The sequence below is a fragment of the Gouania willdenowi genome, chromosome 15 (genome assembly GCF_900634775.1).
Source record: "Gouania willdenowi chromosome 15, fGouWil2.1, whole genome shotgun sequence".
NCBI lineage: Eukaryota > Metazoa > Chordata > Actinopteri > Blenniiformes > Gobiesocidae > Gouania > Gouania willdenowi.
In genome coordinates, this window is record NC_041058.1 from 10,284,097 (window position 1) to 10,428,275 (window position 144,179).

Genomic DNA, 144,179 nt, shown 5'->3' on the forward strand with positions numbered 1-144,179 from the left:
TTTTTTCCCCCCTGCATCTAAAAAATGGCCACTTGTTCTCTTCTTAAGCAAGCTAAATCAAGCCTTCTGTTTACGCAGTCCATATTAATCTAGCCAAGGTACCATCATGAGCCAAGGGGACAAAGATAATGTTCATGTTGTGTCGCTGTTTGAAAGCTAGGCCGTGCTCCTTTTTTTCATGTGTCTATTTTGGCCCGAGAGCGTGTGTAGGTGGTTGGATCAGCCGATGAAGTGTAAATACCACTCAATCTGTTCTCATTAGAGGGGCAAAAACATACGAATCACTTCGCCTCGATTAAAAATACCCCCGGGTCCTGGTTAAGTGTGTGTGTGTGTGTGGGGATATAGTTGGTTGTGTGGAAAAGATGGGGCGGTTGACAGACTGATGTTTTGGCATTTGTGTCTGCAGTGGGGATGTGAAATGCCACCACCATCAATGCTGTTTAATTCTCTGAAACACACTCTTAATCTGAACAGACAATCCGCTGCGACAGCCTCTGTTATGATTCAAATCAAGTTGGAGTGAAGCGTGTGTGTGTGTGCGAGTGAGAGAGTATGTCATTGTGTTTGGGTATGTGATTAGGTGCGTGTATGTGTGTGTGTGTGCGTGCATGACCAAGATATCACACATCCATTGCACATTCCCTTATGATAATGTGGATTGATTATGGATATGATAATGAGAGGCCGGCGCGGCGTCGCGACCTTCACAAGGTCTAATTGAAACAAGCATTGGTCCTACGAAGCACTTATCAAGTCACACAGCACATCATTAATCACGGAGAATACAAGCTGTCACCGTAACACACATGCTACGTAGACACACACACACACTCATGCGTTCTCTATATTTTCCCTCTTTCTTCTAAGATGCTCTCTCCTATGCAAGCTGTCACCACAATATGCCTGGTATTGTCTTCTTTTAAAGGAGTGTGGACAGCTCGTCCGTCCTCCATCTTTATTTTCTACAAGACAACTTGAAGAACAAACAGGCTGTTGGAGTAAAACCTTAGAATATTAAGAAAAAAAAAAAAAAAGTAGATAGAGAGGAGGGGGATTGTTAAGCAGCTGCTCACTTTGCCAAAAAAGTCTCTTGAAATTGAATTAGCCAAAGTTGTTTCACTACCTGCTTTTATTAGAAGACAATTTAACAACCAAATGTGTTTCCCAATGTCTGATTAAGGCAGCATATGGTGCCTACCTGTTAAACACAATGCCAGTTCAACGCCTCAGTGAGCCTCTGGAATAAACTAATAAGCCCAGTATCATATTAGTCATTACATAGTCCAACACACAAAATTTCAATCAGATAAAAAAGAAGGTGGATTCATTATCACCAAAGGCAAAGCACAAGGGACTTTAGCGTATGCACTGTGTCGATACCATCATCAACTTTGTTAATTGTTATTCAATTAAGTGCTTTTGTTAATGAAACCAATTAATACTTTAAAGCACGCGCAGAGATATATGATTACTATGCATCTATGCAGGGTGCAACTAATTACAACTGTAAATCAATCAATTCTACATTAATCAGGTTGGAAAAGGTCCAAAAACAACAAAGTCACTAAAAGACTTTACAAGTTTTTTTTTTTTCTCTGTATTTGATTGCCACGTTTATCCCAGCTAATGGTTGTTAATGACCCTTTAAAGAGTTTATGATCCAATATCCTTCCGATGAAATGGACGGGGTTGTAAAAAGTGCACGTTGTGAAAGTGCACGTGCCGTGTGTTTTAATCAAAAGTGGGGAATGGGAAAGGGAATAAGTAGACAAGCCTGTGACAGAGTCATTGAGTCTTGAATCTTATTTAGTCTATGTTAAGTTACAATTATGAAAGAAAAATTAGAAAAGGAAGAAGCAAAATCAGATTTTTCAGATATAAAAGCAAATTTGGGAAACATGATTCCTTTTACTTGCTAAAAACAGTATTCATTTTGACAGTAAATTTTTGATTTTGTTTTAGTCATTGTCTTTAGACTAAAATGCAACTGAACTTCGGTTAAAATTTCATCATCAAGACTATTTCTGTTATAGTCTAGTTTTAGTCACCTAAATGACAACATTTTTGTCGACTAAATCGATTACAGATATATAGTCGACTAAAATATAAAGCTAAGAGTTCCACCATCACAAAATTAGCTTACTTCAATTTTGAAGTAGCTTACTTATATTGTTGATTCAGTTTTAGTCTTAGTCTTTTGACTAAAATGCAACTTAGCTTTAGCCAAAATGTAGTCATCAGGACTATTTCTGTTATAGTCTAGTTTTGGTTAACTAAATGACATTGAGATTTTAGTCAACTAAACCTGTTACAGATATATAGTCGATTGAAATATAAAGCACAAGAGTTCCACCAACACAAAAAATAAATGAATAATTTTTTAAAAATTTTTTTCCACCAACACACAATTAGCTTACTTCCTATTGGATTACTTACTGACTTGTCCCGCCATCCACGCAACAAAAGTGGTCTTGATTGGATACTTTCCAAAAAAAATTTAGTTCATGGAAGTTATCGTTCACTTGCATCTTTTTTAATTACCGGTAGTCATAGTCTCGTTATTGTCACTTACAAAATGTAGTCGAAAAAAATCTGACAAAAACATTTAGTCAGCAACATTGGTTAAAAAGAGGAAATTCATTGAAATCAACAATGGTCACACCCTTACTTTATATATATATATATCATAGAAGATTATTGGATGACTTATTGATGGATTCTTCAATTCCTTCCCATTTTCTTTTAAATATCAAAAAATATAATGTAATTTCAACAAATTTTCTGGACATTCCAGGCACTTCGGTCTAAAAAATTCTGAATTTTTTACCAATTGTTTCATGATATTTAAATTGACACACTTTAAATGTTTAGTTTGATCGGATTAACATTTTCTTTTAGATATGAACAATTTAGTGAGGTGTATATGTGTTGATTTTCGTGCGTCCTTATTTTTCTTTCAATTTTAGCATCCAATAACTCAAACATTACATTATGTAGTTCCTGAGATATTGGAAGAAAAATAAGGACAGGCGAAAATCAGGCACATATACACCTCACTAAACTGGCCGTATCTCAACAAGTCATTCAATCAAACTAAAAATTTACTGAGTGCCTATTGAATTATTAAGGAAGAATTGATTTAAAAAAAAAACAGTGCGTGCGCCATTTGTGAAATGAAATGGAATACATTGAAATTTTTGTGAATCGTCATTATATTGCATTATTAAGGGTCCATTGCAACTCATATTTTGTATTTAACGTTGATTTATTTTCCTGATCATCCAACTGGACAAAGTTATCAGTTTTTCTGCAGGTCCCCTGGCGTTAAATAGCACATTCATACACTGAAATACTCCCATAATGAGAAATAACGCATGTGGACAAACAAAGCCTTATATCTGCAGGGAGACCATTAAACCCAACATGTTTATTAAAGCAGTAATTAGTGGCCTGAACATAATTCACACACTACCATCTCCGACTTTTAGGTAAACTCCAACACTTCAAATGGGGCTCGAGATCTTTTCATCTGACAATGTGGTTATGAAAACATCAACACACCATCTTTCCTTTGACACAAGGAGCTTCTAATCAGTCCAGTCTAATTATTTCCTTAATATCCATCCCACTCACCTGAACTGTAATTGCAACACACAGATCTTTCACTCTTAAACGAGACTGCCCTCGTTCATCAGAAAAATAATCATCGGGCCTGGATAATTATCAGACGTAGAAAATAAAAACACCCTTAGAAGTACTGTTGTGAGGGGCCTGCTTGATAAAGTCATGTGACCTGACCAGTGCCCTAGTTGAACGCCTCTTAGATGTTTATATGCATATATGGACGCTAATCTCTGTCAGGACTATGGGATTTGGGAATATTTTGTTTAACTGAGATCAAAGTGGTTGTCTTAGATAAGCAAAAAAAAAACCTCCAAACACATCAAACAGGCAGAAATTCATCCTGAATCCCACGCCCATAGTAGCCTATCAAGCCACGCATAACAAAAAGTAATTCTCCGTAAAGGTTCTACTTCATTGGCGTCAAACGCAGCCTTCCCCAGTTGAGTCCATTAGGTTGTTCTGTTTTATGAACTTTTAACTAGGGTGTGCATTGCCATGATTCTGACGATACGATACACGATGCATGAAACGATGTATCGCGATATATACTAGATATATCGTGATGTCAATAATTACAAATTTCACCTTTACAAGTGCAAATGCAATACAATTTTTCATTTTTTTTTAAACTTGCAAGAATAAGGAAATGGTAACTAACTGTAATTCAAGCACCAATATCAGAAAGAAGTGGTATGTTTATTAGTGTTGTAGTACTGGAGACCGGTCTTGCTCTTGAGACCATATTTTAATGGTTTTGGTCTTGAAAGCATCCTTACTCGGTCTTGTCTTGGAGTGCCCAAAATCTGGATTTTGTTTTACACAAGACCATCACTGATTTCTGCTATTCTTAACTTTACTAATGTGATAATGGCCGAGAATTACTTGGTAAAACCATAAATATCTTTGATTCATGTGTTACCTTCTTTTTTTTGTCTGTGAAATGTATTCTAAACTAAAACTAAAGAATGTTCTTTAACTGTTCAAACTTGTCGAGGTTTTTAAAATTGATTCCATGGCCTCTGTCTTGGTTTTGACTCCCAAAAGTCTTGGTCTTGCTACATTCTGGTCTCGGGCAAGTCTTGGTCTCTGATAATGAGGTCTTGAGCACAACACTAACTTTTACTTCGACAACAGATTCTGATTCTGTTATGTTCTTGAAAAATAACCACATACATCTGTAAAAGTGCCCAGTATGTTTGTATGAAAAATAAGTGCAACTTCAAAGCTAAAATGCATTGAGGAATGAGGTAGTATAACAAGGTCTAATGTGGTTCACTGACACCTAGTGAATAATAATAATAATAATAATGGCTTGGATTTATATAGCGCTTTCTTCGAGGAGACTCAAAGCGCATTACAGAAACCATTATTCATTCACACCAGTCACTCACAGTCATACCGGTGGTGGTAAGCTATAATGTAGCCACAGCTGCCCTGGGGCAGACTGACAGAGGCGTGGCTGCCATTTCACGCCTACGGCCCCTCTGACCACCACTAACATACATGCACAATTCATACTCACTCATACAAGGCAATGTGGGTAAAGTGCCTTGCCCAAGGACACAATGACCAAGAATCGGTTAGAGCGAGATTTGAACAACCCACTCTACCACTGAGCTACGGTCACCCTCTCAGTGACTGGGCATTTATGTGCTATCCATACGTTAGCACAACGAAATATTTATCGTTAAAAATCATGATTTTAAAAAATCTTTTTGGACATTTTTTTTGGATCAATACAATAATCGTGAGGTGAAATATTGCCATTTATCGCTGAATCAATTTTTTCCAACACCCTTACTTTCAAGGAGCACCAAAAATGCTCGATCTGTTTTGTCCTCAGCTAACATGATGCTCTTATTGAAAAACAAAAGTTGCTGCGTTAGGAGATCAAAGCATCGGTAGCGAGATTTAGACCCACAGCCTGTCACTCAACGATGGCAAGACAAAGCAGAGAAAGACAGAAATGCTTACACCATCTCTCCACAGTGAGCCTGTGAGGCGTTATTGTCCAATGGCTCAAAGGCTTCTCAATTGTAGACATCTACAGTGAAGATTTTAAACACACACAGGCCATAGATGCAGGCCCGTGTGGTTAAGGTGTTGCTTGTAGCCTCTCTATATATTGGCCTGTGGAGAAATGTTCTGTACTCTCAGCACTTTCTCTCATCTGGAAGATGAATTGAGGTATTTTACAGACAGCAGAGAAACAAAACAAGGCTGCGAGGTTGGATTTATGGGCTTCATTTCAAATTGATGAGACCTGTGATCTCTGCAATATATAACAATCACATAAAGAAGCTGATATGAGATCAACAGACCATCCTGCTGAAGGAATGACCCTTGTTCTTGTCTTCTTTTGGTATGCAAGTCTTTGTTTTATGTTTCACTAATACCTTTGTTCCTCTCACCCAGTCAGACAGGAAGGACAATTTCCTCAGTAAAATCCTTTCCAAAAAACCTGATAGAATTTCGGAAAGACAATCACTGTAATACTACTAAAAGAAAGTTTTGTTGTTTAATTTAACACAAAATAATAATGTTGATGCGTAACCAAAAAATACAGAAAATGTAGAGAACATCTTAAATGCTTAATGATCTGTACCTCAAACAAAAAGAATACAGACAACACCATCTGGTGGTTGCTGACTGTAACATTTTAATCTGGATTTTCTTTCTTTTTCACAACAGCAACATTTATAGGGAAAATGTTTGTGATCATTATTTTTCATACAATAGTTTAACACAACAATAACGGGGTAAAACTTTCTGCTCATAGGAAAATGCAGCACAGGCTGGTGAGCAGCATAGCTCTGAAAATAAGGCAGGATGTCAGTCAAACTAACACATGCACAGATTGTGTTCCATTTTGAGGCAGATTGGGTAAGCATGTTTTCACTTCAACAGAGTGGCTGGTACCCACACACACGTAAGGAAACACACTATGGAGGTCTGAACAGAAATATCTCAGTCCGACAACCTGGTGAGACCTCTGCTGTTTGAGAGCGATCTGGTTTCATCTTCAGTTAACATTGTTCTCAGGCACCTGAAAAACAAAATATTACACACGTTAACGACTGTGCATCGTAATACACCGTTGGCTCATTTATAACAGAGAACTGTAATGTATGCAACAGACAAATGAATAAAAGCAGAAAAAACTCCACAATTTAAAAAAATAACTTCTTATTAGTGGGATACGCTCAACCGACGATTCGATTCCAATCCAGATTTATTTATTTATTAACTCAAATAAAAAAATCATATTTTGGGGGGAAAAACAGATTAATCAAAAATACAGATTCCTATACTTTTATTTAATTCTAAAGAAAATGTCTGACTAATGACTAATTTCTGTCAGTCTTCTTCAGAGATCAAAGTAAATGTCAAAGTAAGTTTTCTGAAAAAATGTCTGAATACAGGGGTGGGCAACTACAGACTTTTAGATGTGTCCTTGCTCCAACACACCTGAATCAAATGAATGGCTTGTTATCATTGCTTCTGCAGAGCTTGATGACAACACATTGGTTTCAACCAGGTGCGTTGGAGCAAGGAGACATCTAGAAGTCTCAGGTATATATATATATATATAAACATATCAAATAAAATATATGAAAAGTTTTCAAATCATAAATACAGTGGGAAAAAATAGAGACTATCTTAAGTGTAGCTTATGTTCCTTGCTTGAAATTTCAGGAATATCAGCATGTCTACCTTCTCAGGAAGAAGTTGAGGTCTCTATCTGCATCTCTCAGAGTTTGGTTCACTTTTTGTTTAGTTTCCGTGTAGAGTCCAGGGATAACAGACTGACGGATGAGGTATTTTGGCTCCCACGTCTTTACTAGCTGCAGAAATCTCTTGTTTTCAACTACGGAAAACCGCCTCATATCTTTGGCAATAAAAATACCAATGCACTTGTTATTTTCTTGGCTCTTGCTCTTGTTAATGACAGGGGACTAACAAATCCATTCACATGCATTGTTTGGCCTTTTAGTCAAGCTTTTTCATTCGGGTTCCATTGGCTGCAGCTTCAGTGGCGTTTCGCGTGCTATGTCATGAGAGGTGTGCTGTGTGTAACTCTGCATTTTCTTACAACACTTCTCACCTTTTAAAATGTCTGACTTCAGAAAGACAAAATGCTGCCACACCTGATTTAAAACTAAACGGGGCATCCACCACTAGTCTTTGAGACTGGAGAGAGACTGTGAAGACAAAACAAGCAACACTAAAAGAGTCACAGCGCCCCCTATTGTTTAACCAGAGCATCGAAGCACATCTGTTTTGAATTGGATCCCCCTTATTTGTTACATCCCTACTTCTTGTCACTCAAATGCCATTTAATTTAAACAGAGCATTTCTCCACGTACGAGCTAAAATTTTTACCATGTGATGAGAACTTGGTAAAGTAAAAAAAAAAAAAAGTATTGGTTATAATCTTAGTTTATGCTATTAAGTAAGCACTGTGAAACACCTTGCTAGCTTTTAACTAATAAATTATTAGCGGTAATATTCCCACTGGGGCTTGAATAATTAACAGTAATAGAGTTGTGCTTCTCTTCATTTAAGCAAAAAAAAAAGTGTGTATTTACTGCGGTTTGAATCAGAGGTGGGAGAAACAATCGAAGCATCATCATTCAGAAATAGTAACTGATAATCAATTCATACATTTCCAAAAGTCCTTTATTAAAATGTTAAGTTACATGAAATATTGTAGCATATTTTAATGAATTAACTGATATTCTAAAAAGTTAAAACACTATAATACTTGAGCTGCTGATGTAATTTATTATATATAATAAACTGTATTTATTCTGCTGCTACTTTGTCACGTTAATATGCATGCAGTTAACTAAGAGAACAGTTTACAGATGTCCTCCGTTGGTTTAATAAAAGTCAAGAAACTAAATATATCTCCAGTGTCTGAATGACATTTCTATGCTTTAAAAAAATCACTAATATATCATTGGTCACAGTGAGAAACATGGAAAAAGTACATCAAGATGGATCAATAAAGAATCAAATCGCATTTGAATTGACTCATAAAGGGCCTAAAGAGTCCCACCCCTAGGTTGAACTGGACATTAGTCCCAGCTATCAAATTAACTATAGGAACGTGATGCATTTCTTTTCAAATTATGAAAGTTAAAGAGTGACATACATACAAAGTTATATTTAAAAACAAAAGAAAAATGTACTCCTCTTTTGTTTTTGTTTTTAAATGGACAGTATGGTTGGTCTTGAAATTAGGAGCGTGACGATGTCTCGATATGGTGATATATAGCGATATTTTTTCGCAGAATCGATTATCGATATGTTCGTGCTAAATACCTTGTTTTTTTTTTAATTTTAGATTTAAGATTTGTGTTATTATTTTCAAAACCTTTTCTGCTTTTTCACTAAAATGTACAAGTAGGTCTTCATAGAAGTTTTTTCACTGTTTGTTGAAGGAACCAATAAATTGTTTACTGGAATATTGCACAATATTGGTGTCACTGGTAAGAAAGACCCTATTTTTTTGTTTACAGAAAGCATTATTGGAGATACTTATTCATTTACATTGGTATGTTGACACTTATTTACAGAAATGTTGCACTAAAATAGTGTCACTGTTCATACGACACTTTTTCAATTTATTGTCTTTCAGAGATATAAAATAAAAATTGTATTTTTTCACAGTTTTTTTTTTCTTATGTCATAGATTATCGCAGATTGATTTCTGACCAATATATCAATAATTGTAGTATCGTTATATCGTGAGCTTTGTATTGTGCATTGTATCGTGAAGTACACAGAGGTTCCCACCCTACTTGAAATGACACTTTGTGTGTTGTTGTTGTTGTACCTTTAGTGACTCTGAAGCCTTCCTCAGCTCTTTAATAACTGCAGACAGGGCTTCTGGGTTGATGCCCTGCTCACACAGTCTTACACATATTGACAGGGATTCCATGTCCAGGCCAGTGTTCAGCAGCCTTGAAATCTCCAGGAGCACTGTGAAGAAAACAGCAAACTTTAAATCACATTAAGTGCTGGTAAGCCACTGGATTTAATATATATATTTTAAACACACGTGTGTGTATTGAGCACATATTTACCATCCATTGTCTCCCGGACTGCATTCAGGTTGGCGCTGGTTGCACTTGCCATGATAGTAAATGTAGCGGAAAGCTAAGAATATTTTTGACTCGAGGCTGTCTTAGAAGATGTAATAAAATGACTACAAAAATGATATAAAATCAACCTTCAATTCTACTTCTATTTGTATTCATTTTAGAAATAAATGTCAATAAAAGCCTACCTATGTAGAGTAAACAAGAAGGTGTTATAAAACGCGGGTTAGCCACCGTTCAAGCTACACTGGACCGGAAGCAGTTAGAGAACGTGACGACACAGGCTGCCGTGAACTTCCGGAAGCGTTCCTATTGGCTAACGGGCTCTGGCGTCGAAATTGAAATAAACGTAAAACCTTTTGTGCAGATTCTTCGCCGAGTTCTCCACTAACGTCAATTTCCGGTCTTTTTAAAGTCCTGTTGCGTTAAAACTGTAAGTACAAAGAGGGAAACAACCTCACGTGCGTGTGTTACGCAACACGGTAACTTTAGGTTCGTTTACCAACGTAGAGTAGGTTGTGTCAACCGCTTACGTCGTGTTGTGCTGTGTTGAAGCTCCAATGGGGGACCATGTTGACCACCAGGTCACACCAGAGCCTCCAGGAAGGCCATCCATCAGGAACCCGTTTGAAAGCCCCAATGACTACCACCATCTGCGGGAGCCACTGGTACCGAGTCCATCCGTCTTTAAAACCAAGCATGTTAAAGCTGTAAGTTACATCATTTATTCTAACTTTAAGTCTTTTTTTTTTCCATGTGGAAATTAAATATTGTGATACTGTACATGAAAAAATGAAGCAATCAACCAGCATTTTTCATATAATAGTAATACAAATCCTAGAAAGGTAACAGTAGTCAGCATTATAAATGTAAAATTATATTTTTCATAAAAATGTACATCAGGAAAAAAGTATGTGCATTACAACAATACATCTTACAACAGGTAAGCTAACATGCTGAGCAGAAAATATGCATAATAATATTGAAAAGCACAAGAAAAACAACAGGAAAAGTCGCCAAGCCATCAGGCTATCAAAAAAAATAATAAAAAAATGTAAATATATTTTATGAAAAATGAAAAAAAGGGGATTTCTGGGTACAGCAACATCATTCACCCTATTAAACAATGTACAGTACATGTGCAGTTGCAATATAATAAGAGTGTGTGTGATGAGGTATATAACTGAATGTCATTGATCTATATTTTTGTTAGGCTGCTACTTTCATATTTTAGCACAAAACTCATGTAAAGGTCAAACAAATTGTTCACTAATTCAGATGTACAATGTTTATGAAAAGACTATAGAGTAAAAATAAAAATAAATCAATAGATGAAGGTACAAACCTGGAGTTGCAGCTTAACTTTTTTTGTCCCCACATTTCCTAATTTTTATTCTATTTTTTTAAACTACAGATTATTTTCTTTGCTGTGTAAATAAATGAGTGGAAATCCTTTTTCGTAACCCTGTCCTCTGTATTTCAGACCCCACCAAAATTTAACTGGTCCATTGATGAAATGGCCAGTCTTCTCCCAGTGCACATCGACCCAGAGGAAATCCAACGGCAGTCTTTTTATCTGAGCCAAACAAGGTAGACGTTGAAACCATCCTGATGTGTGCAGCATTCAGACTAAAAAGAGGAACAACAGCCCTGTTAAGGAGGTCAAAGTTAGGTTTGCTGTTTACTTATCACATTGTTTCTTTTTTCTTTAAGAATGGATTCTGACATTGAAGAAAAGCGTCAAAATGCAATCGAGCAGGTGTGGTATTTATCATATAAATCAACACTAATGTCAACCAGAGCCTAATTGTGCAGTAAAATTGTCTTCTTTTAATTTCCTGGTGAAGTTTTTTACCAAAGGCACCATTGTTCCCTCCCCATGGGCTCCACCGGACACCCGTAAACACAACCATATTTATAAGAAAAGTAGGTGTGCACACACAGTATTAAGTTTGGCTTTCAACGACTGTTGGTCTTTTACTGATTTTTTTATAATCATGTTTCTGTATCTTAGGTTCTTTATCCGTAATAATTGCAGAGGAATCAGAAAAGATTTCAGGTTTTTCCTATTTTACATTTTACAAAGTTTCCTTTTGCAAACTACACCATCTGATTGTATTGGGTTTCATTTTGCTTTTCTTTATCTACAGTCGGTTGTCAGACGACCCTCTCGCTACCTTTAGCTTTTGATTTGGAGAAAATACTTGGTGAGTCCTGTTCAATTGTCATTTTAAGATTAAGATTACACAATCAAGTCATCTTGGTTCCTTTCTAAATCTTTCTCAGGGCAGTATTATCGAAATGAGGAAATGTGCGACGCAATGCAGGAGAGTCTCAGTTCATCCTCGTTGAGAAGAAAGCTTTTCCTCGATGGCCAGGGAAGTTTCAGCAGCTCTGACGGCTCCAGCCCTCCGAGCCCTGAAAGAAGACACGGTGAACAAGAGAGGCCATTTCTTCCCAAAAACGATGTAGGGGTTGAAACTCCTGAAGGGGGGGCTTCATCGTCTATGTTTTCCCCCCCTCTATCCTGCGCAAGGTCTGCTCGGACTCCTTCTACGGTAAGGGGATGTGCATTTAATGCTGATCGCTTTGATGTTCCCTTTGAAGTGTTCTTGACCTCCACCATAGTAAGTCATGGATACTTCAAAGGAAACATCAAAGCAATCAGCAGATGCCTCTGACGAAGACTGGCAGTTGTCAGTCGAAACATGACAGGAGATCAAAGTGGATTTCATAAGGAACAGTTGTCTGAATAAATGAAATCGTGACATATTATTAAAAAAAAGATGACAAAAATAATCTTAATTACAGTAAGTAAGGACACATGAAAGCCATCAGAAGATGCTTTCCTTATGAGAGAACTTGTAAAGATACATCAAAGCAATCACCTCTGAGGAAGACTGGCAGTTGACAGTCAAAACATGTCAGGAGATAAACATTTCCTGAAAAACCTTGTCTCAATAAACGAGACCTTAACATATATTTCAAATAGGGAATCTTGCTAGAATTACTCTACGGAAGTCAAAGAAACTTCAAAGGAAACATCAATACGATCAGCAGACACCTCTGACGAAGATTGTCAGTTGTCGGTTGAAACATGTCAGCGGATCAAAGCAGATTTATGAAGGAAAAATTTTATGAATAAATTAAACCTTAACATATTAAGAATACATTTAGTTTCCAGGCCTTCAAATAGTTTGTATGACTTTAGAGGTAATGACGATTCTCCAAAATTGTACAAAAGTTCTATGCTTTTTTTGCTAATTAGAAGCAAAAAAAACCTCGAAAGCAAGTTAGTAATAGTTTTGCTGCACAATGGAACCATTTGGAACAAAGTTTAATAATGACTGTGCTGGTTACAGGGACATCTCTCCTCCAGTCCTATCCAACATGGCCGCTTACGGGACTGCAGCCTGGGCAGCATCAGCAGTCCTTTGTTCTCTGATAGACCATCACCTGCTGACCTCACGTCTCCCACTATTTCACCTATTGTTGCAGATGGCGCACACACACCCCTCGGTATAGGTATAATGCTATTTATTTATCTGTTAAATTTTAACAAAGCGGAATGTATTGTTTCGATGAAGATGATTGCTACGGTTTTTCTTCAGCAGAAGGAAAGCAAACCAACGGAACACCACGTGGAGTTTCCCTGGACATGCCTCCATGTAACGAAAGCCCATTTGTTGAAGGATGCTCACCCATCCGTAGCTGCTCCCCCGTACAGCTTCACTGCCACAATGAACGTCTGCATCGATCTAGGCCCAGACCAAGACCCAGAATCCGTTCCTGGGCTTCCCCACCCCTCATCTCTGCGGCCCTCAACCCTAAGCTCCAAGAAAACCAGGAGACGGAGGAGCATCACCACCAGCTCTCCTTTTTCTCCTCATCTCTGCCCAGCATGGAACTGGATGTAATGTCACCTCAGGATGCTGACACTAGGGGGGTTAGTGATGCTCATATGGAGCCTTTAAAGATGGAGGAGGACAAGGAGGGAGAGATCCAGGAGAAGCTGGAGGACGTGGAGTATGAAGAGGGTGAAGCTGGGGGGCCTTTGGAGCTCCTGACCAGCTCACGTATGGGCAACGCCTCAGCTACAGAGAGCTCTCAGATATTTCTGTCTCTGTTGGCAGAGGGCAGCAGTTTTCACTATGATTCCAGCATGCAGGTTTGACACTTGTTATTTATTCATTCCACTACACAAATAGGACTTGCCTTTGAACAGGGGTGTCAAACTCATGTTAGTTCAGGAGCCAAATAGCGAGCAGTTCATCTTAAGTGGGCTGCAGATTTTAGGCGGGAAAATTAGTGATTTAATCATTATTGCGCTCTGGTTTGCATTATAAAATATGTACGGCACTGATGCATGCGGAAACTTTATTTTTAATATATTTGATTTTGTGACCCATTTTTATGTAATTTGGGACGATTTTGTGGAATAATTTGAAGAAAATTGATTGCAGAATTCTGGAAAAATTGAGAGTTCTTTTAACTATTTGACATTAAAACTGACTGCCATCGTAAGCCCGTGCTATTATTGTGGAGTTTCATTACATTTGTGTATTAATTTGAAGATATCTACAACTGAATTAGTTGGTCATTTACACATTATGATTTATGGTTTCTGACTTTTTTTACTGCTGTGGAACAGATTGGATGCTCTAAAGGGCCAGATTTGGCCCCTGGGCCTCGAGTTTGGCACGTGTGCCTTAGGAGCTTTCTAAAGTGTTTAACATATGTGCTGCCTGCTTTTGTTTTCAGGTGGACAGCGGCTACAACACTACCTCAGCAGGCACTGCCAGTCTGATCGACGGCGTCGGCTCAGACTGTCACAGTAAGGAGTCATTCAGTGTGAACCTGATAGAAGACGCTGGTCAAACAAGTCGACTTAGTAAAGTCAAGGTACTTTAATCCACTACTCACAAAATAACATTTTGGATTAGTAGACATCTTTGTTCCAAACTAGGCCTGGGCAAGATATATCCGGTTTTCTATTTTGGCGATATTGAAAATTACATTATTGTCTATATCGATATGTTTTTATTTTGTAGCTTGTGTCGTATTAAAATACTACTTTTAGGAGTCGCTTTTTTTTTTTCCTACTTCTCAGATTGAAAAGCACAGTTAGATGGATTGATGAGTGCGTCCTAACCCAGACCCTCCCCTAAACGAGCCACACTACAGAACTCACTCACACATGCTGTCCCTTATAGGAGGAGACAAAGCTAAAAGTGGCACAAAGTGTATCGCTGTTTGTTAATACCTGTAAATGTGGCTGTGTGGCATTTTTCATCAGCACATTTAAAAAATGTAAAACGTATTGTTTATCATCTATCACCATTTTGAGAAAAAAATATTGAGATATGAATTTTTCCTTATTCCATACTGTTTCTCCCATTACATTTTTTTTTCCAATCAACATTGTTTTATTTGCGAGGTAATAATTGAGCTTATTGTATTTCGCAATGGGGTAAATTTAACATACCTCCATAATTTACTCACTACTATGCGTGAGTAGCAATTTTTTAAAATTTATGTTATGTTTATTTTGTGTTTCAGGTGTTTTATCCTCATCACTGAACCACAGGAGCAACACATTTGAAGGGACACGTCTGCCAGTGAAACGCAATGTTTGACATGAAGCATTATCGGCTAAATGACGGATAAAGGAGAAACTGTTATTCAGGGATAGGATTCAAAGGTTTTTTAAATGTTTTTTGTGCTGAAAGGATGGGGGGCTGCAAGAAGTCTGCCCCCCTGTGAGGCTTTCTCACAGATTATCAAAGACAATAATTCTTTACTTACAAATGACTTAGATTTCAAGAGGCTGGCAGCACTTTCAGGACCACTACAATGCTGAGATAATGTAAAAGTCTTATTATTTGACTAAGCTTGCACAAAAATCCACTTCTTGAATGTTGAATTCAGCCTCAGCATGACATCATTTTTCTGTTTAGTGCTGACATTATTGAGCTGATGGAGCCTTGCTGTAAGATTTGTACTGTATTGATTTATTTTTTTTACAATTCCATATATTTTGATGTTCGCGCATGGTCAGGGATAATTCCTTTTTACTGAGTTCATGGGCATTGTTGTGGATTTATTTTTTCACAGTAAAAGATATACTGAAGACATGAATAAAATTTGAGCTGTTTTATGGCCACTTATGAGCAAAGATTGAAGTTTTCCCATATCTAAACCTTAATTATAATTTTTGTTTACACTCCGACAGGACGACCAGGAGAAAAATCACATATGGTTATTGAGTAAATACAAACTTTTCCTGGAGATTTCCGGTTTAATTTTTTTGTTTTTGCCCCTAATAACACGTGTTTCTTTGTTTAAAAGAACTGGCTGGATTTGCATTAAACAAACTTGAATTTTTTGTTGTTTGACTTGAGTATTAACTTATTAGTGCCCGAACAACAGAAGTGGCAAGGTACTATGAAAGGGTTTAAAACCAGACTGGAACACTTCAGTAAGACCTTTACAATCTAAAAGGATTGGAGCTGAATAAAAACTTCTTTTTCCATCAACTTTGAAAGAAAAGGCAGTTTGGAGATTGGTCTGTAGTTAGACAGATTGTGGGGTCCAAGTTTGTTTTTTGTTTTAAAGAGGATGAACTACAGCATGCTTAAAATGAGCAGGAACAGTCCCAGAGACTAAACAGTGTATAATAAAAACCACAGTAGGCCCAACAAAATGAAAAACATCTTTTAAAAGAACAGAGGGAAAAATGTCAGCAGGCCAGGCTTTGGGCTTCAAGTGACTTCTAGAGACACAAGCTCAAAGACAGCAGAAAGTGTTGGGTTCGAGGAAACCAAAGGTTTAATCAGTGACCTAATATTGTCAATCTTATTGACAACAAATGTGAAAACATTTTCACAGGTAGTTTGAAACACACCAAGCAATCTTTAGCAGGAGCGTTAATGACAGTGTTAATCGTGTCAAACAAAACATGGTCTGTGATAATTGTTTAAAACAATATCAGAGAAATAGTTATTTTTAGCAGCTCTGACATCCTTTTGATAATTAACAGAGCATCTCTTACAAACAGCAGGTATTGTCATGTTAATATTTGAGAACATTAACAGTTTGAACTCTAATAATTAGTGTGAGAAGCTATCATTTCCCACTATTTATGAATGCCCAAGGTGGAATCTGCGAGTGATGAATTAAACCACAAATGTTCTCACACACCTATCACTGCTGAAAGATAATGAAGACATTTCTATAGCTATTTATCCATTAGTTTGATGGTAAATAATTGTCATCTGGACCAACTTTGGCTTTAATACTGAAGGCAATAAGAAAGACTTCATATAAGTTTGTGTGAAACCAAAGCAGTCGATGTTTTTGAGGAGAATTGTTCCTGTAAACCTGTTTAATGCTGCAGTCTGTTTTACTGCATTATTAGTCCATTTAGCATTGATTCCATAAAAAAATACTCCAGCTTTATTTCCTCGTTCTGTCATGTTCACCGCTTTGTGAAATTGTTCCATTAATTCACTACTTTCAGGCTGGTTCCAGAATCTCAACCATAACTGTTCCATTTGGTTCTCGTTCATCTTACAGCCATGGCTTAGCAACCATTCACATTGATGATGCCCTCAAACTGTTTCCTGTATTGTACATGCATACATTTAGTGTTGATGAATGAAGTAAATGTACTTAAGTAGTATTTTTGAATATCTGTACTTTACTTGAGTATTAATTTGGTGGGGGATACTTTTTACTTATGGATGGATTCTTAAAACTTTTCTAGTTTCAAATGATGTTGCTTTACTGGAATGTTATATTTGTACAGAGAATGGAGAAAAAAAATTCACATGAGAAGAAAACAGTATAGCAGATTTAAAATTTATTGACATAGTAGTTCAGTCCACTAGTTTTTCATCAGCACGAATCACAATATATGGCATCAAACAACTTTTTTCAAATTGTTTTAAAAAAAGGTTTAAAAGTAAAAAGTACATATAGGGTAAGATGCAAACTACAAATGCTCCTCCCTGCTGTGAAACCTTCATATTAAGTGACTATTTGCTGCGTAAAATGTTCTCAACACCATCTTTAAAGTATCAGCGATCCACTTTTAGTTTCTTGGCTTGTGGTTCAGCATCAGAAGCTGGAACGCTCACACCTGGGATCTAGGAGGGGAAAACGTGACAATACAGAGATGTTTCAAAGTAAAATAAACTTAATTTTAAATGATCTGAATTAAATAAAGTAGCAGTAAAGTTTTGATATCACTAGAACTTAAATCCCTTCTCACCACTGGATGAACTAGAGACATTCGGATCTTCTGGTGCTGAATGTTGGAGGCATCCAGGCTAATGGTGACCTTCACCTTGTCAAATATGTGGAAAGTGTGCTGCTCCACAGTCAGAGTGGGACCCTAAGACAGTTTTTAAACACAAAAAAGTTAACAAAGTTTCTTAACCCTTTAACACCTACCATGTCGCTGACGACACATCCTGTACCATCGCTCTATTGGAAAAATTCCAACTGTTTCTGAAAGTTTACATGTTGCGCTTTACTGACAACCTACAAACATTACGGCAATCACGTCATCTCCTTCATAGAAAGCCCGCAAAGAAATCTCTTCGGCTTGCAATTGTTATAGTTGACATAAAATGGCCTGTTTTTGTCCATTTAAAAACATGGAAACATTTGTTTTATTGTAAATAGTTCTGTACATTCTGAATTTTATATATTTGTTCAAAAAATCTGTTATTTGTGAGCTTTTTTTCCTACTAAATCTCAAAGAATCTATTTCGTTTTTGTGTTTTTCTTCATTTTAAACTGATATTACACTGGTCGAACATGTAAGAAATTGTAAAAAAGAAAGAAATTTTTTTTTTGGAAGTCTAAGATGTAATGGAACAAAGGGTAAAAGCACTTCCCCATAGGATTTATTGACCATTTTATAAACAAAATAAGCAAAAAAAAAAAAAAAAACCCCCCAGGCGGCGATGTGAATGTTACAGGTGTTAAAGGATTAAAGACAAAGCCAAATCTAGTGAATGTACCTCTTCATCAAACACAACACATGGAGCAGCTTTATCTTTGGAGTCAAAAAACACAGTTCCCTCCAAGCCAAACTTTGGGATGAGGACGATGATTGCGTTCTTCCTCACAAACAGAACGTAGCCCTCTTCATTTAATATTCCTCGATTCTTGAAGAACAACTGATAGGAAAACAAAAATGATTGTTTATCATCACTGGCTTCCGAACCAAATAAAAGCCCTGAATCCAGAGTGTCTATTGGACTTCACCTGAGTGTGGAACGCCACTGAAGCCCTTTGAGCGTACTGGGACATTTTGTGCCTGTAGTTGAGGTTGTTGCAAAGAACCGACTGCTTGTGTTTATCCATCAGATCTGGGTATGTGCTGTCTGCTCCGATGGCTACAGCCAACAGGCGGTGCACTATGATGTCTGCATACCTGGTAGAAAGCACAGAAGCAAGGGGGATTATGATATAAAGCATCAGGAGTGAAAAGGAGCTCTGATGACATACTCTACATTTTAAGGATTTTAATCATAGAGGTTGAAGTAATTCTAATAAACTTCATAAAAGTGCAGCTGCTAGCAATGGAATTAATAATAATTAAATCTAATTTAAAGTGAATAAATAGAAGTATACAAGACAAGCTATTCATTCCAATATGAAGTCAATAGTATTATAATTATTTAGCTGTATATTTATTCATATTAAAAAAAAAATTCCATGTGATACAGTTTTTCAACCTCGGGGTCGCCTGGAATGTGTTTAAAATTACTACTGATTAAAAATATATTTTCACATTTTTTAAAAATTGTTATTCCTTTTCAAATTAAAACACAACACACATCTTGGTGTATTCTATACTTTGACTTTCGCAAATATGAATCTAGTGCAAATAAAATGCAGTGTTAAGAAAATAAGAAAGAAAAAATAACCCAGAAACATTATAAAATATCTGACCAGGCACATCTTGTCCCTTTGTGCACAAATCCTGGCTACTTTATTTGTTACACATTATAACAAACATGATCAAAAACTAATTATAGAAAAAAATTCCCAATTGGGGTCACTAGAAATTTGTGACATAAAAATGGGGTTGAGGACCACTGCTATATCGTGTTAAAATATCTCGCCCACATGTGCAGATCATCTGCTTTCATACCTCCTGATAGGTGAGGTGAAGTGTGTGTAAATTGGTGAAGCGAGGCCGTAATGGTGGAAGTCGCTGTCCATCCCAGAACAAAAATAGACGGCCTGCATCATACAGCGAGTGGCTAGGATACGTAGCAGTGTGTTAAAGTAGGGGAAGCCATCCACCCGCGCTACGTCAAGAGAGTCTGCCAGTGCCTTGGCTGAATCTGTGTGAATTTCTACATTCTGTGGGGACGAGACAAAAAAAGGTCACCACTTTTTGTCAACGTTAATTTTTCTTTTTACAGAAAATAGTAATAAAAAGCTATTTTTCTGCACGATTGTCTGCTCACTTTGGATTTTGCAGCTTTGAACAGGATGTCGTAGTTGGACAGCGGCGGCGCTGGATGTTTCCTCAACAGAGCACACTCTGAAAACTCATCGTAGATCTTTTGGGCGACGGAAATGTTTGCCAGCAACATGAACTCCTCCACCATAGAGTTTGTCTCTCTGAAAATCACACAGAGGAAAATTTAACATCAAATATAACAAGAGTAACACACAAACGCAGAAGGCAGTGGCTATACGTACGGTTGTCGTATCAATATACCAACAATCTATCCGTACGCACCGCCCCTATTTGGCCAGTTTAGGTCGCGTGACTAAGACTAAACCATACTCTAAACCTAAAAATTGTTGTGACGTACTTCAATAACCGTAGCTATAGCACCGGGGGTTGTACCTACACCAACCGTACAAATAGACACTTTCAATGCAGAAAAAATATAGATTTTTTTCCCCAACACACTTACAGGAGCTCTTTGGTCTGAAGCTCGATGGGGTCGTGGGTTTCACTGTCGATGTGGAATCTCACCTCCAGACTTGACAGCGTCAAAGCCCTAAAAAGCAAATTTACATCAATGACAGAAGGACTGTGTAGTTTATGTACGTTCAGACGCGTTTCTTTACTGACCCCTTTTCTATCCTCTTCCTCTTGAAGATTTTGGCCAACTTATTGAGACCTCGGAGGCTCTTGGTGACGTCATCGTTCAGGCTGGTGTCGTCAATCCTCATCTGGGCTTCAGCGTAAGTGAGCGAGGCCTAAACCAAACCAAAATAATTCAGTTACTGCTCATAAAATCTTCACTTTGTAAATCTTTGAGGTGAATGCAAATATAATTGGCGATTGTGTATTGATAAAAATAATAATAAAAATACTCTACCTTGGAGTTAATGACACTTTTCGTGAACCTTGTCTTCAGAATTTCAGCCTTGTTGTTCATTTCCCAGATACAAGAAAAAGCCAGCCTGAAAACCATCAGATGAACCATTTTAAAGCTTCTTGGTTCTCATCAATGGGAGAGGAAAGAACAACCCTCTTGTGTAAACTACTTTATGATTGATACATTTCAAATTAAAAAAAAAATAGAAAAAAATCTAAGTAACCATGCTGATTATTGTAGCAGTGTGTGTTCTCACCTCTCAACATTAGAACGGAGGGAACAGAGATTGGAGCTGAGTAGCTCAGGTACCATGTCTATCCTCTGTGGAACACAATTAGAAAAGGGCCAACAATGGTAGATGTTACAGACAGTATGTAGATTGATATATCAATTATCGTTAAAACTTAAAGATTTGATTGAGCTGCAGACACTCAGTTATGTTCAGAGCTAAAAATAGAGCATTACCCGAAACAAAAGTTGTTTGTTTTTAGTTCAGCGGACGGGAACTACAGAAGGAAATTCAATTTCAAAAATCAATTTGCACGAACAATCTTAAAGCAGATGTTGTTGGAGTCAAAATTTGAGATAAAGAGCATTTTGAATGTATTTCAGTTTGAAAGAATGTGCAAAAAAGAGACTCCTAAGACAATATGAACATGGTGATAAGTGTTACTTGTTTACCCGTTTTGGTGCTGAGAGTAGGCGTCCAAGTCCTTGAATTTGTTCACGTATTATTTATTCTTTATTATTTTAAATAATGCTGTAATATTAATTCAGCTAGTATAAACTTGGCAGACCAATTGTTTCATATTTGTGATTGAGTAAGGGGCAGGCAATATAAGAGATTTTCCTTCTTCCTGCTCCTTTCTGGACATGGAATGTAACAAAATTCAATATTCCTTGTGACAAAATTGTGATCTTTACCATGAAAGAATGAAAATAAGAAAAATAGAATTATTAAATTCACTGCTAAATGAACATATGGTCTGAGACTGGTGCAGTGTTGCTTTACCTTTCCACACAGATAGACGGTGGTGCCACGGTTTGCTGCCTCTTTGTCCAGGGCGTTTCCTGGTCTGATAAAATGACTGACGTCAGCAATGTGTACGCCCACCTACAGCAAACAGGAAGCATACGGAAACATTTTATAAAGATGTAAAAAAAAAATTAAAAGTCAGGGTTGGGGTCACTCATAATTGTAATTGTATAATTAATAACTAATAACAATTATGACCTAATTATAATAGTAATTTTAAAAATCTGTTGCTGTCATAATTGAAACTGAGTTTAGATGATTGACTTTGAAATTGTAATTGCTACAACAATTCTATAATAAAATGTCAATTATAATTTGGGGAACCATGTTACAGTTCCATGTGCAGTTCTACACATACTGTATATAATTAATTATTAAAATATGTTTCAAATCAAGCCTTCCCACATTTTACCATTTTTTTTTTTTTTTAATTCTAGGGGTATACTAACAAAATAAAGATCAGATGCCCACATAAAAAATATTAAAACCTACATTTTCATTGATTAGGAAGCCTAACAAGGTAACCAACAGATAAGAAAGAAATGAGATGATAGATAATTATTTTTAGAGTATTTTACAGCTGATTTATGACCCATTATCATAAGAGTTGCCAACAGGAAACTAACAAAAGAAGAAGGTAACTATTATTAAGTTATTTATTTCTGAGGATAAGAAATAATTGTAATTGAATTGCAATTGGAGAAAATGCTGGGCACTTTAATCTTAACTGAATTGTAATTGAACATGGGTAATTGAAAACATAAATGTGCATTATATCTACCTCAAGGTTTCCGTTTTCTAACTCTCTGCAGTGTAGAGCATCGTCTATGTCTGTACATCCTGGAGGATCCACACTGCACACTGTCAGAGACCTCAGGTCTTCCCTTTGCTTCATGTCCTGCACCACACACATCCACACTCACTTATTCACAAACCACATTATACAGAAAAACCTACAGAATAACCCAATCCCTACCTCTGGGGTGATGACCCACGGCATCTGGGGAAGAAAACTGAGCACAGCCTGAGAAAAGGCCTGATGAGGAACATCATGCTCCAGCAGAAGAACCTCCTCCTCTGTGTCTTTCTCTCCTGCTCCTCCAAGACTTCGCACAAAGTGACCCTGAGAACAGGAAACGAGAAATGATACCTTGGTTTATAGACAGAAAGCAATGAGATACTTAGTCAGCTATTAAACGGCTTCTTGTTTAGGAAGCGGTGGTGTGAATGTTCATGAATGTCACTAAGTGCATGACTTACATTTGGATAACGAGAGTCTTTGGGCCATCCATCAATGGCCACCATAATCCTTTGTCCTGCCAGTGTGGACGACTGACGGGTTTCCACACGAATGCGAGGGATGCGGCGATCAGCGGGGGTGAAAAGATGACGAGTGGACTAAAGGTAAAAGTCAGAAGGAAAAACGAACTGATAACAGATACCAAAACACTGTATAACGCAGTGGCTCCCAAACTTTTTTGGATTGTGACCTTATTTCAATATCACAATTTTCTGACGACCCCGAAGAATTTTTTTTTTTCTACAGTTAGTTTTTGATCACAGTTTTAGTGAATTAATGACAAATTGTACCATCTCAGATATTTTTATAATGCATTTTATTTGAACTTGATTTGTTATTGAGAAAGTGAAAATAATGCAGTTAATTTTTTTTATACAAAAGATATATCTTTGAAAAGTACAAAAATGAAATAAATCTCACAGATGTTGATGGCGCCTGTGCACGTTATTTGTTTTTGTTCTGTTTTTCTTAATAGCTCGATTGGAGCATTAATTTGTATTCCCAATGTAGTTTATTTCATTGGATTTGGCAGTTGTTAGTGGTAAAGAACGTGAGGACAAGCCTAGGCTTCTTCCTATAACTTGTCGAACGAATCAAATAATGTATATTGAAATTGACTTTTTTTCCCAATAGATTTTTATCAATAATACATTTTTTTTTAATAAATTACCAGGCATTTCAAGTGACCCCATTATAATTCCAGGCGACCAAAAATAGGGCCACAACCCCAAGGTTGAAAAACTCTGGTATAATGCAATATTGTGAGCTATTGTGCATTTACCTCTTTGATTTGGGAGACATTCAGCATTCCACAGAACGGCCTCCAGTTTCTTTTGATGATTCCAACAACTTTTCCTGTTGGTTTCCTTGACGACTCGGCTATTGATACCTTCGGCTGCAAAAAGACAAACATTAGGCTATTGTGCTGATTTTGGCTTCAACTGGAATTAGAGCTGGGCGATATATAAAAATTAAAGATACATCGAGTTTTCTATTAGGAGGATGTAAAAAATTACAATATTGTCTATATATATACATACACACATTTATAGCTTAATTTACTTAAAAAATACTACGTTAGAAGTGGCTGCATTCACTACTTTGCAGAACAGCATAAAAAGCACAGTTAGATGAATTGCTGAATGCTTTCTAACACAGACCTTACCCTAAACAAGCGACACTTCAGAACTCACTCACACGTGCTGTCCCTTAAAGGAGAAAAAGACTAAAGTGGCACATACTGTGCAGCTGTTTGTTAGTAAATGTGCCTGTGTGGCATTTGGATCATCAAAAATCCCAGAATGGTCTTTCTGGTCAGACTTCAATTGAAATGAAATGATCGAAATTTATAACATATATCGCAATTTTGAGAAAAAATATTGAGATATGAGTTTTGGTCCATATCACCCAGCCCTAACTGGAATGAATAAACAAACACCTATCCAGACTATTTTATTAATTAAATTGTGGGGGAAAAAATTACCACTTTTTCCTCCTCATCTTCCTCAACACCGTCATCTTTTCCTGCACCTTCGTCCTGCATCACGACTGAGGACGGTGCCACCCACTGTTCTCGTGGTAACAGCTGCACAGCAACAACATCCTGGTGCACAGCCCTATTGAGGTGCTGCAATCCTTGGAGGATAACCTAAAAATGACCAAATAAACAAATTAAACATCATAATGAGAATTTCCCAGATGAAGAAAAATCTAAACATCTATTGTAAGACTGTGTGAAACCTCTGTGCTGGTGTCTCCTTCCCCCTGGACAAAGACAGTAGCCTCCAAATAGTTGTCCCTGCTGGCCCTGAAGGTTCCCTGAAGATAGGAGCCACTCTTAATTCCTGCTTGGACCCTGGACAGAGGCAAGTGCTCTGGATACAAGACTTTACTGCTGGTGATCTCGTTCTGTGGGCAAGAAAACATGGAGCAGAGAGAAAAAGCCGAGGATGATAAAAAAAAAAAAAACACCAAAAAGGGAACTCTTAGCTGCATAATCTGCCCTAAATTTGCTAAAACCTGGTTTTCCAGTGAATTTCCCCAAACATCCACACAGGTCTTCCCCTATTCTCTGCTTATGGGCTGTTTTTAATGTTTTTTAAACTTTCTTTTCACTGTTTCTCTGCAACAGCCATGTGTAAATTTGATTACAAACACACAGAATGGCCAAAACAAACACTCTATAATTCTCATGCATGATGCACTTCAGACTTTGTGTTCACACTGCCCAAATGAGTATGGGTGTCAGAAAAAAAATCGATTCTGCGATACATCACAATATTTCACTGTGCGATTATTGTATCGATTAAAAAAATGTCCAAATCAATTTTTTAAATTATTTAACAAAAAAAAAAAAATTGATTTATTTTATTTATTTATTCAGTTCATTTCCGACATGGTTGCAATCACAGAAATTCATTTTGACATTCAGAGCAGAATCACATTTTTTTTTTTTTGTCCTTTTGCATGCCGGAAAGGGCGACGGAAAAAAGCATTATGCTTATCCAGATCCGTCCCCTGATTTGAACACATAATTTTACATCAAACCTCGTTTCTTCCCTTGTCAAACATTCTCATCTTCTTCATAAATTTCATCATTAACGTTTTTTTTTTTTTTTTTTGTCTCCTTCCAGTCTTCTGTATGTCTGTGTGTTATGATTTTCACGGTTTTTCTTCTCTTTCGTGTTTAGTATCATAAATATTGGTAAATGATCAGAGATGTCATTTATTAATATACCACTCTTTAGATCTGTGTTTTGTATGTTTGTGAAGATGTTGTCTATCAGTGTTGAGCTGTGTTTATTAATTCTGGTTGGTTTTGTTATGAGAGGTTTTAATCCATTTGTGTACATGTAATTAGTAAAGTCTTCTTCTTTCAGTACCTTGACATCATTCTCCATGGTTTTCAATGATTTCTCCAGGGCATTCCTTATGGACTCCATCTGCGCAGTTAGATCCTGTCTTAAGGACATGAGATCCTGTCTCATGTCCTGTCTCATGTCCTCAATCATTTCTTTAAGCTCTTCCATAGCCGGATCAGGTTCTGGTTCCGGTGGTGGCATTAGACTTGCTTTTTTTGTTGAAGGCATGGTCTGGGCCCAGTTTTCCCAGGCTCAGGCTGTCTTTGGCCCCCTTCAGATGCAGCTGTTCGCTGCTCGCTGTTAGTCAAGGTCGTGTTATCAGACGGGAGTATTGCACTCCCGGAGCCTCTGACAAACACGTCCGCACTCTTCCAGACACAGGAAGAAACTGATTGCGCAATCATATGCATAGCATGTAAATGCAAGTGAACCACATCAGACCTTGTTGAACTACCTCACTACTCAATGCATTTTTAGATTGGAAGTTGACATACTGGGCACTTGTATAGATATATGTGGATACTTATTTCATTTTTTTAAAGAATTAAAAAAATTAACAGAATCAGAATCTGTTGTAGAAGCAAAATTTCAACTTTTTTGAAAAATGTAATTTGACAGTTTGATAAACATACCACTTGTTTTTTATATTGGTATTTGAATTACAGTTAGTTACTAGTTACTATTTATTTGTTCTCGCAAGTTTAAAATGAAGCATGAAAAAAATTGTATTTCATACCTTTTTTTACTTGAAATGGTGAACTTTGAAATTATTGATACCGCAAGGTACGGTATATCGTACTGTTTAGCATTGCGATACTGTATATCGGAATATAGGCTGGGTATCGCCAGGTACCTCACAATACAATACATTACGATATTTTTGCCCATGCTAACAATATCGCAATTCGGTGATAATTGATATATCACGGGAAATTTGTCCACATTACATTACGATATCTGTGTCACTGAAGAAATTCAGAATTTATCTACTGCACTGAATTTCTTTCACAGGAATTAGAAAACATTCTCAATAAATTTCACATGAATGACAGTCAAGTAAAACTAAGTGTATACTGCACAGTGACTCTTCTTAACACACACTGACCACAACTCGTCACATGTCCTTGTGTTATGTTTAAGTCTATAAGGGAAGACTGATACAAAATAATGCTTCACCAAAATATTGTTCATAAGGTTTGTGAAAATGAACTTTAAATCATTAAAAACAAAATGATTGCAAAAAATACTCATTTCAGAGCTAGTATTAACTTCTCTGTAAACATTGACACATATCACTGCTGCTTAACAAGCAGAATCAACTTGTTTTATGAAAACTGGAAAATTTCACTGCATATGAAAAATACACATTTCAGTCAGTGCATTACCCTGGCATTGATGGTCTCGTCCACAACGCGCAACTTTTCCCACGGATCTTCTGTAGCTCTGATGAGATGTTAATGCACACTAAGCAGGTGAAGCTGCACAGAGTGCCTCAGCGCTTGACGAGAAACGGACGGAGTTTTACAAGCACAGCAAAGTATTTAGAAGTCAGTGATGACTTGCACAGTTTTTTGGCAGTTTAGACGGGGTTTCAGGTGGTGTTTAATGCAGCCAAGACGGGAGAGGGAGGGCGGTGCACCTAATGAGCGCTGCCCAGAAACACTTCCCCATAAAAAAAAAAATAATTAAAAAAAACTTTCCTTGCCTCACGGTGACACATTTCACGCCGATTCTGTCCATTTGATTCCATCAACATAATTCATTCCTATAATTAACTTGTGTAATAAGAGAAAAAAATTAAAATAAATAAATAAATATTGATATTTGGCGCCCGTGAATTGATAACGTACCGCTAGAAGAAACTTCGTGACATATCGTCGTATCAATATTTTGGCCCTCCCTTTTCGGGATATATCATATCGTCAGATTCTTGGCAATGCACATCCCTACAAATGAAGTTGACTTTCCGTGAAAATGAATTCTATAAAGCTGCCTCTGTACACTCGACAGGCCGACTCCCTTCCTGTTTTCAAATCACACCTTAAGACACGCCTGTTCTCTTTGGCGTTTAACCAGTGTTGAAGGTGACTTTGACTGTTCCAATTGTACTATGTGATGCCACTGTACTGTTGTATTTATAATTATATTTTTATTGTCTTGTTGTACAGAACTTTGGTCAACTGTGTTGTTTTTAATCGAGCTTCATAAATAAATGGAATTGCATTGGATAGAACGGTTAAAGCGAGTTTACCTTGTCATCGTTAGACAAAGCCAGAAGATCAACAAGCTCAGGATTTGCGATTAAACTCTTGATGTATTCCTCACCTACAGTGTAAGAGAAACCACGATGAGCCACGTGAATACATGCTTATATCTGGTAGAACTTCTGAAGTGTAATTACATTTGAACACGAGCAGGCCGCCCTCCTCTGCCTTCTGTTTGTTCCCCTGGTCGTTGGTGAGGAGAACCACTTTGAGACCCTCTGCTTGGGTCTCAGCTGTGTTCAGGTGCTGGCTGTACCACTTTGCTGCTACACGGATGGCGCGATCATTGCGATCATTGGCGCTCTCGCCTGGTTCTCGCTCAACGAATGTTTCTCTGGAGGGAAACAGACAAAAAAAAAAAACCACAACATAGAATCAAAACCTCATGTCTTTCAAAACTAAAACCGTAAAAATTCAGACTAGTTTATACTTAATGTCATAGGGAATAAAAAATAATGATAGAGGGCAATAATTAAAAATGTATAATAATTACAGTAAGTTTATTTTGTCTTCTTTTTTTAATAATATGTTAAGTTTTAATTAATTCAGACAACTTTTTTTGTTGGTAAATTTCCTGAAACAAGTTGTCTGAATAAATGAAACCTTAACATAAAATTCTAAAATATATAATGTATAATAAAAAACAGTATTTGTATTATTATTTGTCAAACAAATTTTCAAATCAGCCTATGTCATTCCTTTGTTATTTTATTTTTTAAGGTAGATTTTGTTAGGTTACATCATACCTATGGCAAATTAATTCATAGTTTTCCTATCTCAGGTATTTCGTATATAAATAACAATTATTGTGAATGTAATCACTGTATATCACATATTACACATGATTTCAAAGTACTTTTACTGACCCTAACTCTCTTTTTAAAGATATTATAAACTGTTTTTTTCCTCAATAAAGAAAGCTTCATTCTAATTAAAAGTTATAATAATAAATCCATTTTATATAGTGCTTTTTTGGGGGACTCAAAGCTGCTTTACATAAGATAAACATAAAGAAATAACAATAAAAAAAGAAAAGAAAAGCACATTTGAAAAGGTGGGTGTTGTGGAGTGTTTTAAAGTTTTTCCATGAGTCTGTGCTCTTGATGGGTTGTGGGCTTGAGTTGGTCCATTGCCCCCACTTTTAACAGTAAGTAAGGTAAGAAACAATATATAATATATAACTGTTTATTATTTCATGTTAGATACCTGCGGTGTTCATTGGTAAAGGTGTAAAAGTGCTTTTCTTTCTCATGTAGGATGTCCTTCAGTCGTTTATAGACGGGTGCGCTGCGGTGACGAACCTCTTGCACAACGGTCTGAAGAATGATCACGTTTTGAATCACAGGATGTTCCAACACGTCGATCTGCAGGAAAAAGATGATCAAAACTAGGGACATCCCGATACAACTTTTTCCCCGATACATATTGCAGCCTTGAGTATTGACCGATACCAATAACGATGCAATATCAGCACAAATCTTACATACTTTTATTACTTATTTTGTAGAGTAGAATGTTAGAAAAGGCTTTATCAAGTGATGTTACGCAAACATAGAACAATAGTCAGCAACAGTAGGTACGAGAAAAACTGACCCATTTGTTATTTACCAATCGTTACATACATTTTAACCTTCAACATGATATCTAAAGAATTCTACAACTGAATAAACATAATATATCGGAGATTTTGGATGCAGTCCGATAAAATCCAAAGTTCGTTTTCTAGCTGATATTGGACCGATATCAATATAGGATCAGGACACCCCTAATCAAAACAGTGAAAAATAAGGAGGAAGTTTCAAAATAAGAAAATGTTTTGCTTCTTTTAGAGGAGGACATCATATGCAACCAAAAGTAAAATACATTGCTATAGTTAGTAGTTGGCTGATGCCGATTTCGAAACAATACGATGTTGGCATAGATCATACATACTTTTAGAACATATTTTGTTGTGTGGAATGTCAAGTGATATTACTCGAACAGAACAACGGTAAGCCACAGTAAGTATGAGAAAAATGTACTATCTATTATAAACCAAAGGTTAAATAATGTATAACCTTAATAATAAGAATATTCTAAAATGTAATTAAATTAATACAAATATTTTAGAAGACCCTGAAAAATAAGTTTAACCTCGATGAATCCAATAAAAGAAATGTATGTAATATTGGGGAATTCAGATGCAGGGCGATATAATCAGATACTCTTTTTTTTGCTGATATCGGACCAACATCCATTATCAATATTGGATCGGACACAATTTTGAAATTTGTTCCCATTATTATATTAAATGATGCTAACAAGACGTGACGAAAATTAATTAAAGGTGTGTTAAAAGATATAGTTTTGAGTTATTAATATACAAGAATAACCAGGCCATCAGGGCTGGGCGATATAGATCAAAACTCATATTCCGATATTTTTTGTCAAAATTGTGATATACAATATAAATTTTGATTATTTTAATTCAAATAAAGTCTGACCAGAAAGACAATTCTGGGTTTTGCTGATGCTAAATGCCAATGGCACATTTATTAAACAATTGCACAAAATGTCCCACTTTTAGCTTTTTTGGAAATAAAATACAAGAATTTTAAAACAAAAAAGCTATACAAATACATATGTATATATAGGCAATTTTGTAATTTTCTATAAGAAATGTCTATTGACACAGAAACGTATTAGAGTTAGGGTTAGGGCTAAAATAAAAAGGTTGGAGGGGTAGCTAAAAATAAATATGAGCTAAAATATAACTGATGGAACTTTAAGTCACGTGGTGCACCTAACACGTCTCCTAAACTGGCCAATGAGGGGCTTTGCGTACTGATTGACTGTCAATCTATCCGTACGTTTCCGTATCAATAGCAACAGTTTTTTCTATATCTCCAAAATAGAAAAATCTATATATCGCCCAGCACTAACACAATTTAGTTGTTAAACAATTTGTCGTTGCAGCGCAGACGGAAGTCAGTCACCAGTTAGCTTGGACACCATGCGAACCGCAACACCAGTCGGATTCACGTTCTTGGTCTTTAATAAAAGCAGTCTATACTTAAAGTGCAACAATACTTGTAAATTATCTATGTCAATACATATCACGAGTCCACACTGAAGGTGAAACGCAAGTTATCATAATAATACGTCGCCGGGGTGTTTAAAGTTGTTTATTTACCTGATGCAGCACCACGTTGGAGTCAGGGAGCAGATAATGAGGATAGGAACACAGGCTGCTTTCAATGGACGCGTCCGTCTGCAGCACCGTGGAGTCCTGTTTGCATTCCGAACAGGCTTCACTCCCACACCAAATATCATCCCTCAGGTAGTGTTCACGGACCACCTTTATCACCCCACCCGACCGAGTCTTCTTTACAAAGGTTTTAGACTTCAACATGATGCCGACAAAAACAACTAAAGGGACGAATATGCCGACTTTGTCAAAATAAATTCATACCACTCACGATAAACCAAATGTAGCACATGTGTAAACTCCCGGTGATTCCTGCGTTGCCAGATACTCCCGATAAATTCCCGCCGGGTTTTACCAGTATTAATTTTGACAGCAAATTTTTGATTTAGTTTTTTAGTCATGATTCTTCGACTAAAATGCAACTGAGTTTTAGTCAAGATGTATTCTTCAGGACTATTTCAGTTATTCAACTCAATGATATTAAGATTTTAGTCGACTAAATCTGTTACAAATATCGTCGACTAAAATATAAAGCATAAGTTTATGCATTAAAAAAAAAAAAAAAAAAAGATCAAGCTTCCAGAAAAAAAATAAATCTATTGATTTAATTATTTCAGAATGAGAATCATTTTCATGGCCAAGTAGAGTTTTTAGACAATACAAGGAAGTTTACTTGGATGGTACAAAAAATAAAAACAAACCAGAAACAGTAAAATAATAATAATAATAATAATAATAATAATAATAATAATAATAATAATAATAATAATAAATATGGAGGATGAATATATATGTAAGTAGTGCAGGTACAAGTAATTTAATCTAATTTAATTTATTGATATATTTATTCTAGGAAAATGATAATCTCAAAGCATTCATCTAATTCTAACAATTACATTTATTTTATTAGTAATATTAGCAATTTGTATTAACAATTTTTATTAATATAAGCTAATATCAAAATAACTATATTATCGACCTAGCTAATATAGATCTATTACATCATTCTGGCTGCAATCTATCTTTATGAGCAAGGTGGATTTATTTGACACCCAGTTAAGCGGGAATTTACCCAACCTGGCAACGCATAGTGAACGCTTTTTGAGAGGGTCGACAAAAAAAAATTATTATTTTTCTTTAAAAAGAAAAGCCGAATTCATTATTTGTGGTTTTTTTTATATATATCTTACGTTGATTTATTGCTTTTAAATAATTTTAAACATTAGGACGTCCAAATATATCCAACTAATCTTAAAAAAAAAAGGGGGAAAAAAGCCTCCTCGATAGTTTTTTGTTGCCCATAAAAATATTGAACCAAAACAAAGCAGAAGAAGACACTAAAGCGCAGATTACAGGACTATATATTTTACTTGCGCTATCTGGTGTTCAGAGGTGAAATTGCATTCTGTTGCATTCAAACAAACAGAAAGCGAGTTGGCGTTTGTTGTAATGCAGACTTTCTACCACAGAGGGCGCTATAGGCACTACAGCTGTATTATCAGGCAGTTGGCGCTTAGCAGACTGCACGAAGCGGGACTTCGAAGCATTTAAACGATGTCAATTTAAGCTACAGCTGGTCATTAGTGAGTATAACTGTTTTTGGATGAATTAATGGAGTTTGGTTTTGTTTATCGCGCAGCGTCCAGGTTGTAGTACCCATTATTTGCTTTCTGGTTGATATTGTTAAACTATTGAGCTGCAATGGCTCCAAAGAAGCAACAGTCCAGACGGACAGCGGCCAACGCCTCCAGCTCCTTGGATCTGTCTGAGGACATCAGCCTGGAGACCACCGTGCCCACCACCGAGGACGTGTCCTCCTCTGATGAACAGAAGCGGGGCCCCCAGAAGGTGACCCTGCAGCTGATCGAGAAGCATGAGCTGATGCACAACGTCCAGCTGCTGAAGATAGATCTGTCCCAGAAGAACCTGATCATAGACAACATGAAGGCTGAACACATGTCTAAGGTAAGGAGTCAGGACCTGCTGCTGGACTCACATGGTCACCTTGGAGATGCAGTTAGTCCACCATCTTCTATAGCCTCTCTATTCACCCATACAATCTGTTACAACCATTATTATTTACACGTTTACAACACAGTTAAAAAAGTTAGTCAGTCAGTTGGAGCATATTATTATTATTATTATTATTATTATTTTTAATTATATTTCTGTGCCTCATATTTGGCTTCCCTGTGGGGATAAATGCATATTTGTCTCATATCTTGTCTTTGCTTATCCTAGACCTCTCTCTTTCCCAATCAGAAGTAGAAGGTTCTCAAAAAGCTGGAAAAAGGATGTGGATTTGTTTAGAAAAAAACAAAATATTGTTCACATAAGGCTTTGAAACAGCTACAGGAGGCTGATTTTTATGAATACTGTGGAAAATTTGGAAAATTGAGAAATTTTTATTTTTGTGCTTTCTGAGTTTTTACTTTAGACACAATCTGTTATTATATTTTTTCTTTTTCAATGATGTTCAAACAGCTAAATAAAGCTGTATTCAAAATTATTGGAAAGTTTTCTGTTTTTCTGAAACTTCAGGTAAATGCGTTGATTTGGTGTTCCACGTCAAGTATTTTCACCAGCCTCATTTAAATGTGTGAACTACATTGCAACATTAATCCGTTGGTTGTATTTTTAATGGACTTATGTTGTGTTTTTTTGTTGTCATTTTATTGCCAGTTTCTATTACTTGTTTTTATTCACTTTGTTCCAGTTGTTTATGCCTTCATTAGTTTTGTCTCTTTCGTTTTTGACTTCGTCATCCTTCTCTGAAGAGCAGCGATGTGGTCTGCATAGTGTTCTTACTAAAGCTGACACACTGCTGCACTGACGGTGTTACCAACATATTTGTGCACGTGTGTTAATGTCATTTACATCTTCTGTGTGCAGGTGGAGGAACTGGAGGAGAAGCTGAATGACGCTTTGCATCAGAAACAGATTCTGAGCCTCAGACTGGACACCCAGCTGAAACTTGCTCAGGAGGAAAACAGGTGAGAAAAGAAACCGAGTTGTCTATTACGGCTGCAACAACCAATCGATAACATCGATAGAAATCGACTATTAAAAGCGTTGGCAACAAAGGTTATCAATTCGTTGCGGCGTGTGATTTATGTTACTGACCGTGACGCACAGCCGTTTGCTTCATCTGCAGAGCTTTGTGTGCGCGCACGAGTGCTTGTGCGTGCAATGTTTGTGTGTGCATGCGCCACGAGTGTTTGTGCGTGCACACCACAAGCCTGTGTGCACGTGCACCATTAGTGTTTGTGTGTGCGTACCATGAGTGTGTGTGTGCGCGCGAAGAGTGTTTGTGTGAGCGCACACAAGCATTTGTGTGAGCGCGCACCACAAGCGTATGTGTGCGCGCGCACACACGAGTGTTTGTGTATGACTTGCGTGCGCCAGCGTTTGTGTGTGAGAGACACTTTTATTTCAGTTTAATCAGCTTAAGCAGGGTTGATATGTGCTTTATAGATAAACTGTGTAATCTTTGGTTGGAGCTCTGTTCTCTATTATAATAATAATAGTTTCATGATTTAGCACAAACGTGACCAGGCTTTTCCTTCCAGGAAGCAGCAGGCTCTGCATAAACAGGAGAAGGTCTCCATCAGGTCTTACCAACATCAGCTGGAGGAGGCCAACCGACAGCTGTCTGATAAAGCAGTAGAGATGCAACGTTCCTTTAGAGATTTGGACATTTCTGAGGACAAGTACAAGGAGCTGCGCGCTATATCTGATGATAAAATCACCATACAGGAATATATTGCAGTAAGTACGGGGACGTGATCTTTATAACTTCTGTTTCTGTTAAACATCCCACAGGGTAATGAAAACGTAGTGACTGAATATTTGTTTTTGTAGATGCGTTTTTATGAGGCCGTGACTCCTCTGAGAGCTCAGCTCAATGATCTGACTGAACAGAAGGTCAAGATGACAGAAGAGCTGGACATACACAGGAAAAACATGAAGGACATGATGGAGGTATGTCCTCGTCTCTAATCCTTCCTGTGGTTTAACACGTTGGCTGTTGGACTATATGGTAACACTTTACATGAAGTTTTATACATTAGGCTGACATTACGCTGTCATTAACATGAATAAGGCATCATTTAGTGTCGTTGGTTACCCTAACCCCACTAGATCCCTCCACCTAACCCCAAAAAATGCCAACATAGCTCCAAAGGTGTCATAATTTAATGAACAACACTTAATGACACCTTATTCACACTAATGACATAATGACAGCGTAATGTCAGCCATATGTATAAATCTTCAAGTAAAATGTTACCGACTATTATTATTAATCCATTTATTCAAAAAACTGGAGAGTAAAAACACTAAACCTCACACTTCCAAGTGGGTCATTTTTTGGAGTTGGAAGATCTAACAATACAATTTTTTTTTTCTTTCTTTTTTCCCATTTTAAATTTTTTTCTTTTAATTTTAATTCTGTGCATTATTTAATTCGTAATTTTGTTATTATTATTATTATTAACAGTCATTTATTAATCTCTTTTGCTGTTTTTTCAAAGGTGAGCGCTGATGAAAAACGAGATGTTTATTGTGATATTTTAGTCACAGATTCACATACTATGATAGATTTGGAGTAATGTGCGTTCTGTATCTGCTGCAGAGCTACGAGGAAGAGCGACGTGCACGTTCAGAGCTGGAGTTAAGGAGCCAAAGGTTGACTATAGAACTGGCCGACACCAAACAGCACATCCAAGACGGAGACTATCGGAAAGACAACTATCCGCGCATCAAACGGTGTGTGCGTGCGTGCATGTGTGTCCCTGAACTGGGGTTGCTTTCATTATAAAATTGTTAAAAAAAAAAAAAAGTATAGAAAGAAGACAAAAGTTTAAAAAGTCTCTGATGTTTGACTTTAATGTTTTCATCCCTCACACTGTTTTTCTTAGGGAGCGTGACGGCTTTGAGGCTGAGTTGAAGGAGTTAAAGAGGAGGTTTGAGGCCCTTGACTTGACGCACACTACAGTGACTAGAGAGAGAGAGACTCTCAGTAAAGAGGTCAGTCTCACACTCACTGTGCACATCTCACACATTTCTTTTTTTGCACAGTACGTACAGATAACAAGGCACTTAAATGTAATATACAACAATCACTAGAACAATAGATAGGATAGCATATTATAGTCAAAACCACACGTTCAATCTCTATACAGAGGAACAAAATAAAGAGAAAAAAAACACACAAATAAAGAAAAATATAAAACAAAATAATGAATACAAATATACGGGATTTGAAAGGGGATAATTCAATGGTACAGTAGAATACAGATTTAAAAGGAGCTATGGTTTTACTGTCAATGTAAATTTTTCAATCATGTTTAACAAGTTTTTGCTTCATGATTTTTTTTGTAATTGAAGGGATTTAAAATATTGTAAAAATGGGTTGTGAAAGGCATTAAAATGAGGTTTGATTTTTGAGTATTTTGCTTTGTGTATAAAAAAAAGTATGTCCAAGTATAATAATATTGTTGAAAAGGAAGTCATGGTGTGAATTATTACATCTCACACTTAGATTTTCTTTAGTAACTGTTGATTTGTGTGTTTGTGTCCTCCAGGTGGCGACCTTGCAGCAATCAGTGACTCTCCTACAGAAGGACAAGGAGTATCTACACAAGCAGAACATGGAGCTCAGTGTCCGCTGTTCACATGAAGAAGATCGGCTGGAGAGGCTGCAGGTTCACACAGTTTTAGCACCAATGTGTGCATTATTTATTGATAGCAGGAGATCCTCTTATGTGTACTCACTGTCCTGTTTTTGTGCTCTAGGTCCAGTTAGAGGACTCTAAGAGAGCCAGGGAGAACGCATATGAGAAATATGTCTCATCCAGGTTCGGTTTTTCGTCCTTTATTTTATTTTGAATTTTTGAAACTCGAATGTCCACGGGCACTATTATTATTGTTCATATCAGAGATCACTACAAGTCTGAGTACGAGAACAAGCTGAGAGAGGAGGTGGAGAACATCAGGCTGAAGACAAGTCAGGAAATCAACAACCTGCAGAGAACCACTAAGGAGATGTATGAGAGGGAGAACAGGTATATCATACTAAAAACTATCAATAGACGCATAAATGCATCGTCATTTATCGTCACAAAAACATCCCCCATGCCTTTTTAAAAGGGTTTATATATATATACTGTATTTTTTTTTAAAGTAAAACATAAAAGATGCAGATGAGCTAGGTTGATTACAGTGGATTAAAATTATGCATTTTTGTGTATTTTCCTCAGAAATCTGCGCGAGGCCAGAGACAACGCGGTGCTGGAGAAGGACAGAGCAGTGACTGCAGAGAGAGACACTCAGTCCAGATATGATCAACTGTTGGAGCAGTGAGTTTAAAGCTACAATACTATTTTTTTGTAGACCAAATTAACCACTGGTGCAATGATATACATCATAATAATGCAAGTACAACCTTTCCAAATGCAATGATCTTTTATTTCTCTTGAGTGTTTTTTACAGATCGATTATTGGCGCTGACATTTGGCATTTTGACGCATATTGAGGAGGAAGACGATTAAAAACAAACATATATGCATATTTCAATATATCGAGGCTGGTAAAGTTATGGAGTTCATTTTCATAAACCGTGCGCTTAATTGATTTGATTATCGTCCCAGACCTATTACAGACATTTATCCCTCTTTTCATACATTAATGATATATTTAATGAGAATAAAATTTGTTTTAATTTTCCTTTAAAAAAAAAATAAAATAAAATAAATAAATAAAGGCCTTGAAAACCCAAGATGGTTATTTTGTCTTTAGAAAAGCTAGATTAATTAACATTCTGTCCCACAAACACAGACTTTCTTCTTAGGAAGGCTTTGTAATAAAAAAGAATGTCTAGGACATATACTTTAAACCACTTAAATCATAAAGATATAATATGTACGATAACTTTGCAATTTTAATTGAATGAAGTGGACAGTATTCAGAAAACCTTGCACAGATTTAGTGTCCTTTGGTTAATGGCAGTAATTAAAACATGTTAAATTAGTGAGAGGAGGTTGTCGATGACTCAGTCTGTGCTTTTTATGGATCAAGCTGTTATTTGTGATCGTTTTTTTCGTTTTAATCACGGCTTAAACACTGTAGTTTGAATTTTCTTTCGTTAACTTCGTTTAAGATTATTACCGTTATTTGTTTGCTCGGTAATTGGGCCAATAGTTTTTTTTCCACAGTTAACTACATGCACACCAGATTTTGTAATTTTTTTTAATAAGTAACTGAATTAAGTGAAAATTTGTCTGAAATGAAAGAAAAGTAGGTGATTTGAGTGTTTTTTCAAATGATTATTTTTTTAATTTTACACTATAAATATGCATATATATATATACACACACAATTAATTGATGTATATCTATTATTTATATAATTAATCTCATTCAATATACATTAATCTGTCCACACATACTAGGGGATGTCCCGATACAACTTTTTCACTTCTAATACGATACCGATATTGCAGCCTTGAGTATTGGCCGATACCAATATCGATCCAATATGATATCAGCATGAATCATACATACTTTTATTACTTATTTTGTAGTGTGTAATGTTAAAAAAGGCTTGATCAAGTGATGTCACTCAAACAGAGAACAATAGTCAACAACAGATGGTATGAGAAAAACTGACCCATGTATTATTGACCAGTTGTTACATACATTTTAACCTTAAACATAATATCTACAGTATTCTACAATTGAATAAATATAATATAATATCTATCGGATATTTTTAGTTTTTAGATGCAGTCCAATTCAATCCGATATTTGTTTTCTGGCTGATATCGGACCGGGACACCACTACCACATACACAAGTATATATACACCTATTTACAATTTTATCCCTTTAACACTTGGGTTTCGAGAAGATGAACTTTATGTATTTATGTTTAAATTGCTTTAAATTCAGACAAACTGTTCCACAAACTGGTACCGCTTACTGACACACAAACTTTGTTTTTTTGTTGTCCGTGTGTACAGTGACCAAAAGTTCATTTTGTCTCTTAAGGTATAAGTCTCAGCTTTTTCAATAAATAGTTTCTTAAAATTTAAAAATCTTTTAAAAGAACAAATCTCATTAAAAAAGAAAAAACCAGAAATGAAGTCTGAGGATCGTCTTTAACTGCTGGTGCTGAGCTGCTTTTCAACTAAACTTGCTTCTATTGTTTCCCAATTTCTATCTGTTACTTCCTGACATAAAGGGAAAGTAGAATTTCACCTGAGGCCAACCAGGAGCTGCCACAGTTAAATATAAATCATTTCTTTTCCTTTCCTCTGTTATTGTGTCATTACCATAAGCAGCTGATGTGCTCATTAGATGCTAACATTGTGTGCGTCAAAGTGCCACGAAAGCCTCCATGTTTCCATACAAACAGTCACACACACACACACACACACGTCTGACTGACGTTAGTGTGTGAACCCTGTCATTAGTCAGTGTGCAGCAGGCGTAGCAGCATCTGCAGCGTCTCACACTAAAGATCAGAAACGCTTCGCTGTGAGCGAGGGATCAGGAGGTCACGGACTTTAAAACGAGTCCACACACGGGTGCATTGGTTTATGAAAAGATCGTCAAATTGATGATAGATAGTTTCTTGTTGCTTTTTATGTCCTCATGCATTAAGTCTGGTTGATGTTTTCTCTCTTCAGATACATTTAATGTGAAATTTTGGTTTGAAAGTTTAAAGAGTTTTCCTCGATTAGCCCAGGGTTTTTCAACGTCGGGGTCGTCTGAAATATTTTCTCCCAAAAAATATTCAGAAACGTATTTATTGAAAAAGCGGAGACTTATAACTTAGGAGACAAAATAAACTTTCGATCACTGCACGCACGGACGACGACGACAAAAAAATGCTTTTGTGCGGTTTCAGGTTGTGTTGAAATAAAAAAAATGTCTGAATTTAAAGCAATTTAAACATAAATACATAAAATGTATCTTCTTGAAGCATGTTAAAGGGAAAAAATTATAAATAGATGTGTATGAATGTAGAGCGAATTACATTAATTATACATTGTATAATTATAGATATACTGTCATCAATTAGTTATTTCTATTTTTATAGTGTAAATAGGTGCATATTATAAGATTAATGTATAGAAATAAAGTACAGTATAGTACTAAATATTACAAGGGGTAGGATCATATAAGTTTATACGTCGTCCTACTCCTTTTCAAACATGTACAGGCTTCACGTACAGGATTTTGTACCATTTATTCTCTTAATTTCCTTTTTGCCTTGTTTGATTTTTCTCTCTCATTGTGATAAAACCACTGTTGTCATCTAATAATAATAATAAAACAAAAAAAATCACACATTAAAATGGTAAAACAATGCATAATATCACAGAAATAGATATTACAGTGCAGGAAGAGGAAGAAAGCTCATTGAGCTTAAATAACTATTATTCTCTTTCAAATTAAAACAACACATGAAATCTGAAACAGATGTATTGTTCTATACTTACTTTCTCATCTATAAATCAAGTTAGAATAAAATGCATTACAAAAATATCTGAGCTGGTGCATATTGTGCAGTAATACTGGCAACTCTGTATTTGTAACGCATAATAAACATGGTCAAAAAACGAGTGATTCTCAACTAGTGGGTCGGGACCCAAAAGTGGGTCGCGGACCTGTACTGGGTGGGTCGCAGACAGCTGGTCAGAAATAAATACTTAATGTCTCTCATGTTGGACTTGTCTTTTATTTTGAAAGAAACTTTTATTTTGACGTGAATGTTGTGGAAAATATATAGATTTATGTTTTTATAAAAATATTACATGTTTGTTTTTGAAATACTAAATATTGGTTGGTTGAATTCTAAAAAAAAAAAGTGGGTTGTGATTTAATGAACATGGCAAAATGTGGGTCCCAGGGTGAGACCAGTTGAGAACCACTGCTTAAGAGAATAAATTTGTGATATAAAAATGGGGCGATGACAAGAAAAAGGTTGTAATCCACTGGATTAGCCACAGATGAGTCTTTACCTTCTGTTCATTTCTTATTTCACTGCTACATTTCTGGCCTTTACATGAAACATGCCGTCATGAGCGTCTGGTTTTTGTGATACATGTATGGAATTATTGGAGATCGTTTTACGCCATGTCTCGTTAATTTTCATTATTTAACTTTCAATTTTTTTCTTAACTTCACTCCAGCTTTATTTTGTCAACACACACATGAATACAGCAGCAGCAATATGTGTCCCTGTCCACTGTTACTACTACATGCCAGTCATTTCTCTAGATCCAAACCACCAGCTGTTGGTTTCTCTAACACACACACACACACTTTTCACTCTCTCTTGAACCCTTCTCTCTCTCTGCTGCTGCGATCACATTCCCTCTCTGCATCAAATCGCAAGCCAGCAACGACAGATGCGAGCCCCAAGCCCTTAACCCCTAACCTCACGCACATGCCCCTATTTTTGGGGCAAAGAATGAGGGGGACAAGCTTGAAATGGCGTCAGAAGATTGAGACATAAAGGGCCAGCTTTAATCTTAGCGTGCGAAAAAACAAGAGCTAAGGTGAAGTAGTGGAATTCAAATGTTTGACCTAAAACTCAATGCGTTAAATAAACGTACCAAAGTAGCCCTAATGTCAAGCTATTTTTTTTTTCTTTCTTCTCCCTTTGACCTTCAAAAGCCAAACACATCCTTCAATTTTTTATAAAGGAAAAAGAAAGAAAATTGTTGAGTTCACTGTTTGTTAGATAAAGAATTGTGCCATCGCTCCATCACTGTCAATGAAAGAAGGTATAAAATGTGGACCATGTGTAGATGTCCATCACTGCACACACATAGCTCAGGCCTGCTACGGATGATGAAATCTTATCAGGTCAGCTGTAATCTAGAGTTATTAATATTATCCAACCATCTTCCATGGCTGTATAGTGGGAAGAAGTGTTAGTGTGTTGTTAGAAGCTGCCGAAGGGAGGCACTGGGTTTAAAACCTCTGTTTTTTTCACGTGTGCAACAACACACTTTCATTTGTTTTGTTTTTGTCTTTTTTTAAATTATTCATTACTGCAAATATTTGATCTTTCAAATAATTACAATTTCAACTGAAACGTCGTTCTAGACAGGTCACTAATAATACATCTCTTTAAGATTAAAACTACAGTAATTTGGTACATTTAAAAAAACTAAGAAAACAAGGAATTAAAAGGATAAACTGCTGAATAAAAGGAGCTCAATTGTGAACCTGTTGAAACATTAGATTAATTCAGTCTGTTCAGTATTACAGAGGTTTATTACAGGGTTTAATTATGGTTTATGTCAGAGTTGGACAACTTTTATCACAGCGGGGGAAACAAAAATGTTAATGTATGACATAAGGAACATGATTAATGTCAGCATTTAGATCAACCTGAGCATCACTGCAGGAAAGAACAAAGAGATTTGCAGTCTTAGTTGGTTTTACTCTCATTTTGTGTGTTTTTCGGTCATTTTGTTTATTTTTTAGGCATTTTGTGTGTTTTGGGAGTCAGTTGGTTTATTTTTCTGTCAATTTTTTTTGTGTTTTTGTTTTTCTGTCCTTTTGTGTGTTTTGAGAGTCCGTTTGTGTATTTCTGTGTGGTTTGGGAGTCATTTTCTGTTTGCTTTGCCACACGTGGCACGCTGACCACAAGTTGCCCATGCTTTGTGTGCATAATACACTGTTTATACTAAAATGCCTTTAGAAAACCACTTCCATTATGGTTAATATATTTCTTCTTGGGAACACCGATGTGATGACTACGATGTTGTCCAAACATCAAGGTCATCACAATTTTTGTCCAGGATTCCAATAATTTAGAATAATCGACTATCAAAACTACATGATGTAACATGCAAATTTTCTGTGCATGAGACAAAAATTGAAAACACCCACCATGAGATTCAAAATGTGACTTTTTGTAGGTCCTGGTACAGTTCGAATGAAAAGCTCATGTGTTTCAGTTTCCGAGCTTAACCTCTAACCCTTACTGTGTACTATACAGTATATTTCCCAGGACAGTGGAATGACAGGCAGTCATTCTAGTTCTGCTTGTCACACTTGTTAGGTTGTGTATCTTAAGAAAGCAGAAGGCAAATGATATGTTTTGCCTCTTTCATTCCTCATTTAATTAATAACCACGTCTGCGCTTCCAAAAAAAAAAAATTCTTTCACTTGATGCCAACAGGTATCATTCGATGTCTAACAATAACCGTGTACTTAGAGAAATGCTTTTGTTTGTGGATATGTTTGAATGACCTTTAACTGCAACTCTTACTGAGGTTATACAGTGTAATATATCTTACAGTACAATACACAGACCGATATACTACTAGAAACCAAATGCTGATCTCTAAACAAAGCAGCAAATCAATACTAAATGTAAAGCCTGCAGTCATGTCATTCTACAATGTTGGATAATATATGGCAGGGGTTCTCAACAGTGGGGTCGTGAGACACTTGGAGGAAGTCACCATGCCTTCAAGAAACTAAGAATATTTTTTTTATAATTTGAGCCAACTTTTGCTTATTTTTACCATTTTTCTGCAATTACACCAAACTTGCCATATTTTAACCTATTTTTATTAATTTTTCTTGCCTTGTTTTTTTTCCTTTTAATGTTTTGCTGCATTACTCCCATTTCTGCCACTTTTTTCAGACATTTTCAACACAAATCCTTTCCACCACTTCCACCACCTAATCTTGACCCATTGTTGTCACTTTTAACCAATTTTCACTATATTTCATGCTTATTTAGCCACATTCACGATGTGTCATGCCCATTATTTGCCAGTTTAAACTAATTGTTATGACAAATTGTTCCACTATTGACACTTCAAACCATTTTTACCACTTTTTTTTTTTAACCAACTTTTAACCAATTTTTGTTGGTTTTAAAACCCCATTTCACGACCTTCACCATTTTTTGACACTTTTAACCCATTTTATTTCTGATTAAAACAAGGATTTACATTTATAAGATGACTATATACTAGGGCGCAAATAAGAATAATCTGCCTAGTTAACCAGATAAATAAATAAATTAATGTGGTTTTTCAAGGATTCATGGAACATTGGGCCATAGTTTTGCTGACTTTATAAATGGGGTACAAAAATCTCTCCCCTTTATTCCCCCTGTCTGTTCAATCAACCAAAGGTACAGTGGGGGGGGGCTTTATTTTGGGAATTGTGGGCTGAATTGGTTAAGAACCACTGCCATATGTAACAACACTTAGCGTATATCTTCTGCCGTTTCTCCTTTAGGTTTCGCCAGCTGCAGCTGGGCACAGAAAGCCGTGTAGCAGAGCTGTCCAATCAGGCCAAGCTCCATGCTTTCGAAGCCGAACGCGCACAACTGCTTAAAGAGGAGACGGCTAATGCTCTGGCTCAGTGTCAGGTGGAGTGTGAGAAGCACCAGAAGAAACTGGAGGTACTGATGAATGTGTAACGCAATATACAAAGACAAAAATGGATGAAAGAGCCATCAACAGATGCTTGGATTAATGGATGGCTGTTGCTCCATTAGCATTATATCATGTTGTGACATGTTGATGATTTCACATTGCTTAACGAGTATAAACAAGTGTCACTTTATTGGGAATACCCGAGCTACGATGAGTCATGCTTTAATACATGCAATGATCTCATTCTGGATCATATTCATAATCTGTTGAATAGCGTTTTTTATGTTTTAACTTTCCACAGCGTTTAAGAATGTAGACGCTCTATCAGACTATTTAACTTTAGGTTTGTGGAAATATGAAGTGAAACTAAGTGAATGAAAAGCAAAAGGTTATCTTAACTACACTGAGGAAACTTCCAGTGGATTCCCGGAAGGGCCATGCTTTTTTTTTTGGAAAGGAAGAGGAAGTAGTAGATGGCGATGCAGTGTACACCCTACACTGTCACATACAAATAACACACCTGCAGGAAACCACAGAAAGTAAAAATGACAGAAACTATGAATCATTGTGAAAATGTAACTCAACAATATTTGCAGGTGCTCAGTTTTTCCGCTGCTTAGATCTCATAATTGCAGTCATTTCTAATGTTAAACTGTTGAAAAAAAACTCAAAATTCTTACAAAATCCTTCAATTTTCATCAAATTGACATATTTTCCTTAATTAAATTGAAAATGGTCACAAAATGTAGGAAATGTAAAGTGAAGATCCTACTGGGACTGATAACTATCACTTATTGCTTGGATATGGTCGGTTTGTTACGTATTTCGTATTTTATGCATACATAGAAATGCAAACTAGGGCACAATAATGTTGAAATGACTTGTTTTCCCGCATAAAATTTGTGGCCCACTTGAGATCAAATTGCTTTATCATAGATTGTAGAACATTTTGATGAATGTTTGCCAACAAATGTTTGTGAATATACTGATATTCTTACTAATACACCAACACATTTTTGATTAAATCGCGTTGTGTCCCACAAAACATCTACAGCAACAAAGCAAATTATGGATTGTAATCCCCATCAGTTGGACTTTTTTTTTGGTGGGTTTGAAGAAAATATGAAATCAATCACTTTCTCTGCGTCTCCCTCTTGTCGTTCTCTCCTTCAGCTTCTCACACAGGAGTTTTACAGGCTACAGACGTCATCTGAGAAACGAGTGTCGGAGCTGCAGGCTCAAAATTCCGAGCAGTCGTCTCGACTGGAAACGTATGAAAAGCTGGAGCAAGAACTGGACCAGGTGACCATGCAGGCTGCAGAAAGTAAGGCCACTGAACGGTTCCTTTTTTTTTTTACTTATTAATGTATGCACACACAGTCAAATTCAGACAATTATAGATCCAAACCAAAGAACAAACAGACACTGATACCAAACCAATAATCTAAACTCAGACTAAATGTCTTTTGTCCTGTTTTGAATAAAAGTCATTGCTCCACAGTCACAACAGTCAAAGCTTTTATTACAATACATTTGTGAAATAAAGCGACAGGGATTGGGTTGCATTTTTTCCCACAGTTCTACACAAAAAGAAAAACAATGCAAAACTTTGTGTTTTTGTGTTGCCAGTTGAAAATGAAGAGGAGGCTGAGAGAGTTCTCTTCTCATACGGCTACGGAGCTAATGTTCCCACCACAGCCAAAAGAAGACTGAAGCAAAGGTGGTGAAAACATCAAGCATCTCATATTTATATCTCATGCTATTATTTAAAGAAATAAGTTCAATTACCCATAATATTGGTATATTAAGGACACATGTGCAGCTAAATATTCTAATTTCATCCACCAGATGAATGCATGCACTGGAGCAGTGGTTCCCAAACAGGGGTACGCGTACCCCTAGCGGTACAGGAGCACATTGCAGGGGGTACTTGGAAAGATTCAACAATTAGTTAAACTGATTTTAGTCAAGGGACCAAATACGGACCATCTTGAGCTTAAGTGGGCCAAAGATTTTAGGTGACAAAATAAGTAAAATCCACATTATGTACCCTTGTTTGCCCTTCCACTTAAAAACGATATATGAATGATAAAGTATAATAATAATAAATCATAGACACTCAAAGAGCTTTACAGAATTAAGGCGTTATTCTTTCACTCCACACTTAGCGGTGGTTAGCTACTATTATAGCCACAGCTGCCCTTGGGCAGACTGACGAAAGCGAGGCTGAAAGAGTGCGCCGTCGGCCCCTCCGACCACCACCAACACTCACTCACACACTACATTTATTCTATAGGTAATGTGGGTGAAGTGTCTTGCCCAAGGACACAATGACAGATACCACTGGAGCAACTGTCCCCCACTGTGGCACCTGGAATTCTCAGTGGTCTCCCATCCAACTACTAACCAGGCCCAGACCTGCTTAGCTTCTGAGATAGGACAATGACAGGCTGGTATGGAATGATAAAGTATGCGAGTATATCAGTCCCTGTAGGATCTTCACTTAAATTTACCTGATTTGGGAAAGTTAGAGACATTTCGAAGAAAAAGTGACGAAAACAGGTTAAAATGTGGCAAGTTTGGGTAAAAAGACGCAAAAATTAGCACAAATTGTTCAAAAAATATTCTTAATTTTTTAAGACATTTGATGTCCCCCTCCCAAATGGGTCGCGAGACACTGGGAGGGGGACCCCAAGATTGAAAACCACTGCACTGGAGTAACTTTCTTGTTGTCGTTCCCACATCTTGAAACCTTAACTAACTTTGTGGCTCTTTTGCAGCGTACATTTGGCCCGCAGGGTGCTGCAGCTAGAGAGGCAGAACACGTCACTGCGGACTGACCTGGAGAAGCATAAATCGCAGACGGGACAGATATCTGAGCAGGTGCATTCACATTAACACATGCACACACACACACAACACAAGTGTGTGTTTGCTTGCAGTTCTTTGTTAATGAGATAAACCTATGTGTCGTAATCACTTAAAAGTACAAAGAGACCTGGAAGCATGGCGTGTCAGCCCCTGCAAACCACAGCAATTCTCACCATTATACAGTTCTCACAGCAGCTTAGTTTGTAGTTACACTTGATTAACAGTGTTAGTGGTTGTTTTAGGCTTGTTTTACTTATCCATCTGTCATCATTGCGAAAACTCCTTTTAATCACTCACTGAAAGATCCTTACTACAATCTTAAATCCAAAAAAAAAAAAAAAACATCTTACGTGATGAGAAAAGGGAATCCTGTGTTTGGTACCGAACACACCTGGCTGCAGAAAAGTTCTAGTCATTTAATCATTGAACGAGATCAGTGCAAAGCTGCCAGAAGCCCTACAGCAGTGTTTCTCAACTGGTATTGCATCAGGACAAAAAACAAGTTGCGACTCATTTTTATCCTGTTTATTTGTGTGTATTAACTTAAGGGTTTTCACAATCCGATATTGATTATTGTATCGGCCTGCGTTTAAAGTCTCATATGTTTTTATCGGATTTATTGAGGTTATTTTTTAGGGTCTTCTATTTTTTTTTTTTTTATGTTATTCAATTGTAGAATATTCTGATACCTACTGTTGCGGACGATTGTTTTCTTTTTGAGTAATGTCACTTAAACATTTTCTAACACTCCACAATAATGCAAGACAGCAACATCGGAATCGTATCGGAAGTTAAAAAGTTGTTTTGAGACACCCTTAGTGTATTTATACTGAAAAACAATGTGCTTTATAAATAAAAGAAGGACCAGGCCCATTATAATTGTGTTGCAGAAATAAGTCCCCTTCAAAATAAAAGCACAAATTCTTACAAAATCCTTTTATTTTCCTCCAGTGATGACATATAGTTCCCTTAATTAAATAGAAATTGGTCACAAAATCGAGTAAATGTAAAGTGAAGATCCTTGTTTACACTGATATCTCTCACTTATTGCTTGGATATGATCAGTTTCTTACATATTTTGTCATTTACCTATACGTAGAAATGCAAACTAGGGCACAATAAATTACTTGTTTTCTCGCATACATTCTGTGGCCCACTTGAGATCAAACTGCTCCGTATTTGGCCCCTGAACTAAAATAAAACAAATTTTTGATTAAATCACAAGTTATGTGTCCCATATAACATCTACAGTAACAAAGCTAATTTTGGGTTGTAATCTCCATCAGTTTCCCACTGCAGAGGTATTGGACAACACACAAGACTGGAATATCGTTGTCGTATTGGGAGTTAAAAAGTTGTTTCTGGTGTGTTTGTACTGAAAAATATGTGCTTTATAAAAAAAAATTAAAAAAAGTACCGTGCTCATTTTATTTGTGCTGCAGGAATAAATTCCCTTCAAAATAAAAGCACAGTTGTTTCCCCCCATTCATATGAATGCACGCGGCTCTTTGAAATTTGTCCACAGGCCACATTTGGACCCCGGTACATGAATTGAGAACCAGTTTTCCAAAGAATGATGCACAGAGCAGTTTAGAGCTGCAGAAATAGACATTGTAATTACAGGTGAGTGAATTGTAAATGGGTGTGGTAGACAGAAAAATTAATTATAGCTTTCTCCTGAGGAAGAAAAAAAAATCCCTCATTATGGTTTTGCTGGACGAGCAGACGAGGTGGTTTTGAGGTAAATTACGTTCAAGCTGCCAAACAAGATCAAAGTGATTAGAAAATAGTGCAATATAACAGGACTGTCCAGTTTCTTGTGATTTTAAAAATAGTTGACGGTTTAACTTTTTGCACATTTTTGTTTTCAAAGTGCAGACACAGACAGCAGTGAGTCGCTGCATGAAGTCTGTCTTCACACCTGTCACGGGTGTTTACACAGCAGGGAAATAGTATCAGAAACCATGATGGCCATGCTCTTTGCTCTGCAAACAACTTACTGCACAATCATTGGGCTTTTGTTGAGTGTGTCACTTCACGTGCATGTCTGTGCAACGAGGCTTTAAATCTGGGTGTGCGTGAAGTACAGTCACATGGCCACCACTCGTGCTGCTTCTCCTCAAATCATCCAATAGGTTTGTGTGTCCCTCGCACACCTTTTAATGTCATCCCAATGAGGAGAGAAGTTGCACAATGAGGCGGGCTGATTGGACGCTAAATACACCAGCCATTCAACTGTCAGCTGTGATTGAGCGACACTTCTCTGAAATACCTCATGATTCATTGAATGTACAGGGGATGCAAAAAATCCTACTTCCTTTTCACTAGAAAGAGTGAGGGTGTTAACCACTTAACCACCCACACAAATACCAAACAATCTAACTTTTGTCCCTGCTCTCCCCTCCCAATGGTGCTCAGCGTCAGTGATAAAACTAGTTTAATGTGTAACATTCTGAGTAAAAATATACAAATACTCTATTTATTCTATATTTATATATATTTTATATATTCAAGAAACTTTTTTACAATTTGACCCCATTTTGCTTATTTTAACCTATTTTCATCACTTTTTCTTGCCATATTTTTGCTCCTTTTAATGCATTTTTCTTACATTACTCCAATTTCTGCCACTTCTCCATCAAATTTCAATGCCTTTTCTGTACATTTCTTCCACTTTCAAGACATTTTTAGTACTTATAAACCCTTTCCACCACTTTTCCAGCCTAATGTCAGACATGTTGAGCCATTATTGTCACTTTTAGCCTCTTTTCACCATATTTCATGCTTGTTTTTGCCAATTTAACCCCATTCACAATTTGTCATTTCTCATTATTTGCCAGTTTAATCTAAATGTTTCAATATTGACACTTTGAAGCCCTTTTACCACTTTTTCTGTCCATTTTAACTAATTGATCACTTTTAACCCATTTCTGTGTTTTTTAAAAAATCCCGTTTCACAATTTTCTCCACCATTTTTTGTCACTTTTAACCTATCAAGAAATATACTATGGCTCAAATAATAATGAACTTCCTGGATAACAGTGGATATTATTAAGATGAATGTGATTATCACAGATTCACAGAATAATGGACCATCATTTTGCTGACTGGGGGTCACGGGCTGAAAAGGTTGAGAACCACTGATATTTAGCTTGGGTTCACATTAACATGTGACTCCCATGCTCGTGGACTTTTGACAGTACATGGGAATAATTTGTAGCTGAGTCAGTTGTGTGATGTAGTGAACAAACAGAAGAGTCTTAGTCATCCTCATCATCGTGTAACACGAGTAATTGTTCTGTAATAGCACTATTATACACTTGTGTGTGTTGATCCTATAGTTGCTGGCCGCCAACCAACTGTTGCAGCAAACGCAGCAGCCGTACAGCTACCTGATCGAAACCGTACGACAAAGAGACGCGCAGCTCAGCGTTCTGAAGCAGCGCATCACCGCACTACAGGATGAAATCAGGTACACACAAGCACGCGGAAACGGTGAGAAAAACCCTAAAACGCACCAAGGGAATTTTACCTCATTTTACCTTTTTATAATTAAAGGCTATTATGTGTCTTTCGTGTCTGTCCAAGTTACCTGTATTGATTTAATTTGTTACATCATATAATTTGGTGATTATATTAGCAAGCCACGCCTTACCACAAAGTAATTGCCTGCTCTTGTTATCGTCATTTGCGATCTCTCACACCCAGTTAATTCTGTCAACATGCTAGCTGCTTGTGTGGATCGTTTCCCATCGACGCTCTCTTACCTAGCACAGACTAATGTTACATTGTCTGAAAACGGGCCCATTAGAGCCCGATATATAACAAAGACCTGAATTGTTCTTTAAAAAAATGTTATAAAACCCAAAATGTAATAGCTGGTCAATAATGTAAGAAAGGTGCTGAGCCTGAAATGTAATAAAAGAAAAAAAAAAAAGTTAAAATAAATGATTTAAAAAAAAATTAAGAATAGAAAAAAAATATATACCGTATATACATTTTATTTATTTATTTTTACTGTGACATTATTTTTTGTTGATACTGACAATATGCTCAATACTGTTGTCAGGTAAATGTTTCTTTAAAAAAATTTTATAAATAAAGAAAATAAGAAACTGTTTCAACTGGTTAATAATGTAAGATGCCACCGTTGTTACATTATGAGGCAGGCAAAACATTTTTTCCCTAATAGTGTTATAATTTTATCATAGTCAATGATTAACGGATTAAAGAGCTTATTGCTTCAATGTAGAGTAGTATCATACACAAATGTGTAAAATATATATATTATTACAATTTTGATATTTTTTTTGTCCCTTACCCACACACACGCACACACACACACACTTCTATTAAAAAAAGGAAAAATGTTTTGGGCTCAGTATTTTGTTACATTATAGACACATTTGGGGTTTTATTTAAAAAAAAAAAAAAAAAGTATTACATTTTGGCCTCAACACTTTTGTTACATTATTGGCCAGTTATTACATTTCAGTTTTTATTTAAAAGAAACATAACAATTTGGGTCTTGTTACATATCAGGCTCTAACAGGGCTGAACAGTGGAGAAACTAGAGTTGCTTCATCACAGCCCCAGGAAAGATCAGTGAGACAACATGACAGAAAGACATCACATTATCTCTTAAAGGCATTCCTTCTCTTTACTCAGTGACTCACATCTTTGTTATTTATTCATTTGGCTGAAGACACTCATTTGATTAAACTTTGGAGAATATAAAAACTAAACACCTGCCTTTTACACTGACAGGCTCATAATTGCTCACCAGCACACACACATTTACTGATGGTCAAGTTACAGATTCCAATTAACCCATCATATATTGGTAATACATGCAGGAGTTGAACACAGGTTCTCCTTTTGATGTCATTAATCATTAGCAGGGGGCGGAGCTAGCATGGCCCAGCACAGAGATCTGATTGTGTATTTAACCTGTCAATCACCCCAAGTGCTCCATATGTTAAAAAAGTACTTCATTAGAGTGAATTAGTAATTAGTAGTATTCATGTATAGAAAATAAAATATGTGCTCATTTATTTAAAAAACAAACATATTTGAAGTACTCAAAATTTTTTTATAAAAATAAAAAATTGCCGCTTGAAACAGAGAAGTGTTTTTACTTCATTCTGATATCATGCGGAATAATGGGAACAAACTACAACAAAAATTGTGACAAGCAAATCACTGTCCTCCTTGTTTGGCAAAAAAACGCAAGAAATCACAGTAAGAATGAAGTAAAAACACATCCATGCATCCGTTTACAGGACTCCACTTCCCACAATACAATGCACTAAACAAGATCAACATATTCTACCATTTTTGCTTCCTTTCTTTTAGGAGTAAATGATGTTCGATTCATTGATCTATGAGGCCTACACTATAGATTTTATCTAATAAAATGTTTACATGTTTGTTGATGTTCTTGCAGTTCACTGAAAAAAGAGCGTAGCACTCTGGAACAGGTGAAAAACAACATGGCAGCTGACCTTGAGCGACTTCTTAACCATCGAGAGGTACACACACACACCTCAGTAGTTTAATCTTTAATAAGTTAATGTTTCATTTATTCAGACAATGTTTTTTCAAGAAATTTACTTTAACATTTTATTTGAAATTTACATTGATCTCCTGCATTGTTTCGACTGCCAACTGTCAGTCTTCCTCAGAGGCATCTACTGATTGCAGCTTAAACTTTGATCATTCAATAGTTAATAACTCACTAAACTCTCCAGCTTCTGTTGGATGTGTCTGGCTGATCAGGTCAAGCGTTTGACAACCATATTTTCCCTTAACTCCCAGATACCACGTCACACCTTCACTCTTATAGTTAAAGCAACAAAGTTAGGGCACTAGAACAGTGATTGACTAGGCTACAAAAAGGAAAATTAAATAGCAATACAAATGTAAATTAAATTTAGATTTGTGTACGTTTTATCTCAGAATTATTTCTAATGCAAACACCTATGAAATAATTGCAGTCTTCCTTCAAGACTGTACACGCACGTATATCCGTGCGTGAGGAAGCGAGTTCACCCCGCCTCCAGGCCAGCCGTTTGCTGCGTGAAGTATGTGCCCTGTCACAGACAGCTGTTCCTCAGCCTGGCTGTTTGGGATGCCACTGGGGTTCGTGTGTGTTGGTGTGTGTGTGTGCCCTTGTGAACGTATGTGCACCCGTGCGTGTGTGCGACATGCCAGAGCGCATGTCCGCAGAGGTGATAAATAGAACTATGAAATGTCCCCCCCACACCCCCACAGAGCCTTAAGCTCATTCAACTCATTGGAAGTCATCCCCGTTTGTACCTCAAGGGTTTGAGCTTCGCAGGCTGTCACTTTAGCACAAATATGTCACCTAAATGTGACAGTGTTAAGAAAGTTGACGGAGGAATTCACTCACTCGTCTAAATCGCTGAACGCAGGTATTCTAATTACTTCCACGGATACAGGTGTGTAATCATCCCTTTGCCACACACACTGGCTGTGTTGTAAATCGCATACTAACGTAGTACTCATACTAAGTCTGACAGTGCGTTCACATTAGATAGTATGCAAAGATTGAGTATGCGAGAAATACCGGGATGTATACTATATTGGGACAGTTTTTGAAGTATGCACGGTGAGCAAACTAGTCATACTCAACTGCCCCATGATGCATTGCGAGCAGAATGTGAAGTGATCCTAAGAACCAGCTTCAAGCTAAAAATCAAACATTCCCTTTTCAAAACAAAAGCATCAATTCTTGTTTTTGATTAGTTTTTAAGACTTTTTGTAAATATGGCTCTTGTTTTGAAGTTAACCGGAAGTTTTGTCAGTAACACAATGGCGGGTTTCCGAATTAACAGTAGGAGTGTGACGATATCTCGATATGGCGATATATCGTGATATTTTTCCACACGATCGATTATCGATATGCTCCCGCTAAGTTTCAATTTTTTTAAATTTTTTTTTAAAACCTTTTCTGCTTTTTCACTAAGATGTGCAGGTAGGTCTTCACAGAAATGTTGTCACTGTTTGTTGAAGGAGCTAACATTTTGTTTACTAGAATATTGCACTATAATGGTGTCACTGGTAAGAAAGATCCTATTTTTTGTTTACAGAAAGCACTATTGGAGATAGTCATTCATTTACATTGGTATGTTGACACTTATTTACAGAAACGTTGCATTTACATAGTGTCACTATTCATAGAAAATAAAAATTGTATTTTTTCACTTAATCTTTTTTTTTTCTTGTTATGTCAGATCATTGTGGATTGATTTCTGACCAATATATCGATAATTGCAGTAACGTCATATGGTGAGATAACCGTTATCGTGAGCTTTGTATATTGTATCGTATGGTACCCAGAGGTTCCCACCCCTAATTAACAGAGATATTTAGCCTCAGAGTGCTTCATGTTTTTGTCATTGAAGGTTTCAAATGCATCTTGGGATTATTTGATCGGGACAACACATTATTGAACAATCATATCCAAGTTGTACACAAATGTGCCAGATTGTAGCAAAACTGCTAATTTACATCTGTAGTCCCGAGGCAGGTCACACAAATAATACAATGTATACAGGAACACAAAACACAATATAAAAACTATACAAATTACATTTTAGGTAAAATGAGCATACGACTGATTTACTTTATGATGTTTAAGTTGTTTTTTAAAAGAGCTATAAGTCGGGCAGTATATACTCAGTGAGATTGTGGTGCAGGGGTTCTCCAATCGTCGCACCCTGGGACCAACATTTTGCCATGCGACCCACTGTTTTTTTAGAATCCAACCAACCAAATTTAGTTTTTCAAAAATAGCTGTTGAGGACACATCTATAATCTTTTTTTAAACATAAATCTATATAACATGCATTTCACAGCATGCCTGTAAAAAAAAAGTCCAACATGAAAGTATTTATTTATTTTTGACCAGCTGTCCTTGGCCCACTTTTGGGTCTCGACCCACCAGTTGAGAATCGCTGTTGCAATATACATAGAGTGTTTCATTTCGGACACAGCCACTGATTTAACACACGTTTATAAAACTATGTCTCAGTCTCATCATGAGCTCAGTGAATTCCAGTGTGGTATTGTGATGGGATGACATCCAGGCAACAAGTCCAGTCGTAAAATGTCCTCGCTATTAAATATTCCACCGTCAACTCCCGATTGGGAACAACAGCCACTCAGCCACTAAGTGGTAGAACTTGTAAAATGACACTGCAGTGTCAGTGGATGCTGATGTGCATCATCGTGTGCGGCAGAATCACTCACTGCAGACGTCGTTCAGATGAGCTGAACAACAAGTGTTTGGAGGAGCTTCACTGAAAGGGTTTCCATTGAGGAGCATCTGCATCCGAGCCATCCATCACCAAGTGCAATGCAAAGCGTCCGATGTAGTTGTGTGAAGCACGCAGACTCTAGAGCGGTGGAGACGAGTAGGACGGATGACTGATGGATGAGTCTAGGTTTGGCGGCTGCCAGTTTACAGTTACTTCCCTGCACTGTGCCAAGTGTAAAAGGTTAGTGGAGGGGGATTGTGGTGCAGCCTTAATTTTTCAGGAGATAAATTTGCTTTACAGTTTGAGCGAAAGAAACTCATCATTTTCCAGTGTGCAGATTGGTTTTGGACAATTCCATGCTCACAACTTTGTCCCTACAAAGTTGGAAACATATCAATAGATGCATTGATGCTTTCCTCATGAAAGAACCCGTAGGGACACATCAAAGCAATTACTACGGTAGATGCCTCTGAGGAAGACTGAAATAATTCAGTTGTAAATTGTTGTTGAAAGAACTCTGAATTTTTCTAAAATTCTCCAATTTTTCACAAATGATTCCACAAAATCTCCCCAAATTAAATAAAAATTGGTCAAAAAATAAATAAAGTACTTTGAGGTATCTGTCACTTATTGCTTAGATATTGTTAATGCCTTTCACACTTTGTTTAATTTACAACTGGAAGTGCAAACTTTGGCACATTAATGTTGAAATTGTTCATTTTCCAGCCTAAAACCTGTGGCCCACTTGTGATCGAACTGGTCTGTATTTGGCCCCTGAACTAAAATGAGTTTGACATCCCTGTCATAGGGACACATGAAAGCGATCAGTAGATGTTTTGATGCATTCCTTATGAAAAAACTCATAGGCATACATCAAAACAATCACAAGATGCTTCTGAGGAAGGCACCGGAAACATGTCAGGAGATCAAATTTGCTGAAAAAAGTTGTCTGAATAACATTATTTGTAGGGACAGTTTGGGGATGGCCACGACCTGATACAGCATGACTCAGCAAAGCAAAGAAAAGTCCAGTAGGGAATGGATAAGTAGAGTTTTGTAGGATAACTTCACTTTCTTTTTACCTCAAACCAATAAAACACCTTTGGAATTGATGAGAGAAAAAAAGCCGAACAAGGCAAGATTGATGACGTCAAATTATTGATTGTCAATCAAATCCATTTGATTGTAAAATTTTTTCTTTAGGCAATATAGTATAGGTTTTCCTCCATTGCTCAAAAGCATGTGTCAGGTTATTTTAAAGTCCATGTGGCTTGAGTGAATAAAATAAATAGGTGTAATGACCTATACTTAAGTTTTTCTTTTGCCTAAAGATGATCTAACATTAATATTTGTTGTTCACGTCTCCTTTTCCACATGTATCTGCTGTGTGACTCTGAAGGAGCTGGCAGTGATGAAGCAGGTGCTGATCACCATGCATTCCAATCAGGGGGACACTTTGAACATTGTGGAAAAAGACAAAACCGCAGTCGGGACTTCTCGCTCAGCGAAACAGCAACAACCACCACCCAAACGCATCATCCACAGAACCACAGAAGAATCGTCACCGAGCAAACCCAAGCCCACTGTGTTCGTAAGTGTCTCAGATGGAAACAGAGAAATTGCATAAAGGGATGGGTACAGGTTTATTAAGAATTTAAAAGAGAACAGGTTTTGGTTGTTCTGTACTTATCAGGATGGTGTATCAAAAAATTGATTGTCTTATTTGTTGAGATAAAGAATAGGTGAATTTTATGCAATTCATTTCCTCTCTCTCCCTCTCTTTTATTTGCAGACCAAAAAAGAACCTCCTGACTGGCATCAAAAGCTGAAGCAAAAACCGAAATAATCATTTTTTTCACTATTTAGTCTTTTACACGTGTGTTTTTATCATGTAAATGACTATTTTTAAAGCACATAGAAACTTATTGAAATAAACATTTTCAGAATGTCTGTCCGAGTGTTTTTCTTTCCCATGTGGTCCGAGAGGGAAGAATCTCAGTGTCTAAATTCAGAAATATTTCCTTCTACAGAATACACATTCCCCACTAACTTACTGCCCAAGAATTCTTCCTTGTTGGCAGAGGTGTCTTTTATTAGGCCTGTTTGCCATTATTTCCTCATATTTTCCACATTTGCAGATGCCGATTGGGGCAGACAAACAACATGACTGGGACCTTTGCCTTTGATTTGCATGCGCTGAGGCTCCTTTGGCTTTTAAATATAGACATAGTAGGCATACCTTCATCATTTCAAACCATGTCATGATTGGTGTCGTATTAAACTCACTCAGTGGACTGCTGTGAACCTGGTTTGCTGGTTTTTTTTTAAAATAGTTTTTATTTTCTACAAAATGATTTCTCTAAGCTTTTTTACAACTATAATAATACATTATCACCTTCTTTGGTGTTTTTTTTTTTTAAACACATGTAAAAGGTTTCTTTGCCTTGACTAGATATTAAGTTGATAGTGTGTGGGTGGTTTTTCACAGTAAATTTCCTATATGAACGAAAATCTCAACTCAACAATCCTGTATTTTTTTGTTTGTAAAGGTAGTGTTATAAGTGATTATTATGGCTTTTTATTAGCCAAATATTGCATTTTCATCTCTATTTATATAAGAGAGGCCTGGGCAATATGTCGAGGTTCAAGATATATCAAGATTTTTATTTTATTATTCTTTTATAACTGATTTTGTATTAAAATACTCGATTTAGGAGTTGCTGATTTTGTTACAGCATGAAAAGCACAGGTAGATGGATTGCTGAGCGCATCCTAACCCTAAACAAGCCACACTACAGAACTCACTCACACGTGCTGTCCCTTATAGGAGAAAAACCCAAAAGCGACACAAAAATATTGAGATTTGTACCATGTATCTCCATTTTGAGAAAAAATATTGAGATATGACTTTTGGTCCACATCGCCCAGTGCTATCATACGATTTAATCTTCAAGTTTTTCATTAATATGCCATTTGGGTTGCAGGTGCTAAAGTATAAGGTCACTGAGTTTTCATGCATTCACTTTTTTCATTTATGTGGACTCCCATTAGGCAATACGTGACTAAAGATAAACCTAAAATGTAGTGCAGCAAACTAAAAAAATGCCATTTTATATTTCTTTTTCTTTAATACCATCATCAGTTTCTGTTGGTACACTTGAGGTACAATTTTAGAGATTTTGTAGAATTATGGGGAGGTTTATGAACACATCAGCCAATTATACAAAACAAGCTCTAATGATCATCAATTTCACCTTTATGTTCAAACACAGTTATTAACAGAACAAATGGCTCAGAGACTCAAATCTGGGTGAGAAAAAAAACTTACAAACTCTGCTACAAAGGTGAGGCTGTGAAAGAGGCCCATGACACGAGGGGGTTATGCTGAATCAGTAATGGAAACCTAGTACAGTAGATGAAGTATATTACACTTTTAAATCAGTCATTTTAGAACAAGCAGAAACTATGTCCATAACTGTTTATGGTTAACTTAGGAAAAAGAAATAACACTTGGTTTTATGAATAACTTAATTTACAGGGTTTTTTTTTATGGTGCCTAAATTATTTGCACAGTTTGTATTCATCCCCCACTACACACTGTGGCTACTAAACATAAGAAATGTGCAAATCAAACCCATTTTATTTAAATAAAGACTCATTCTGATTAAAAAAAAAAGTATCCTTGGGTAGTGAGACTTAAGATTTTGGAAAATCGTGATCAAGTTGAATAAACTAAATGCACAGTCCACACTGTCTTCAGCATTTAATGAAACCTAAATTGCAGCCGTGTTTAAAATGCACCTTGATAGACAGGTACGGTATAATTCCTGAAGTCAGTTGCCACTCAATGATTGCCAAGGAAATAAAATAAATGCCAAACATGAATTACGAAAAGGAACAAGGTAACCTAATTTCAACAATACAGGTAATACTGACTTATGCACCATAATGATCTCCAGTAGAAAGGTCAATGGATACAAGATACATATACAGTATACAATGATACTAGATCACTATTTCAATTCCTCATTGTACCTGTCAGTTTTTGAAGTACCTTTTGGCAAAACTTGGAATTCTTAAGCTGCTCTTGTCGTATGACTCACTCACATGGCAGTTGTCTCAATTGTATGAATATATGTGACTTGTAATAACTTGTGTCATACCTATTGATCAATGCTTTCCAGCTTGTTTTCGAAGAGAAATCTTCTCCTGGCTGGATTAAAGCATCACAGATATTCCAAGTCTAGGGCTGGGTAAAAATAAAAATTGTTTAATTGATTTAAATCGATTTTCCACTGAATAGCCCATTATCAATCCATGAAATAGTAAAATCTGTGGCCTCAATTCTGAATGTAAACATTAGAATTTTAATTCTGCATTTAGTTTTTACTATTTACAGCAATGGTTCTCAGACAATCTAAAATTGGTGCTATGACTGAAATATCCATAATCAAATCAAAAATCAAAATAAATCATGAATCACATTGATTAGGGAATATTAAATATTAACCCATACTCAGCCATAGATACAAGTGGTTATTGTGGCTTTGATATTAGCCAAATGTTGCATTTTTATTCTCTTTTGAGAAGTTAGTTTAATACTTTTTCCTCACTCTTGATCATAAAAAAAGAAAAAAACTTTGGGTTTGTTTATGATAGAATAGCCATTTTGTGTAACATGAAGTGTAGTTGGGTTGAGAAGGGCAAATCCAGCCACAAAGACTTTCTGACACCTTCGGAGCATCCGATTTGGCCCGCAGGAGAAATTGAAAAATGACAGAGAAAACATGAATCATTGTGTAAATCACCAAATAATACAGTTGTAAATTGTTGTTGAAAAAACTCAATTTTTTTTCCAAAATCCTGCAATTTTTCTCAAATTATTCCACAAAATCTCCCTGAATTAAATAAAAAATTGGTCAAAAAAAATTAATCAATCAAAGGACATTTAAGTATCTGTCATTTATTGCTTTGATATTGTTGATGTCTTTCATACTTTGTCTAATTTTTAACTGGAAAGGCAAACTTGGGGACATTAATGTTGAAATTGGTCATAGATAGACAAGTTTGAGAGTTTCGAGTTTTAAAAAAAATCGTTTTAAATAATAATTTTTAAAAACTACATAAATATAAACAAAACTGCTGTTTCATATGTAGTTGGAGTCCTGTGGTTCTCTGTCGGTAGCTCGTGTGGATGGGGCGCAGGGCGGTGCCCGGTTGAATGAACGATCAAAGCGCCTCTGGAGGCGGGGTGGGCGGCGCCTGCTCTGTATTTACACCGGAGCTGCTCCGCCCTACGTCGGGGACGTAGAAATCTGTCTGCGGGGCCGGAGGGATGAAACAAGTGGAAGGAGATGAAGCCGACACGCACGATTTAACCCTTCACACAGCACCTGAGCTCCACTCCCTGCTCGGTTACGCGGCAGCATCCCCCGGTCCTCCCTGCGTTAAGAGGCCCGAGCGAGGCGCGGAGAACACGGCGCTGCGTCTGGAGCTTTGATGGCTGCGGCTCTGACGATGAGCGGCGGCGGCGTGCAGCAGCAGGACGAGCCCTTCTACGCGTTGCAGAAGGCGGCCGTGGCGGGCGGCTTCTCCCTGATGGAGGACTCGGCGATTTTCGGTTTGGACTGCAAGATTACCGACAAGGCGGAGCAGAACGACTACGCACAGGTAAACTGGCACTTTTCGGCTGTGTTTCAGAGAATGGGCGTGGCAGATTATATATTCTAAAATGAAATTAAATTCTATTTTACTAAATATATTCTATAGTGATTAAAGGTGAATCTATATTTGCGCTGTCTTTGATAAACTGGCTCTGAGTCCAAGTGCATTCAGCGCATATTTGATATGCCAGCCACTGCCAGTTGTTGACCAGTTGGTCTCACCATCATAGCACGCTGACAACAACTGACTCCAGCATCGGACAGTGGGCTCCCAGTTACTCTGTCCCCAGCTCACATGCAGGGAAGCTGTGCAGATAGCAGCTGGTGGTGGTAGTACCAGGAGCCTCAAATAGCATGGAGCCCATCCCCAGCCACACTACCTCTGCTGCTGCTGCTGCTGCATGGGTGTTTCCCCCCATTCCCTTTCATGTTGCTGCTTCATCCTCTGCTGCAGGGCTGCTCTAACACCCCCAAATTCACAAGACTCACCATATTAAGCAGATATTTAATTAAACTTTGTAAAACTGTTGAAGCAGATCAAGGCAAACTTCTAATGGGATGTATTATTATTTCCACCCTTCCTAAACATGGCCTGATCAGATCATACACCGCTGGCCTCTCAGCGGCTGGGTTTCTGAGTTCAGCCTTGCAGGCGGAGAGGGAATGTTGCAACCACCTATTGATGACTACTTGATAAATGTTTTCGTGATGACTGTCCTGTGAAATTTTATAATCGCTCAGGAGAAGAGGAGCTCGGTGGGAAAAGTTTGCTAACAGACTTTTAATTTTGCTGGTGTTTATTTTCATTTTCTGTTTGTTCATCCTCAGGCAAAGTGTGAGATGGACCGATATCTTTCCCCTCAGCAGCTTCCCCTTCAGAATCAGAAGCCTCACAGAGATGGCTCGTCTGCTGTGGATCACTTCTTCACCGACGATCCATCCGGAGCTCCGTACACCCTCAACATGAACCTGTACCTCCCCGACGTCGGCTACCTGAGGATGGGCTTGTCGTCGCAGGCGCGGCCCCCTCAGCATCAGAACAACGTCAGTCTCCTTCAGATCAAAACAGAATCTCCCTCATCATGTTTCTCACACTCCAACCTTCAGCACCACTGCCCCAACACAACACCCACCCGTAGGTGTTCCACATCCGCCCACGGCCCTGGTGCCCTCGCCATGGACATGTCATTAACCGGGTTACCAGACTTCACCAGTGTTTTCAACCAGTCTGAGGGAAACCATGTGAGTGGTGACTCTGAGGTGTTTGTGAAGCAGGAAATGTCTTCACCGTACGAGTCTCTTCATCATCACCACCACGACAACAGCAGCTCCCTGTTTCAGCTGCTAAACTCCAGTTTGGATCATCACCATAGCAACGGGATGGAGGTTCAACATCAGCATCACCATCACCATCACCATCATCAGCAGCAGCAACCGCAGCAGCAGCTACATCAACAAACCCCATCTACGACCGCACTCCACTCACCTTTCCAAGACATGCCCATAGCCTCCTCTGCATCTCAAACAGAGCTCACTGCCAAGCCTGCCTACTGCGGGCTGAGTGGGGAGGTGTACCCCCATCACCACCCCCAGGCAAACCCACATTTCCTCCAGCAGCAGCCTCAGCAGCAGGTGCCCTACCTGCCGCCTTCCCCGCCCAGTTCAGAACCCGGCAGCCCCGACAGGCAGAAGGAGCTGCTCCACACCATGTCCCCCCCTCCTTCGTACGCAGCCACCATCGCCTCTAAGCTGGCAGGGAGCACCCCTGTACTCGGGCCTGGACCAGGACCCGGCAGCTTAGCCCTTCCCGTCAGCGCAGGTCCAACATCAGTCACCGGTACAACCACTGTTCATCCCCAGACCTCTGCTGTGACCCAGGCCCCAACGCCAGCACAGAACACCGCCGCCTCCGTACGCTACAACCGCAGGAACAACCCCGATTTAGAAAAACGGCGGATCCATCACTGTGACTACCCAGGTTAGGAGATTGTGTCCTGTGCTGTACCCTCTTATTTATATAAACCAGGCCGTGCTATCCTTTAAAAGGTCAGCTTTATTTTAAGACACCACATAAATTATAGGGGTGTGCATTGCCATGAAACTGACGATGCCATACGATTCATGATTTGCGTGTAATTATACGATATATCCAGATGATAAACACTCCGATATATATTGCTATATCAATAATTACAAAGTTCATCTTTACAAGTACAAAATGGTATTAAATACAATTTATTTCATTTTTTTTAAACTTGTGAAAACGAGTAAATGGTAACTAACTGTAATCAAGTATCAATATAAAAAACAAGTGGTATGTTTATCAAACTGTCAAATTACATTTTTCCAAAAAGTTTAACTTTCGCTTTTACAACAGATTCTCTTTCTGTTAAGTTCTTAAATTCCCCCCAAAAATAATAGTATCCACATACATCTATAAAAGTGCCCAGTATGTTTTATAAGAAATAAAGTGCAATCAACTTCCAAGCTAAAATGCATTGAGGATGGATGTAGTTTAACCAGGTTTAATGTGGTTCAATGACACCCATTGACCGGGCGTTCACGTGCTATGCACGTGTTAGCGCAATTACATGGGTTTTTTGTTAAAAAAAAAAATCATTAAAAGAAACCCAATTTGAAATATTTTTTTAATCGATACCATAATCACACCCTGAAATATAGCGATATATTTTTTCTTATACCGTTAATAACTATATACATTTTTAGTACCCAGAAATTGCATGTTAGGTCCTAAACCTGTTATATGCTCTATGGCCACAATCAAGAACAGGCTGTCCTGGGATCACCACTGGTTGGCAGCCTATAGTGCCTCACAATGAATGAGCAGCTTTAAAATGTGCTTTGCATTTATTATCGTAGCTCAAATAGCTGTGGCGTTTAGGTCATCGAGGCATGTGCTCTCACAGACTCTCACACTAGGTCCTGGCATTAAAGCCATCACTGGTATTATTGTGGAATGAACCGCAGTGCGTGCGTGGGTTTGCTAATTAGATAGAAGTTCACCTTGACTCGTTTGATCTCTATTTTTCCCCCACACACACACATACAGTTGCTCACCATTACATTTGAGATGGCTTGCTTGTATCTAAGTATTTTTTTTCTTCTCCGTCTTCTGGCTCTCTCCCACACAGCAAGAAGATGATGTGCAGCTACTTGTAGGACATGTAATGTCAACTAGCCTGTGGCAGCATGTAAAATAGGCTTAAGCTGATCCTCCTGCTGCATGTTAGCACCTGTTTGACTTCTTTAAAGTCAGATGAAGCAGATTCATCATATCCACAAAACCACTTTTCACCCAAGTGTGTATTAGTCACACCATGACAGCTGTTGGCAGTTTAATCACGGCTGCATGTGAAATTTTAGCATTTCTCTCCGCATTAAAGCTTCAGAACATATTTCCCATTAACAAATTATTGTGAATTTATTTTCATAATACATGAAAATATAAAGGCTCGCGTGTGATCAGTAGTCAGTTTCCAACCGTGAAAACGTTTTTAAACAACCTTTAATGAGTTTCTGTAAAGCAAATATTTACCTTTTTTTTACTGCATGAAGCTTCTGTTTTTAATTAGCCTTCATTTCCCCACATACCGCTGCTGGAAATGTTGTGTACACATGTTTTTGATGCATGCAATTCATCCTCCTGTTTGTGCTGTTTGTTCTCAGGCTGCAAGAAGGTTTACACTAAGTCGTCGCATCTGAAAGCTCACCTCAGGACTCACACCGGTAAGATCTCCCCCTTTACTCACCTTTTTGTTTACAAGAAAAATATGAAACTGTCCACGGGATTTGGATTTCAGTAGCTGCCCTGGCACTGTGTTGCTAGGCAGAGTGTTGTGTTCTTGGCATGTGTGTGTAAATGTATCCTGGCCTGTTCCCCATCCTCCATGCCCAATATACGATTCCATCAAAACAGGTGGAAGTGACACACTTCTGCCAGGGGACGACTTTCAGACTGTGGTCAGTGTGAGACATGTGGGGATTCTGTGACCTCAGCAGCAATAGCTTAAATACTTTAATATAGTTTCACTATGGTCGAGGTTTATCTGAACAGATGAGGAAGTGGCAATTTATTAGTTTGGACTGCAAGTTCCTGATTATAGGTGAAATGCACTGTGCGATAAATAAACTACATTTATTAGAGAACTATTCTCTTAATTATTCATACCAGCCATCTCAACTACTTCTGCTTTTACTCTTTACTAGAGGTGTGCATTGCTATGAATCTTACAATACCATTCATGATTTACACGTCACAAATGCAATAAATCCCAACACTATATTGTGATAAAAATAATTACAAATTACACGTTCAAAATGGTATGAAATACAGTTTATTTCATTTTTTTAAAAACTAACGAGAACAAGTAAATTGTAACTGAAATTCAAGCACCAATATCAAAAACAAGCGCTATGTTTGTCAAACTGTCAAATTACATTTTTCAAAAAAGTTTAACTTTTGCTTTTACAACCTATTCTGATTCCGTTAAAGATGATATCCGGAGAATGAAAAGAGAAAATTAAAAAGCGAACGTCTCGATGTCCCTCCCTAAACAGCTCCACTTCCTCCCCCTGCCTCTGCCAATCTACCAGAAGCCACGCCTCTACTTTTGTGCGTGGAACAATGTTTAACACACCAACACACGTGTAGTGATGTTTTTCACTAATAAAACATTTATTGGTAATTTGATTAAAACATGTTTATTACTTGTCCATGAGAAATGTTGCCAAATCAGGATCCGTTCGTAATCCTTTTAAAAGCAGCTCAGAGATACATTTTGTTGCGGTCACAAAGACGTTTATCCGCAAGCTTTGTACCCGGACTTTTCTTTAGTTTTTTAGTAGAAGCTTTGAGTTTCAGAGCGCTCCTCCATGATGCTATGCTACTCAGAGTGATACCTGTTTGCTGTTGTGACGCGCGGCCTCGTTTTCGTGCCGTTTATGCACACGCATTCACTTTGATTGACAGAGTCCGCTACAGGAAGTCGAAGCCTATTGGCTCGGCGATCACGGCGCGATTTGCAATTTGTATAGGGGTCTGTAGGATGAAGGCGGGACTTATATACAGTACATTGATGTATATGAATGACCACTGACAGTAGACCATCGTAAAAGACTAGTTAGGTATTTTTTCGCATTTCAAAAGAATGATACATAAACATAGATTTACTCTGGCTTTCGGTTTTTAAATTCTTAATAAAAAAAAGTTACGACATACATCTATAAAGTGCTCAGTATGTTTTATGAAAATAAAGTGCAATCAACCTTTAAGTGAGTAGTTTAACAAGGTTTTATGTGGTTCACTGATGGGGCGTTTACGTGCTATGCATATTTTAGAGCAATTACATTTTTGATTAAAAAATCTATTTGGACATTTTTTGGATCGATACGATAATTGTGTGGTGAAATATTGTGATATATTGCCGAATCAATTTTTTTCTTACACCCGTACTCTTTACAAATAGATTTGTATATAAACTGTAATACGGATGGTGTAGTGTACCGTCTAAAATCCACAACATTTTGCACTTTGATTTCTTTCCTCCTGTATTCCCCCCCCTTTTTTTGTTCTTATTCCATACTCGACTCCACATGTTGCTTTTATTTCCCTAATACCAAAGTCAACAAACAGGTGCTCAGGTGTAGGGCCCCACCTCACTCCAGCTAACATAACAAAGCTTGTGATATCGACCCACTCCACGCTCATCTATACACACAAACACACTCCAAGCTTTCATTTTTCCCCAGAATTTGTTGCACTTGCCAGTTCAGGACATGGTTGTGGGTGTGCGGGCCTCGCGTTTCACTATTGGGAACATGACACGACAATTAGATCTGGCGTCATTCGTGCTGCAGGCTGATTGCAGTTATGACAGACCACAAGATGAGACCAACACGACACGTAAAAAGCTTGTGTAGCATCAGTGAATGTATCCTTTATCGTCCTATTAGTTCTTTTTCTCTATCCTGTCGTTTTCTTCTCCCAATTTTTTTTTTAAACCATCCTTCCACCTTCAACCCACCCCGGTCGCCTCCTGCCTCCTTTTCTTTCCCTCGGCCTGCGTCTGTTATTCAGCTGCTTGAATGCACACTTATGCACTCATGCGTGCACACACACACACACGCGCAAAACACTCTTCCACACACACACCTGTCAGTAATCTGTATGAGATGATTCCTAATGCGTTTTTGGCCCCAGTGGGAGTTCCCACTCTAATCTCCATCAACATCCATTACCCTGATTGTTTGTGTCTCTCCTCTCTCTCTCTCCGTGTGTGTGTGTGTGTGTGTGTGTGTGTGTGTGTGTGTGTGTGTGTGTGTGTGTGTGTGTGTGTGTGTGTGTGTGTGTGTGTGTGTGTGTGTGTGTGTGTGTGTGTGTGTGTGTGTGTGTGTGTGTGTGTGAACCCCCCCCCCCCCAAGTCTCTTTCACATCTTTTCATTGTCAGTCGTGTTGAGTCAGGTGTGTGTAACGATGGCAAGTCTGTGGTGAATCCTCCAACAGCTTGGCTGTGATTGTTAGAAGAACGCTGCAGAGCGTGTTTACAGAGTCTGATGCTCACGTAAGGAACAACACATACATATTTTCTTTGGCTAATTATGCAGAGCAGCGCAAATAGTGTAGCTGTGGTTTCTTATGTCCAGATTTAATGTGACCTTTCTCCCAAAGTGCAGAGATTTGTTGTTTTTTGTTTGTTTTGCAGCAATCCTAAAACATAAATTCAGTTTTGTCCTGAGTATTAGCCTCAGGCTAATTAATTACTGAATACTGTAAATTGCACAAACATACTATCTGCATATCTTACATTCTTTTCGATAACATGTGTCAAGTCAAACTCGAGGGTCGAGGGCCAACTCCGGCCCTTTAGAGCATCAAAATCGGCCCGCACGAGAAAGCAAAAATAATGGAAAAAAACATGAAACATTATCAACTAGTTCAGCTGTAGGTATCTTAGCCCATCCAGATACAAAAATGCAATTAAAATCCACAATATTTGCAGAGCTCAGTATTCCAGTTCTTATAACATTTTTTGTTTATGTCAAATGGTTGAAAGAACAAAAAAATTTTCAAAAATCTGGCAAATGTTCCTCAAATTATTCCACAACATTTCCTCAAAACCAGGTAAATTTAAGTGAAAATCCTGCAGGGACTGACATACTCACATACTTAATCATTTATATATCATGTATACGTGAAAGTGCAAACCAGGGCACATTAATGTGGAAAGTCCTCTTTTTACCGCCTAGAATCTGTGGCCCCTGAGCTAAAATGAGTTTGATACTCCTGTTTTAGATCAGTCAGACAGGGAATATGTAAGAGTTTGTAGGAAACATACGATTCTGTTGTATAAAGAATCAAAATGTGTTACATTTAATCTTATGTCACCTCATTTTAAAAACAGGCTGCAAAAATATACAAAATAAAAAGTTGGAATGGGAATCTACTTGGAACTATGACGTCCCTCACCGTAAATACACTGTTCTTTTAAGGGACATTTTTTCAGTTTAATTAAAAACGCAGATAGTCTCGTCTGACGTTGGTTTCGGTGCAAAGGGATATGATTACAGATAAATACACAGTTTTTATAAATGCTCCTTTTGGTTGTACAAGCACAAAGAGCCGTGTGCACACGCTCAGTGGAGCACTTCTCAAGGTGAGAAGCCACACCAGTTTTTTGGTTGGAGCGCCTGGGGGCCACCTGCTGATCCTCTGCTGGAATGACAGAGTGACAGACAAACACGTTGCATCCATCAAAGACAAAATACCCAACAGCAAAGTACAGTTGCCGTGAGAAAACCTGCGCTTGTTTGAATGCCTGATGAATGCCTGTGAGCGACACTGTTGTGATTGTGTATGTTGTCAGACAACTGGTGTTTTCAGTACGGCCAGTTTTCCCTGTTTCTCCACCCATCTGTAATGAATCATGTAAGCTAGGGTGTTAGCGTTCGTTGTTTTTTCTTCATCTTCATAATCATCACAGTCAGTCGTCAGTAGTATCAGTGTTTGCGGTTTGAGCGCGTTCAGTTCACACAGCATCTTGAGGCTGAGAAAGAAACCCTCTGTTTGCTTTGTTCTTAGTTTAACATATGCTCTGTGTTTTTCTGTGCTGCAGGTGAGAAGCCGTACAGGTGCACGTGGGACAGCTGCGACTGGCGTTTCGCCCGCTCCGACGAGCTAACGCGCCACTACCGGAAACACACGGGAGCGAAGCCCTTTCAGTGCTCCGTGTGCTCGCGCTCCTTCTCCCGCTCCGACCATCTCGCCCTGCACATGAAGAGGCACCAGAACTAGCAACACTTGCACACACACACACACACACACACAAATGTACAAGCACTATCTTCGACACATTAAGCGCTCGCTGTCATTTTCTTCCACAGTCGTTACGACCTGCCCGACACTGAGCTATAGCGTGCGTTTGAAAAGTGCACGGTGCTCTGTGAAACACACACACAGAATGGGGACAGTTTGACGAGTGTAAAGTAGCAGGACAGCTGCCAGGTCAGGTGACACATCTGGTGTTGTCTTTTAAATATTCTGTCATTTGTAGACTTCTTTTTTTTTTCCTTTTTGAACAAAAAGTAACACAAAGGTAGCTCTAAATCATGTTTCCAGTCCTTTTGGACTCCTGTGTCTTTTTTTCTAACAAAGAAAATTGATTCGTTTTTATATTTTTCAACTTTTTGTTTGCTAAACTAGTCAAGCCAAATATTTGTTTACCCATTGGTTTGTTAGTTTGTCTTTAAATAACTGGAATAACCCAGATTTTTATTGTATTATTTTTGAACCAAACTCTTAGTTTTGCACTAGAATTGGTTATCCAAAGCAATGACCTGCGTTTCTCACTTACCACTGGATCGATTATCATCACTACTTTACTTGAACACCACACAAATCATCACTGTTGAGATATTAAAAATTGAAGGCATTGAGACTCTGGAGACGAAGGGAGAAAGAAAAGATAAGCAGAGGAAACGTTAGAGATGCATGTAGGGAAGAGAGAGAGAGAGAGAGAGAGAGAGGGTTTTAGAGAGGGGAGCGATGAAGAAACAAAAGGTGGATGGATGGTAAAGAGCAGCAATTAGCTGATGAATTATTCAGGTTGGGTTTTGATGGATGTGCTACTCGAGTAATGTGTGTGCACTGTGCAGTGCTCTCCCAAAAAAACCAAAAAAAAAAAACCATCTGAGCGTTTTTTTTTTTTAATGCACAATCCAGACTTAAGCATTTGGTTTGCAATCTTTTCGCCAAAGTTTCATTTTCATCATCATTAACACCTTATTAAGTGCCTCCTTCAGTCTGATTGGTGTACGTTATGGTCATGTGGTCTAGGAGCTGTGATTGGGCGTAGAATAGATAGTAATTTTACAAACACACATGGTGCTGATTTTATTTAGTTGAACAATAGGACTCATCCCAGACTTTTTTTTTTTTTTTTTTTTAAGTACATTTCTTTCTACCACTAGGTTAGACATCTCACTGTAACATATGGAACTATATTATATTAGTCTCATTCAAACACTTCACTCACATTCTGGTTAGTTTGAACTCGGCTGATTGGTCAAATATGGGCACACGTTTGATAAAAAGGTTCCATAGAATGTGAGTTTTTAATCCATTTAATGACTATTGAGGTTAAACATCAATGTTCTGCTTCAAGCACTTGCAATAACATCCAAAACTAAATATTCTTAGAAACAAAAACTCTGCAGGAGAGTTTTGATCGAAGGACAAAAAGTGAACCTTACATTTTAATGTCTTCGCCTGCGTGTCCATTTGATGGTGCCGTTCAACTGCACCTTTTAATTGTACTTGTTTGTTCATTGCAGATAGCATTGAGATAATTATAGCACTGTAATGTATCATGGTAAATCTGACTATTTATTTGATTGTGTAGTGATGGGGGTTGTATCAGATCAACCGTCTTTCTCCCCAGCAAAAAAAAATGCCTTAATGTAAATATATGCACTGTAAATACATGTTGTTTGTTTTCCTCTTTTCTTATCATTTTGTAAACAATAGGGCAAAAAAGAGGAAAAAAGCCCTGAATCCAAAAAAACAATTGAGCCTCTTTTTTTTTTTTTTTTTTTTTTTTTTTTTTAAAAAAGGTAATATTTTTTTCTTAAAGCTACTTTGATGCTCTTGTTTTATATATTGTCCATCCAACAACTTCTTTTGTAGATTTGTTTTTCTTCCATGTTAAACGTTCCAAAGACAAAAGTTGTTTTTTCTTCAACTGAGTGAAGCCTCGATAATAAAGTCAAATGACACTTTTACACATGTGCACACGTGACTTTAATGCTATATCTCACTACATGTTGCAGTGGCGCTGCTGGTAATACATTCTCCTTATGTGAGAGCGCTTTGCCTGCAGGACATTATGACAAGCCTCGTCAAGGCCTGAGTAAAACTAATGGGTCATAACCACACTTAATCTTTTCAGATCTAAATAGGGTTTTCTGTGAAAGTACAGATCCTCCGTGCCAGGAGGCCATTTTTGTTAAAACGCACAGTTTAAGATGGAGATGATAACGAGAAAAGAGGCAAGTAACCTGCAGCTCCCTCGCTGATGATCAACAAACACTAAGTCCTTTGATATTCCAGCAAAAGACAATGGACAAGAAAATAAATTTCTGACTCCACCACTCAGACCAGAGGGGAATCCCACTGCATTGAAATGGACACACAAACACACTCACGCACCATATGTTCTTGGTTTAAGTCATAGATATGACCCGTGGTCTCTGTTCTAATCCACCTCAGATGTCAGAAAACGAGGAGGTGGAGGGATAGAGAGAGAGAGTGAAAGACGCAGAACAACCTAAACAAAAGGATCTCTTGGGGGAACCAATCAACCACTTCCGTCCTCCTACATCTTCTCTCCTTCTCCTCCTCCGCTCCTCTTATTTAATTTCATTTCTGCTCTGTCTTTTCATGCACCGTATCCCCTGCTCGTCCCCGGCGGAGGAGCTTGTATGAAAGTCCAGGGGCGCTGCTCCACGGGTCAGAGTGGAGACTGTTCTCATAACCTGCTCCACTCCTCATGCTTTTCCTTAAAAGAGAAACCATGCACCTTTTATCCCACATGTCCACATTACTCCAGTTTTTCCCTCAACCCAAAACTCCTTATTGAGTCAGTTTAACTTATTTTCTAGGAATATTTGATAATTCCAGCAAGTTTATTTTGTCTTCTTTTTTGTTAAGGTTTCATTTACTCAGAGAAGGTTTTTCAGGAAATGTAGAAATGTCCGGAAAACAAAACCTTAACACTGTGGTTCTCAAAGTATTTTGGCAGTGGCTATCTGTATCTGTACGGTTGCCATATCAGTATACCGACATTCTACCCGTATGCAGCGCCCCTCATTGGCCAGTTTAGGTCATGTGACTAAGACTAAACCTAACCCTAAAAATTGTTGCGATATAGGGTTACAACCTAACCCTAACCTTGGTACGTTTACCGTATCAGTAAACGCACCAATAGCATCGGGGGTTGTCCGTACGACAACCGTACTAATAGACACTCAACTTTTTTGGCTCAAGTACGCCCTTTCTTTTATTTCTGAATGCAAGTCCCCCCTTTATCCGGCTACAACATTTTGCTTAGAAAACTATTTAATAATAACTGCAGATCATAATGATGGAGTGAACGAGTGAAAACACATTGTAAAGAATCTCATTTTGTAAATAAGTGGAAGAAACAGTATTTAGTGCAGTGGTTCCCAACCTTTTGTTGCACTGTGACCCCATTTTGATATCAATAATTTCTGGCAACACCATATACATTTTTTTCTTGAATTTGTTTTTGATCATGTTTGAGCTCAGATACATATATATACTGCATTTTTGTTGAACTAGATTCATAAAGGGAAAGTATAGAAATTTGTTTAAAATTTTGAAAAAAAAAAGAAGAATTTACAAATTTCAAAACCTGTTTAAATTTTTCAGAAATTTCAGGTGACCCCATATGGGGTTTCAACCCCAAGGTTGAAAAACACTTATTTTTGGCTCCTGAATAGATTTATTTCTATAGTTTTTATCAATACCAGTCATCTCACGCCTGGGGTGGAACCAAGACTTTTTTTTTCCACTCTCTCTCTCTTTCAAGTACCCCCTGTAGCGCCATTGCACACCCCAAAGAGGTACACGTACCCCCATTTGAGAAACCCTGCCTTATTATATAAGAATATTTGATTCTTTCTCATGCCTTACCGATGCTACAAAACATCTAAAAACATCGATTTACAGGTTTTTTCTGAACTTGTGAAGTTTAAAATAAACAGGGATGACACACACACACATACACACACACACACACAGTGGCGATGAGTGAGTGGGTGCTACCGGTTCATGTTTTGGATCAACTAAATTAATGTCACACATCTGGAATCAGGCCCCTGCCCGCTCCACCCACTGCTGTGCATGCGTTGGTGTGATTCCCAGTTTTCCCTTTGTGTGCGTCTGTACGTGTGCGTGCGTGCGTGTGTGTGTGTTTGTGTGAGCACATGTTGGTGTAATGTTTCCAGTTCTCCTCTGCTTGGAACGGACCACCCACTCAGAGGACCAACAGAAGGACCGTGGGGAGCACAGATAGACACAGACGCGCACACATGTACGCGACTCCATCCAAAACCAACTCTTCCACCGATATTCTCAGAATAGAACATGTTGTTGTCAGAGATTGAAGAGATACCACCACAGCTGAGCTGCAAAGCAAAGCAATACAAAGCAAAGCAGGGAGGGGGGAATAGTGAAAAATATCAGCGATTAGATCCTTGTCACATCCCATTGTGTTCTCTGTGCAGACAGGACATGCCTGTTTGAGCCGACTGACGGTTAGAACAACTCATTCCTTTGTCAAAGCTCTACCCTCAGGTATCGCTGTTAAACTACTTTGTAAAGAGCCAGAGGGAAACCTCTGTTTAACTACAAAGAAAATACAATAGTTATCTACATGTAGAAACAGGGAGGCCATGTTTTGATTTCTAGTAAAGAAAACACTGAATGATACTTGAAGGACACTAAACGCTACAGATAAAATGGCCGAAAATTCGAAACAAAATTTTCAGTTTGGATTGGAAGGTGAAATTCAGGTGCTATATTATCTCTGACAAACAAGAAAGTGATATTTTCAACACCGTTGGTTACTTTTGAAAACGGTTTTCGAAAGTATATTGGTCGCCATGTTTGTGTGTACGATAGTGTCCTTCATTTTTGATGAATCCACTTCAATTTTTTTCTGTGAATAGATTTTTGGGCACAGATGAGATCATTCAATGTTGGTGAAGGTAGATTCAAGATCAAGGTCACAAAAAATATCACAATTCCCCTATCTTTAGCACGGGGCAAAATTTCTAAAATTCATATCTGCGTCAGATCTTCATCGATTCGTTCAAGATTTTGCAGGATGATGCAAGGCTATGACATGCAACATCTGACCAAACATGATCCAGATCAGAAATTCTTATACAGTCTAAATAAGTTTTCATTTCATTCAAATTTGGGGTTGTGTGACCTCTATCAAAATGTTGAGTTTTCTTTTGGATCCGATCCAGAATGTGGATTTGGCAGCAGGTTGAAGTTTGTAGATATTGCCAGGATATCCTCATTCCACTAAAGTCTATCACGAGATACAGTTTGGTAAAGATCTGGATCCTGATCCAGGTTTGAGAGTTAAAAAAACCATGTTAAATCTCCACCATCTTCGATAGTCATTTCTACTGTAGTTTGTGAATTAATGGCTGTGAAATCTGGTTTGAGAACAGTTCCGACATTAACCTACAACAAAAGTTCAAGTGTTTGTCATACCATCTGCAGCTTTTGACACGTGAAATTGGGCGTTTTTGAAAGTCTGCGCTGAACGAGTGCTTTCATTTGTTTGTTCGTCTGTCAGCAGGATTACATCACAAGTACTTAAAGGTAGGGTAGGTGATTTTCAAAAGCTAGCACGATTTTAAATGTAGCTTCCCCAATGGCTCCGCCTTTACTCCCCTGGCCCCTCCCCTCATTGCTTGTGTTATGTAGAAACGTTGTCTCATGTCTCATTCAGCAGTAAGTAAACAATAAACTTTACCATCATATACGTTAAAAAACGTGATCAAAAACTCTGTTTTAACTGTCAGCAGTGACGCGCTTAACATGGGCCCTTTAAGCAAGAAGACCTGCTCTAAGCTCCACCCCCTCCCATATGCTCCCGTCCGAAGCCACACTCCAACAAGCTTGAATGCAAGGGGAAACGAAAGCCGATTTTGCCATTTCGGCACATTTTTGAGTGTGCACATGGGAAGGAGGGGTGTGGGCAAGACCAGACATGAAGACCTGATTGGTTCTTTTCATTTTTGACCAAATGGCAAGGATTGGTCAGGACGCTTCAGTGTGCTATAGAGGTCTAATTCTTTGCGTTCCTTTTTATCGTGCATGCGAGGGGTCGAGAACGAGCAGGGAGACCGGGAGACGTGATTGGTTAAAAAAAAAGGTTCATTTTTTTCCATTGGTCGAAGTTATTACAGATTTAGAGCTGCTACAGTTGATGGATTCTCTTGGTTCTGTTTCAGAGCACATAAGATCCTAATTTCTATCAGGACATAAAGACAATTTCACCCAAAAACTTAAAAAGTGTAACTGGAGAAAATCGCCTACCCTAGCTTTAACACATTTTGACAATTTTAACCAAAACAGACCTTACACCATGGAGGATTCCATTACATTTTGGAGGGGATCCGGATCATTATACTGATTCTGGATCAGTTTTCTTATCTCTCATCATTGGCAAAATTTCAAAAATTCGTGTCTCGATTTGTAATTGACTGATCTTTATGAAATTTGGCTCAGTTATCTCGGGTTGGTTGCTCAATTACTTCACCGAGTTTCATATGGATCAGATCTAGATTGCACATTTAATCACGATTTTTTTAAAAACATGGAGGTACCAATAAATTTCGACCTCTTGTTTCATTATTAATGAGGTTAGAAATGTCTACATGCCTTTAAAGTGTGAATGATCATGGTACCATGATGATAATCACTGATCTAGATAAATGCCGATATCTGGCAAACAGAAGATTTGGCACTTGGTGCAGATTTTTGTGCCTAGTGCTCTCGTTTAAAATGCTTTGACGTGCAAATACCTCAATGGCAATTCTCAGTGGGACAAAAGATGAGATAGAAAAGTAGAGATGTGTAAAATTCAACTATTCTACACATCTGTTTGATACAGCTGGATTTGTGACAAAAAATGTGCTCTCTTTTTAAAACCAAACTGGACAAATTCATACATATGTTTCATATTAGCTTTCTACAAGGGGTGTTGAAAAAAATCGATTCGGCGATATATCGCGATATTACATCACGCAATTCTTGGATTGATTCAAAATGCATCCACATCAATTTTTATTTATTTATTTATTTTGCCGAGCTGGTCAACATGCTGGACATTGGGCATGTTGACCAGCTTGTGTTTTTTTCAATAAAATCTAAAAAGAAAGTAAGTAACTTTCTGCATTTATTTGTTGTTCTAGGCATATACCTCGGTTAAGTTGCACTAAAGTCATGTTGCACTAAAGTCAAAGTTGGTTTCAAAGCCACAGGCAGATTGTATGTTATTTTTTATTTTAAATTGTTGGCACATGGCATGTTAAAGCCAATGTTTTGAGTGTAAAATATGCCAATAAAATATATTTTATACATAAAGTTCTCATGAAGGTGTACACATTAACAAATTAGTTGTTTCTTAAGTCATATATAAATAAAAAAAATTGCAATAATCGCCTTATACTTTAATATCGGGATATCTTGTATCGTATCGTGACCTATGTATCGGGATATGAATCGTATCGCCAAATGCCTAGCAATACACACCCCTACTTTCTGCCAATATCCCGATTTGTTATCCAACACTTGATTTCTCATAATAACCGACCCTGATATATACATAGATCCCCTCCTTACATTACATACGTATATCATCATCTGTGCAAAATAAGAAAACTAATTCAACCAACATAAATGAAAAAGTGCCATATTTATTCAAAACAGCAGCACATATCGCTTTTTTAATATTAGTGGAAAAACTGATATTGATGTAAATCAATACTAGATTTTATGGTAAATATTGGTCAATGTTATTGGTAAAAAATCTCCCATCTCTACAAATTAATAAATCAATATAACATTAAATGTAGAGTAATTCATAGCAGTTAATGTTTGGTATGACACTTAAAAATAAGACTTTATCCTCATCCTTGTGCATAACGCTAACGTTAACCTTAAACCACGTAGCTCTAGATTGGTTGATGTTTGGGAGTTGTATCATTGTATCAAGCAGGTATAGAATATGATGAAATGCTGTGATTAACTGGTGCCCTGTCCAGGGTGTACAGGCTGTGACCAACACAACAAGGGATGTGAGGAGATGTGGATCTGGGGCATGCTCTGTCAAAAACATTCTTGCTTATGTGAACCCTGTTGGGGCCACATTGGCAAAAAAAAAAAAAAAAAAACACCTACATTAATGGCAGATGTATCCAACATGTGTTGTGGAGCCTGGGCAGAAATTCAATGGACGACTTAAAAAATGCACATTTTTGTGTCTGAAAGTGTAAAGCCTTTTTAAATGTAAAGGGCATGCCTGCAGAATAGGAAATGTAGCCGTTAAATGCGTTAAAGTAATCCAAATCCATCATCTTAATTCATATAACTGAATGAATAAATCAAGGAACAGTTTATTTACATTTGACAGGTTTGTGTTCAGAGACACCAAGGTTAGCATTGCTGCTTTTCAGCTCCAAGGTTTTAGATTTGTTGGTTCAGGCCTTGGTTGAGCTCCACTGTGTGTGGGAGTTCCCTTTAGGTGCTGCTCTGGGCTGGAGGGAATGAAAGGAAGAATATTTGTGTGCATGGATTTAACTGTAAAAGTTCTGTTCAGACAGGTAAACCCACGAGGGGGTAACCAAAAGCACATGATGGTCATAAAAAGTCACTTATTACTTTGTAGGTGGAAGGAAATGAAGACCAAATATGGTGCTTTCCTGCTGTTGAAGACTTTTTAGTGCTATGCCATTCATTCACTTATATTTGCTTCTAATTGGAGGATTGAATAAAAGGAGTAATTAGCCTTTTGCAATATGAGACCAAAGATCATCATTGATCCCACACGTCCCAGGTTCCTCTGTAGATGAACCACACAGGAAAGCATTGTAAAACCGTAAGTGCCTGGGGGCTGCTCTTAAATTTCTATCATTTTTTTACGGGGCCTTTGTGTCACAGTCTATTTTTAGTGGAGGCCAGCTGCTGAGCCTCTGATTACAAACTGATGTTCGATACGTTTTCCTGAATCCAATACAGCTCTGAATTTTGGGAGAAAAAGAAAATTTGACTTGACTTTCAAACAGAGATGCACTTCAAAATAATGAGTGACATTAAACCAATTTCACTGTGATAAAGTGTTGGCGAGAACACTTTTCTTAAATTGCTAAATAAGCCTTTCCAAACAAAGATTGTGTGTAAATGGCTGACCATCCTCACGGTAGTCGTTGAACCTATTGTTATCTTGCTTTGTTATCTTCTTTGTCATCTTTTTCAGAAGAAATCCTACTACAATAACCAAATTTTTCACAAATGTCCAGCCCCCTGCCAGATCACCATAGCTGCAAAAACTGACCATTAGTCCTAAAGGTGGCGCTACAGCAAGCCTCTACATGCTAAAGATTCGCAACTTTCACCAAAATGTTTGCCTCAATACTAAAACTTTTATACATTTGAATTAACTGCAAATTATAAAGTCCATCAGTTTGTTTTTTTCAAAAATTGTAAAACGTGTTAAACTCGTCTCCTCCAACCTACTACAGCTCATCTTCAGACGGTCCTGCAGAAATGATCGACAAAGATTTATGATTTGTCAAAAATTGTGCCAACAGTACATCAACATGTTTGACTGTGTTGTAAACATATTAGCAAATTCTTGCTAAATACATTTTCAATGTTCATTAGAATTAATGACAACACTCTGGAGTCATTGTAGATGATGTTTGGAAAATATCAGATTTTTATCTCAAAAACTGATTTTTTTTTTTTTTTTACAGCATTTTGAATCTTGGTCTAATGTAAATAATCCATATAGTTAGATATGGACTATCCAAATAGTAAAAAAAACCAAGAGGGGCATTTCTAAACATACGTTTTTATTCATGGAGCCAATAAATCATTGTTTAAAACAAATAAACATTACTATGATTTCTAGGTGCATTTTATGTATTTTCAGTATCAGTAGTTTTTGTTTTAACTGAATTGTTGACAGACGTTTGAAATCTGCCTTTAAACGCTAACAGCTGCTGTCTCGCACACAGGTGACTGGCTTAGTCATTTTGTGAAGCTACATGTGACATTTCCATTTGCTGACTAGCTCAGTGACAGACGATGTTTCTTGATGATGAAGATTGTGAGTTCAAGCCTCAGCTTATGCTACATCTCCATTTCTGCCTAAAATTGCTTTGCACTGACCATTGCTGCACAGCAGCTTTCAGTTGCTTCACTAACATCACTCCCTACAAAGTAGAGCTGTCTCTATTTTTATTTTATTTCTTACCAATTAAGTCCATGTTTTCTTTTTCAGCTTTTCTGAGCAAAAGCGAAATCATGGTTTTCTTACCAACACAATTTCTCATTTTAGTTTTACTCTAGGTTCCCATGGTGATGCCTCATTGTTTGACTCAACATGGTTCTATCAGCCATCAGGGAATAACAATGTACAATGACTAATATTAAAATAATGACAAATCTTGTGAGTGATTAACCAGTATAAGAGCCACAGATGACTAACAGTGTTCGGATGAAGAATCGTGCTAAAATAATATTCTTGACACAGAAATATGTGCAGCTTTACTCTGGTTTGTTTCCTCTCTGTGTTAAAAGAGTTCAAAGGGCAAACCCATTAGCCTTAGCTCCATATCTGACAAATGTCTTTACACCTGCAAAACACTCAGAGTGACTCCCTACGTCGGATCGCAGTGGATACAAAAAAAAAAAAAAATATTTTCCTTTTCACGCTTCACGTGTAAATGTAGAGAGTACTATTTATGTTTCCTTATCAGGATTTCAGCTTGAGCAGATTATATATCATTTAAGCATGAACACTTAATCAGAGCTGTTAAACTCAGACTGCTGGGCTGTGCTGACCTCTCCCTTTCCAAACAGCAAATACTTTGCTTTTCCTCTCTTTTGTATTTCACACCAAAGGGTGACCACATTTTTGGTCATACTGTCTCCTACCATGAGCTTCAGCGATGCAGCACAGCATGACAGTCCACTGTAATGTTGGGAAACAAGGATTTATAACTGTGAAACTATCACATCATCATTCCGGGGAAGCCACTTGTATCTAAACCTGTATGATTCAGAGCAAAACAGGGTGGACACGTCAAACATTTCACCAGATCCATAACAAGACCTTTCCTTAAAAAAAGCCTTGACCAATTTCTGTGTGATTTGGAGGAACTTTGATTATAGTATAATTTATTTTTACAATTTTCCATTAAAAAATGACTTGATATAGGTAGAGGAAAACATCAAGCCCCTGCAAATATTGTGGTGTTTCACTGAATTTGTGATTTTGGAAGGCCTGGGACATCTACAACTGAATTATTTGGTAATTAACACAGTGATTAATGTGTTCTCTAATTGTGACATAAGTTCCATTACTGTATTTGTCTCCTTTATTTGAGTGTTTGGCCACTGTGTGCTTGTTGGATTATTCTCATGTTCCTGTAAGTCTGGTCAATGTTTTAATCTAGCAATTAGTTTACTTAATCTTTGATTTGTAATTGGATGATTTTTGGGTTGTTAAATAATCATGGACTTAATATTTGAACACTTCTCCTGCTCTAATTTCTACATTTGGTTCCTCCACCATACCAAATAAAACCCTGACAAGATGTGACTGTTGCTCCTTTAGCTCCATCAATACCCTGATCAATAAAGTTGCTTCTTACGATGCATCTGATCCCCTTTGAGAACATCTAATGGCTAAACTCAGCCTGTCAAAGTGAGTCTTCTACCTCTCAAAAACACAATACAAAACCACTAAATCATATTTATTCAAACTTATCATAATTAAAGACAGGAACATTCATTAAGAAAAACCATAAAAGTTGTTTTCTGAACAATTTATCCCCCCTCCCCCATTCATTTTTCATCGAGTCTTTTTGTTGTAAAGTGAAGAACTCGACATGTCGCCCACCAAGCCATGCTGACTTAGGCTACGTTCACACTGCAGGACCTGTATCTGATCTTTTTATAGCAGTCTGAACAACCAAAATCTGATTTCTTTGAATGCGACCCAGGTCACTTGGATATGTAGTCCTAAATCCGATACGTATCCAATCTTTTGCCATGCGACTGCAGTGTGAACGGCCAGGTCACATTTATCCACGACCAAGGCGGATTTAATGCGCATTTGATACATTGACATCATTATTAACAGCTGGAACTGTGAGCGTAGCGTCGCAACAGGGAGTGTAACCGATTCCCTGGTCTGTCCAGAACATGGATTATCCTTATGTTTGATACGTGGATAATGTAAATAGATCCACTGTCTCTTGCACGCACTGCGCACCTGTGTGTGTGTTTGACGTGCACTCATCTGTTATGTTACAACAGTTTTTATTAATAAAAGCAGGCTTATATTTACAAACGTAAATATGTAATTTGTATGAGCAAAAAATAGGTTTTAAGATAAAACTTTTAACTATCGGTTTCAGGTCGGGCACGGATACATATACAATGCCTGTCGGTTTCATTTTTGCTCTATCGGGTTAGGGTCAATGCTTGAAGGTTCATATCATAAATGGTCTGCGTTTAAAAGCAAAACAGCACCATAAAAAGCAAAAACAAAAAATGTGTGTCTCTTTTCCTCGTCCTCCTCTACGGCTCCACTGCACAAAAACTCTGACAATGCGCATGCGGGTCAGTTTGGAACCGCAAACCATTCACACTGGAGTCTGGTACAGGTCACATTTTAAATGGTAATGTGAACGGACAAACAACAAAAACATCGGATCTGAGCAAAAAAATTGGAATTGAGCATTAAAGGGGACATATCATGCTAAATCCACTTTTTTTAGCCCTTAAATGCATTTTGTTGTATATTTCGAGTGTTTAGAAATACAGAAAAGTTCAAATTAATCTCTTCAGGTGCTCCGTAGATATGTTTATATTCTGTTTTGGTCATATTTTTCAATCTGTTTCGATTTTTAGATTCTCTATTACGTTTTTTGAACAATAACTTCACAGTATTTGCAGCGGAACTGCCAAATTAGGACATCGACTCCAGGCCCAACACTTCGAGCAATCCGCCATTTTTATTTCTCGCTTTTATTTTGTAGTCCAAGCTCAAGGATGCCGAAGTTACGAGAGGACAAGTCAAAATGTTCGGTTGTTGGATGTAGTAACCCACACGCTTCATTACACTGTCTCCAAGCATCAGAACCTTTTCGAAGTGCCTGGTTGAGTTTTATTTTGGGTAAGGTCATTTTTGTGTGCGCAAAGCACTTCAAGGATGACTGCTTCGTCAGTATAAAGAAGGATTTGCCGAAAGTCTTTGTCTGATTGAGGGATAAATTCCTTCTATCTTTGGAGACGACAAACAGAGCACTTCGGTAAGCTGTAAATAACGCTAAAAAGTGTGATGATAAAATGTCCCTGTCATTGTTTTGTTAGCATTAGCAGTTGCACCGTCTTCATATGTTAGCGCTGTGTGCTCATTTTAGATCGTTAATGATATGGCCTACGTGATTTAATTTAAGTCTAAAGTTTTCATTAGTCATTTCATTTTTGTCTCCAAAAAGACTGTATTAAAATGCATTTCGTGACGTTAGCTTGGCGCTAGCGTTAGCTCGGTGCTTGTGTTAGCTCACTTGTTAGGGTTCTGCAGGTTCATCATCATTTTCATCTCGCTCCGCCGGGTCCGACCCTGGCTCAAACATGTCAGGCTGGATGGACAAGTATTCACGTAAATAACGTGTGAATAAACATTTTCTGCGCCGCTGGACAATCGTATCTCTTCTATCAAACTACAAAAATGGCCGAACAGGGTGGAGTTGAACCGAGTGTCACCTCTGCAACCTGGAGAGGGGGCGGGGTATGAAGTGTCTCATTTGCATTTAAAGAGACCGCACCAAAACGAGTTGCTCTCAGAAGCACATCAGAAAAGGGGTAGAAAAGGGGTCTGTGGAGCTATAATAATGATGAATTCAGATCCAAGCATTGCAGTTCCGCTTTATATAGACCACAACTGTATGATTTATATGTAAAAAGGAAGGATTTAAAAGCATGATATGTCTCCTTTAAGGCTTGCAGTGTGAACGTAGCTTAAAGTATCCATTGCTACTTGACAAGGACACATGATGTGAATGTTACCCGACTCAACCTCTCGTATCAAACAAACTTTTGTTGAAGCTTGCAGTTCAAGTTCAGCACGCGTAGCCTTTAATATGACCTAACATGCAAGTATTTGGTCTGCAAGCGGAAACGCAGAAATTAAGCAGAATAAATCCTAAACAGTGAGTGGAGTGAGGAAGAGGACATGTCGTGTCGTGGGTCAGTGACTTGTCAGTGGATGATGACTTGAACCTGCCTCATTGCATGGTTTTTTTTCACTACGATGAACCGATTTCTTTTGTTACAAAGCAAACACCAGGGGAGGAGACGTCTTAAAGCTCCTGCCAACATAAAGACCTTCACACATTTCTACAACACAGTGGTGTCACTGTTTCATTTGGAGGAATAACTTAGATGTGAAGGAATACATCTAAAATGATATGGTGAACTATTAGTAAGAGGTCATTCTATTTTTATGCTGAAAATTCCCACCAGGATTGACTTATTAGGAGAGAGAAAAATAATAGAATAGAAAATAATAAATGACCATAAACCAAATTACACTTTGCTTGGGATTATTTTTTGGTCGAATTATTTTCAGCCTTTAAAATGTGTGAAGAAACAAGTTTTTTTTGTACACCTGGCTTTTAAGGTGTTTGAGTTTCTCACACTTCAACTGGTTTCTCTGGTTTTCTCTGGAATTTACACTACAGCTCCAGCAAACCCCAAAACACTAGAAATAAAAAGTGCACCAAAGGTAAACCCACCGTCGTGTTGGGACTTGAGAGCTGTTAAACATTGTGTTTTCTTCTCATAGTTTCTAGAAGTGAACATGGTCCACTCTCCTCCCACAATACAAACACATGCTCTTAGGAGTTGAAGTGATTCATCTGGGTGGATTAAGCCACTGATAAGCTTTGTGATAAGATGTTTGTGCTGCTGATCGTATCGCGATCGAGCCTTTTGACTACAAGCAGCAGTTGTCATTTCTATATCAGGGTTATTCCATGTCATTTCAACAAATTTTCAGGACATTTTTAACAATTGTTCCTTAATAATTCAATTGGCAAACTGTAAATTTTTACTTAGGTTTTTGAGATATTGATTATTTTTAAAGGGGGGGATGGTGGGGGGAGGTATGTGTTGATTTCCTTGCGTCCTTATTTTTCTTTCATTTTCAGCTTCCAATATCTAAAATATTACACCACATAGGAAACTGAATTTTGGTGTACTAATACAGCTTCACCTACTCTCTCAGAATTTCCAAAAAGATCTGCTATAAATTCTATATGGTGGATATGGAAGACCCTCAAAATTGGAAAAAGGTTGGTCGGGGTTTGGGGCTGGAACATGTTTGGGCCTTCGGTAAACAACTTTGCATGTGCCTCAGCTAATTTTATCAGCTTTGCGCTATGTACATAAATGTTCAAATCACTAATGATTAGTCACATATACAGTATGCATTGGTTCTTGGGTGGAAGTCTCTTAAAAATCCAAAAAACACTTTTTTTAAAAAAACTATTTTCACTGGCCCAAACCAGCATGAGGGATTATAAGAAAAATAATCTGATCTGTTTTAATTTATAGGTTAAGGTTATTTTTTCTTGGGATTTAAGACAATTTTTTATGCTTTATTTTGGACCCCAACTTTGGGTTATTTCACCACCTGTGGAAATTGAAAATCCTTTACATGAGGCTATTGTAGCTTGCCTCTGTGTCTCATAATCATTTGCTGTTCATTAGTTATTTATTTTGGAAGCTGAAAATGAAATAAAATAAAGGACAAGTGAAAATCGACACACACCTCACTAAATTGGCCATATCTATATCTATATATATAGATATAGATATATATCTATATCTATATATATCATATTTTGAGAGTACATGGGCTATTTGTGAAATAACATGGAACGGCGCAACAATCTTTATCTTATGAATTAATAGATTTATCTATAACTATTTTGGGGTTGGTTTTTACGGAATGGCCACATAAAATGACATGAGTGGATTTGATGCATTTACCTCAGCTCAGATTTATCCATGAGAGTGAAAGCAGTCATTTGTGTCAGCCCTCTGATGCACTATTGACCTGCTCAACTCACACTGCTTTGTTCTCTGAGTAAGTCAGGATATGTATGTGGAAAAACAAGGTGTAAATGTAAAAATGATTAGATTGTATGCAAAAAGAAATTCAAAAGGAGTGACTGACAGCGTTGTCCTGTCATTGACACAGGCCTACAAAAAACATCGTCAATGTTTCTGTCAGAGTGTACAAAGTCCATCATTAACCCACCCAGTTGTCAAACTCATTCATACTTTCAGCTCTGTTGGAAAAGGCGTTTGTGTGCACAGAGAAGGAGTGTCCACGTTACAACCTTGTCAATGCCACTAAACTCCAAAATGTATCTGTGCGAGTAGTAAATCAGTTCAAGTAAGACTTTTATGAATGCACAAGAAACAGGTTTACACACATAAACACCACAAAACAGATGGAAAGATTAAACTAAATGTAGCTTGGGCAATCATTTGCACACAGACAACCAGGTGAGAGTGTACACTGGATATGAGGTGAATTAACAGATTATATACATCAAAGCGACTGGAGGAAAACAGTCTGCACTGTGACTATGACCAAGATAACAACGTAAACGCTGAAGTTTTAGTATTTTTTTTAAACGACGGAGTAAAACACTGGTTTTCTTTTTAGTCAGTGATTTATTAGAAGTTTTAAATTCTGATTTGAGATTTTTATGATGGTTAACATTTATTCATCCCACTAGTCTCTGTTTGGTTCACTACCTTTGCCAAGGAGGTCATATTTTCAGCAGAGTTTATTCATTTATTTGTTTGTTTTGCTGTGGCAGGATTATGTCAACACTGCCTACTGGATTTTGACAAAGTTTTAACCAAATATAGACCTTACGCCATGGAAGATTCCACTATATTTTGGAGGGGATCCGGATCAATAAACAGATTCTGGATCAGTTTAATAAATAAAAAATAAATCTCTGTTTCTCGTCATTGGCAAAATTTCAAAAATTGATATCCTAGTACAATTGACGGATTTTTATGAAATTTGACTCAATTATGTCAGGTAGGATCCTCAAATACTCCACCAATAGCAAAGTTCTTCAGGTCCGGTCAGGCCCACATACTGCATTAAATGATGGCACTTGGCCACAACTAAGCCATCACAATGCCAGATGTTGGCCAAGAACAAACCAAATAAATATGGTACCAATGGGCCACTTTTGGCTCATATCCAGATTAGCCCATGCTAACTTGCCATAACTCAACCAAAACTGGACCAAATATGTTTCAAGATAACTGTCCCACAGAAGCATCATGTGTTGGCCACTTTAGGCTCACATCTATTTTGTATGGGCCAGAAGAATGCCAAAAATGTCGTATCATTGCCTGATGTGGCCCATATCTGTGTGCTATCTAGAGACCTGGATTGGGCATGTTATTGCAATTTTTTGAAGATAAAAAAAGGGGGGGCCATACATTTTGACCTACTGTATCGTTATTAAAGCAATTTCTGCCTTTAAAGTGTGAATGATCATGATACCATGATCAGGATCACTGATCCAGATAACTGTCGATATCTGGCAAAGATGAGATTTGGCGTTTGGCCGAAGTCTGTGCTTTCTGAGTGCTCTCATTTACTGTAAAATCCTACATAATTTTGAAACTGTTTTAAACAAAAGAAGAAAAAATGACAAGGAATAATCAGTTGATTTGGTCCATCTGTGCATGAATGTGTGCGCGTGTGTGTTCCTGTGTACGGAACCGGACATGTCCAGCAGGTTGTAATGCTTAGTGGGTGGACAACCATTGCAGATCAGCTGTATGAAAATAATCAGCCTTGCTCACTACCCTTCCTCCCCCCTCCACCATCACCTCCTCTTCCTCCTCCTCCATTCTTCCGATGAGATAAAACGTTATCCTATTAGATGATGAAGGCCTCTCTCATGCCTCAATCCCCCTGCTGCAGCCAAAATATCCCCCAACACCTACACTCAGTCGCTGAACACATGTCCTAAGTACACACACACACACACACACACACACACACACACACACACACACACACACACACACACACACACACACACACACACACACACACACACACACACACACACACACACACACACACACACACACACACACACACACACACACACACACACACACACGTTAAGAATTACACATCCTTTCTCCGCTGCCTTTCTTCTCTGGCAGCTGTGAATCAGTTCACGTAGTTCCAGTGAAACCTGGTATTCATAACTGCTGGCTGTGATTCCACCCTCGGGTCCTACTTACACCAGAACAGTTAATAGTTTAATCATTCCGATCTTGACCCTGGCCTGTTGTTTAGAAGTGACCTGAGTGGGAGAATAGAGCGTTTCTCTGCACACATGCCTCAGAGGGGAGCCATTGTTTCTACAATATCCATCCATCTATCTATCTTTTTTAAAATGAGTGTAAATAAACAATACAAACTAATCCAGATGTAGGTTGTTTGCAGATGTTAACGTTTATGAATGTATATGGTATCTAGTTTAACAATCCTCCTAAACAGAGGAAAAAGTTTAGAGTAATAATAATAATATTCAAAAGTTAAAGTAATTGATTACTAGTACTCATGTTACTGTAATTGAGTTGCTTTTATTGGTACTTGTACTTTTTTGAGTATATTTCTAAGTCAGTAATTTTACTTGTACTTAAGTACATTTTTAAAGAAGTAAAGTAATTCTTTACATTTCTACACCCAACCATTACTGAGTAAATTATTATTTTTGTGATTATTTTTTTAATTTCTGTTTCATGGTCTCATTGAACATAACCTTTCTTGGCTTCAGGTTATGGTTTCTACTTATTATGTTGTTACCCACATGGCACATTTGGCATGGCACTGTTTTAGAGTTCATATATTTAGCTATACTTATAGTATAGTAGTTAGTAGTTAGCTATACTTAGAGCATCGCTAAAGTATTTTATGTATGACTTACTTGAACCAGAGTACAATTTCAATCACGTAACAGTTCTTCTACTTGAGTAGGATCTATCAGTACTCTTTACACCTCTGATAAGAATTCGGTTTTGATATAAGTTCCATCCTCTTTGAAGCTAAAACAACCTCTTACAATTATTTATCTATTGTCTATTAAGTTTTCTACCTTTTATAGAGAATACATTCAAGTGTTAATAACCCACAAAAATGAGTTTCGTGGCAGAATTTTGAATTTGATATTTACTGACTTTCTTTTCCTGTCATTTTGAGGTTTTGACCATTTGGTTTCAACAAGGAAAAATAAAGTTGTCATCATTCCATTTTAACATATGAAAGATAATTAGAAAGACAAAGATTTCCCTTTTCAAGACTACCAGGTATGTAGTTAAACTGAGTTAAATGTGAAAAACTAATGTCCATCACAGTGGAAGACATGAATCAGCAGGTTCTGAGGAGTATATTGTTGTATAAGGAAAGGCTCAGTGAGACTCCATCCATCCATCCATCCATCCATCCATCCACCCCAAAGAAAAGACCACATCTACGCCCGGCCTGCAGAAACTTTCTTCTCACCTCTGTGGAAGTATTCACTCATTTCAATGGAAACCTGATGATCCTACATGTCAAAGTTCCACCAGCCTGAGCCTCCTTATCAGGATGGACTTCTCACCACAAAGGCCGCGTTTATAAATTCATATTTCACGTCTAAAATGAGAGGCTGACATTTTACAAATAATATCTCCTGTGAGCACGTGTAACAGTGTTGCAACAGGGCAGCAGGCCGAGCACAAAGAGAAATAGTTAATCATTGCACATCGTGAAGGATCAGTTCCTTTCTTTCAAGAATAAATCTGTAACCAAGCAAACAAAACATGTAGTGTTGATTAAAAGTGTTTTTGTGACGTATATGTTCCCTCTCCAAAGGGACTATTGAGCTTGATGAAGCATTGATTTACAGGTGACGCGACACTCTCCTCCTACCAGGAAAGCAATCGAAACAAAGACCATAAATATAACCATTAGCGGTTGATTACAGCATAACGACAAACCAGTGGAGGTGTGCACAAAGGACTGTGTTGTTCCCGATTACTAGGCCTTGATTAAATGAGTGTGGGCTGAGATGTCATAACGTTACACACACATGTGATGGGTGGAGGCTAGACAGCATGGAGACGTTATAACCTTGAGACGCTGTTTATTTTGAACCAAAGCACTTTTATTTTTATTAGCTTTAAAGTATACATAATAAAACTGACATATTTAAATTTTGGTCAGTATATTTTAGGCTTGTTTTCGTCCACTTTTGGCTAACACAGGTTTGTTACAGTTGGAGGGCAGAGATGTCAGTTCTTCTGAGCTCGACTAGGTTTAACTGTGACCAGGTTCAGATTCAGGTTGTTCTTCTTGAGGATGTTGTAGCGCTGGGCAATATATCGAGACTCAAGATGTATCGAGTTTATATATTGGGATTATAAGAAATTACAATAATGCCTATATCGATATATAGATATATTATTGCTTATTTTGTTTAAAAATACTTGTTTTAGGAGTCGCTGCTTTCATTACTTCACAGAACTCACATGTGCTGTCCCTTAGAAGAGAAAAAGACTAAAGTGGTACATATTGTGCAGCTGTTTGTCGGTAAACGTCCTTGTGTGGCATTTGGATCATTGAATATAACCCAGAATTGTCTCTCTGGTAAAACTTCATTTGAAATGAAATAATATATTATAATATTATATAGATTTATATCGCTATATTGAGAAAAAATATTGAGATGTGACTTTTGGTCCATATCGTCCAGCCCTAGGGTGTTGTTCTGTTTGTGGTAGATAAACTAATCATTTATTAAATAACATAAAGTCCTCAATTTCACGAGGCGTAAAAGTGTGCCCATGATTGTAGACTGGATCAATGTCAGATTTTACATAGATCCATATTAAGATATAAGATAAAAAGGTCAACTTAATGTTAAGTTTCATTAGTGAGATCATTTTTGAATAATGAGTCAAATGAGAATGACGAGGTATTTGGTGACTTAGGACTATACATTTTAGGAATTTAAGACAAAGTTGAAATGTATTGAAAAGCAAGTGAAGATGGGTAGGGTCTTAAGAAATGTGGCTTTATTTATAAAGAAGTTGGCTAAGATTAATAAGACATTTACCATTAAGTCTAATAGTTTGTCTTTTAATATGACACCAAAGGTTGTACAATTGTATCTAAAGCAGTAGTTTCTGGGTATTTTCTTTTAAACTAATCTGAAAATAATTTCCAGAAAATCTGATGTTTGAGAGAATATATAGCGAATAAGTGCTTTCTCATTTTAATGCCATTTTTACAAAAAAAACACATTACTTTCAAATTTAAATCTTAAATTCACAAGATGGATAAAAATCATTCTTTATTTTGTAGTGTACTTAGTTTCAGGTGGAAACTATTTTGCATACGCCTAAAAAATATATATATTGTGATTTTATTGTGAGGGGTATATTCATGCAGAAGAGTTTTGCCTAATTAGAAATACTTAAATTACAATATATATTATTATTTGGGTCTGAAGCCGCATCAAAAAAAGTTGTCAACCCTAAAATTCCAGATTTTGCTATATTTGTAAAACATGGTATGAGTAAAGTGAAGGTGTGCTTTGTGTTATTATTATGTTTGCCTCCATCCTCCTGCAGACAACCTGCAGCTCGCCTCTATTGATCTTTCCATTGTGTAACCTCTCCACGGGGTCTTTGCTTCTGTACGAATCATTGTGATCCCCACCTTTAAGCCATCAAAGACCCTCAGCTCTGCTTCCTTCTGCCTCCATCACTTGTTCATCCAGTTGCTTTATTTCTCCCCCACACACACACACACATTCACTCAGCACCACACACAGTCAGAGGCAGGGATAATATTTTCTTTTTAAGACTTCTTGAAGTGCACAGATGGGAAAACACGCCACTATATTTACCAAACTACTTTCTCAGTGAGGGTGGTTTACCTTCACTTTTCACAGCTCATACAGACACTCTTTTATGAAGCAATTCAACAATAAGGTACAAAAGAAACTGCATTGAATATTGCTCTGATCACTATTATAGCAGTAGTGAACAACTGGGTGACACAGGGACTTTTCTGCCCTCTTCTGGCTTTATTTCACATTACAGCTTATTTATCAAGTCTAAAGAATAAAGGGCAGAGAGAAGCAACTATTTTCACAGCGGGGTGCACAAAAAGTATTGTCTGTTCCAAAGACCACATTATCAACATTCATGTCAGGGTTTAAAATAATGACCAAACAGCAATAATATAGAAAAAAAAAAAAAAAAAATCAAGGTTTTATTGTTGTTTTGAGTATTTGGCATATTTATGCTGTCCTTATGTGTATTTATTCTGCAAATTATTTGGAGTTATTTTACATTTTTGTTGCCTTTTTGTATTTTCTTTTGTAATTCTGTGTATTTTTGCTGGTTTTGTGTGTGTCAAGAGTCATTTGCTGTCATTTCTGGAGTCATTTTGTGAATTCTTGTTGCCTTCTGGTGTCTTTTGTTGCCCTTTTGTGTATTTTTCTGTCTGTTTGTTTTTTTGTTGTTATTTTGTGAGTTGGTGGTGGTGTTCCTTGTCTTTCACGCTAATTTTGTGCGTTTACTTTGGGGGCCGCACAAAAGTTGAGTTAGGGCCTGCATGTGCCACCCAGGCTGCCGGTTGCCCTTGTCTGATGTTTGCTTTCTCTCTCGTGCATCCTCTTGTTTTGTTTTTTGGTTGTTTTGTAAAACGGCTACAAAAATTATAGATACTATTTTTCTAACATGTAGACAAATAAAGAGCCAAAATGAAATATGCCAAATTTTTCATTTAACTTGACAACCTTAATGAATAATAGTAAGTTTATAACATTTATGGTAAAAATCAGATGTAACTAAGTAGGCCTAATAATCACCCTTAAAAATAAAGCAAATACTGAATTAGATGAGTTTATCAAGGCTTAAGATGAGGTTTTTGTCGCTTAATTTCTTTTTTTTTTTTTAATTGGAGGACAAAACTCCAGAAGGATTACCTGAGTTGCTCAAACTGGTTTGAAGGTATGAAAGTCTAGACTCTGTACATAGAAGGATTTAGGTTTGAGTGTAGAGTCACAGTCAGGTAAGATCACAATAATCAGAGTGAGACATAAACAGCTGTCAGACCTTGTATAGAAGGTTATATGAGGAGAGAAATAAATTGAAAACCTACTTCATTAGATCACCGTGACTGGGAGCCAGTGCAGGAGGTTGGCTTTGAAAGTCAGCCCGCAGGGTTTTTGTCACTGCAGGGCAAAATCAAAGCACAGTTAGAGCTTGGAAAACATCTGATAGGCATTGAGTCAGGTCATGAGAGGACTGCTCTCCTGGTTAAACAACAAGTCTTACAGTGCAGACAGCCCCCAGCACTTTTTAAAACATCAACATATGATGACTTTCAGTGAGAAAGTTCTAAATGGCTTCATTTTCTGTCAGAAAAGTCAAAACTCTGATTCCTCTGAGACAAAGGAAAACATCTGATCGATTATCTTGGTTTATGATGAAAGAGAACATGCAAACTAAAATATTTACTTTCTTAAACTTTTCAATTCAGCCTTACAACAACATTCACACTTCATATTTGACTTTAAGAGTTGTTGAATTTGCACCATTTTTCTTAAAAATTGCAATTTGCATGAATTTCTAAATGACTTTCTTGTGAAAAATTAAAGGGAAATCCTTTCATAATGTATATAGAATGATTGTAAGCTTACTAACATATCACTTAAATTAATTCAATTCTAGAATTTAGGGGAATTGAAATATCTGGAACTAAACAATATTGTAATAATTCATTTCATTCACGTTTTTGCTGTAATTTTTACTTCGAACAAAATCCTCCCACGGGTCAAATAGAAAGCTCTGGTGGGCCGTATGTGGCCCGCGAGCCTCGAGTTTAGCAAAGTAGAGTCGTGAGAGCGTAAACTCCTTTTAAGGTTGTTTTCAAATGAAATGGTTGTTTTTACAAACTGTAAACTTGTGAGAACTGGGAGACTTTGTCTAATTGTTCATGAATTTGTATAATCCAGGCTTATGAGGGACATTACCATTTTTAATTCATATTTTAGAGCTAAATATTCTTAAATGAGTTCCAGAAATACAATAAATTCTACTATTCACCATCAATAGTTCCTTTGGCACTAGTGGAAACTGGCAATAAAAACTCTGCCTGTAGAAGAGCTGGAAATGTAGTGTGTTGTGCCCTCTAGTGGTTTAACTTTGCAGTGCAGTTATTCAGTGGCACATTTTTGTTTTTGTTTTAGAGTAGCATGTAGTTAAAAAAATCATGCTATAATCTCACAAACACAAAACCATTATTCACAGACGAACACATTTTGTTTTAGAAATAAGAAGGCTAAACAAATACAACATGTTTTACACATACAAATGTACTGGTATATGACGGTCTTTTCGTTGTTGTACAATAGTTATTTTGTACAGAATTTGTACGTATTTGAAGGAATCTTGGCATGATTTTAACACCGTAATTGAGTCAAATATGGTGTTAAATGATGAATAACTTCAGTCAAAGAGAAACAACTAAGTGGGAAGATGTCCAAACACAGTCAACAATGCTGAAGTAAACAGAAAATTCACATTAAAAAGTCAGCTTTTTTATTTTTAAGCTGATATCCACAGCATTCACTAACTGTCGATATAAATAACATAATGTATATAAGGGAGAATAGAGCTGCTCACCTTTGTCCCTTTGGTCCAGCTCGATGATTCCCTGATTGCAGCTGATTGGAATCAGCTGTGAGCACAGGACACAACCTCTGTTCTTCCTCCATCAGCTGCTGATTGAGCTGAAAACATTCATCTTCCTCATCCTCACTGTTTTTTTTTTTTTTTAATTATTATTATAATTTGCAATGTTGGGTGCTGAAAGCCTGTGATTTTGTTATAGATTTATCAATAATATACAATATTAGTAGCTCTCCCTTCTCTACTGCTCCTTTATTCTTATTTATCTGAGCTAGGCCTTAATAGCAAGCTGTATATAGTACTGATATATCCCAGTAAAAGTACTGTTACTTGATTTGAAATCGTACTCATGTTCAAGTATGTCATACATAAAATACTCAAATACAAGTAAAAAGTAGCTCAATTAAGTAGTACTCATAGTAAACGTTACTAGTTAATTTCATCCCCCATGTTTTTTTGGTAATAAATCTTCCCTTACATACACTAAACATCTCATGTTTAAACTTAAAAAGGAAGAAATAATGTCAATTGGAACTTAATTTATTTTCCACAAAGGCATCAGAATAAAACAAATGAAAAGGTTTGTCAAAAATGTGCAATTATTTATTTATTTTAAAATAAAATAACACCAATGAATTCAACTCAAAATAAATAAAAAAATTCTCAGGTTATAGACACTTTTATGAACTTTAAAACTGAGATAATAACCAACATATAATGCTGTTTTGACGCCATGGTTGGCTATGATAAATAGACTTGATTTATATTTTATAGCGCTTTTATGCCTACACTGAAATAATACCAAAGTACTTTACAATTAGGGATGTAACGATTCACTCAACTCCCGATGCGATTCGATTCACGATACTGGGTTCACGATACGATTCTCTCACAATTTTTTCATTTACAAAATGAAACTGTAGACAAATTTTTTTTTGGGAAAAAAACTAGAAAATACTGTATTATTTTCCTTTTATTTTTCATTGTCAAAAGAATTCCTTGATAAACTATTCAAAACAATGCAATTTAACTAAAAATAAATCTTGAATTAAATAAATAAAGGAATAATACAAATTAAAATGAAGCCTATTAATTTAAATTCTGGTTCTATAATAAACAATGCAAATCTGCATAATAGTTCTTTTTCTTTTAAAAGTGCAACTGAAAATGTATTTTGTGCCTTAACAATTGGACTTAAAAAAAAAAAAAAGAACCGTCATTGCACTGATTTACGTCGTATTTGTTTGGACCAGCAGAGGGCGCTGGTAACCCAGTGGTCGGTTGGCATGCAGATATCTTGCAGTGAAGAAGAGAAGCTATGCTAGCAGACAGAGCTAATAGAAAAACGTGACTTTTACAGATATTCAAGTAATATTACAGATATTCTTCCAGTGCTAAAGGGGTAATAAATCATTTATTAACATATTTAAGAGTAGAAGGCAGCCAGAAAGAAAGTATTAGCAGACTCCGCCCGCCGCCAACACTTCCGGATTAAAAAAAGTACTGCGATTCAATTGTCAGAAACTCGATATCAACCGTGATACCTATGAATCGATTTTTAACTGCCTTACGATTAATCGTTACATCCCTATTTACAATATCAATTCATTCACCCATTCACACACCAATGGGACTGAGTTTGCACAAGGAAACTTTGACACATAGACGGGTACAGACTGGGATCGAACCCCTCTGTTGCCTGGTCATTTCATTTTTTGTAGTGTCATAATGTTCGTTGATCATATTAAAATAAAAAAATATATAATTTTTCTCAGTAACGCTTGGGTGTAGAAATGTAACAAATTACCTAACTTCTTTTAAAACATACAAGTAAAATGACTGATTTAGAAATATTCTCAAAAAAGAAGCTCAATTACAGTAACGTGAGTACTTGTAATCCATTACTTTCACCTCTGCAAGCTACAACACTGGATCTAACAAATAAATATCAGGACAAATTATTAAACTTTTGATGTGATTTTGTAATAAATAACCAAGTGTTTTTCGAAAGTACAAATCTCGGAAATTTCATGCTCCAACTTATTTCTGGTCTGCGTGTAGCTTAATGGTTTAAAATAATGTTTGATATTTAAAATAATGGTTGAAATTTATTTTTAATAACAATTCGGGCCTTGTTACATATCGAGCGCCAACATTAAACATTGATCTCTTTTTTTTTTTGTATCTATTTCCAGTAATTGTAAGTCTTGTGTTTAAGGTTAAATTGTATGGAAGCCATTGGTTAATAATGAACATGTTCATTTTTCTAATAACTACTATTTTAATAAATGTGAAAAAAAAAAAAAAAAAAAAAAAAAACAGCAAAGACTGGCAGTGTAAAGCACCAAAGTGGAATACGGGTTAGCACACTGGTAGGTAATACACAAGGGAGGCAAAAAATAAAAAATAAATAAAGATGAGAGAAGGAATAATAAGGCTATAAATTAATTTGTGTGAAGTTTTGATCCTAAACTAAATTGTAAAAACATCTACTATATATACTCTAATATGGCATTGGGCCCATTGACAATAATAGTTGGTAGCACTTATGTTAGGAAACACTAACCAAGGCAGGCAGACGACACAACAAAGCCCCAAAATAATGTGAAAAACCAGAAAACTTGAAGAAATGTCTTTAATTTCAATCTTTATTCTAACAGTATTTCTGTATTACCACATTTGATAAACTGAGCGTGTGTCTGAAAAAAATCTGCATAGGGGTATTACTTATTTTTGGTGGTGATAATGTGAGGAATGGACTTCCTTTCATGGCAATATTATGTGGAACAATACAGAATAGAAAATATCATGACAAATGTGTCATTAGTTGATATCAAATATTGTATTAAATTCATGGGTGAGAAGTGCATAACAAGACCAAAAAAAAACAACAAAAAAAAGTGCCTCTTATGTGTTATTAACAGTGTGACACTGGACCACGACATTCAATAGTTTTACACACACACACATTAACACTTACAGCAATGCTTTGGGTCTGTGAAAATTAATTAAAAAAACAAAAAAAACACACCATTTATCAGTCAGATTGTAACACACACTCATTAATTTGTAACAAAGGTTAGTTAGTGCACAAAAACACATCATCTTTTTTTGGGGGTTAAAGTCAATAAATTGTAATCTTTTTTCAATGGCGTGTTCTTAAATACTTAATCTAATCTATCAATATTTACAAGGGTCGTCTGTGACGACATTGTACGTATATTATCGTCATTTCTTTTGGAACAAAATTAAAAGGATTATTTATCTATTTTTGGTGAAAGTGCCTGAGTATCACTCATCAACTCATCACATCGTGCTAGTCTGTCGTCACATTTTCACACATTGCACAGCGTCGATTAAGCAAACACACAGCAAATATTTATCTGACAATTCTCACAGTTCAAGCACAGCAAACATAGTATTTTATACGAGGGTTAGCAAGCTTCTTCACTTGCACATTTCCATGAAAGGTGTTTAGTTTGAGTTTTTTTTTTACTATTTTGTCTGGAAAGCAGAAAGTGCTGCTGGGAAGTGATGCAAATTTAATGATAGAAAAATTACAAACTTTGAAATAATGCAACATGTATTCGTTTTGGCTCCAAACTCACTCTACACTCCAGACCATATATGTCAAACTCAAGGCCCGGGGGCCAAATCCGGCCATTTAGAGCATTTATTTTGGCTTGCGGGAGAAAGTAAAAATGACAGAGAAAACATGAATTTTATTGTGAAAATTATCAAATAATCCAGTTGCAGATATCTCAAATTCACCAATTTACTCCACAGTATTTTTAGGGACTTGCATTTTTCCGTTGTTTATATAACATTAATGCAGTAATTTTTAATTGCAAATTGTGGAAAGAACACTTCCTCTTCCCCGCGTCTACAATCTGCGGCCCACCGATCCGTATTTGTTCCCTGAACCAAGATGAGTTTGACAGCAATGCTCTATGGCAAATGTTAAAACCACTATTTCTGATTTATTCTTTCCTTTCCTGCTCTATAAATCCTCTTATCTAATAATACTCTGACACAGGAAAATCAGCCAAGTTTTTTTTTTCTGGTGTTGCCTAGCAACACACACAAAAAAGACTTTTTAAAATGTGTTTGGCCCCCAGAAAATTGAGTTGTAGCAAACTGTGTGTAACAGATGAATGAACAGCGTTTCTCTGCCAGTACCAGAGCTGTCGGTACAAAAGAAAGCATCAGATTTGAAAGCGTCCTTTGTTCCTTTGTTCCCAAAAGTTTGTTTTACCATCACACTTTATTAAGACGTTATTCAACATCAGCTTATATAAGAAACTGTTGGGTGAATTTGTCTCCCTAGAACAGATCCTGACTGTGTGGAGGTGTGTATTTTCGCATGTTTGAACACTTTTTGTCACATTTTATCTTAAATATTTCAATAATAAATTAGTCTGGGTGTAGATTCATAGGTTTAGTCCTGTGTAGAGTGCAGGCTACACATCTAGAGGTTACAGATTATCAGACAAAGCAGAGTCAGAGAAATGGTCCCAGGAAATCTGAATAACTAGTGCAGAAAAACTAATATAGTGTCAGTGGTTCCCAAACAGGGGTTTGCGTACCCCTAGGGGTACAGGAGCACATTGCAGGGGGTACTGTGAAAGATTGAACAATTAATTTAATAAATAATCTGGAAAAGCTCCTAGTTCCTTTTTAGGCTATTATTTCTTTGGACAAATTCACCACAAACTATAAATACTATTGTTCAATATATTACAACATTTTTTTTGTAATTTATTGAAACAGGATTATTTCATGCTGTAGATGCCCTTTTATCACACTTCTGACAATAGGAGACGATAATTAGCTATATTTTACATACGAAACCGTATTGACTTACTATTGAAGTAATCACATAAAAGTTGCATGTATTTTTTCATGTATATTTTCACTTTAAATTCCACTCATTGTTTTGAATTTGTAGATGAAGCCTTAGGGAACCAATGTTCTAGACATAGTTAGAGGTTTAGAAGAGTCAGAAAAAGTATATGGAGAGGGTACTTGTGATATAAAGAGGGGGTACACGGGACAAAAAAGATTGGGAACCACTGATCTATAGATACTCACTTAGCCAGTTTGTGTGTATATATCTACTGTATATAAGTAGTGGGTATTGCAGGTAAACACTTGAACTCGTAAACTCAGATTTCAAGCTTGTTTTGATGTTTGTTGTGGTAAACTCGCATCACTCAACATTATCTGTGTCTTTGTAACGCAACCCATCTGCTTCACAATAGTCACACATTTGCATCCTTGCAGGCTTGATGTTCCACACACAAATGGCAGTTTCACTTAACTACACGCACACACACGCACACATACACACACACAAAACATGTTCAAAATTCACCTACAGCAGAAATAATTTTTCACACTTAACAAGTGGACACCACAATCCAGATTCAGAGTGCATGCAGTGCACACGCCACACGTCCTGACGTACTTACTAAGCTGTTACAGGGGTCGCCGGTGAATGTGTGGATGATTACTGAGCCACACCGAGCCTTTTAGCCTGGGGGGGAGGGGTTATGACTCGCACTGGACACTCATTGAGCTGACATCATCTGGGAGTGAGACGCTTTCTTGTTGGTTTCATTCTTGAATGTGAGAAAAAGTTCTCGCTGACTAATCTGTGTTGAGGCATGTGAACTTTTCCCATGACTGATGATTATTTTATTGTCTAGCGAGAAGCTGTGTGTTAATGAATATTTACAGAGCCACAAAGAACAGCTAGAGAGAGAGAGAGAGTAAGAGAGAGAGACTTGGCACAGCGTTGGTGTCATCACAAGAACCCAGACTGTAGTCTGTGATTGAGTCAGTTTTATATCGTGTATTTCGGTTGCTTCTTCTTCAATCATCTTCCTCCTCCTCCTCCTCCTCCTCACTGTGTTGGGGAGCAGTCGTCCAGATCCAGCAACTCTCTGACCAGTCTCTCTCCGAACTGCGCTCGACTGTAGCGCTTGACCGTGTAGGCGTCGGACATCTTGTAAAGGATGTACGCGTTGTTGATGGCGATGCTGATCGTCAGCCAGAACACCTGCTGCCAAGTCTTATTGGGCTTATGGAAGATAAAGTACCTGTGTGGGGGAAAAAAGGGACACACACTCTGCTCATTTCAGAGGTTTCTATTTAAAGATGGACTAAAAATACACAAACTGCAGAGGCAGAGGCGGAACATGTATGTTTTGGAGCTGCAGGCAACAAAATGTGAAGAACCTGAGAGAACAATATGAATTCAGCTACAGGTTTCCAACTTACAGGCGTGACCTTCATGGTGCAACTGGCGGAACACATAATTTTTCTTGTCAACAAAGACAAAAAAACGTAACTCTCCACAAACCTAATTTAACCCTCCTATCATCCTTGGGGTCCATTTGACCCAATTCAATGTTTATCCCTTCAAACAAAGTAATAGTTGACTTTCCTGCACATGCTGTTGAAGGTCAACACTACAAGAATATAAAAATACAATGCATGTTTTATTATTGCATTAAAGGCACACCTTTTTTTGACCTAAAGAGTTGACCCATATGAGTTATTTTAAATGATTTGACAGTATCAATGCTCCGAGCGCGACTGCCCTCTAGAAATACTATGTAAGTTTGGAGGAGACGGACCGTCTTTCACCAGGTCATGTGACCTGGAGAATGCCTGGAGAACGTTTCACTTTACGTCACGTGACCACAGGCTCGGATATATATAGTTCCCACGTGATGTCACAACATACGGGCATTTCCGCACCATTGCTGTGGACAGCTGAAATGAGTTAACCTCTGTTTACAGCCAAAAGAGCACAATATGGTAGTTTCATGTTGGGTTAATGGTGCACTAATCGCCTCGATAGGTCAGTTAAACATGGATTCTTTAGTAAGGGAAGTCGGCAAGTCAGATCCGTAACTACGGGATAAGGATTGGCTCTCAGAGCTGGGCTCGCGCCGCGGCTACAAGTCTATGGGCTGGAGGAGCAGCCGCCACCGCCACACTCTTCTCCCTGCCGCTGGAGACCCGGTGCTCGGCTCACGTCATCCCCCCTACTCCCTGGCCTCGCTGCTGTTGTCGGCCCCCTTTGCTGGGGGTCGGATAGGTTTACTGTCAATGAGGTTTTGGAACAGCTCTTTCACAGTGAAAGTGTCGTAGAGGAGAATGTGTCTGAGCCAGAGGAATTTGTTGAGGAGGACCCTGATTTTTAGGTCAACAATCCCATTTTCATCTTGAGTCAACAATTTTCTAAAAATTCTTTTCTGAAGGCAAATATCCCTGGGGTCAGATTGACCCCTAGGGTAAAATGTGTCAGTAATATTTGAGGATAATATGAGGGTTAAAACACTTTAAGCTGCACATACTTGCTGTACTTGTCGTCGTATTTGCAGATGTAGCTGAGGTGCGCCGCAAAGGCCTCGACTGCCAGAGGACACGGGATCTCACCACTTTTTCTCTTGATAATCATACCTGGAACAAGATCCCACACCACACAGTGAGAGATATTTCACAGTTAAACCAGTTACTGATCTTTTTTTTGTGTCTCTTATCATCTAACGTTTATTCCTCCCTACATCCTCCGCATATAATATCAGCCAAAAATCACAATTTAAAAAGCTGTGAGTTCTCATCATTTGTTACTTTATGGCTTTTCTTTCACGCTTCACAATAAAATATGCTGCAATTATCGACATTTGTTACGACTGCAGAAGAAAGTAGTCAATACCTTTGCACATAGATCAGAAAATCAATATTTGAGGGTTGCTTTAAACGGATAAAGGGCCTCCATTTCACACTCCTTTCACACAAATTCACACAGTGCAGGCTTCGGCTTGGTGTAAAACCAACTATTATGTTAAGTGGAGTGTGTTGAAGAAAGAAGCGTACATCTTTGGTCCTGTCAACTTCTGGGAATGGATTAAAGAACATTAGCTGCTTTATTGATTCTCCCGGACATGCCAAAGATATCTGATGGTCTCAGTAGAGATGATTACATACGTATTACATATTAGGGATGTTTAACCCTTACACTGAACTTCCCACCTACTGTATCTAAAACCTTTAGTATGTGTAGTTAAATTATTATAACAATGCACCACTTCACGTAGAACTGTTACTGTGTTTTCTAATCCAGGCACCGTGCTGCTGCATCTACTCAAATTTGGCCTTTAACTCTTAATATAATTAACTTTCCACTGCAGGATCTGATTCATCCATCAACATGACATTTTATGACAAATAGGAACATTTTAATATAAATAAATAGATTTATATTTATATAAAAATTAATGTAAAGCCAGAAAACTATCAATCTCGTAGTTTTAGTCATCTGGCCTGATTTAGTTTTAGTCAAGTTTTTCTTGTTGATGAAACAAGAGCAAAACTATCACCATGTTTAGTCTTTTCTTTTGTCCTAACTGTCTAAAAATACATACTATAAAAGTTATAGACAGCATTGCTTGCTGAATTAGCACACAGTTTGTTTTTTCTTCCTAAAATTAGGGCTGGACAATATATCAAAATTCAATTATGTACTATCTAAATTCACTATATAGTTTTTGATAAAACCTTATTTTAAAAGCCTTTTTTACATTAAGATCACAATTTTCACTCACTCTGCTGCAACACAGACGTGCCCTGAAACAAGCCACGCTACAGAGCTCACTCACACGTGCTGTCCCTCATAAGAAAAAGCTAAAAGTGGCACAGCATGCTCATAATGTACAACTAGTTCAGTTGTAAATAAAACAAAAGTGCCAGTGTGGACATTTTTGCACCAGTGGCTTGGACCAAGAGTCGTCTTTATGGCGAGAGTCTGTTGAGAAAAAAATACTAAGATATGATTTTTGGTTCCTATCACTTATTATTATTAGACATTATTATTATTGTAGAATCCTTACACTTGGCAATGATTCCTGATTTATACACGTGACATTTTGAAAACATCTAAATTCACCATGAAACTGACATAACTATTTTTCCATGTAGATGGTGGTAATGTAAAATGGCTGAATGTATTATGTTATGAGTACAGTTGGTAATCTGAGGCACGCGTACCTTCTTTTGTGGGGGAGTAGGCGTTGCTGAGGAACCTGAAGTGTCCCTTGTTGTACCAGCTGATGAGTGACATGCTGCCTTTCATCATCACACGGGAGTGACCTCTCTGTGCTGGGGTTGAGCCACAGACCAGCATGCTTTGAGGTAAGCCCGTACAGTCACTTTTCCTGGTACTCAGCAAGCCGCAGCAATAAATATCTAAAGGAAAAGAAATGGACAACAAATCACGTGCCTAAATGGGCTTTCTGCTGATCGAGAACAAATCATTTCTTGTATTTTTATGGTATTTTATGTATTTGTTGCATATATAGGTATTTGATCATCTAACATGTTTTCTCTCCAAAAGGGTGATGATTTGGTATATTCTACAATATACCAAATCATCCAACAGTAATACAAAGATCCAGTCAATCACATACAGAAATGTTTTTCTCTTAATCTTGTTTCCTGCCTGTTTCATTTTAACAATAGAACATTATGAAGCATAGTTATTATCTCTGCTGTACATATGTAGGTTTCTGAGTCTGTGAGGAAGGGAAAGATGAAAACCTGCAGATGAATGCAACACAATTAGCTGAGCTAATTAACCCTGACAGATACAACACAGAGAAACACACTGCTTTTTAACAGACATTATGGCCATCATGGTCTCATTGGAGCTTTTTCTAATTAAAGTGAAGACATATTGAGGTTTTGTCTGGTCTCCTGAGTGCAGGAGTATACTGTAAATGTACTTCTTTTTGTTGGTTTTTGTTGAGTGAACAGTCAGATATAATTCAATTCTCTGCATCTTTTCTTTAAACAAAATGTATTTCCTATTGCACAAGTCTCAAACAAAAAACACGTGGGTTTTTAATTGTCCGGTTGTATAACAAATGGTGTTTCCATGACGCTCCCTCTGTAACGCCTACTTCATCTATTGATTTTCAGAGCTGGGACCACATTAAGCTCTTCCTACAGGTACTCCATCTTCTCTAGACACCAGGCGGTCAATTGAAGTGTCTCTCAGTCTTTGTTTCAGTTAGAATGTGAGAACAGATGACTAACAATAACTTTGGCTTTAGGAAAATTGAAGGGCCAAACAGAAACCAAGACATTTCTTACTTAAAGTTGTGTTCATACAAGTGGTAAAAGCCAGGGTGAATCATTTTAACTACACAAAATAGTTTCGAAATGCACATAGGCTGTGTTCGAAATCGCATACTAACATACTAAACACTACACACTACACACTCAACTGTCTATACCATTAGTATGATTAGGATGGTGACCGTTCCCACTGAAGTATACTTCTGAGTTTCCCAAGATGCCTTTCAAACCTAAAACGATAAAAACCTGAAACACACTGAGATTAAATATCTCTGCTGATTCTCCACCTTTAAAAGTTCTGGAAGCATTTTAAGAGCAAAAATGACCAAGTAGAATATCAACATGTGCTCATCCATAAAACTCACGGGAAACAAATTTCATGCTGACATTTCAGAGATTTTTCATAGAACCGACATTGTGCTACTTACAAAACTTCCGGGTTAACTTCAAAACAAAAGCCATATTTACAAAAGTGTTAAAAACAAATGGAAGACAAGAAGAGATGCTTTTGTTTTGAAAATTGAATGTTTTATTTTTAGGTTGAAGCCAGTGTCACATACTGAGTTTACCTCCATACTGAGATTATAACCATAACCCTAACCTTACCGTATTCATAACCCTAACCCTAACATAATCCAATAAACAAATAAAACACGTGTCCGTTCACTTTGAAAACAAAAATAAACAAAAATTATTCTTTTTTTTTTTTTAGCAAAAATTCATTTTTCGGTAGTGCGCATGTGCGTGCATGCACATATATGCACAAATACAATCTCAGTACAATGCGCTCTCAGTACATGACACCGGTACCAGGACGATGTTACGTTATACTCGTAATGCATCATGGGGCAGTTGAGTTTGACTAGTGTGCATACTTAAAAAATGTCCAGAAATAGTATACATCCAGGTATTTCTCATGTACTCTATCTTTTCATACTATCTAATGTCAATGCACTACCTACTCATTTTGAGGTCAGACAGTATGAGTAGTACGTTACTATGCAATTTCAAACACAGCCATAGATGTATAGGCGAAATGTGGCCATACCAGCCTGTCATTGCCCAATCTCGTTAGATCTTGGAAGCTAAGCAGGTCTGGGTCTGGCCAGGAGGTGATTGAGTACTATTAAACCCAACACCAGCTGTATCACCTTGTTTGCTGAACTCAGTGAAGAGGCCGAGGCTTGTGATCGACGGCCCAGTAAAGATGACCGTGTTCTTGCCGGAGATATTCTGACAGAGCTGCTTGGCCACCAGGCTGTGAAGCTGAGGTTTGTTCTTCAAGGTGGCCAGACCGTCTGCATCCTGTCCTTCCTTCAGATGGACGGAGATCTGCAGAGTGGGTGGATCCACATGGAACGTGTGAAAGTGAACACAGATCTGGAACTAATTCACGTACTTTCCCATGGAAAAATCTTCTAAAACCAAAGGCTAAATGCCGTTCACCTTGGCTCACATTGTGTTCTCTGTTTGATTAGATGACAGGAAATGAAATAAATGCGCTTGGGAAATAAAATGCCAAATCTTTCCCCTGAGAGTGTTCAAAGAAGCACAGAATCTTATTATAGCATCAGTCCCTGATGGAAACTGTACGTGTGGCAATATTCACTGAGTTAAAACTAAATAAATCATCCTCATCCTCCAAATTCATCAATCCCAGCAGAATATGGATTACTGTAGATGGGGCAATGACCTTTATGAAGCATCATTGGACAAAGTTTGCATGAATATTATAATGTAAATAATTTTATTTATTTATTTTAAAAATGTATACAGGACTACAAAACAAGTATGTTTTTGAAACAGACAGTCGCACCACATCTTACAACATGATGATTTTAACACTTTATATAACAAAATAAATCAGTGATAGGTAAATTAAGTTTTTTTAAATTCAAAGTGAGTGCATATATACTAAGGTACAACATGTATGGTGTATTTTTATGCTTTTAAACCTCTTTTTAAACTGAAAGAAACAGTTGGATTCATTGACCCATATACCTTAATGACACTCTTCCTTTATGTATTCTGAGATTAATTTGGGCTCTTATTGGCTTTTTATGATTCCTGATCTTTTCTACAGCTTGGCTTTAAACAAAACCATGATCAGAATACAAAACATGACCAAAACCAAGCACAATAGAACAATACCATGTCTTTTTCTTCTTCTGTGCTGTGTGTCGCTGTGCAAGAGTCAATGGCATTAGCTTGATTAGCACTCTTCTATGGTGGACCTGCAGCTATTACGCTAATTACTGTGTGTGTGTGTGTGTGTGTGTGTGTGTGTGTGTGTGTGTGTGTGTTGTCTAATGGCCTCTTATTGATTTTCTCTAACTCATGATTCTTGATTCTTGGATTTTTGCTCAAAGAGAGACAATGTCAGCGGCTGGTAAACCTGAGCAACTGCCAAATGGCTGCTGGTACAGAATATTGATGCCGTTTGTTTATTAAAAGCACTCAAGGAACACTCTCCCAAATGAAAGACTATGTAATATGTGGGCAAAGTCACACAAAATGTAAAAACAGGATATTGAAGAGAACAAATGAAAGGGAAACCAAAGGCAACATTCTAAATAGGGTCTTCTAATTGGATTGTTATGCAAATCAAAGAAGGAAAACTAGCTAAAGTGTAAATTGAAGTCTGACATTGATTATTTTAAGCGAATTTAAAGGTAAAAAGCTCTTTAACATAAACTTGACAATCCTCTTTTGATTGATTCTTTTTGCACACTGGGCATGTAAACAATGAACAAGTTTAAAGAGTATTGAGCAATTAGTCTCTCTCAAAAAAAAAAAGAAACAATGTTTCTAAGCCACATTTAATCTTTCTCTGTAACTAATTTGAACAAACATGATTCTGGATTAATAATACATTGAATTTCTGTGAAAAATATTTGCTCCTTGGGTCCATAAGGTTGATAATTGGCAAATAAATTATTTAAGGACATTGATTTCTGCGACATGCTTCACAGGCTTTGTCTTATCTGTCGTCGCCCTTTTTGTGTCTGAGCTCAATCCTGTGTGGTTGCCCTCATTGTGTCAGGTGTGTGGTTCCTCCTGGATATTATCCAGTATATTAGCTCTGTCTTTTTCTTATTGCCTTCTAGCTTTGTTTATTTGATCTATTTTTCAGTTGATATTCCTTGTTTATTCATTCTGCCTGTTTGGGTTTTTTTTCTCTGTCTGTTTTTGCATGTTTTTTTTAATCACTAAAACACAAAACCCTTCCGTTAAAGTAAGAAAAAAGTACATCAGTAATTCATTAATAGTTCCAATTTCCACCTACGAGCATAAAATGTATGTTTTTTGTTGCCTAATATATTTTCGATATTGTGACATATTAAATGCACCACTCGGAGATGAACATTGTCTGCAGTTTCATATGTACAAGCTGCTATAACATGCAGAAATGTCTTCTGACATAATGATAATAATATATTTGGCCAAGCCACACCAGTGTAATTGACAGATTGAACAGCGGTACATATCTCTGTCATTTGACTCACCATCTGCAATCTCAGACTCTGCAGATTCATATTCTGGCACAAACACGTACGGTTTAATGTCCTGGGAAGATGCAGCCTGCATAATTATTTTGGTTCCAACAGATTTTCAACCAAAAAAAAGTGTCGCTAATGAACTCTTTCGCTCTATAAACCGCATATATATCAACTGTCAGGAGACAGGTTAGTTAGCAATTTGATGTTGGCTAGCTTGCGTGTGTATGAATGTTTATGTACGTGTTTAGAATGGCATACTACAGGCAGCAAGAAAGTCCAACTAAGCAACAATAAAATGTTTTGGAATGGAAGATAACAAGAGGTGATTTCAGAGCGAGTGGCTCCAGTCACGATTTGGAATGATTGGAGCAATTTGAGTGTTACTTGATAGCAGACGTGCACTTTTTTTTGTTATTATTACCATATTCATTATTTCACCACAACCATGTCTCTAAATAAGAATGTGTGCCTTTGGAATATTGTGCAGTGTGATTCAAACAAATAGGCTACTTTGGAATGTATATGATCATAATTTAGCTTTAGTGTTTCTCTTTATATAAATAATACATTTCTGAAGTATCAAATGTGCATCAAAGATGAATTAAGAGTATAACTAATAATAAATGTAATAATAATAAATCATTTAATTTTATATCCTACTTTTTGGTAGTTTAACAGTATTTGTTGAAGCACTCTCAAACTTGGAGGAGAGTAAGTAGGACAGAGTTTGCAGAAAGACGTTGATGATGAATTTTTAATGTAAATTTTCCCCGCTTCATTGAATCCTCTTTTACCTCAGCAGAGGCGTGTGATTGGCCAGAATTTTAGCCTTTGATAGCCTTATTAGTCAGATTTATGCCAATATGAGACAATATCCATCAAAGACGGCTCTCTCTAGTGGATATGAATTGAATGCAAAGTGACGCATCACCAACCAAAAAATTGTAAGTATCGAGTGCTTTAAAAGCGTAATGACTGCTGTATTTGATGTCAGACAAAGATGAAAACAGCTACAAATTGTAGTTTAGATTTGAATTAATTGAAAAATGCATTTTGCTGTGTCGTGCTGCTACCTGACAAATAAACCCAGTGGAGGTACACTGTCGAACCCAGAGGCTGAACTTCCTTTTCTTCCTCTTCCTCAGCTCTCTTTCTGTGCAGGTGGAGATAAACACCGGGTCCTCATCTATCAAAGGCTCGTGAAGAACCTGGGGAACACACGAAGGCATTGTTGTCTCGGGGTAACAAAATGTTCAACCAGAACATTATGATGACCTACCTATAACATTGTGCAGACTCATCACAATAAGACCTTTCTATATAATGAATGCATCACAAGAGTCACCATCTTCATATATTGATTTGCATTAGAGAATAACAAGCACACATAATTTCACACGTTAGTGTTTCTGTGTCGTTTCAAATCCGCAGTGCTGTTCTAATTACATAAATGTGTGAATCTACTGTACTGTATACAACAGGTCTAAATCTTTAGTTTAAAGTTTAATCGATTACTTGCATATGCAGTTAAAGGAGCATAGGGCAGGATCTAGAAAGACTCCATAATGACACCACGGTCGTTAGTGTAACTGTAGTTATAATCAGTTAAGCCACCGCGGGGGTCTTTAGGACCAGAGCACAGCTGTTTGGCTACTGTGGCTAGAGGATGGATACCCGACCGAAGCCCGACCGAAGCCAACGGCCCCGGGTCGGGTTCGGACAGATATTTAGAACTGGTCGTGGTCATGTTCGGTCACATAGTGTCGTTTGAGTGCAGCATTCTTCCTTTCCTGCTTCAGCTGCTGTAGCCCTAAAGAATGCCAACACTTCCATCACCTACATCAACCGTTGGACCTTGGGGGACCGAGCCTTCGCCATTGCGGCCCCCACCCTTTGGAACTCACACCCGCCGCCCTTCAGAAACTCTGACTCACTACCAAACTTCAAATTACTAAAAACCCACCTGTTCAAACTGGCTTTTCCATAAACCCCTTTTTTGTTTTTTTTCCCCATGTAAAGCGTCTTTGACTGTCCAAGAAAGCACCATACAAATTTGATGTATTACTATTATTATTATTATTATTGCAGCTTTAACTGTAGTCGTGAGAGCAGGATCCCAGTGGAGGGAGGATGGAGCAAAGGAGGACAATTATAAAGGAATAAATCCATTTCAACATTCATTTTTCTGCCCAATAACATGGATTATTCTTATCGTTGATACATGGATTATGTAAATAGATCCGCTGGGTCTCTTGTGTGACATGCACAAACGTAAATATGTAATTTCTTTAAGGCAAAAATTAGGTTTTCAGTGTTGGGTTGTACTCGGACGATAAAATGCGGCCCGATCTGCACTCCAACTGTGACACGGTTATTTATGTGCTCGCCGTTCTTGTGACTGTTTACTGCAAGACCTGTGCACATGCCTCTGCATGCATCTGTGGAACCAAACAGTGGTTTAGTCCACTGTGCTTGTCTTCTTTTAGTTTCCAAGCCGTCTTCTTCTCATGCTTTTTTATTTTCGGTACTGGGCCGCCTCTCCGAGCCGTCGACATCACGTTTGCGGAACTGCGCGGGAAATTTTTGCCCGGAACAGCAATACAAAATGTATCACACAATCTGTTCAAGGCAATAGGGAGAAATGTGTGTGAGCTCATTCTCTTTGGTTGCGAGCGCTTCATCGCCTATTAGCATTAAAAGACTTAAATTAATGTTTATTATTTCACAAATCCTGCCCGATGCTCCTTTAAATCATAATAATAAAAGTCAAACTGTTGCTGACCAGACTGAACCTAAATTGCATACCTGTAACTTCAACTGTTCAACAGTTCTTTGTTTTTGTGCTTCAGCAAAGTCCTACTATAGGGTCCTACTAAGTTACTCATTTAGTTGATGTCCCAAAGAACTAAATCAATATATCCAAAAGTAAAGGTACATGGAAAAGTGCATCGTGCAAAGTGATTCACCTTTTAGTTCTAAAAAGATTAAATAGGTTGTTAAACAATTACACACCTGTGTCTGTGAAGGTTTGAAGGTGCAGCTGAACGACTGCTGCAATGAGTCAAGGAAAGGCTGGATCTTATACAGGCCCTGGTTACTTCCATGTGAAGGCCTGAACGCCACGATGTGGAAGTACTTGAGGATCTTCTCAAAACGCGACTGGCTCATCTTTAGGGCAATGCTGCGGTTGCTGAAGAAACCCGAGCTCCAGATGCTGAGCACCGACTCACAGTGGTGAACGCTGGTGGAAATGACAAAACCCAGAAATGCCTTCATCTCCTGGGACGTGACGGGACGCCAGCCGTCGTCAGAGCCAAAGCGCTCCTGGAACTTCTTGGCGTACATGTTGGTCTGAGTGACCATGTTTTGGATGCAGTTGTCTGGAACAAAGAGCTGGAAGAAGTCCAAGGCTGTGGCAGTGGATGGCATCTTCTGAGCTGGGCCTACGATGAGAAAAGATGGAGGACAAATACATTTAGATGCATTGTAGAATGTACTGGAATGTTGTGTCTTGCAGGTACAGATGTCACATCGTTAGCAGGATTGGATTGTGGTAAAGTGAGTGGTTTGGAAATGTGTTTTTTTCAATAAATATTGACACAGAGGAACTCCACATTTTTTTAACTTTGAAAACCTGATTTTTTATTCCAATTTCAAGTTTTTTTCCCCCTATAAAAAAAAAAAAAAAGACATTTGATTTAATTATTGCAAGTATTTTTCTTTTAATTGAAAAAGTGAAAACAAATATCCGTATTGGGAATAAAGTGCAACTGCAAAGCTTTAACAAAGAATGTTATATCCCCTGTGGGATTCTTAAAATAACAACCTGCCCGACCGAAAATAAATCCCGCTGCATTTTTAAAAAATGAGACTTGCATTATAAAAAAAAAACTCACACAAAATTCACATTTCAAAAAGGAAAGGTTTAGTGGGGGTCTATCACATTAAACATGAGTTTGAAACTTGTTTGTAAAGAGAAAGAGACTTGCTGTGATTACACATGATTAAACGGGACAGTCAATTTCCCAATTTTGACTTTTTAAAATTCTCAATAAATAATCCGATTTCATTTTTATATATCAATTAATTGTGCAGCCTTACTCTATATCTCATTAAAATTCAGTTTTTACCATCATCGTGCACAGTTCAAGTGAGAGTTGGCTGATACAAGCAACAACTAAACTTTGAAACTTGCAGACAATGTTGCTCACTATAGTTGCATTGCCACAGAAACCCTATCAATGTGGAAAAGATGAATAAACCTGATGCTAAGCAAGAGCATCCGTGCTCCATAGATTTTTTTTCTGATTGTAAACATTTACATAATGTAGAATAAATGTCTGCTGAGTCAAAGCACACACACACACACACACAACATGTCAGTCATTGTAATATTTCTATCACTGGAGGATAAACATCTGGCTGGTCAGGTTTTCCTAGTCGTGGATTTAGATATAGGAGATTATTTTGTATTTGCTTGAGATAAGCCCTTGATGCAGACCAAACAGATCAGTTTGGAGGGTAAAATTAAAATGAGAATGCTAAAGTTGGATGGGACGCATGCACCAATATTGACTGAAATGCTTTCTGGGATAACAATCAAAAAAACATCTAAATGTATCCAAAAGTGTGCAATTTCTGTTAGAAATCCAGAAGTTTAGTTAAATCAAACAATGTGTTTTCCTGAATAATGTGCTATGTTGGAGCCATTGGTTAGTGATGCAAAAAGGTTGCCAGCTCTAAACTGTGACCGTCTTGCAGCTGATTTAGTTAGGATTGGCTCCAGCTGCTAATGACCCATATCAGTTCCAGGAAATATACAAAACTGATCAATAAAACTAATTCCTGAAGCGAAAAAACTTCAAACAGACAATTATCGGTTTTTAGTTATCTTTCCTATATTGAACCCATGCACATTATTAAAAAGTGGATGTTTTCTTCATTGTAATGTACATCATCCTTTATTTATTACATCCACCAAAGAGGTCATAATTTCACTGGCGTTTGTTATTGTTATTGTTTGTTAGAGGGACTATGTTAAAAGTGTTTTAATGGATTGTGACAAAATTTTAACCAAAGATAGATCTCACGTAATGAAAGATTGCATAAAACAAATTGAAAATTAATTTCTCATCGTTGGTGAAATTTAAAAAATGAATATCTGAGTTTGTAATTGACCGCTTGTTTTGAAATTGGGCTCAGTTATGTTGGGTTGGTTCCTGAAATACCTCACAGAGTTTCATCCCGATCGGTTCCAGGTTGCACATTTCATTGCAAAATTTTAGTTTATGGTTGTTAATGGGGATAGAAAGTTCTTACAAGCCTTTAAATTGTGAATGATCATAGTACCATGATCAGGATCACTGAGAATATCTGGATCTTCATACTGTATGGCTGTCTGCATGGACTCAAATGACCAGACATACTCAGCAGTGAATGAATAAATAACACTTTAATTCCCAGAAACATCAGGATGGTTATATAATCAAAGACGTATGCATCCTCCTAATCCTCACTCTGGTCCTTGGCCACCTGTTTCACATTTCAGTGATAAATCATCAATCTGTGAGACATGTACCCCAATCTTAATGTTATAGCAGCCTCATTGTGTCAAACTGTGCGTCTGTTTTAAGGAGAAATTTAGGGATTGTGCTGCAGATTGTAACACGCGTGCACACATGCACAAAGACTCTGCAGGAGATTGACCGGATACAATCTGACAGTGGCTGATGATTAATGAATGTGTGCCGCACTGCATCCAAAGACAGGAATTACTACATCTACACTGTGTCTGCGTCAGCACAGTGACAGAAATACAGACAGTAGAATCATGAGGAAAGTGAGAGAAAAGACAGACGGTGGAATAGACAGACAGGTGGGCGTGTCTCACAATTCCCTCTTGGACCCTCCTGACACATTCAAAGCTAAGCAGATATCTGAAGTCAACCTAAACTGGTCTAAAGATGGCAGCTCCACCCTTACACAGGATGATAAAATCCTACCTGAGCTCACAAAGCAGACACACCCGCTGAAACCTGAGCTTATGTCAACACACAAATAGCCAAATTGAGCAGGACAGTCCAGGATGTGGGAGCACAAAGCCTCCTGTAAGCTTCAGGAGTCCCTCACTGTACATGTCTCATTTTAAAAGACTCTAAGTAATGCAGGTTGTTTCAGTAGATTAGGTCGAGCACCACTCCAAGTTGGATTTCACCAAAAGGCATAGCAAGAATTAGCTGGAAAGTAAACCTTAAAAATGTTTGAGAAAATTCCACAAAGTTGTGGTAACAAGCACAAACACATAACAGTGAAAAGTATCTTTATTTTAAATATCAATTTATCTCAGATGCATACCACAAAATGTCTTGGATTAAAAAAAATTAAAATGTTTTTATCCAAAACCTTTATCTGTAGCCACAGTAGTTTTGAAGCAGGATTGTAGCAACAGCCCCTCTGAGCATCACCACATTCATTATTACAGTAATTCATGCACATTAATATGTGGGTATGGGGTAAAAAAAAGTGTCACCATGAACAATTCCTGCAATGATAATTCCAGCAAGTTAATGTTCTCTTCCTATTTGAAATAATAGATTATATTTTCACTTATTATCTTTTTTCAGGAAATACACTGTGATATTTACTTCAGAAATTTACTTTGAAATATTATTAGAAATGTTCTTTGAAATTTTCTTTGATCTCCTGACATGTTTCAACTGCCAACTGTCAGTCTTCCTCAGAGGCATCTACTGATCGCTTTGGTGTGTCCTCATAAGTTCCTTTTGGGCGTGGCCTACTTGGCAGTTCTGTCAAGCTGGCCACGCCCCCTGTCGTGCGATGGTCTCTGGAGAAGAGAGTCTTTTTTTGCCCAAAAACAACTCATAAGGACACATCAAAGCGATCAGCAGATGCCTCTGAGGAAGACTGACAGTTGGCAGTCGAAACATGTCAGGAGATCAAAAAAAAAAAAAATTAAACCTTAACATATGAATGCCTGCGTAGTGGTACTGGAATCACTTTAAATCAGAGGAGCCCAAGGCTGGTCCTGGAGAGCCGCTGTCCAGCATGTTTGAATGTTTCTTTGCTCCAACACACCTGTATAATGATGGGGTCATCATGCAGCTATAGTAGCAGCTAAAACATGCTGGACAGGCGCTCTCCAGGACCGGCTTTATGGTTTAAATAACTATAACATTTCGGAATTAAAAAACTACTTTATGCATGTCAGTCTGTTTTCCATTTCTGTGCTTTGCATTGCTCTAGCTATTCAAACTAAAGCCATTAACAAGAGAATGAGTTGTAACCATAATCACTTAAGGCTGTTAATCTATCACAGGTCACACCCTGGACATGTTGCTATAGTCCACAGGCTAACACACAGAGACAGATAAACCCAGGCACAGACGTTAATATCAGTAGTCAATATAGAGAGTCCACATGAGATGATAAAAAAAGATACACAATTTAAAAAAGAAAATGGGCTGTTCTTGGTGAAAGAATAGAAAAGAAATATTTTGAGGTGAAATGATTGATGGAGAAATAAATACACATTTTCTGTATCTTTGGATATGGTTGAAAACTCAGAATCCCCGATACAGCACGAGTACATTTACCAAAGCGTTTTGGTTTTCTCTTTCTAGCTGTGCTGTTTTCTGCACCGAGCACTGTGTTTGTGTCTTTAACAGACAGTTTCCTGCAGTGGGTTAGCAGCTCTGAGGCTTTGCACATATCTGTTACAGCCACACGATGCTGCTTCAGCGCCAAGCCTGCAACAGTGCAACATGTCTGTGTGGATCCAAGAGCCTCATCAATCACCTTCATTTCAGTCAAGAGCAGCACAAAATCAACAAAGCCACCAGAATCAGCTAAAACCATAACCTCATCAAAAAAATGAAAAAAGCACAGAGATAATACACACTTCTTTTTTTTTTTTACTATCATGATTTACGGTATGTACCTAAACATCTCTGCACACATAATTTCATTGAAAGAAAGGGAAGTGTATAGACATAGAGAAACTGAAAGTGAGTAAAATCAAGGAAATTCATATTCATAAGTGAGTTTGGCTTTGATAAATGAGACAAAAGGCCAGCATAATTTCTGCATTAAAACCCTGGGATGTACTGTATGTAATATGCAAGGCACCATGCGGCTTCTCTAAATTAAACAGCACGCCTACATGCAGTGCACACACACACACACACACACACAGATACAGAATAACCAGTGTAGCAGCACCAAGGGGTGAAGTATCAAAGGCTAAGCATGTGATTAACTAAATAATGACAGAGTGTCATGAATATCTCTGTCAGAGGAGAAGGAACAACAAGCGTCTGTCTTTTTTTTAATATCCTTCTCATTTTTGTATCGTCAACGTAGGGCTGCTCGATTATAGAAAAAAATATAATCACGATTATTTTAGTCATAACTGAAATCGCGATTATTCAAACAATTATTTGTCAAACAAAACGTCATTTCTTTTTTGTAGAAAATATTGTAAAATATATTCTTTAAACATAAATAAAATCCTTCAAAAACTGAAATCAAGCATTTTTTTTGCAGCGTTTTTCCTGCAATGTTTCAAAACCGCTATAGCAACAACTTTCCTCGCGTTAGCCTGCAGGCTAGGCTAGCTTTAGCTTTAGCTTTGAGAGGGGCGGGGCTGAAGAACTAGCATGCACGTGCATTAAACAACTCAAAGGTAATATTATTAATCTGTGTTTGCCAAACTTTGTTCTTTGCAGATATCCAAACCAAAAATTGTAGAAGTTTGTTTTATTTAGCAAATAGAACATATGTAAAGTTAAAAAAATCAATGAATAAATAATGATAATAATTGTTTTTTCTCGATTGTTATTTTTGAAATCGTTACCAGATTTCGACTAATTGCACAGCCTTACATCAAAATTAACACGTGTCAAACTCAAGGCCCGGGGACCAAATCCGTCCCTTTCAAGCATTCAATGTGGCCCATAGGAAAAAGTAAAGATGATTGAGAAAACAATAATTATTGTGTGGAACTACAAAATAATTCAGTTGTAGATATGCCAGCTTCTCCAAAATCACACAGTTGATTAAATTCCACAATATCTGTAAGACTTTACAGTTTTTTCATCACATGATGGCATACATTTTTTAATCACAAATTGATAAAAAAAAAATAGAAATTTAAAAAAATCCTGCAATTTCTCAAAAAAAATTGCTTTAAATTACACAAAACTTGGTCAGAAAATCAGGAATTTAATTAAAGTGAAGTTCCTGCAGCAACTGATAGCTGTCACTTAATTCTTAGATATTGTCGTCGGTTTACGTATTTTGCATATCATGTTTATGTGGAAGTGGAAACACACATTCACGGCACATTAACGTTAAAAATGCTTCCTTTTTTTTTTTAGCCTAAAGTTTGTGGCCCATGCACTTGAGATCAAACTGGTCCTTATTTGGCCCCTGAACTAATCTGAGTTTGACCTTTGAACTTTACTCCAAACTGCTCTACTTCAACTGTTCCTCATGTAATCATTTCTAATCGTTTCCATCCTGGTTGATCCATATCCGTTCATCACGGCAGCTGACAAACACACTGATAACCCTATTATAGGTGCCGTCATCAGTCAGACATGTGACCTCGTCCACTCCACCCTGTCTGAACTATTCTTCACCCTATTGTCCATTGACCTTGCATTTGATCACCAATGTTTCCACCTGTCTCTCTCTCTTATTTAAATATATGTTCTGATCACTTCCAGGCCTTAACCTATACCTTCATACCTGCAGGTTCCCACTCTCATATCAGAAAGTAATATGGAAAGATGATGATGATGATGATGATGATGTAGAGCTGGGTGATATATCGAGATTCAAGATATATTGAGATTTCTGAGTGTGATTTTTCTCCCCACGAGCTGTTGCATGTTCATGTGGACTTGTTGGGTTTTTTTTTTTTTTTTAAGAATTTCAGATTTTCGTAAGCGCAACAATATTTTTTGCACTGTACAAATAAAGTTGAATTGAATTGAATTGATTTATATCCATGAACATATATATTGTTCTAGGAGTTTCTCCCTTCACTAATTCTCAGAACAGCATAAAACCACAGTTTGATGGATTTCTAACCCAGACCTTCCCCTAAACAAGCCACACTACAGAATTCACTCACACGTGCTGTCCGTTAGAGGAGAAAAGGACTAAAGTGGCACATGTTGTGCAGCTGTTAATAAATGTGCCTGTGTGGTATTTAGATCCTCAAATTTAACCCGGAATTGTCTTTCTGGTCAGACTTCATTTAGAATAAAATTATCTAGATTTATATCGTAAATCACAATTTTGAGGAAAATGTTCGAGATATGAGTTTTGGTCCTATCGCTATGATGATGATGATGATGATGATGGTGATAAGGTGTAAAACGCTCAGTCCTTGCCCACAGCTAAATGACCTTATTCATGGTCTCACCGTGCGTTTCTTTGTACGGTGGAACGGTGAAATCCTGCAGACTCTCGGTCCAGCCCTCCTCCTCGGCCTGACTGCGGGACAGAGAGCCCGGAGGACCGGCCCCAGTGCCCCCGCTGTGCCCGGTCTCCTTGTCGCCCCTCTTCTGGTTGTGATGATGATGATGATGGTGGTGGTGGTGGTGATGCTGATGATGCTCATCCTCGCCCACTTCTGCTATGTAGTTGTCTGAGTCGGAGTCTCCGGAGGTGCTGTAGAACGGGTTGTCGCTGCTGTCATCGCCGGACTCGCCGAACACATCGTCGGATATCTGCAGACTCTCGTACCGGGAGCGGGCCGCCTCCAGGAGGGACAGCGCCTTTCGCCCGCATTCCGCCATCTCTCACTGATCCTTTCCTCCCGGTACTCAGTCACTCAGTCCTCTCCTCTCCTTCCTCAGTCCAGCTCCAGAGCCGAGAAAGTGATCACGATCCCTCCCCCTCCTCCCCCTGACGTCTATAATTTATTATCCAGTCCTCCTCACAGGCTCTGGATGCGGACACCGGGGCTCAGAGACGCGTGGAGCCGGGATCAGCTCCTCTTCAAGGGTAGTGAATCATCCGCTGTGCCTGGATGTGGAGGAGGATCTATCACAGCTCTGCATCCGGCTTTGGGTTGCAGAGATGGCATGAGTGGAGGCTGATGGTGTGGCTGCATCACCTGACAGCGACTACCACATCCAATGAGATCCGTTTATTTAACCCACACTGAGTGAAGTGGTTCATTCAAAGATGCATCATGGGTTAAACATTTAACAGGCTTTTTGTTGTTTTTTTATTTATTTTTATTTTTTTTTTATTATTGTTTTTATTTTTTTTTACCAGTATACTATGAAAAACTAAACATACAAAAGTGAAATAATACTAATTTAAAGTAAGTAAGTTGGAATCTCAGAATTATGAGATAGTAAATAATAAATATGAGATAGTATCTGAGGATATGACTTAATATCTCATAATTATGACTTGAGATTTTTTATTATTATTATTGTTACTTTTCCTAGTTTTTTCTTAACCTGTATAATTATTGAAGCGGAAGTCCATTCCAGCCAGTTAAAAAAAGAAAAACAAATGGGAAAAGTTAAATAATAATAATAATTTAAGGTCATAATTATGAGATGCTGAGTCACAATTATGAGTTAGTGTATCATAATTATGACTTACGATATTTTATTAATATTATTTTTAGTTGTCCGAGGTTTTTTTTTTTACTGGCAGGTTTCGTTTTCTGTGTTTTTTCTTACTGGTGGGAATGTGCTTCTATAGTATAATCATAATAAACAACAAATGAAAGAGTGCAATCAATGGAACTATCATGATGAAATTTGATAGAAGGACAACGATTTTAATACATGGTTTGCGGTAGAGGTGGGACGATATTCAAAGTTCATGAAACAAGACAATAAGTGACACTAGGCTCACAATAAAGACATGGGACAATATTTTAAAATTAACAATATGAAAAAAACAAAAAAATCTATAAAATAAAACAATACCATTGATAGGACCACAATTTCTCCATTTTAAAGTGCAAAAAGTGAATGTTGGTAGAAAAACCACTTCAAAAAAAAAAAAAAAAATTCCAATCAAAGAAAAAAAGTGTTCAAATGCAATTATTTTGGTCTCAAATAATTGTTTGCATTTGAACACTTTTTTTCTTTGATTTCATTTTGATTGTTGTAAACTTTTTTTTTTTTTGATTGACGTGATTTATTTTTTTAATTGACAAGGTTTTTTAATTGAATTGTAAAGACACAAATCTATCTCCATGAAAGTGCCACATTATTTGGGTTATAAATCTGATAGTGGCTTTTGTATTCATATTCATTATTTTTTTTATATTTTTAACACTAAATCACACTGATAGAAATACAAATTAAGACTTCTGCATCATATTTCTTCAATTAATCTAGAATGACAACCTTTTTTGTGTTTGTGTATAGTGTAATTTTAGCATATCATTCCAATCATTCTAACAGTGCAGACCCGTCAGTGGCCTCTAGGAGGCGCAGTTTCACCAATCCCTTGTTCTTCTTCGTTGGTGTTTGCCATGTTTGCGGAAGCGTAGTAGCCTCTGCTGTCTGACGGCTAACAGCAATTTATATTTGATTATTTTTGTCCAAACTAGGATTATCTATTGTTTAAAAGACTCAAAATGAATTTACCAAAGGGACCAGACTCTCTTTGTTTCGACAAGGACGTTTTTATGAAGGTAAGTTATGACGAAAAGCTTCCTTAGCATATTTTTGTTAGCATTGAAAGAGATTGTTGACATTTGTGCGAACTAAGCCCTAGTTTTTATTTATAAAAGTAATGTTTGTCTTTGAATAAAAGTGCTTCACAATTTGAAGACATGACGCTAAACATAGTTGAATTAATCAACCATAAGCTGACGTTACAATGTTTAAAGCCATGCCATTGCTCAGGTGGTTTTTCTAACTTTACTAAAGAAACACACGGTGTAATAACATATAAAACACAAATGTAATGAACCCTTTATTATGACAGTCAAGCTGTTCTTCCACGTAAGTTTTTATTTGATAAAGGGATTTCTTAGGCATTGAACTATACATTGAAATTGTACTGGCAATGGATTCTTATAACACAAATCAGATAAGTAGTAACAAAAAAAGGGGACATTACCTAATTTTTTGTTGTCTTGGTTAAAAAAAAGATGAATTATTGGGATCGCTGTGTTATAGTAAATATAATTAAAAAAAAGGCCGTGGCTATTGATACGGAAACTTAGAAATAGAATCCCAGTCTATGCATAAGCAGCGCCCCTCATTGGCCAGTTTAGGTGACGTGATGGGTGCACCACGTGAATTAAAATTCCGTCAGTTTTATTTTAGCTCGTATTTATGTTTAGCTACCCCGTTAGCCCTTTTATTTTAGCCCTAACCCTAACACATTTTAGGAAATACCCTAAAATGTTAATTTTCTCCGTATATGTATTTTTAAAGGTGGAATTTGCTGTGTTAAATATGTTAAAATGAAAAAATATATATGACAAAAGTGGGAGTCGAACCCAGGGCAGCGGAAGGAAGAATTCTTGAGTCAGGCACCTTAGACCACTCTGTGAAAACACAAACACATTACGCTTATGTAGAAAAGGTCCGGAAAACGTACCCATAGTCCCGGGGACTATTGATACATTTCCGTATCAACAGACACTTCCTAATAAAAATCATCTCTTATATAAAGCTTTTTTTGGTTTGGTGGCCAATGTTTATTCGAAGCTGTGGTGATTATTTAAATTAGTTTGTCTTGGTTTTGTGTGATAATTCTTACCGTAATCGTTAATACCAATGCAGATTTTAATGTGACTTTTTCTGCATTACAGCGTAAGACGCACCCAGTACTCTCTTTTATTGTTTGCTTTTTTCCCGCAGGATGATTTTGATGTGGATCAGTTTGTGGCCGAGTGTCGGAAGCAGGTTCAGCTGGAGGAGATGAGAGAAGACCTGGAGCTCTACTACAAGTTGCTGAAAACAGCCATGGTGGAGCTCATCAACAAGGACTACGCAGACTTTGTCAACCTCTCCACTAACCTGGTTGGTTCATTATTTACCATGCCAAAGTCATCAGGGGAGAATAAACAATACTTAGAATGCAACAAAAACCAAATCAATGATCAGTACAATACGTTTAGAGATTTAAACTTTTCTTGGACTGATCAATGTATCCTAACTTCTACTCCCTTGTCTCAGGTGGGGATGGACAAAGCTCTCAATCAGCTCTCTGTGCCTTTAGGACAGTTACGAGAGGAGGTTATGGTATGAAACAAAGAAATAGTCTTTGAATGTGTTCCATCTTTAATGTGACAGTGATAATAATGTGTCTGGATGTTGTTTTTTCCTGCAGAGTCTGAGGTCCTACGTGAGTGAGGTGATACAGGCTATAGACAACCAGCTGTCCAAACAGGAAGACCTGCAGAAGAAGAAGGTTTGCATTCTAGAGATCATGCGTTATTTACTCTTTTCACAAAGAATTCAGGATTTATCGTCATGCGTCTTGTGACCACTTTGACGATTTTTCTCAGCTGTTTACTGATCTTTGTGCTTCATTTTCTTCTCCCTGTCTGTCAGGTGTGTGTGCTGAGGCTGATTCAGGTGGTGCGATCAGTGGAGAAGATTGAAAAAATTCTTCACTCGCAAAACTCCAAAGAATCCAACTCTTTAGAGATTAGCAGGTGGGTAACACAAATATATAACTATTTATGGACTGGTGACACATTGTAGACTATGGCTACAGGTTCAGTAAATAAGATGAATAGCTACATTTTTTTTCTAAGTAGAAGATTATTTTGCATGTATGATATATTAACATTTTTAATTGTATCATATCAGCTTTGCTCTCTAGTCTTTACAATGACCTCTTCTTTTGAGTCACACTTTATATTTGCTTGCAGTCCTTTATTAGCTGGTCAGATTTTGGAGAGAATTGCTACAGAATTCAACCAGCTGCAGTTCCACGCTGTCCAGAGTAAAGGAATGCCCTTACTGGACAAAGTCAGACCTGTAAGTGTCAAAGTGATGAATCTATGCCAAAGTGTTTTTGTTGGTAGTCTTGTGTTTGTGGAGAAAAAAAAAAAATTGACACTGTTTTGATGTTGTCTACCAGCGAATAGCAGGGATCACCTCAATGCTGCAGCAATCTCTAGAAGGTTTGCTGATTGAAGGTCTGCAGACGACCAACGTGGACATGGTTCGTCACTGTCTCAGGACTTATGCCACCATAGATAAGACCAAAGATGCAGAGGCTTTGGTTGGACAAGTGTTGGTTAAACCGTACATGGATCAGGTAAGGCCTACGAGTTTAATAAAGATGGGGGTTTCAGTTCTTTAAACTTCTTTAGATGTATTTAATCTCTCTTTAAATAAGAGACAAAGAGACTTTGGCTTTATTTGAAATGGCACACTCCATACTATACACTACAAACTCAATGAGTACATACTGTCTACTACATACTATAAGTATGATTAGGATGATGGCTGCTCCCACTGAAGTATACTTCCAAGTTTCCCAAGATGCAATGACACAAACCAGAAACACACTGAGGCTAATTATCTCCATTGATTCTCCACCTTTGAAAGTTCTGAAAGCATTTTAAGCAAGAAAGTCACCAAGTATAATATCAACATTTAGTCATTTGATCCATAAAAGTCATAGAAACACATTTTGGAGATTTTCGTAGACCCTCCGTTGTGCTACTGACAAAACTTCCTGTGAACTTCAAAACAAGAGCCCTATTTACAAAAGCATTCAAAACTAATGGAAGACAAGACGAGATGTTTTTGTTTTGAAAAGGGGATGTTTGATTTTTAGCTTGAAACTGGTCCCAGGACCATTTTACGTTCCGCTCGCAATGCATCATGACACGGTTGAGTATGACTAGTGTGTCCACCGTGCACACTTAAAAAATGTCCCGTTATAGTAAACATTCGGGAATTTCTCACATACTTAATCTTTTCATACTATATAATGTGAACGAAACTACATACTCATTTTGATATCAGACTTAGTATGAGTAGTACGTTATTATGACATATCGAACACAGCCTTTGTGTACACAATGTAAAGATAGACTGTGTAACCCTCTATTTATATTCCTTAATTTTTGTTGGGCTTCTTTTGTAAACCACCTGTTGTATTTGTTTAGGTTATAGTAGAAGAAACAGTAAAGTCTAGTCCAGGTGGTCTCCAGCTGATGTACTCTCAGCTGTTGGATTTTGTTCCTCATCACTGCAAATTGCTTAAAGACGTGACAGGAGGAGCAATATCTAGGTAAGAAAAAAGGACTATGGTTCCTTTTTTTTTTTTTTTTTCAAAACATGCTCTAAGATAAAAACAAGTTTATTCTGTCCTTGTATGTATGTTAGCGTTACAATGTAAATCCTCCTTTTCTCCAGTGCTAAAGCTGACACAGTGCCAGGTTATGATTTCCTGGTGAATTCCGTGTGGCCAGAGATCACCAAAGGGATCGAGGAAAGGTTAGCGTTCCTCTTTAACCCTGGAAACCCTGACCTGTTCTATGAGGTACGCGCAATTTGAAATGCATGGATTGGTGTTTGTGGTTGTGTAGCTTTATCTGAGTGTGTGTGTGTGTGTGTGTGTGTTTTTGGCCTCTAGCGTTACAGTGCCACTATGGACTTTGTGCGGAGGTTTGAACGTCAGTGCAGCTCACAGGCCAGTGTGAAGCGACTGAGGCTCCACTCATCATACACCAGCTTCCACAATAAATGGAACCTGCCAGTTTACTTCCAACTAAGGTGAACGCTTTGTCTCTGTTTGATACTGCCATAACACTGTATCTACTCTCTCTATTTTATTTAAAAGTACCTTTTTTGGATCATGACAACATTTTGATCCTCCATCACAAATTCCTGGTGACCTTAAATACATTTTTTTTACTGTTACAAATACAGAGTAGCCAGATTTTTATACTTATTTAGATTTTAGAAAGTATATAATAAAGTTGAGAAAGATTGTGTGTTGTATTTTAGTTTGAAAAAGAATAATAATTAAAAAAATGTAAACAATACATTTTTAATCAGTATTTATTTTTTTCAAATAATCAATTACTAGAAATTTCAAGGGACTCTCAGGTTGAAAAACACTGCTTTACAGAGTGATTGAAAAAAACTATAAAATAACACAATGAAGTGAGTAAAAACAAGACTAACGATTAATCCATAGATTAGGTATGTACAACAAAAAATTAAATAAATTATATATATTTTGAATGTACGGTTTTGTGTGTACTAAGCTTCTCGTGTTTAAATATATATTGAAATTAATAAAATCAACTGAAGTTTGACTCAAAACAAGTGCAGATATTTTATAAAGTTCCTCAGATGTCATTGATTGGTTTGTGTCGTCTTGGAATAGACAGTACTAGTGTCCATGCTTCTATTTACTGTACATAGTCCACCAGTAAGGTTTTAACCCTGTCAGCATTTTTACAGGAAAAGGAAGAAAAACACATTCTTGTCTGCAGACGAAATTCAAAACGCCTATTTTTCAGTGAAATTGCTGAGTTCAGTTTGATGCAGAATGATGACAGGATGTAAACTACTGGAGGAAAAAGAGTTTCAGCATTTAACTAAACTCTGCCTATTTACATGATGTTGGACCTTGCCTGAGTGGCCATTGATTAATGTTGGAAAAAAACAAGATAATGTGTTTGTTCTCTTGGTTTCCCAGCAGACTCACTCACTCACTCACACGCACAGTAACGCACACATTTAACACAGTCATCTCTGCACGTCACTCTGTCCTCATTCTGCTTTACAAAGCTCAACAAACAACTAGCCTATAATTTATTGATTTAGTCCCCTTTCCTCCCCCTGTTTGCTCTTCTGTTGTTCAGGTATAAGGAAATAGCAGGACACCTGGAGAACGCCCTCAGTGACGGGTTAGAGGCAGCACCAGGTTAGATCGATTCTGTGGGAAACTTTTTAAACTGTTAAAACTAACCCAATAACCATGTGTGTTTGTGCCTGTGCAGCGGGGAGTGTTTTCCACCTGCAGGTGTCAGAGGTGTTGTGGTCATGTTTAGTGAAATGTTGGTCAGACAAGGTCTACCTTTCACCTCTAGCTCATCGCTTCTGGAAACTCACTATGCAGCTGTACTCAAGATACGCCACCTTTCTGGAAGAGGTACATTTTAAAGAATAATGGAAAAGGAAAGCTGACAAACCACCACTACCACATACTGATCCTACTCTGTGTGTTCCAAGGTGCTCACTAAAACTCCCTCCACTGAAGTGACTAAAGAGCCGACCAGGCCTCTGCCAAGCTCAGCATCATCTACATCCAGTCGCACGTCCATGGATGAAGGAGGCAGTGAAAGTGGAAGCCCCGCCTCTCTGTCCACTAAACAGCTGGTTTACATAGCAGCAGATATCCAGAAGCTGCAGGAGCTGGTACACACATACACGCACACACACAAGCATACTGACACAAGCTAGGTTTCCATTACTCTTAGAAATGTACAAAAGCTACAAAGCGCAATAAAAACTTGTAATGGAAACACCTGAATTTTGAAAAGAAACCACTTGAATATCGCTAAAAGGTTTTTACGCTTTAATGAGGAGGTGTTTCGATATCTAAATGTATCGCAAAAATGCAACAGAAAAACTTTTTCCGCAATTCCATTTCACAGAACGTGACGTACCTGGTCACATGACCTTTTCTCTCTATGAAAACATGGCGCGGTACTTGTAGAAAGAAGAGCAGACAGACATTTGCTATCATTATATTTTAAAGTGATTACTGCCACATGAGACAGAAAACCACAAAGGAATGCAGAGTGTTATAAGGAGGTTCTGAGCGTCCATTTTCCTGCAGAGAAGTCTCACAGGATGAGATTTCACAGGGGTTACGAGGCCTCTGCCCTAAACAACCTCCAATGAAACACGTTCAAAGTGCAGTTATACTGTCAACATTTAGAAATATCACAATGGATACACAGCTACAGATTAGTCCTGCACATGCAGTATACAGTGTAGTGTAGAGATTGTTTCACAACTCTTTTCTCCATTATAATGACTGGACAGTGTTGACAGTTATTTTCTTAAACAAGTATTCCTACACATGCTTTGTGCCGGTTAACATCCTATCTGACTCTTAAAGGATATTTAAAGAAAAACTGTCCCATTCTGATCATTTTAAATCCCTTTTGTTCCCGTCAACAATTGTTTTGTGTTAAGTCGTTTTTTTCTGTTAGATCCCAGAGTTATCAACGATGGTCCAACAGCGGTTAGAAACCATAGGGTTCAAGAACTTCACTGTTGTTGAAGGTAGGATGACTTCATCACTTTTTTTTTTTCTTCTCACCTCATTTGCAAAGTGCTTTTTTAACATTTTGACCTAATTTCTCCTCTCCTTCGCTGAGTCAGACGCTCTAGGAGACTCCAAGGCTTGCCTGTCAAGCAGCGTTCCCACTTTGAACAACAGGATGACTCAGCATCTGACAGAACGCTGCTGTCGCTTCCTAAAAAGTGCCTCAGAGGTTCCACGACTCTACCGCAGGACTAATAAAGTAAGCCCGACACCTAGCTTCCATGTGTGCTTTTATCTTCTTTTTTTCAACAGAAACCAATGAGGCATGACATACGTATTTAATGTCCTGATTCTGTAAAATGAACATACGTGTTCAAATGTTCCACTTTGATGATGAGATGTTCAGAGGACAAACTAAGAAATTATGGTGTTCAGATAAAGGACACCAGACTATTTTTGCTGCAGCCATCACTGAGTTTCTCTATTGGGTAATTTAATTCAATATAACTAAATTAGCCAAACGATTTAAGATCCACTTCATTGCCCAGAGTCCTCATTCCTATTCCATCCTTGGTCACTTTTTAATAAAATGAGACATAAGTCAAAGCCTCAAGCATTGAGCCACTGTACAGTTTCCCTTCAAATCTGAATTCAAGTGCAAGTTAGCCAAATCTTGCTGCCTACTGCCACATACTGATATGGAGGAGTATTTGATCATTAGGCGTACCGACCTAATGATTCAGCAGAATATTTGCATTAATTACGATAACGCATCTTAAGACAAGTTAAGCAAAAATGAAAAGCTGCATTTATTTCTTTATTTGTGTTTTCACTACATGAGTCAAATTTACTGTTACAGTAGTTGTTAAACACTTGCATGATATGATCGTTTTATAGTAATTATAAAGTAGTAATAAAAAGTAAACTAGAATATTTGCATTTCCTGAAGAAAATGTGAGGATGCAGGTGCTGGCCCGTGTCGTCAAACACTGCATTAGCATAGACTAGCATTAGATTAGTATTAGCCTAGCATAAATGTAGCATTAGCATTAATCTAGCATAAGGTTAGCATTAGCTTAGCATTACCCTAACATACACTTAGCATTAATCCAACATGAACATTAACCTAGCATAAGCTTAGCATTAACCTATCATTAGCCTAGCATAAGCATTAGCCTAACATAAACTTATCATTAATCTAGCATTAACCGAAACCTAGCATTACCATGAGCATTAACCAAGCATTAGCATTAACTTAGCAATACCATTAGCCTAGCATTACATAAACATTAGCTTAGCATTACCCTAACATTAACCTAGCATACGCATTAGCCCAACATTAATTTAGCATAAGCATAACATTGACTGAGCATTAGCCTAACACAAACTTAGCATTAGCATTAACCTAGCATTAGCCTTAACCTAGCATTATCATTAACTCCAGTTGCCTAGCATTAACCTATGTATTAGCATCATCATATATAATAATTATCACGGTTAATAAGGAAAGACCTGCTGATATAAACAAATATGAAAGACCAACTTCATATTTTAGAGATGTTTGTGTTTTTAAGCGTTATCTCTCCTGCTCTTTAGGACCTCCCGGTGCGTGCATCAGCCTACATGGACAACGCACTGCGTCCTCTCCATCAGTTGTTGACGGACTCTTCTGGGCTAGTCGCATCAGGCACTGCACAGGAGTGGCTCAGAGTGACTCTCTGTGACTGCACACAGAAGTACGCTCACACACCAACCCTCATGTGTTGACAAGTTGCAATTTTACTGAATTTTGTATCTTTCAACTTGTGTTCAGGTACTTTGAGACCATTTCGGAGGTGCTGAGCTCAGTGAGGAAAATGGAGGAGAGTTTAAAACGATTAAAACAGGCCAGGAAAGGAGCGAGTACAGCAACCGCATCAGGGTCAAATGGTGGACCTTCAGATGACACCAAGATTCGTCTGCAGCTCGCGCTTGATGTGGAGTATTTAGGAGAACAGGTACACCGTAAATCACAGTCACACATAAACTATTCAAAGCAATAATCACGAGTGAAGAAAAACTAAACTTGACTGTTTTATGTTTCAGATCCAAAAGATGGGTCTTCAGCCATGTGACATCACCATGTTCTCCACACTGATGGAGCTTGTCAGAGAGGCCCGAGAGCTTGCAGAATAAAACTAGTAAAAAACAATTGCTCTGGACTGAAAGCCATCAACCTAATGGGATATTTGTTCCTGTTCATGCTGCAAAAGTCCAGACTTACTCCAGCACATCATAATGTTGGAAATGTATGCAAACACTGAGCGATGATATCTCAACCTTCCGTTCAAAAAGATCTCTGATTATTTTTGGGTTTCAGGGCACTGAAATGTGAAAGTTTGTAAAAAAAAAAAAAAACTATTTGGGGATCAAATACAGGATTTATCTGTTGTTTATCTGCTGGGTGCTGGTGGTATAAAAATCAGTGCACTGATATAAACAGGAACTTTGTCGGTGAAAAGCAAGAATGTAACTTATTAATAAATGTGGGAGTGGATGGAATCTGAACATTGATAGTGTAATATGTAGATGTTAAAGCTGTACAGTGTATCAGATACTTTATATAGAGATGGGAATAAAAATGAAGGACGACATGGCTGAAAAGTAAAGCCTGGATAAGTTCACTATATGTTTGTCTCCACACGTCATTGTCAACAGTAACCAGCTGTGCTAAGACATTCCAAAAATAAAGCTTGGAATCTGTTAAATAGTTGAGTCAGCGTAGATACCAGAATGCTTATCTTCCAGCAGAACTCCTGATTTTCAATTTATAGGATTTACTGTTTGTATAATGAGAAAGAAGCAAATAAAATGTCATTGCTGTCATAAACGAGTGTCTGAGGATAAGCAGATAGTGAAGATGGTAGAGAACACTGAAACCCCCACAAAAGACAACTACATTTCTATTAGAAACATGTTTTATTTGATTTATTAAAACAAAAATAAACTCTTATAATGTACAAAGCTGATGCAAACATGATAAGCACATTGTGTTTCTGTACCTACTTTACAGAGCCATGTTGATAAATACTGTGATCCTCAGTTATGGAGGTCAATAAAGACATTGTTTAAGTGGTCAAATGTAACATTACCGCTAATATTAAATGGTAAAGGATAACTCTTCTGTCAAGGACATGGAAATAAAAAAGCCAAAGAACTAAATAAGATGGGTTCAAGAACTTAACTCATTAACATCAGATCTGGTGTGTTGGGCATTTTCCTAGTGTGAAGATTTTAAATCTGAGCCCTCTTTAGTATTCAGAGAGAAGGGTTTGTGATTTTTCCTAACATAAGGATGGAGCCAGAGTTTTCCTCCACTACAGAAAAAAAGAAAGGCTTGTTGAACGACACTTTCAGAGGGATTCCTGCTTCTTCTGTCGTGTCCTGAGGTTCATGCCCTTCCTCAGACATCTCAAAAAGCACCTTATTGACAATCTGAAAAGACAGTTGTAATTTTATTCACAAACCACTACAGATACAGACATCATTGCTGTGCAAACATCAGCTGATTTGTTTTGTTCACCTTATCTATGGTGAAAGGTTTGGTGTTGCTGAGTTGGCTGAAATCGGCCTGGGAGCCCAACACTTTGGACTCGATTACTGGATCCATGCTGTGCAGGAGGTCACGGAGATCGGTGGTAGAAGTCATAGAGAACTTTGGAATTGACAGCTCCAGCAGACTGGGAGAACAAGGAAGATCATAAAATATAACAAGGCAATTTCCAAATCACAAAATACAATATAGTTCACACAATATCCAAGATCATTCATCTTCTAACCCTACCCTTCTTTGAGGTCCTGGTACCAGCCAGAGATGACGTCTGTGAGCAGCTTTGACTCAATTTCATGCAGGTCCGTCTCATCGTGAGGCCGTACAAGCAACATGTTGGACCGTTTGCTCAAAGGCAGCTTGACAATCGTACACTTGCGCATCTACAACCCATGAAAATAATCGCTGCATATTTCAGACAGTTTGGGTTCAACAGGCCCTGACAACTAACGGCCGAAAGACGTACCTTGTCATTCAGGTAGAGGTATTGGCCCGTGTGGGTCATCATCGGAGCAGTTACTGTGTTGGCTTCATCCACATGAAACTCTTGCATGGAAGTGTTTTCTGGTTGGAAGGCCGTCTTCCAGCTTCCTGAATAGATGTTAGCAAACCAAAGCACTACTTGAATACTTGAATACTTTTTCTTATTCACAGGAGTGCTTTGGGCTTGAGATGTTGATTCAGCATTTGGCTCAAATTATTAAAGTTTAATCTTTAAAAAATGTGCAATTTGCTAGAATAACCTTAGAAATGTCAATGTTTGTTCAAAAATAACTTGACAAAGGCAGACCTTGGAAGAGGAATGAGGAGAGGAAGAGAAAATCACTGCTAGCATTCACATCCTTGAAGATGTCCTTCACTTTCTCTCCTGATGTTTTCTCCACAAAGCTGTTTATCAGCTGCTCGGCCTCCTCGGGCTTTGAGAAGTCCACCCCTCGAATGAATGACTTGTCTGAGAAGTCTTTAGTCCCTTGGACGAAGTCCTCGGACAACTGAGTGTTGTGACGGATGAAGGCCCAGACTTGAGTTACAATTTCATCTTTGGGTCCGTCGTCCACCAGTGAGTTGATGTTCTGCAGGGTCTGTAGGACTTTGTGTCCATCCACTAAAGATACGCAGTCCTCTCGGTCGGTGCCGCTGCTGAGGCCAAGTAACTCCTGTCGAAGAAAGGAAACATGAAGTTTAAAAGTAAGATGAATGAGTCATAAATAAACGGGCTTTGTTTTGAACACACCAGAAATATGCCTGCTGTCTTCTTGGAGGCTCCCAGGTAGAAGTTCACCAGTGATCCAAAGGTGTTGACTGGAGAGAAGAGTGAGTTGCTGTTGGGATGTTGGCTGCTGACGCTCTGATACATCCTCAGACCTAAAGCGTTCAGCAGCTGTGCCAGCACCGCCGTCCTTGTGGTGATGTTCTGCTTCTGAGTGTCCACTTCAGAAAAGTTCCTGCTGTCTGCACTCAGGACTTCAAGACTAAGGGCGTCCACTGGAACTGTCCGCACATCCTTGACTGTCGAGGTCTGTAGGGTTTCACAGCTGACGTTCTCAGCAGCAAACAGGTAAAAAGGGTGAACGTAGACACGGTTTGCTTTGCTTCCTGCCAAGCAGCAGAATAGTAGCAGCAGAAGGGAGCGTTGGGTCTGCATTGTATCTTCACTGGACAATCAAATCTCTGTGTTGATAGAAAAATACATTATTAATTTCTGTTTGGCTCCTTTGTTGACTATAAATCAGCTTGTGGGCAAACTAACCATTGACCAGTATGTCTGGGACAAATTCATTGCCCTTACTTACAACATTTCATTTATGTTTCTTGAAGTGGGAAAATATTTATGGCAATGAAAATGGTCGGATTGAGGTTGAGATCTTGATATAGAGAAGTATAGATGCTCCATTTTCACCAGATACAAACTGTTGAAATTTCAATATCGGAATGTCTCTTTGATTTGTGTCGCAAGACTCTCAGACCTAAAGTTTGTAAAGTTTTCTATACTTTGCAGTTGTCTATTCAGTGCAAAAATAATGGCTGAAGTAACATCAAGAACTTGTGTATTTCTAAAACTTTAAAACTTAACAATTCCCTATTATACTTTAACGCTGACAAACTTCAGTGACGCTCTCTTATGCAAAAGCAGGACTTTATCCGTACTACGTGTAGAAAGGTGGACTGATGGACTCCTGGAGGAGGTACGCAAACATCCAAACTCCTACTGTTGGGACATCAAGCTCAGGACATGGCCTTGGTTCCCGATCAATACACTCATGTAGTCTGAGTGTATGAATGCTACAACATTTAAAAGCTTTAACAATTAGCAACACATCAATGTGAATTACAAAAAGAAAACAAGATAATGTAGATTATCTAAGCTTTCATTGACTTAATATTCTTTGGTTTTAAAGGATAAAACGCTCCAAGAGGAAAGTTTAAAGACAGATTGAACTAAAATAATCTGTGTTCCCTGTGCTGTTAAAGTAGATGTAATGAGATCATGTTAAAGTTGGTCTTACCGTGTGTTTGTATGTCTGCTGCTGATGGCTGAATGAGCTGATGGCTGCTCTGCTCCCTCACTTTAATCCATCGGCTGGCCTTGATGCTCCCACTCAGGTTACTGATTAACTACCGCACTATTGAGTCAAGGGGCTCTCTTGCCATGACTTACAACCAGCTTTGTCCTGAATGAGCTACTGCCCAGAACAAACACAGGCCTGACACAAAGCAAAGGGAGACCACACACTGTCCCTCTGACTGTTGACTTTTACACAGTGATGTAAACACACCAAGGAGGAGAGGAAGTGTGATCCTTGACTCATTTTACTCAGAGTTTCCACGCATGTTCTGCACAATTCGTGATCAAACAAATGTCAGGTAAACAATTCTGACGCCTTACCTCCTTTTAAGTGGATTTGTCATAATTTCACTAGTTTTCAGGTATCTACTATACTTTACCTTAATTTTATCCCCCCTCATTTTTGCCATTTAAATGCTTTATTCTATTTTTGGTCATTTGCCATTTTGTGACATTTTTTATGCTATGCTGCAGCCATACATTATTTTGTAGTAGTAGTATTTTGACATGTTAAATATACAATGTTATCATTATGGAAATCCATAAAACCCAAGAAGCCTTGCTTGTTTATCAGTTCTGTCCAGTTCTTGTCATCACAATGGCAACGGTTGCTTTGACTACTGCTGTGAACCAAGTGTGACAAATCAAACAGCTCTGTGATGCCAGGCTGATTAACATTTGGAACTTTCTTTTATTCACACTAAAGCGTGTGTTGATTTCTACAGAATCGATCACACAAATTGCACCAGAAAACTCTGAAAGTAGACTTATGACCTGTGGTTGAACACAGACATGAACATTGAAGAACAGTCATGTGGAGACATGGGGCCATCAATAAGAGGAAATACAAGGGAGAGCTTTTTGGGGCCCATTCATAAAGTCAGCAAAATAATGGTCCAATTTTCTATGAATCTGTGATAACTACATTTATTTATTTATCTGAATAAAATCCACTGTTATCCAGGAAGTTTATTATTATTTGAACCATAGTATATAGCCATCTTAAATGAATAAATCCTTGTTTCAATCCAAAATAAAATGGTTTAAAGTGACCGAAAATGGTGGAAACGGTGGTGAAATGGGTTTTTGAAAACCACAGAAATTGGTTATAAGTTGCAAATTAGACGAGCCAAAAACAGACAGAAAAAGTGGTAAAAACAGTTCAAGGTGTCAAAAATAGCTTAAAAGTGGCAGAAATGGGGGGGAAAGTGGTGGAAAAGGTTTAAAAGTCCCGAAAATGTCTTGAAAGTGGAAAAAAGGCAGAAAAGGCATTGAAAATGATGGCGGAGTGGCAGAAGTGGGAGTAATGGAGCAAAAATGCATGTAAAGGGCCAAAAATGTCGCAAGAAAAAGTGATGAAAATAGGGTAAAAATAAGCTAAAATGGGCTCAAAATTGTTAAAAAATATATTCTTAGTATCTTGAAGGCATCTGGCGACCCCCTCAAGTGTCTTGTGACCCCAAGGTTGAGAACCCCTGGTGTAATACCTCACACAGACTGTTGTCTAGCCGTATTTTTTTTTAAAATACACTCTTATTCATGAAGTCAATCATCCATCTACGACAAATCAACAGGTGCATTTTTTTGTGTCCTGTTCCTTTATTATTGATTCTCGTTTGTGTCGCACTCATTGTGACTGCAGCACACACACAGGGAAGCTGCTCTCCCTCCTGCACTTGTGAACACTATAGCAACTGTTGCTATGACTACGGCTGTAAGTAAATTAACAGCCTTAACATCCTCTCTCCAGATCACAGACACAGTTTGTGTCCGTACACTACAGGTTGCCCTGAAATGAAAAAAAAATGCTGGGGATTAAAACCTAACGTGATGTATTCTAATGTTTTACACAGCATTCATTTCCAGCTGTGGCAGCACACATGGGAAGCTGCTCCTGCTTCAGCTCATGCGGATACAATGGAAACAGTTGCTATGACTACCATTGTCAGTGCAGAGCATAATAAATCAATGTTCTCACATTCAGCAGTGCTTTTGTCTTCATAGTCAACAGTCGTAGTGCTTTCACCGACATGTTGTCCTGCTTTTCAGCTTTTTGAAAAAGGAAAATTATTGAAAGCTTATATAATAACAAGCCACTGCTAGAGAACAAAAAACTTGTAACTTTTGTCTTCATTTCTGTGACTTAATAATCGAAGAACTAAAGTCTTAAAGCATCAATTCTCAACTGGTGGGTCGGAACTCAAAAGTGGGTCACGGACCTGTATTGGGTGGGTTGTCGACAGCTGGTCAAAAATAAATAAATACTTAATTTCTCTCATGTTGGACATGTCTTATTTTGAAATAAACTTTTCTTTTGACAGACATGCTGTGAAATGCATGTTGCACAGGAAAATATATGAATTTATGTTTGTGTTTTCAACGGCTATTTTTGAGAAACTAAATTTGGTTGGTTGAATTGAAAAAAAATGTGGGTCCCAGGGTGAGACCAGTTGAGAACCCGTCCTAAAGAGTACCTGTAGTGAAAATGTATATAACAAAAAACGTGTTTCACGTATTACCAATAAACAAAATATGTGCACTTTTTCTTTCTAAAAATACATACAGTAAGTTTCGTTCGCTAAATTATGACACCTTTGGAGCTATGTTGGCATTTTCTGGGTTAGGTAGAGGGATCTAGTAGGGTTAGGGTAAGGAACACTTACACTTACAGGAACACTTAATGACAACCTTCATGACACCTTATTCATGCTAATGACAGGTGTCGTGTCATAATAATGACATCGTAATGTCGGCCTTTATGTATAAAAACTTCAAGTAAAGTGATAACAATTTTTTTTGGTCATCATAACAGTTTGTAACAAAAAGTGTTTTTAAAAAACCTTTAGCTTTTCAGATAAATCATGATCTTGGCCATGAAACAAAAGAAAAACTAGGTAAATAAATAAATAAATCACTTTACTTATAAATCTGTTTAATAATTCCATTTTACAATAAAGTGAGTTGTCATCCCTATATACTTACAACACACTGAAACCATAAGGCAGTCATCATGGGGTGTCCCCATTACTGGTCAGTATTGAAACAAGGAGGTGGTCCTACTAACAATAGCTATAATCCCCTCCACGGGTCGCTAGGCAACAATCAACAGCATCCAAGACACTGGACAAAAGTTCCTAAAGTAGCAGTTTCGCTGCAACACAATCGCTGACGCTGAACATCTATCAAAGCATCCAGAACACAATAGAGTAACAATGGAGGATCTTCACAATGAAACATAGAACGTTAGCGTAGAAGTGCTAACTTTAGCAACTACAAAAGTGCTCACACGCAACACGAGACATGGCGGTTCTGTCCCGAGTACAGATACGTATATAGAATACCAAAGTGAATTATTATAGTTACACATGATGTCATCAATGTTAGCATGAGGGTCGTCTTACAGTAGAGCGGAATTTGACAAACAGCATAAACTGAGCTCGATAGCTTAGCCGATACACCAGAAACCAAAGGAATAAAGTTTGGCTGGGTTTACCAGTAAACATCGTCTGCTCACCACGAAGGCTTTATGTCTGTTATAATGTAAGTAATTTCATTAAAAAAAAACACCCAGAGTAACAGTCGTTCCTTTATAGAAACAGACGAAAGAAACGATCAGGCACTGCAAATAAAGCAGAATAATGCACACAGCGTAAAGTTTGATAAAGGCCATTAGTTTCACGCCTGAGTTAATATCACAGCAAGAAGGGTTCGTCTGTGGTCAAATCAGGTCTGTATTAACATGTGGGCTCACACTGAAGAGAAACCATCTGATAAGTGAGAGAAACATGATGTTTAATCACTCATCCTGATGAGCTTTTCCAAACTCACATTTTAAGCTGTTAGAGAAAACCAGAGTACAAAAACAAAATAGCTTATTGACAACTTACACAAGTGTAAGGCAGTGTTGCTAATATTTGTGCACAAATGCATTTTGGTTTGTCCGTGTTGTAGCACTTGAGACCGGTTTTGGTCCCTAGACCACATTTTCAAGGTCTTGTCTTGGACTCCGACTATAGCTGGACTTGGGGTTTTCAGTCAAGACCAGTGGAGGCCAGCACTGATCTGCTATTCTCTGACTTCATTAATGCAATAATAAGGCGAAACACTTGGAATTTGAATTTAAACATTTCCCGTTAGCTCATCGTTTGTTCTTGGAAATCTTTTCCAGTGTCTTTTTTTGTGTCGACACCTGCAAAAACTGGGACATCAGTCCAGCTTATTTCTAGTCAGAAATACCTCTGAACACTTTAGACCTCATTCACCTGACAAATAAACATCTTAATTTCAGGTGTTTAAAATAAAAGTCTATTTTGCCTAGAATTTGTTTGAACAAATTTGTGAAGATTTAAGATTTTTGCATTCTTAAAATTAAAAAGAGACACTCTTTAATTGTTCAACCTGGTTTTTCATGGTCTTGGACTCGTTGGAATCTGGTCTTGAGTAAAACACTATGGTTTGTGTGATTAAAGTTTCAGGACTGAATGTGTTTTTCTGTTTTCTTGGTTAGCTTCCAAGAGGATAACCGGGTATAAAAGTTACATGAATGAATGAATGAATGAATAAAGTTTCTTGAAAACGAGCTGCCTTGAAGTACAACTGAAGGCCATAAACTAAACATACCTCCACCATTAATACCTGAACTCATGCTTGTTTATTTGGAAATTGAGGTTATTATTCGTCCGAGGCATGACCCAATGTGAGCCCGACTTCCTGCACCACCGCAATTAAGTCCTAACCTTGTCAAAACACTGATGATCTTACTGAATGGGCTTCAGTTCAACAAAATAAAGCCATCTGAAGGTTGATATTTTCTCTAACTACAACTAGAGTAGGCTACATAAAGGCAGAGATAAATAAAAGTCCAATAAGATCAATAAAAACAAATCAGTCCATGGTATCGTCCAGCGTTACTTGTGTTGCCCACGAGCAAAGTGACAGGCGAAGTCGTACTTGCTGGTACACTTGTGGCCACAGATGTTGCACTGGAACGGGATCTCGTAACCATGGCAACCCATGTGGATGGTATAGAGGATGTTATCGGGGAAGTAGATGTCACAGTGCTGGCAGTGGTGTGGGAGGGGGGCCTCCTGGAATGGGGCGGACAGGCCCGGTGCTGGTGTACTGGGCTGACTGTTGGACACACTGGGGGAACTGGTGTGGCCGCTGTGCTCGCTGCATGGGCCGCCATCGGGGCTGCCGCTGCTTAGAGGCGGAGCCCGGGGCTCGGGAGGGACGGGGGAGGAGGAAGCGTGAACCACGCTGGTTGCTATGGCGATGGGCGGCGTGTCTGGGTGAGGCTGCGGGAGCAGGAAAGGCTTCTCATCTACCATGGACTCTGGGGGCGGAGTCTGTGACTCGGCAGGGAGGCTAGATAGCTGCCCTGCGAGCGTGGACAGCTGGTTCAGTGGGTTCTCCATCACCATGTCGTGGTGAAGATGATTCTGATTGGTCGAGAGCTCGTCCTTCACCGCTCTGCACTGGTTCTCATACGTTTCCTGAGCTATGTGAGGCAGCTCGTGGGAGAAGTCGCTGACGTCGTCCGCTTTGTGCGCCACCATAGAAGGAGGGATGAGGTTGATGAAGAGTCGGCGGCCGTAGCCTAACGAGCTAGCTTTCTTCTGTAAAACGCTCAGCATCTTCTTATGAGCGAGCGAGCGAGCGCCTTTCATTGGCAGGAGTTTGTGACGTCTGCGGCGATGGTGCGACAGGTTGCTGCGATCGCTGCAGCGGAACGAGCACAACTCACACTTGTACGGCTTCTCCCCCGTGTGTGATCGCATGTGAGCCTCTAGGTGGCGCTCGTAAGCCGACGCAAATGGGCACAGGTGGCAGCGGTGTGGTTTCTCTCCTGTTTGACATGGAAAAATCATGAAATAGGTTGCAGCATGAGGAGCAAACATTTTTATGCTAACACTTTACTTGAAGTTTTATACACAAGGCTGACAATGAGCTGAATAATGTGTCATTAAGTGTTGTTCGTTACCATAAACCTTTGTTAGCCTAACCCAGAGGCGGGCGACTTTTACCACAGTGGGGCACCAAAAATGTGATCGTCTGATCAGATTGGTCAGTGTTAAAAATAATGACTAATCTGAACATTAATACAGGACAGAACAAAGGGTTTGTGTGCTTTTGTTGTTGTTTTGTGTGTTTCTGTCATTTTTATGGGTTTTTCTGTCATTTTTGCTGTCGTTAGTGATTTTTTATTATTATTTTATTTATTCTGGGATATAACAATATAACAACTTCAATTTCAATCAACAGTTTTCCCTTCTATACAGTATGTTCAAACAAAGACACACATGTCACTCATTACAACAAATTATTTTTGTGCATCAAATTCAGTCAACTATTAATACACACCACAGAGACACTTACACACATTTTTATTTACATTAATCAAATAATGCTATACCTATATAACATACACACATAATAAAACAAAAGACGAAAGGAATGTCAGGCAGGCAGAAGACTAGTCCAAAAAGAGACCTTTTTATTGTCATTTTATTTATTTATTTATTTATTTATTGGAGGATATGCCCCTTGAGATGAAACATCTCGTTTTCGAGGGGGTCCTCAACTTACATAAAATGACAGATACAGCAGAGCAGACAATACAAGAATTCAATATTTCAAAAATATTAAATACAACAAAATATAGATAGACACACACACATACACACCCACACAGTATACATTTACCAGTTGATCAAAACAGTAAATATTTTATACAAAAATAAATAAGTAATAATAGTGATATCATTAATAGTAGCTATCTAATGATAGTAAAAACTTTCATTAGATTAAATGAATAAAAAAGTAAGTATGTAATTTTGTTGCTGTTTTGTGTGTTTTATGTAATTTTATTTATTGTTTTGTGGGTTTTTTTTTAGTTTATTTTTGATCTAATTTTGTATATTTTGGTTGTTTTGTGTGTTATGAGTCATTTTTGTGTAATCTAGTCATTTTAGTGTATCGTTATTATCCTTTTTGCTGTATTTTTTCCCCAGTCATTTACTGTATTTTTGATATTCCTTTGCGTATAGTTCTGTCATTTTGGGGGTTTTCAGAGTCAATTTGTGCATTTATTTTGGATTAGACTGAGGGCCGCGTGTGGCCCCAGGGCCGCCAGTTGCCCATGTCTGCCCTAACCTCTAACCGTTTATTCTTTACCTTACCCTAACCCCACTAGATCCCTCCACCTCACCCAAAAAAATGATAACATCGCTAAATTATGATACCTTTGGAGCTAACGACACTTAAGACAGCCTTCATGACACCTTATTCATGCTAATGACAGTGTAATGTCAGCCTTATGTATAAAACTTTAAGTAAAGTGTGACTGTTTCCACTTACCAGTGTGAATTCTAATGTGCTCGATGAGTCTCGCGGTGCCTCTGGTGGCGTAGTTGCAATAGCGACATTTCAGCTTTCCGTCGTACGTCCTCTCAAAGCCATCAACCAGAATCCCAGAGCTGTCCTCTGGTGACATGTCCACTGAGGGGTGAGCCACTCCATTCTGACTGCAGTCTGTGTGCAGCGAGGCCACCATTCAAAACACAAACACAGAACAACAGCTCAAATGTTATGAGTGAAAAATAAGATAAAAATAAAAATACATGATACAAACGCTAATATGAAAGCTATATAAGCTGGTCTTCAATAGCATCAACCATCCTGGAAACATGAATGAATTTAAAACCAAAACTACTGTACAATCACAGTTTGAGGAACTTCCCTGCCTCAATCTTACAGAATTTATTAAGTAATTAATTGAGGTACTAACTTGTTTTGTTTTTTTTAAATTAATTAATTGTGTCAATGTATGGTTAAGTGAAATGTAAATGAAGCTGGGGAGTAGGGTTGCAATTTTGAATTGTCAGAATATTCCAAAACAAACTTTTCACAAAAATTATTTATTGGAATTAACCAGAAATTGGAAGAAACTTTTCATAAAAAAATAAAAAAATAAAAAAAACTTTAGATGACGATAAAATATATTTTCCCAACTATATTTAATATTTCTGTGAAGAGTCAACTTTCAATTTTGAAAATTTCCCATTATTTCCCATGGCAAATTTCCAACTTGGAAAATTCCAGGAATTTTGCAACTTTCGTTAAAAATGCTGTTTCCTTTTTTATTGTATTAGTTTGAATGAATAAGATAATGGTGTTTTAATTTACTCCAATTTTCTGGTTAATGCCAATAAATAATTCACATGAAAAGTGTATGTTTTTGAAAACGTAACATTTGTGGAATTGTTTGTCAGAAATTGCAAGATTTGTGGAAATACTGAGAGTTCTTTCCACAATTTGCCTTTAAAAATGACTGCATTCATGTGATATAAACAATGGAAGAATGCAAGCCCCTAAAAACATAGTCGAGTTTCATTCAATTGGTGAATGTGACATAAATACAACTGGATTATTTGGTAATTTACACAACAATCCATGTGTTTTCGTGCTTTACCTGCAGGCAGCTCGTCCGCCTCCTTCACTCCACTAACGGAGCCTGAGATCATGTTGACATGCTGGGTTTGTTGGCTCAGATACTCCTGGAAGTCCTTCACAAAGTCCAGCGTGTCGGGCTTTTCCTCACACATCGAAAGGAAGGCGATGTTGATGCACTGAAACACAGCAACTTTTACTGGGATCCACAGGCACGAAAACACACGTACACATATACTTACCTATCAATAAACAGCTGGGTTGATATAATCCTCCTGGTTTAGTGTTTCCGTCACGCAAAAATCCTTTAACTCCGATTATTTATGTTATTATTCTAGACCCTGAACATACGTCTGACCTGTAGCTGCTACGCACTCCTCATCATCACCACCATCACGACCGTCGTCATGCCGTTACCAAAGCTACGCACAATGCTAATGTTAGCTACGGTCGATACTCTACAGTCACCGAGGATTAACGACGACCCAGTCATTATGTAGTAAACTATGGACTGTATTTAATCTATAGGAGCTTTAAACTAACACAACAAACAGCAGGATGCTGACTCAAAACAATGAAGCGATCCTAGGGTCAGAGTTCACTGTGCACCCGGAAAAACGGTCCCACCCCGGAACACAAAGGTTCCTAGCAACAAGACTGTTTCTGCGTAGTGTAATAATAATAATAATAATAATAATAATAATAATAATAATAATAATAATAATAATAATAATAATCTTTCTTTCTGTATATTCTGTTTTTTTTTTTTTTCCGTATAGTGTCTATATTCAGTATTTATATATTATTTCAACCCTGTTTCATGCTTTTGTTTTCTTTCTGTAATGTTGCTGGAAATTGAATTTCTCTGAGGGAGCCTTCCCAAGGGAATAATAAAGTCTATCTAATCTAATCTAATCTAATCTAATCTAATGAACTCTTTACGTATTAAAATATTGTTAATTTTATTTTCCCTTCTTTAGGGTTCTTAGGAATCCTAAAATTGTCAACAACTTGACTCAATGCGGGCAGGAAATACTAAACTTCAAAAGAAAAATATTCTTAGAGAACATGTGCACACCTGTATTATCTTTGAATATCCTTTGGAATTGTCAATGTGGATGGATGTAATTAAATAGTGCAAGAATGCAGGAATTTATTATTTTTTTTTCCAGAAATTTCTAGAAATCTAACTTTATTTAGATTAAATTAATAGATGTGACCATTAAGGCAATATATTAGTAAGTTATTAGCCATGATTTTTGCTTTACTTTTTTTTAATTCTCTTTTGAAAATAAGAAATATGTTTTTGTGTTCTACTACTTTCATGTTTTTAGTCTGATAAATTACTTTTGTATTTTGATAAGGAAAACTATCAATAAAAAAATGGGTAAAATCAAAAAATTAGTGTAAATACATTTAACCTATTTCCTACCAAAGGTTTTCAGCATATTTAAGAAAATAAACATTGTCAGCCTCATACCGGTTTACACATCATCTACCACATATGTT

At 37.6% G+C, this 144,179-nt stretch overlaps 9 protein-coding genes across 14 annotated transcripts; 4 read left to right on the forward strand and 5 right to left on the reverse strand.

Moving 5' to 3' along the window:
• Positions 1–5,955: 5,955 nt before the first annotated feature.
• mzt1 (mitotic spindle organizing protein 1) lies at positions 5,956–10,005 on the reverse strand. Its single transcript, XM_028468747.1, has 3 exons — positions 9,720–10,005; positions 9,470–9,615; positions 5,956–6,673 (listed from the first exon to the last, which is right to left on the reverse strand). Exons 1-3 carry the CDS (start codon positions 9,769–9,771, stop codon positions 6,650–6,652), a joined length of 222 nt encoding a protein of 73 aa, XP_028324548.1. The 5' UTR covers positions 9,772–10,005; the 3' UTR covers positions 5,956–6,649.
• Positions 10,006–10,025: 20 nt separating this feature from the next.
• bora (bora aurora kinase A activator) lies at positions 10,026–16,119 on the forward strand. Of its 4 annotated transcripts, none has more exons than XM_028468748.1 (12): positions 10,026–10,167; positions 10,290–10,444; positions 11,218–11,324; positions 11,448–11,493; positions 11,582–11,660; positions 11,749–11,793; positions 11,885–11,941; positions 12,021–12,292; positions 13,097–13,259; positions 13,346–13,902; positions 14,496–14,636; positions 15,294–16,119. In XM_028468748.1, the coding sequence occupies exons 2-12, from the start codon at positions 10,295–10,297 to the stop codon at positions 15,312–15,314; spliced, it is 1,638 nt and encodes a 545-aa protein (XP_028324549.1). In that variant the 5' UTR covers positions 10,026–10,167; positions 10,290–10,294; the 3' UTR covers positions 15,315–16,119. The 4 variants fall into 4 exon arrangements, with proteins under 4 accessions (XP_028324549.1, XP_028324551.1, XP_028324552.1 ...); XM_028468750.1 differs by having other exon boundaries at positions 13,349–13,902; XM_028468751.1 differs by having other exon boundaries at positions 13,097–13,253.
• Positions 16,120–17,650: 1,531 nt separating this feature from the next.
• Positions 17,651–31,946, reverse strand: dis3 (DIS3 exosome endoribonuclease and 3'-5' exoribonuclease). Of its 2 annotated transcripts, XM_028467959.1 has the most exons (21): positions 31,728–31,946; positions 29,762–29,919; positions 28,693–28,889; positions 28,543–28,616; positions 25,171–25,338; positions 24,914–25,078; positions 24,212–24,325; positions 23,391–23,528; positions 23,107–23,253; positions 22,912–23,028; positions 22,107–22,208; positions 21,351–21,415; positions 21,095–21,179; positions 20,845–20,972; positions 20,684–20,770; positions 20,225–20,381; positions 19,903–20,117; positions 19,011–19,179; positions 18,764–18,922; positions 18,007–18,129; positions 17,651–17,881 (listed from the first exon to the last, which is right to left on the reverse strand). In XM_028467959.1, the coding sequence occupies exons 1-21, from the start codon at positions 31,944–31,946 to the stop codon at positions 17,813–17,815; spliced, it is 2,856 nt and encodes a 951-aa protein (XP_028323760.1). In that variant the 3' UTR covers positions 17,651–17,812. The 2 variants fall into 2 exon arrangements, with proteins under 2 accessions (XP_028323760.1, XP_028323761.1); XM_028467960.1 differs by lacking the exons at positions 28,543–28,616; positions 28,693–28,889; positions 29,762–29,919; positions 31,728–31,946 and adding an exon at positions 26,313–27,370.
• Positions 31,947–33,224: 1,278 nt separating this feature from the next.
• pibf1 (progesterone immunomodulatory binding factor 1) lies at positions 33,225–58,264 on the forward strand. Of its 2 annotated transcripts, XM_028467961.1 has the most exons (18): positions 33,225–33,707; positions 34,635–34,735; positions 35,312–35,510; positions 35,604–35,723; positions 36,376–36,509; positions 36,662–36,770; positions 37,328–37,447; positions 37,539–37,600; positions 37,682–37,807; positions 38,003–38,101; positions 45,022–45,187; positions 46,335–46,485; positions 46,791–46,881; positions 47,942–48,044; positions 51,374–51,504; positions 53,479–53,563; positions 57,714–57,905; positions 58,107–58,264. In XM_028467961.1, the coding sequence occupies exons 1-18, from the start codon at positions 33,444–33,446 to the stop codon at positions 58,158–58,160; spliced, it is 2,307 nt and encodes a 768-aa protein (XP_028323762.1). In that variant the 5' UTR covers positions 33,225–33,443; the 3' UTR covers positions 58,161–58,264. The 2 variants fall into 2 exon arrangements, 1 of the variants encoding a protein (XP_028323762.1); XR_003675590.1 differs by lacking the exon at positions 58,107–58,264 and having other exon boundaries at positions 51,374–51,527; positions 57,714–57,763.
• Positions 58,265–61,592: 3,328 nt separating this feature from the next.
• Positions 61,593–72,273, forward strand: klf5a (Kruppel like factor 5a). Its single transcript, XM_028467962.1, has 4 exons — positions 61,593–61,984; positions 62,806–63,955; positions 65,665–65,724; positions 70,110–72,273. The coding sequence occupies exons 1-4, from the start codon at positions 61,814–61,816 to the stop codon at positions 70,286–70,288; spliced, it is 1,560 nt and encodes a 519-aa protein (XP_028323763.1). The 5' UTR covers positions 61,593–61,813; the 3' UTR covers positions 70,289–72,273.
• A 25,491-nt stretch (positions 72,274–97,764) lies between these two features.
• On the reverse strand, positions 97,765–119,895 carry pgbd5 (piggyBac transposable element derived 5). Its single transcript, XM_028469228.1, has 7 exons — positions 119,243–119,895; positions 111,805–112,235; positions 109,866–110,000; positions 106,444–106,624; positions 104,204–104,401; positions 102,511–102,616; positions 97,765–101,244 (listed from the first exon to the last, which is right to left on the reverse strand). Exons 1-7 carry the CDS (start codon positions 119,616–119,618, stop codon positions 101,049–101,051), a joined length of 1,623 nt encoding a protein of 540 aa, XP_028325029.1. The 5' UTR covers positions 119,619–119,895; the 3' UTR covers positions 97,765–101,048.
• A 1,394-nt stretch (positions 119,896–121,289) lies between these two features.
• Positions 121,290–130,719, forward strand: cog2 (component of oligomeric golgi complex 2). Its single transcript, XM_028469547.1, has 18 exons — positions 121,290–121,489; positions 122,670–122,831; positions 122,988–123,053; positions 123,142–123,222; positions 123,366–123,469; positions 123,689–123,797; positions 123,901–124,080; positions 124,940–125,064; positions 125,190–125,316; positions 125,410–125,549; positions 126,650–126,711; positions 126,788–126,939; positions 127,020–127,205; positions 128,009–128,081; positions 128,181–128,323; positions 129,661–129,800; positions 129,878–130,061; positions 130,150–130,719. The coding sequence occupies exons 1-18, from the start codon at positions 121,433–121,435 to the stop codon at positions 130,237–130,239; spliced, it is 2,181 nt and encodes a 726-aa protein (XP_028325348.1). The 5' UTR covers positions 121,290–121,432; the 3' UTR covers positions 130,240–130,719.
• A 463-nt stretch (positions 130,720–131,182) lies between these two features.
• agt (angiotensinogen) lies at positions 131,183–134,405 on the reverse strand. The gene is made up of 7 exons (XM_028468997.1): positions 134,161–134,405; positions 132,888–133,324; positions 132,444–132,810; positions 132,120–132,244; positions 131,888–132,036; positions 131,627–131,783; positions 131,183–131,538 (listed from the first exon to the last, which is right to left on the reverse strand). The coding sequence occupies exons 2-7, from the start codon at positions 133,296–133,298 to the stop codon at positions 131,362–131,364; spliced, it is 1,386 nt and encodes a 461-aa protein (XP_028324798.1). The 5' UTR covers positions 133,299–133,324; positions 134,161–134,405; the 3' UTR covers positions 131,183–131,361.
• Positions 134,406–137,134: 2,729 nt separating this feature from the next.
• On the reverse strand, positions 137,135–143,274 carry ikzf5 (IKAROS family zinc finger 5). The gene is made up of 4 exons (XM_028469625.1): positions 142,913–143,274; positions 142,693–142,849; positions 141,579–141,752; positions 137,135–140,067 (listed from the first exon to the last, which is right to left on the reverse strand). The coding sequence occupies exons 2-4, from the start codon at positions 142,823–142,825 to the stop codon at positions 139,127–139,129; spliced, it is 1,248 nt and encodes a 415-aa protein (XP_028325426.1). The 5' UTR covers positions 142,826–142,849; positions 142,913–143,274; the 3' UTR covers positions 137,135–139,126.
• Positions 143,275–144,179: the final 905 nt, after the last annotated feature.

Coding starts and splice junctions, on each gene's coding strand:
- mzt1 (XM_028468747.1), bottom strand. CDS start 9,771: ATGGCAAGTGCAACCAGCGCCAACCTGAATGCAGTCCGGGAGACAATG. Junction 9,616..9,719: donor AGTCCGGGAGACAATGGATG/GTAAATATGTGC, acceptor TTTTCTTCACAG/TGCTCCTGGAGATTTCAAGG. Junction 6,674..9,469: donor AGGCTTCAGAGTCACTAAAG/GTACAACAACAA, acceptor TTTGTTTTTCAG/GTGCCTGAGAACAATGTTAA.
- ikzf5 (XM_028469625.1), bottom strand. CDS start 142,825: ATGTGTGAGGAAAAGCCCGACACGCTGGACTTTGTGAAGGACTTCCAG. Junction 141,753..142,692: donor GGCGGACGAGCTGCCTGCAG/GTAAAGCACGAA, acceptor CGCTGCACACAG/ACTGCAGTCAGAATGGAGTG. Junction 140,068..141,578: donor GCACATTAGAATTCACACTG/GTAAGTGGAAAC, acceptor CATGTCAAACAG/GAGAGAAACCACACCGCTGC.
- bora (XM_028468748.1), top strand. CDS start 10,295: ATGGGGGACCATGTTGACCACCAGGTCACACCAGAGCCTCCAGGAAGG. Junction 11,942..12,020: donor TGATTTGGAGAAAATACTTG/GTGAGTCCTGTT, acceptor AATCTTTCTCAG/GGCAGTATTATCGAAATGAG. Junction 12,293..13,096: donor CTGCTCGGACTCCTTCTACG/GTAAGGGGATGT, acceptor TGCTGGTTACAG/GGACATCTCTCCTCCAGTCC.
- klf5a (XM_028467962.1), top strand. CDS start 61,814: ATGGCTGCGGCTCTGACGATGAGCGGCGGCGGCGTGCAGCAGCAGGAC. Junction 61,985..62,805: donor AGCAGAACGACTACGCACAG/GTAAACTGGCAC, acceptor GTTCATCCTCAG/GCAAAGTGTGAGATGGACCG. Junction 65,725..70,109: donor TCACCTCAGGACTCACACCG/GTAAGATCTCCC, acceptor TCTGTGCTGCAG/GTGAGAAGCCGTACAGGTGC.
- pgbd5 (XM_028469228.1), bottom strand. CDS start 119,618: ATGGCGGAATGCGGGCGAAAGGCGCTGTCCCTCCTGGAGGCGGCCCGC. Junction 112,236..119,242: donor ACCGTACAAAGAAACGCACG/GTGAGACCATGA, acceptor TTCTCATCGTAG/GCCCAGCTCAGAAGATGCCA. Junction 101,245..102,510: donor TACGACGACAAGTACAGCAA/GTATGTGCAGCT, acceptor TCCCCCACACAG/GTACTTTATCTTCCATAAGC.
- pibf1 (XM_028467961.1), top strand. CDS start 33,444: ATGGCTCCAAAGAAGCAACAGTCCAGACGGACAGCGGCCAACGCCTCC. Junction 38,102..45,021: donor TATGATCAACTGTTGGAGCA/GTGAGTTTAAAG, acceptor TTTCTCCTTTAG/GTTTCGCCAGCTGCAGCTGG. Junction 45,188..46,334: donor AGCACCAGAAGAAACTGGAG/GTACTGATGAAT, acceptor TCTCTCCTTCAG/CTTCTCACACAGGAGTTTTA.
- dis3 (XM_028467959.1), bottom strand. CDS start 31,946: ATGTTGAAGTCTAAAACCTTTGTAAAGAAGACTCGGTCGGGTGGGGTG. Junction 23,029..23,106: donor CGTGGGTCATCACCCCAGAG/GTAGGGATTGGG, acceptor TGTGTGGTGCAG/GACATGAAGCAAAGGGAAGA. Junction 20,382..20,683: donor CTTCAGACCAAAGAGCTCCT/GTAAGTGTGTTG, acceptor TGTGATTTTCAG/AGAGACAAACTCTATGGTGG.
- agt (XM_028468997.1), bottom strand. CDS start 133,298: ATGCAGACCCAACGCTCCCTTCTGCTGCTACTATTCTGCTGCTTGGCA. Junction 132,811..132,887: donor AGACAGCAGGCATATTTCTG/GTGTGTTCAAAA, acceptor TTTCTTCGACAG/GAGTTACTTGGCCTCAGCAG. Junction 132,037..132,119: donor ACCTCTACCTGAATGACAAG/GTACGTCTTTCG, acceptor CATGGGTTGTAG/ATGCGCAAGTGTACGATTGT.
- cog2 (XM_028469547.1), top strand. CDS start 121,433: ATGAATTTACCAAAGGGACCAGACTCTCTTTGTTTCGACAAGGACGTT. Junction 127,206..128,008: donor TCCAGAAGCTGCAGGAGCTG/GTACACACATAC, acceptor TTTTTCTGTTAG/ATCCCAGAGTTATCAACGAT. Junction 128,082..128,180: donor GAACTTCACTGTTGTTGAAG/GTAGGATGACTT, acceptor TCGCTGAGTCAG/ACGCTCTAGGAGACTCCAAG.